The 144,179-nt window shown below is 38.4% G+C and overlaps 1 protein-coding gene, 1 non-coding gene and 1 pseudogene across 2 annotated transcripts; 1 reads left to right on the top strand and 2 right to left on the bottom strand.

Moving 5' to 3' along the window:
• Positions 1 to 1,090: 1,090 nt before the first annotated feature.
• Positions 1,091 to 4,409, bottom strand: LOC122049133 (WD-40 repeat-containing protein MSI4-like). Its single transcript, XM_042610578.1, has 3 exons — positions 4,152 to 4,409; positions 3,995 to 4,067; positions 1,091 to 1,149 (listed from the first exon to the last, which is right to left on the bottom strand). Exons 1-3 carry the CDS (start codon positions 4,281 to 4,283, stop codon positions 1,121 to 1,123), a joined length of 234 nt encoding a protein of 77 aa, XP_042466512.1. The 5' UTR covers positions 4,284 to 4,409; the 3' UTR covers positions 1,091 to 1,120.
• Positions 4,410 to 9,899: 5,490 nt separating this feature from the next.
• On the top strand, positions 9,900 to 10,005 carry LOC122049814. The gene has a single exon (XR_006131070.1). It is a non-coding gene; the product is annotated as a small nucleolar RNA R71 (small nucleolar RNA).
• A 14,590-nt stretch (positions 10,006 to 24,595) lies between these two features.
• LOC122048292 lies at positions 24,596 to 112,967 on the bottom strand (annotated as a pseudogene).
• Between the last annotated feature and the right edge of the window lie 31,212 nt (positions 112,968 to 144,179).

Raw genomic sequence — 144,179 nt, forward strand, 5'->3', positions numbered from 1 at the left:
CTAAAATGAAAGACTAACAAACAAGAATTTGGGGGTTTGAGTTATGATAAAGAAAGGTTCTAGGAGTTTTGGTTTCTTTGTAAGATCTCTTGAATGTATGTGGTTTACCAATTCTTGTTTCTCAATTGTCTAAAAATTGTAGAAGGTTGCCGGTTCTCTCTTGCAATAGATCACCGGCTTAGGACTGAATTTGTACCTAAATGTAATCAATTAGATATGAACCTATGTTGTCCTTACACAGGATTGCACCTATTACTATGCTTCCCTCGGATATCAACATAGAAGTTCATTGCTTCTTAACCCATAAAGATACAAAAGATTGAATCATAAAATCTATCCTACCCTCTTGAATATTCTCATTTCTCCTTCAAGATTATCCCCCAAACGTCCTTACACGGGCTTGCACCTGTCACGTTGATCCCTCGGAAAATCGAGTGAGGGTTTATCCCTACAAAGTCTATAAGGTATCCAAACGATCAATCAAGAATGAGATCTCACTACAACAAAATCGCTCATAGACATCGGTTTTCCACCGGTGTCTATTTGATTTTCGACCGATGTCTATGAAGCCGATGTTAAAAGTCTGCCATTTTAGACATCGAGTTAAAACCGGTGTAGTATCACTTAACGACACCGGTTTTCGAATCGGTTATTAACCGGTGTAGTATCACTTAACGACACCGTTTCATACACGGTGTAAAACAGATGTAATATTGTATGTTAATAACACCAGTTTTGGCAGCGGTAAATGACCGATGTAATATTACTTTATAACACCGGTTTTACATCGGTGGAAAACCGATGTAATATGTATTTTTTCTAACAGCACAGATTTGATTTTAAAACCGACAATAACAAAAAAAAAATACACAAATATTCACAAATTGTACAAATATTCTTCATTCAATAATATCCATAAAATACACAAATATTCACAAATTATATAAATAATCTTCTTACAACAATATCCATAAAATACCCAAACATTCTTTTTACATCAAAAGCTAGCTAATAAATATCAAAATTAAGGTAGAACATTCTTTTAACACATCAAGGTAGAACCGCACTTCAAATGTAATCTAGCATGCATTCAGCCCACTCGAACCGCACTTCATCAATTTCAACTCTGGAGTACTTGAGATTTGTAAACTGTAAAAACACATAAATCCACCATATGTCAAATAACTAAAACAAATGTGTACATGTATCAAATAAAATAGAATACTGAGTTTTTAAAGGCTGCTGTGCAAGATAACGAATATAACATAGAATCTAAAACTTTCATATATGACACTTAGTATATGCTGCTTAGAATATAACATAGATAATTTGCTCCTTCTAATTCAAGTGTACAGATTGATAAGAACCGACAGCATCATACAACTTACTAGGCATGATAATGGTTGAACAAAGAAATATGACTACACAACAAATCTAGTGAAGCATAGAAGAACAAAGCTACCTCTGATGAAGAGATATACTATTTATTGTACTACCTCTGATGCCATCTTGGTATCCTGAATATCCTGCACTAAGCCCCCTATTTTCTGTGATTTCTGCTACCAACCACAGCAGCAAGGAATGCGGCAAGAAGGCAGCTGCCTCCTTAGTTCAACACCCAAAACAGCAAGTTAGAGCTTCCTTTTGGGTCCATTCAATCCTCTAGTAAGTAGAAACTATTTTCCCTTTGGTTTATGATGGATTTGGAGTGTCTTGACCTAAGATATAATCCTCTTGTAGCCCTCTATATTAAAGGCCAACATACATGGAAAATTCAGCATATTCTTCTGAAGTCATAACAGGGTAGGTAAACTTTACTTGTAGTTTTTATTCATTTGCTTCATGTAGGAGTAGATTCTAGTAAATTCCCACACATTTAATGTTTAATGATCGGCTAGGGATAAGATTAGGGATCAACATGATCATTTCCTCCCTATAGCCATGTGGTAGAGGTCGAGCTTGTAGCCTAAATAATGTAGTTAGGGGTCTCTATCTGATTAATGAAAAACATGAATATAGGTAAAAACAAAAGAGGTGAGTAAAATAATGAAGAGGGGTTAAATCATAAAAACAAAGAGATTTCACATTCATAGTATTGGTTCAAGTCATATCTAAGTTCATAGTATTATGGGTAATAAGGGTAATAAGGAACTCTGCGATATCATATGAATCAAGACTGCAGGCTGCAGCCTACAAGGGGAACTTGTTATTGCAACTCCACAAATAAGCGTGCAAGAGGATTACAGGAAAAAATTATTCTTAAGTAAACTCTGGCATGCTCTGGTGCTAGGTCAAGGGAACAGAAGTATAATTATCCAATATAAAACAAAATAATTAAAATTGTATGAGATCCAAACATAATACTAAGCAGTAGACTAAACTTTTAATTATAATAATTTTAAAAGAAAGAAAATGAATCATCAGAAGTAATGCTAACCTTACATCTCACTATGAAAACATTTCTCATGGCTCCTATAGCTTATTCCCTGTATGCATAACCCTTGAAGAAATATTCAGATTCTTCCATGTCTGTTATGCATCTGAACATCTCTTTCAAAACAGCAGAATGGATGAGAATTGCAGCTTCACACAATTTGCCTCGTTTCAGTTCACAATCAAATTAACCAAGAACACTAAATCCACAACATGCGACATTTCGAGACCTTGACACCAATTATAAAATTTGATATCCTTGAGTGTCATTCTTGGCATTGGTATGCATATGATGAACTATCAGTTTCTTTCTTCCTAAACTGCGATACAAAAAAAAAAAAAAACTAAATATAAGGACCATGTAGGCTACAAGCTCCGCCTACATTCATAGTATTGGTTCAAGTCATATCTAAGTTCATGTCGATCTCTTCACATTTATAAATTTTTCAAATAATTAATATTAGCTTCTGCAAATGATGTTGCCCCTACAGATAAAAACATTCATTGGACAATAAAGGTTGAGAAAAATAACCACCTCAAAGTTTCCTTTCAGTTCTGATTCGAGCTTTTTGGTGAGACTCTCGTTGTACAATTCCTCGTAAGCCAACTGAATCTGCTTTCTTTGGGTGGCATTTCTATGCGCTAAAATGTTGATCAGTGTCTTCTCATTAGTTCCCCATCCTGACACATGTAGATGTCGCGGTAAGGCTATTTAGCTTATACAAATTTTGCTTCACTATTTCTTCATAAATTTATATATGCTATTCAAAACTAGTGTATCTGAGCAAGGTATCGAAATACACTGTAGAAGAACTTGCATCTCTCTTATGCACAATGACATTATATGAGGCCTTGATGAACCCATTGCTAGACATTAGGCTTCAAAGGGACAAGGCTTCAGGGATGGACAAACAGAACACTTTTGCAAACTCTTACAAGGAGATTTCCAAAGAACATAACAATACTAGGAAACATAAATAACACATGGAAATGAAGACTATAATCTCTGTGCTCCTCTTTTATGAGTTTCATTATGGAATATCACATTATCAAAGGTTTGAAAAATCAATCTTCTATCAATTATTAAAAGAAGAAAAAATCTATGTAAATCAATTGGACAAGAAGAAAACAATTTCAGATATCAAAACAATTATTTGCCTGATCCATTAAATAAAAAAAAAACTCATTTCTTGAAGATTTCTTCCATGGTCTATGTTATGATCACAAAAACTATCAGAGATAACAAGTTCATATCACTTAGAAAGATGAAACCTCTCTATTTTCTGGGAAATATGTAGATTTATTTCTGATCGGTGTTAAAAAAAAAGTAATCTTGAACTCATAGAGGAATGATCTAAGCATTAGATCTGCATACAACTATGTGATATTGCTACAGATTGCTGATCGGCATAAAAAAAAAGAATCCTTTAGTGTTGGGCATGAATGGCATCATCACATGGACAGAAGACGAGTGTGGTCCTCTATTGTCTTTAAAGACTCGCTTCAAAAAAATATATGGGAAAATGACTTTCCATAACCTTCATTATAGATAAACAAATACCTTCATAATCCCATATATTGAGGAAGCCATCCTCAGCAGCTCTTCTAAAAATTGATGCTTTGTCAAGAAACCACTGGAATAAAGTTAAAAGGACAGTAAGTTATAGCAGCACTTAACAGAAGTATTCCAATGCTAATAATATAGTAATATAGCATGCCTGAACATAGAGAACAGCAACCTTGTGACCATCAAGTTTGTGTACTGGTGCACCAACACCACCAGAAGTTAGGTTACGTTGATCAAACATATGCACAGACTTATCAACAAACCTGAGAAAAAATATGATCATAGATAAAGAAATGCTAAGGCTGCATATAATCACTGACTCACAAACTCAAGACATCATGTTTATAGGAGAAAGTAACAAAATACTGCCTAAGAACCAGCAGAGGTTATAGAATGGGAACAAATAAACATCAAGAATATACGTAGTCACCAGCTCTCCTCATTGCAGCGATAACTCGTTGATAAAGATCAATTTTTAGCACAGAAAGGTCTTCCACCCACCAGTCCTGACAATGCATCATTAATTTTCCTGATCTGCTATCACATTCTAAGTGAGCTAAACCAGAAACCAAATCAAAAGAAATCCGTAAACGATGCTGCAGGGGAAAATTCATTGAGTGGAAATTACCCAAAGATTTCAAATCAACTTCTCACGAAGACACAAATTCGACTCTAAATCATTCCGAAACCCTCCAATTAGGAACCAAAACTTCAAGGAAAGCTCGAATCACTTCTGACCTCTCTGTGACCCATTCTAACAAACAGGTAACGTGCAACTCTCTACAACTTGTTCATCATGGAAAACACAACACAACTCAACCTCAAATCATCGAACACCAGCCAAAATCTCTAGGAAAACCTACTGTGAACACATCAGAAATCACTGTCAAACAATTTTGGGTAACATACGCAAACCAAGCAGTAACCTTCAACCGAAACCTCCAACAAGAACACATCCCACCGAGAAGAATCCAACCCGAATCGTATACAAAGAAAAACCAATCAAACACATCCACAGAAGAGGAAAACATATCGAAAGCGTCTACAAAAGAAGTAAATCAAAACATCTCCAGGAAGAACAATCAAAGCCTTTACCAGAAGAAAACCAGTCGAAATCCATACCAAATCCTCACTTTCTATAGGTTTTCCACCCCACTATACCTCATGGATTTCGAGTTATCACAGGTAGATACACTTGCCTCTTTCTTCTTCGTCTCGCCTCCACTCGTCCTCGCGTTGTGCCCCGTCAGCTGTGGCGCCGCCTGCGAAGCTCAGCTAGGCAGCGAAATGGCGCGACGAGTGGCTCTGTCGACTCGGGAAAAATGGAAAGAAGAGAAGGGTCGGCGGAATCGGGCAGGGAGATGTGACGAGGAAATGAACCCACTGTTCAAAGGGGACGGCGATGGCGAGAAATCGAGGGAGCGGAAGTTGAGGCGGCCCCAGCAGCTAGGGTCGAGGGAGGCGCGGTACCAGGACTTGCAGACGAAGGGGACGGCGACGGCGAGATCTCCGAGGGCGAGACGGCGGAAGGGGAAGAGGGAGATGAGGCTGAGGTTTAGGTTTATGTTGAGAGAAGGGGCACGATATTGGTTTAGGTTTGGAGGGAATTTTGTGAAGTTTTGTAAATTTTGGCCGGTGAAAAAATTAAATTATTTAAGAAGGGGTTTATTAACATCGGATTTTAAAAACCGATGTTAAAATCGGTGTCTATTAACCAAAAAAAAGGCGCTCATAGACATCGCCTAAAAAACCGATGTCTATGAGCTAAAATCTGCGCTCATAGACACCGGTTTTTAGAAAAACCGGTGTAAAATACTCAAAGACTTCGGTTTTAGCCTAAAACCGATGTTGTTCCACTGATGTCTATGAGCGATTTTGTTGTAGTGAGAATTAAGCCCTAATCACAATTAATCATTCAAGATCCAATCGATACAAACTAGGCAACGTCATAGAAAACAAGAAATGGCAAATCTACAAGAGTTTACATCAATTTATCTCACAAATACTCCCTCCATCCTAGAACAACAAGATCTACTCCATAAAACGAAGGAAGAAGACCAAAGAATAGAAGATTACAAGCATTCTTCAATCCCAATTCAAGAAGAGTGAAGAAAGAAAACTTATCTACAATATAGCTCCATCTTCGGATCCAATCCTCGCTTCCGGAGTCGAATTCGCCAAGATCTCCCTTTAGATCGCCAAAAAATCCTCCCAAGAATGGGAGGAATCCACCAAATCTTGCTTTCTCCCAAAGGGGAGAAGATCCCCTTTCAAATCTCCAAGGAGACCTTAAATAGAGGGAAGCTTTTGGGCGCCACACGTCCCCGAGGCATGGCCGTGTGAGGTTCACACGGCCAGAGCCTTTCCCCTCTCTGCCATCTATACACGGCCGTGTGTGGTACATGGCCGTGGACAACTTTCTTCAAATCCTCCAAGCACGACCGTGTAGATCCACGCGGCCTAGACTGCCCCAGCTTCTGGAAACTTGGCACGACCGTGTTGTGCACACGGCCAGAACACTTTTAAGCTCTGGGAACCCTGCACGGCCGTGTGGTGCACACGTCCCAGGCCTTCTTAGTCTCTGGAAACCTTACACGACCATGTAGATCCACACGGCCATGTAAGGATTGAACTCTGATTTGCTTTAAAACTTGACACGGCCGTGTGAGGTTCACACGGCCTGGACTTCTTCCTTTGCTATTGCTGTCACACGGCCTCTGAACTCCACATGGCCAGAGCCTCCTACCAAAGCAGGGCCGTGCCTGGTACACGGCCAGGTGCTTTCTCACTTGCTTAGCTCATAAGTTTTATCCAAGAATGCAAATTCTTCACCGAATTCGACTCCTGTGTATAGAAAATGCACAAAAGCAGATCTCCGAACAAAAAGAGTAAATATGCTAAAAGGAAGACTGGAAGTACAAAAATGTATAAATCAAGCATGCTCAAAGTATGTAAATGTGCGTCAAATCATGCATAAAAGTATATAAAATCTACGCACATCACACCCCCAGACTTAAACCTTTGCTTGTCCTCATGCAAAATATTGCAATCTAAATTCATATGTTCTACAACGCATTCATAAACCCTAATGTACTTTCCTAACTCTATCAAAGAGTTCCAATAACAAGCATAATCATGGAAACAAATCAAGTATGGCTCAAGCTTAAGTATCCTATGCACAGTGTAAAAGTTACTCGAAAACCCTTCAAGTTTCATCTATGTCCTAGTCAAGTCGTCATCAAATTTGAATTCCTAATGTTTCCGGTGAGAGACAAGTAACCAGTGATAGGCATTTACTTGCCACTCACTTGGTTCATATTTCCCAATCAACCCAAGGTCTTAAAGGTGTGCTCAATCTCAAGAGAAACTAAGTAGTCATTTCCCCATTAACCTAACTCGGTCTCAAAGGGGTGACTTGCTAGATTCCACTCACGACAACTGTTTTTATATCCCATATTCACTTTTTTTTTTCAATTTTTTTCATAAACATTTGCATTGTGCAAATCTTTTTTCACAAGTGTACTTTTAGCACAAATGTTGAGATATTTTATTTTTTCCAAATGAGCTTGCATGAGTTGAGCCTTATCCAGTAACCAAAAGGAAGTTTGAAAAAATCACCATGGAAACCAAGTACTAAGCAAACAAGATGAATCATGACTATTTCAATGATATCAACCATTCAAGCATCAAGTCAAAGTGTAGTGAAAATAAGATTCTTAAGGTCAAGCCAAGACTAAAACTCATCTCCATATGATTCTTAGCTTGTTTCATGCTACCCAAGATAGAGAAAAGAAGTACATAAAGCTTACTACTAGCATCATTTACAACATCATGAATCTAGATAATGAACGTGCTAACATTTTATCTTGAAGACAAGAAAGCATATAAGTGAAGTTTTGATGTTCTCAAGATGTATGCCACAAAAAAATCAAAACAAAATGCAAGACATAAGCAAAAACAAAAACAAACAAAGCAAATCAAATGCATCTAATGCATCCCCCAAGACTTAAACTTTTCATTGTCCCAATGAAAACTAAAAACAATGTGGAGGAGATTTTAAGAGAAGTTACCAAGTGATGAGCTCCAAATGGTTGACATTCATATTTTTAAAGATACTCCTCCATCCAATACTCACATTCCTCCACAACTTTGAATTCTACAACAATAAGATAGACAAGAAAAATTAAGTAGAGGATACATGTTTATTATAAAGAGAGAACTAAAGACATAAAAGAAAATAAGGAAAATGAACTTGGGTTACCTCCCAAGAAGCGCTTGTTTAAGGTCATTAGCTCGACCACCTCATTAGATTCATCTAAATCTTGCTCTTGGAGAGGTAAGATATTTTAGAACCCTCCTACCAAGGGCTCTTATTATGGAGAGAGCTTTCATCAAAGGAGCTACAAAGTAAAGTATAACTCTCTCCATCTTCGTCTTCTTGGAAATTTTTTCAGGTGGTCGAAGACGGTTCAGATTGAGCTTCCAATTATTGGCCCATGTGAAATCTGCACATCTAAAAGAAAAACAAATCTCCCACAAGCATGTTATATAGTACAGAGCTAGAACCATATCAAGATAAGATGAATAAGTAATAAAAATTGAATCACATCCAACAAAGTCAATTATAGGTACCTCCATAAAGTTTTCCAAAAGATCACAAGAAATACTAACCTTACTTTGCTAAGAAATACCTGAAATTTCTAAACATGTAGATGTGACTTCCTCTGAATCAAATGATGGTTCTTGCTCTAGCTCAGGTGTTGATGATATCAATGATGGTGATTCTTGAGACTCTGCTAGCTTTGCATAAGTCCCTACACATTGTTCCACAACATGATCAATTCTTAAAACCTCTAAGGGTTGTGTTGACAAAGGTGGTGATCCTTGAGATGCTGCTTCCACAACACAGCTCCCTACACATTCTTCCATATCATCATCATCAACACATACATCAAAAAATAAACCAACATCTATGTCCTCAAAAGGAGAATCAATAACAAGAGGATCAATAACTTCACTTGCAGTTTTAAGTTGATCTACCACATCACATTCATCATCTGAAAATTCAATGTCACTATAACACCTTATAAAATTTTGAGGTAGATCTGAAAACTTATTTACCACTGCATTATCAATAAAATCCTCATCTGAAAAATCTTCATCTTCATATATATTCAAAAATCTGCACTCAACCATATTAGTGTCACAGGATTTGCTGAAGTCTTTATTTTCATTGCCCCCCACTAACCTTTATGGAAAAGGAATCCTTAGTGAAGGTCCTGGGAAAGACTGAACTTCCTTTTTCCCAAATTCCCTTTGAGCTTTTGGAGGAGGTTCAACTTGCTTATCTAATGTTGGTGTGATTAATCGTTGAGGGAAAGGTACTTGTGGCCTTTGGGAACTTCCTAGAGAAATGGAACTGAGTTCTTGTGATCTTCTATTATTCTTCTCCTCAATTCTAAACATGTCATTCTTCAGAAGTTCTTCATGATTTTTGCCACTTCTCAACCCAACATCATCACACTTTTCATTGGATCTTGACTGTGTAAGAGGGGGATCTTCTTTAAACCATTTTGAAACAATACTATGAAGCTTTGCCCCCAAATGTTTGAACTCCTCACTCTGTGACTTGTGAATTTCAACATTTTTAGGTGGTTGAATTTCATTTTGTTTGACAGGCTCTCTTACATTTATGGCTTGCACTTCTTGAATATTTGAGGGAAATTCCATCCAACTTTTGTTCGACCATTCATGGAGGTTCAATGTCACTTGATCAATTAATAAATATGCTTCATCTACACTTTTGTCCATAAAAGAACCTCCAGCTGATGAATCCAATAAACTCTTGTCTGAGAAAGAAATTCCCCCATAGAATATGTGCAAAATCAACCATTTTTCCAAACCATGATGAGGGCACTGTCTTTGAAGACTCTTGAATCTATCCCATACTTCAAATAATGATTCTCCATATGCCTGAGCAAAATTTGTTATGCAATTCCTCATATACACTGTTCTACTTGGAGGGAAAAAATGATTCAGAAATTACTTCTCCAATTGTTCCCAACTTGTGATGCTTTGAGGACAGAGAGAATATAGTCAAGTCCTTGCTTTATCCTTGATACTGAAAGGAAATGGCATCAATCGAACTGCATCTGCTGATACTCCTTCACATTTCACCAAATCACAAATCTCTAAAAATGTTTCAAGATGCAGATAAGGACTTTCTGATACTTCTCCTCCAAATTTGTGACCTTGTATCATGAAAATTATCTCTGGGTCTAGTTGGAAACTTTCTGCTTCAATTTGAGGTTGCACAATGGGAGATAAAAATCTTACAGAAAAGGGTGTAGAAAAATTTCTCAGGGGTCTGCTTGACATGTTAGTGCTCATGGATATTCAAGAAGAAAAAGAAAATTATCAAGAACCAAAGACAAGAAATAAAATGCAATATGAAAAGCAAGAAAGCAAAAGTAGAATTAAAATTGCAAGAAAGAAAGTGCATGATGAAAACAAGAAAGAAAAGATAAAAGGAAAAAGAAAAATGTCTAGAATAATTCATATGCTAAAAATTGCAAGATATGTTTACAAAAGAAAAGAAGGAAGAAACTAGATCAAAAGAGAAAACAGAGAAAATTTAGATTAGAGTGCTAGAAATCAAGAATGCAAAGTTAGAATTAGAATTAGAATTGCAACAAAAAGAATTGTCAAGAATGTTATTCAAGAAAGGAAAAACTTATGAAAACAGAATTCTAACAATTAGTTATAACTATGCAAATCAAAAGAAAGAAAGAAAAGTTATGTTTAGTCTAACTCAATTGATAATCTCCAATGTTATAGCGCAGTCCCCGGCAATGGCACCAAAAACTTTTTACGTTCCGCAAGTGTACGGAAATGTCACAAGTAATATAAAAGATTATCGTATCCACAGGGACTGGAATAAGCACTAGAAATATCTCAAAGCAAATTAGCTAAACAACTAATCAATTGGTTTCAAATGCTAAGGATGAAAAACAAATCTAAAATGAAAGACTAACAAACAAGAATTTGGGGGTTTGAGATATGATAAAGAGAGGTTCTAGGAGTTTTGGTTTCTTTGTAAGATCTCTTGAATGTATGTGGTTTACCAATTCTTGTTTCTCAATTGTCTAAAAATTGTAGAAGGTTGCTGGTTCTCTCTTGCAATAGATCACCGGCTTAGGACTAAATTTGTACCTAAATGTAATCAATTAGATATGAACCTACGTTGTCCTTACACAGGATTGCACCTATTACTATGCTTCCCTCGGATATCAACATAGAAGTTCATAGCTTCTTAACCCATAAAGATACAAAAGATTGAATCATAAAATCTATCCTACCCTCTTGAATATTCTCATTTCCCCTTCAAGATTATCCCCCAAACGTCCTTACACGGGCTTGGACCTGTCACGTGGATCCCTCGGAAAATCGAGTGAGGGTTTATCCCTACAAAGTCTATAAGGTATCCAAACGATCAATCAAGAATGAGAATTAAGCCCTAATCACAATTAATCATTCAAGATCCAATCGATACAAACTAGGCAACGTCATAGAAAATAAGAAATGGCAAATCTACAAGAGTTTACATCAATTTATCTCACAAATACTCCCTCCATCCTAGAACAACAAGATCTACTCCATAAAACGAAGGAAGAAGACCAAAGAATAGAAGATTACAAGCATTCTTCAATCCCAATTCAAGAAGAGGGAAGAAAGAAAACTTATCTACAATATAGCTCCATCTTCGGATCCAATCCTCGCTTCCGGAGTCGAATTCGCCAAGATCTCCCTTTAGGTCGCCAAAAAATCCTCCCAAGAATGGGAGGAATCCACCAAATCTTGCTTTCTCCCAAAGGGGAGAAGATCCCCTTTCAAATCTCAAAGGAGGCCTTAAATAGAGGGAAGCTTTTGGGCGCCACACGGCCCCGAGGCATGGCCGTGTGAGGTTCACACGGCCAGAGCCTTTCCCCTCTCTGCCATCTATACACGGCCGTGTGTGGTACATGGCCGTGGACAACTCTCTTCAAATCCTCCAAGCACAGCCGTGTAGATCCACACGGCCTGGAGTGCCCCAGCTTCTAGAAACTTGGCACGGCCGTGTGGTGCACATGGCCAAAACACTTTTAAGTTCTGGGAACCCTGCACGGCCATGTGGTGCACACGGCCCGTGCCTTCTTAGTCTCTGGAAACCTTACACGACCATGTAGATCCACACGGCCGTGTAAGGATTGAACTCTGATTTACTTTAAAACTTGACACGGCCGTGTGAGGTTCACACGGCCTGGACTTCTTCCTTTGTTTTTACTGTCACACGGCCTCTGAACTCCACATGGTCAGAGCCTCCTACCAAAGCAGGGTCGTGTCTGGTACATGGCCAGGTGCTTTCTCACTTGCTTAGCTCATAAGTTTTATCCAAGAATGCAAAATTTTCACCGAATTCGACTCCTGTGTATAGAAAATGCACAAAAGCAGATCTCCGAACAAAAAGAGTAAATATGCTAAAAGGAAGATTGGAAGTACAAAAATGCATAAATCAAGCATGCTCAAAGTATGTAAATGTGCATCAAATCATGCATAAAAGTATATAAAATCTACGCACATCACTAGCCTACTTAACATGCATACTAACAAGCACACACAGCACAGCATAAAAGCAATAAATAGAAAAACTAATTTTCAACTATTATGGCTTTTATCTATTGTTATCCTCCATGTGTTGCCATCCCTAGCTGCTGCCATTTTTGGCCACCGCCACCGGGTCTAGTTGTCGCATCCATCTTGCTCCTTGTTCCGCTGCGCCTCTGGTCCTCAAAAGGTTCCACGCCTTGCAAGATTTGATTCGCGAGATAAATAGAATTTTACATTTTTTGATCCTATATTCCTCAAAGGAATGTACATGTATCTAGATCAAAAAATAAAATCCTAATAAAACTAAATATAGCTCCTGCTGTATTTTATAATACAATCATGCACACACAATAAAATGCCCTTGACATGTCCAATGGTCCAATCACACACACAATAACTATAAGTCATAATAGTTGGATCCTGCATCCACAAAGTTAGCACATCCAACTATTATCCAGCCTAAATTATGTATGACATGTACATAATTAAACTAATACCAAATACGCAAAGGCAAAATCCTGGCTCTGATACCAATTGTTGGTTGCTACTCGGAAAACCTAACGATTCCACTATACAAAAATTTGTACAAAGGTCTAAACATTTTCCTAGCTACCATGTGTTCTTTGAAATTAAACTTGGATCACCTGCGGAACTTAACACGTTTGATCCTAAGTTTAATTTATTTGTTCTTTTAGGTTTAGACTTGGATCTCCTGCGGAACTTAACACGTTCGATCCAAATCACCTAGGTCACGAAGACAATTAAATATCTATTTCCAAAATCGGCTTCCAGTACTGCATGGTGAGGCACTTGGCCTTCTTGTATATGGGAGCAACCACCACCGACTAGACAAAGCCTTTTAAGGAAATTAAATATTTAACCTTCCCATAGTAACCCTAGGTTAACCGCTAAGAACAATCAAATCACAAGGAAAAGAAAAAACAAAAGAACACAACTTCGAAAACTAATTCGAAAAACTAGAATCGCATGTCTCTTGTATTTGGTATTTTTACAAAGAAACAAAACTAACATGATGCGGAAAACAATTATTAGTCATACCTTTCTTTGTGAATAATGACCTCTTGATCTTCTACCATATTCCTCTTCTAATCTCGGACGTTGTGTGGGCAACGATCTTCCGAGACGAGAATCACCTAGCACCTTCTTCTCCTTCCTTCAAGTTTCGGCCAAGCACAAAACCTCCAAAGGATGAAGAACCTTTTCCACCAACCAAGCTCCAAGGGATGCAAGCTTCCTCTTCTTCTTCTCCAAGCTAGGATCCGGCCACCACTTGATCTCCAAGAGGAAGAGGAGGTTCTACCACAAAGATGGAGAGAAGAGAAAAGGGAGAGGCCGGCCACACCAAGGAAGAAAAGAGGGAGAAATAGAATTAGAGGTTGTGTCTCATGAAGGCACCCAAACCCCCTCTTTTATAATCCTTAACCTTGGCAAATAAGGAAAATTTAATAAAACCATCCTTAATTATTTTGCCATTGAAAAGGAAAATTTTAATTAATTAAAATTAAAATCCTTTTCTTAATGCATATGGCCGGCCACATCAAACAAGCAAACTAGGAAATTTTTCGCTAGAAAAATTAAAGCTTCCTAATTTGCTTCCGGAAAAATTTTAAAATAAAATTTCTCTTTAATAATCCCTTCATGGTTGATGCTATAAAAAGAAATTTCTATAATTTTAAAATTTATCTTTTCAACATGTGGATGATTTATAAATAAGGAAAGTTTTTACCAAAATTAAAATCAACCTTTTAATCTACAAATAAGGAAAGAGATTTAACTCTTCTCTTAATTTTTTGAAGAATCTTATAAAAGGAAATATTTTAATTTTTAAACTCTCTTTTAAATCATGTATTCCACATAAGAATTTTTTTTAAAAAAAATTCCTTTTCTATTTTTAATGGCCGGCAACACACAGGTTGAACCCATGCTTGGGCCGGCCACTATCAATCCAATCTAAACATGGTTTGGCCGACCCCTTGCTTGGGCTCCAAGCAAGGTTTGGCCGGCCCCCTTTAGATGGGTGTGAAAGTGGGTATAGGTGGGTATAGTACTCTATAATTAAGAGGCTACGATAAGGACCGCGAGGAGGAATTGATTTTGGTCTCCCGATAAAATTAAGCATCCCGTGTTCGCCCCGAACACACAACTTAATTTTATCAATAATAATTCATTCCACTAGAGAACTATTATTGAACTACCGCACCAATCCCAAATTATATTTTTTGGGCTCCTTCTTATTATGAGTGTGTTAGTCTCCCTGTGTTTAAGATAATGAATGTCCACTAATTATATGAATTACTGACAACTCACTTAATTAATATCTTAGTCCAAGAGTAGTACCACTCCACCTTATTATCATGTCAGACTAAGTCCACCTGTAGGGTTTTAACATGACAATCCTTATGAGCTCCTCTTGGGGACATTCTCAACCTAGATTTCTAGGACACAATTTCCTTTTATAATCAACAACACACACTATAAGTGATATCATTTCCCAACTTATCGAGCTTATTGATTTATCAAACTAAATCTCACCCATTGATAAATTAAAGAAATAAATATCAAATATATGTGCTTGTTATTATATTAGGATTAAGAGCACACACTTCCATAATAATTGAGGTCTTTGTTCCTTTATAAAGTCAGTATAAAAGAAACGACCTCTAATGGTCCTACTCAATACACTCTAAGTGTACTAGTGTAATTATATAGTTAAGATAAACTAATACCTAATTACACTACGACCTTCCAATGGTTTGTTCCTTTCCATCTTAGTCGTGAGCTACTGTTTATAATTTATAAGGTACTGATAACATTATCTTCTGTATGTGACACCACATACTATGTTATCTACAATATAAATTAATTGAACAACTACAAATAAATGTAGATAATTTGACCAAATGTGATTCTTTATTCAAAATAAATGTCTACAAAAGCTTAGGCTTTCAGTATACACTCTAACAGCATCTATACACCATGTGCTGGTAGATAACATCGCTAAACATATTTCAACTACTAGAGAATAAGATATACCTTTATTGTTCTCTCTCCTACGAGGACAGTCTGCCTTCCAATGTCTCGACTGCTTGCCGATAAAGCACTTGCCCTTCGGCTTCTTCACTCCAGCTTTTGGTCCAGTACCTAGAGATCTATTCACCTTCTTTGCTGAGCCAGCCTGTTTCTTCTTCTTCTTGCCTTTCGATTTAGAAGTAGAAACATTTTCAGCAAAGTGAATCTAAGAACTATGACGAAATATACCTTCTGCTGCCTGAACTTCTGTCAGAAGTTCCACCAACGTATAAGCCCTTTTGTTCATGTTATAGTTTAGGCAGAACTGCTCAAAACTTCTAGGTAGCGTTTGGAGAATGATATCGATCTGGGTTTCCCCATCGATTTCAGCTCCAAGGATTTATATTTCATTCAAATAAGCCATCATCTTTAGGATATGATCCCTTACGGGTGTCCCCTCTGATATGGTGGCTGTCATTAACTTTCTCATTGCCTCTTGCTTAGCAGCCCGATTCTGGTGTCCGAAGATTTCCTTGAGATTGTTCATCATGTCATAAGCAGTTGGTATGTCCTAATGCTGATGTTGCAGCACATTTGACATTGAAGCCAAAATGTAACACCGTGCCATCTCATCTGCCTTTACCCATTTCTTATGAGACTCAATCTCCTCTTCACTAGAATCACTATTAGGCACATTAGGGCAGACCTCTAATAGTACAAACTTATAGCCTTCAGCAGTTAGGACAATGTCTAGGTTTCTTTTCCAATCTATGTAATTGAAACCAGTAAGTTTGTTCTCTTTCAGTATAATGGTCAGTGGGTTGAAAGTTATCCTAAGAATCACAAAATAAACTTTGGTCAAGACTCTAAATTTAGAATAATATTGATTCTCAAACAATACTATTTAAATTTACTAACACCTCAAAACACCGTGAATTTTGCATGCCACGTTAGTGTGGACGTATACAAATTCAAACATTTGTAAGAGGAGGTTTTACCCATTAATTTTATTATCTTACCATCCTAACTTTATTACAAATAAAATTAATAGTTGGTTTTCCGTTGGTCACGCAAAAAATAGCAGTGACTCCGTTGGGGAGGATACTATTGAATGCGTCTAAGTGTATACCATTACTTGATACTTAGTTCATTAAATAGGATTGTGCCCCTTCAGTTGAAGAAAATCACACGCTCCTAAATAATTTTCTATAACCATCCATAAAGGAAGTTTGATCTAGTGATCCGCAAACAAACTCATCCGTTGTGGAGGGAGGCACTCAGAGCCAACACGCAAGTTTGTTGCATCACTTACAAACCAGTAATGGAGACCGTGGAATTTATTTACTAATCCCTCTCCCACTTAGTTATTTAAGGTGAGGAATTTTAACCATGCAAGCACACATCACACACATCACAGTAAATAAAAGCAATAAAAATAGAAATATAATTTTTCCAACTATTATGGATTCTTCCATCACTGTCCTCCGTGTGCTGCCATCCCTAGGGTTCATGTCGTCGGGTCCATCGAGCTTCCTTTTCTGCTGCGCCTCTGGTCCTCCAATAGTACCGCGCCTTGCAAGGATACGATCCACGACAAAAATAGAATTTTACATATATCGGTCCTATATTCCACAAGGGAATGTACATGAAGTCTAGATCGAACAAAAATGTAAAATCCTAGGGCTAATACAACTCCTGCAGTATTTAATAAATACAATCATGCACACACATAAAATACCCTTGACATGTCCAAGGGTCCGATCACACATAATCACATTAAGCCATAAAAGTTGGAGTCTGCAACCATAGAGTTAGCATATCCTACTATTATCCTTCCTAAAATATGTATGACATGTGCATAATTAAACTGAAAACCAAACACACAGAGGCAAACCCTAGCTCTGATACCAATTGTTGGTTGCTACTCAGAATATCGTACCGGTTCCCCTATACAAAATATTGTACAAGTCCTGAACCTTTCCTAACAACATATTGTGTTCTTTAGAAATTAAATTTGGAATCGCAAATGGAACTTAACATTATTGATTCCAAATTCAACTTATCTATTCTTAGAGGTTTAGACTTGGATCGCAAACGATGCTTAATATTATTGATCTAAATCCACCCATGTTACAAATTCGATTAAATATTAATTTCAGAGATTGGCTTCCAGGTTAAACATTGTGAGGCACTAGGCCTTCTTAGGTATGAGATCATCCACCACTTCCTAGATAAAGCCTTTCAATGAAATTCAATATTTAATCTCCTTATAGTAACCCTAGGTTTAACCAATAAAAACAATCGAATCACAAGATCAAAGACAAAAGAAACACAAATCGAATCATAAATCTGAAACCTAGAATCATAAGCCTGTTCTGTTTAGTATTTCAAGATCTAAACAAAAGGATGAACTAGTTATGATGCGGAAACTAATAACTAGTTATACCTTTTGTAGTTTATAGACCTCACGATCTTCTGTCGTATTCCTCTTCTTATCTCGGACGTCGTATGGACGATGATCTACCGAGACGAGAATCCACCCGAGCCTCCTTCTTCTCCAAGCAAGTTTCGGCCACCAACAATCTTCAAGAGATGAAAAACTTTTGGCCACCAACCAAGCTCCAAGGGATGCTAAGAAACAATGCCTCCTATCTCTCCTTCTTCGTCTAGCAAGATTTGGCCACCACCAAGCTCATTGAGATGAGATGCCACCTGCCACCAAGGAAGAAGAATAGGAGAAGGATAAAGGATGAGAGCCGGCCACCACCAAGGTAGAGAAGAGAGGAATAATAGAAGTATTATTGTTGTGAGGTGAGGCACCTCTACCCTCTCTTTTATATTCTTTGGTCTTGGCAAATAAGGAAAGTTTTAATAAAAACTTCCTTATTTTCCTTGCCAATGAAAAGGAAAATTTAATTAATTAAAAAGAAATTTCCTTTTATTCTTTTAATGGTCGGCCCCTACAAGTCCTCCAAATAAGGAAAGTTTTAAACACAAAATTAAAACTTCCTAATTTGTTTCTGGAAATTTTTAAAATAAAAATTTCTCTTTTAAAAAATTCCCTTCATGGTTGGTTATAAAAGGAAACTTTTATAAATTAAAATCTTTCTATTAAAACATGTGGATGATTACAATAAGGAAAGTTTTCTCCAAAATTAAAATCTTCCTTTCAATCTACAAATAAGGAAAGATATCAAACCTTTCTCTTAATCTTTTGTAGAAACTATAAAATGAAAGATTTAATTTAAAACTCTCTTTTAAATCATGGCTTCCACATAAGAAAAGATTTTAAAAAATAAAATCCCTTTTATTCTATTTTGGCCGGCCACCTAAGCTTGTGTACAAGCTAGGGTCGGCCACAACTTGACTCATCATGCCTTGGTTTGGCCGACCCTAGCTTGAGCTCCAAGCTAGGCTTGGCCGACCACCTTAAGGTGGATAAGAAGTTGGGTATAGGTGCGTATAAGACTTTATAAATAAGAGGCTACGACAGAGACCAAGAGGAGGAATTGGTTTTGGTCTATCGATGAACTTGAGCTTCCCGTGTTCGCCCTGAACACCCAACTCGAGTTCATCAATAATAACTCATACCACTAAAGAGTTATTATTGAACTACCGCACTAATCTCGTATTACTATATGGGCTCCTTCTTATCATGAGTGTGTTAATCTCCCTGTGTTTAAGATATCAAATGCCCACTAATTAAATGATTTACTAACAACTCACTTAATTAATATCTAACTCCAAGAGTAGTACCACTCAACCTTATTATCATGTCGGACTAAGTCCACCTACAGGGTTTACATGACAATCCTTATGAGCTCCTCTTGGGGACATTATCAGCCTAGATTACTAGGACACAGTTTCATTCTATAATCAACAACACACCATATAAATAATATCATTTCTCAACTAATCGGGCCTATTGATTTATCAAACTAAATCGCACCCATTGATAAATTAAAGAAATGAATATTGAGTATATGTGCTTGTTATTATATCATGATTAAGAGCACAGACTTCCATAATAACAAAGGTCTTGTTCTTTTATGTAGTCAGTATAAAAAGAACTTACCTTAAATGGTCCTGCTCAATACACTCAGAGTGTACTAGTGTAATTTTATAGTCAAGATAAACTAATACCAAATTACACTACGACTATTTCAATGGTTTGTTACTATCCATCTTAGTCATGAGCTACTGTTTATAATTTATAAGAAATTGATAACATGATCTTCTGTGTGTGACACCACACACCATGTTATCGACAATATAAATTAATTGAACAACTACACTTTGCATATAAATGTAGACATTTGACCAATGTGATTCTTTATTTCAAAATAAATGTTTACGAAAAGCTAGGCTTTTAGTATACACTCTAACAAAAATCTCTCAGCCCCTCTTCCGCAGGACATCGCTGGGCAACGTAGAAGAATCGAGGGCATAAGTGCGAAACATTGCGACTTCTGCAAAACAAAGAGAAGATACCTCAGTTAGTGAAGACTTGGAAGGGGAGACATTGGATCTTATCAAAAGGAGCACCCAAAGGCATCTAGACAGGTCTAAGCTCAAAAGTATATAGGACACTCTCTCGCAGCAGCAAGGAAATCAGGAGTTGCACTCCCTTCAGTTTCTCAGATGCCATGAGGCAGTCTGGTTGATGCTGGTGGTCACACAGCTTGTAGGGAGTTAGAAGAGTGTAACACCATTCAGTAGGCCAAGACACAGACTCAGGCAACTGGACGTAGAAGAATCGAGACTTCCATCCCTTGTTAGAAGAAGACATTCCCTCGAAAAACTTGTACCCGGTCCGGGATTGCACCATGAAGACACCCGGTTCTGAGCATTTGAGGGAGTAGAAATGGTGGAAAACCTGCAGAGTTAGGGGGATTTGATATAGGCAGCAAAGAATCACCATTTCACACATAGCCGGAAGGCATTGGAGGCGAATTGAGATAGTGGAATGCCGAAGTACCGATTCGCAGAAGAAAAGAAAGGATGGACAGGAAAGCAAATCGAGAAGTTAATCCTAGCAAAAGTCACAAAACTGGCAGGAGGAGAAGAAGGATGGTCATCGAGCCCCGGAGGGCAAAGCTTGTAGTCTTCGTAAAGTTACAAACTAGACTGAATCGGCCTGAGATCGCTCCTATCCAAGTCAGAATGGAAGTACGTGTACTAGGGTACTTCCATCTCGTTGGCCATTGTAGGATCGAATAAAGGAGTGGAAGATGAAGAAGGACGAGTACTTACAGAAGAGAGGCACGAAGAGGAAGGCTAGCGAGCAAAAGCAAGTAGAGAAAGAAAGGTCGAGGGAAGACGAAGCGATAAGGAACAACGGTGAATAGCCTTTAGGATTTTTAAATCAAAACCCTTAGGGAACATCGGGATACGAGCCGGATAATTGAAATGTCACAGCACACGTCCGCCATCAAATCCAAAAGCGGAAGTGATTTGGGGTGGTGTGCAAAAAGCGTGCGTCATACATTATGATAAGTAAAGTTTGTGGGGCACATGTCGTCTCCGGATGAAAGAGCATTTATGATAGAAGTGATAGGAAAATCATGGAGGGGATATGCAAACAGGAGTGCCCTACCTAATGAAGACCATGCCTTGAGAACTAAAAATTCCATGTAGCGACCTCGGGAAATGAAGTAGAAGACGGCAGGAAGTGTTGATCAAAATTTGGTGCCTTTTCAAAATTAGAGTAAGATTTAAATTTGACTAAAGCCTTATGTACTGCACTTTGTGGTTATAGGAGCATTAGGCTAAGTCTCCGAGCACAATCCCTTCAAGCCACAAATGCTACTCATCCAAACCACTTCTCAATCAGGCCTCTAGATCACTTTACTGGTCAGACCTCTAGATCACTTCCCGATCAAGTCTCCAGACCATGTGTAGTTCAGGATTCCAGACCAGCTACCAGCCAAGCTTCTAGACCAGTTCACGGTCATGCTTCCAGACCACCCCTCAGTCAGGGTTCCAGACTCTCACCCTAGCGCGAGTTATAAGTGAGTATGCTCTCACGACCAATGACCTCTCAGTCAATATTCCAAACTCTCGCCCCAGCATAAGTTATAAGTGAGCTTGCTCTCACGACCAACGACCTCTCGGTCGGGATTCCAAACTCTTTCCCCAGCACGAGTTATAAGTGAGCTTGCTCTCACGACCAAGGACCTCTCGGCCGGGATTCCAGACTCTCGCCCTAGCTCAAGTTATAAGTGAGCTTGCTCTCATGACCAACGACCTCTCGGTCTGTATTTTAGACTCTCGCCCCAGCGCGAGTTATAAATGAACATACTCTGACACCTCCAGACTCTGACCCCAGCGCGAGTTATAAGTGAGCATACTCTCATGACCAACAACCTCTCGGTCGGTATTCCAGACTCTCACTCCAGCACGAGTTATAAGTGAACTTCCTCTCACGACCAAAGACCTCTCAGTCGGTATTCCAGACTTTCATCCCAGTGCGAGTTATAAGTGAGCATGCTCTCATGCCTCCAGACTCTTGCCCCAGCGTAAGTTATAAGTGAGTATACTCTCATGACCAACGACCTCTTAGTCGATATTCCAAACTCTCATCCCAGCGCGAGTTATAAGTGAGCATGCTCTCACGCCTCCAGACTCTCGCCCCAACGCGAGTTATAAGTGAGCATGCTCTCACACCTCTAGACTCTCGCCTCAGCGTGAGTTATAAGTGACCTTGCTCTCATTACCAATGACCTCTCGATCGAGGTCTCAGACTCTCGCCCTAGTTCCCTAACACGAGTTATAAACAAGCACACTCTTGCACTTAGCAACTCATGGGTCAGCTTTTTGCACTCTTATTCCCGAGCACGTTATCAACAACCAAAGCCTTCACTAACCACCCTCAGGGTCTACATAAAATAAAGAAGTGCCAGGGAAGAAAGGAAAAAAGAAACAAAGACTGAAGTCAAACCAGACTTGCATTTATTTAATAAAATACTGGGGGAACCCCTCGAAATCTCATTTTCACATTAGAGACATCTAAATAATCAACATTCTTTTCCAGTATCAGTAACCGGTCGGCACCTCGAGCAAAGATGTGTCACTTGACCGGCCTACTCAAGGTAAGCTTACGCCTGAATCAGCTCCGCCTTGGTGGACTGAATAATGCGACGCTGCTGAGCAATGGTTTCATCTTTGAGCCAATTTTATTTTTGAAGAAGGGTTATAGAAGAGGCGTGTTTCTCTTTCAAATAGATCAGGAATTGGGCTTGACTCTACAAGTCTACATAAGCTTTATGTTTCAACTCTATCTCAGCCCGAGCCTAAGATTTAGCAGATAACCAAAGTTCCTCAATTTCTCGGTGAAGAGAAGATTGAAGATCTCTATCCTGCATCATCTCGGCTAAGGTCGTACCCCTTTGGGTAAGTAGTTGAGTCATCTGATCAAATTCTTGATGGAGAAGCTGCAGCGCATGCGACTCAAAATTCACATCCATGGGTAAGGGGCGTCAGCAGAAGGAAAGTATGACTCTATAGATGGTGATCAGCCTCCTTTTAAACAAGAGGGGAAGGGGAAAGAACCATATGCAAAAGTTAAAGTGATCCTTCTTTCTAGATTGATTGAGTAGTTAAACAAGTTATACAATTAAGGATTTGGGCTAAAGAGAAGCATTTAAGAACATAATGGCGAAATAAATGAAACCAGTGTCCGAATCTAGTCAGTCGGACCTGAGCCTCCTTCGACTAGACTTGGGGGAGGCTTATGATACGGTGCATAAGGGTAGGTCTCGGTGTTGGGAGTTAAGGAGACGTAGCAGTCAGAAGTCAAGGGGATGTGGCAGTCAACAGTCAAGGAGACGTGGCACTCAGAAGTCAAGGAGACATGGCAGTCAGAAGTCATAGGGGCGTGGTAGTCAACAGTCATGGAAACGTGACAGTCAGAAGTCAAGGGAATGTGGCAGTCAACAGTTAGGAGACGTGGCAGTCAGAAGCTAGGGAAAGAAGAGGTAGGACCACCGGGTGTCGTCAGACGCAGGACGCCCAGCCAAGTGCTTACATATCATAATCCTAGATCTGAATCGGGATGTGGAATCGGGGTGATGCCTGACCTGCTCTCACTAGTCGAGTTTTCACAGTTCGGTCATACCCAGGCCTAGTTCTCTCAGTAGGCCAACTCCCGGTCAGCTTTAGAGTGATCTCACCATAGCTCTCCCTGCCCCTCAAGACTTAGGACGGGTGTTATACCTAACAGATCATCCCGAGCTACCCTAGTCATGCCCGGCCAGGATAGAAGGCGCTACATGAAAAGAAGGTCAGGGAATCATAATTGCCTGTCAAGGAATAACTGTTGTATGTCAAGGAATATTTCAATGGTCAGTAGTCATCTACGAATGGAACCTTCTTTCAGTCCACAAGAGGGTGCCACACTTCCTCCATCACTAGACAGGTCTAGACACCCAACATTCCCTGACATCAGTCAAGCTCCAGAGGTACACATTGTCATATAAAAAGGGAGGCCCTCTTCGTTGCACAGGTACGCTCTCTCGAACATTCGCACTTGTGTTATACTTTTCTTTCTCCTTTGTACACTATTTTTCTAGGAAAAAAGTACCTGACTTGAGTATTAGAGGGCCTACTCCGAGGACTTTTCCCCTTATTTCTAGCCTCTAATGTTTCGTATGCTTGTCTGAGTGCGCGCAAATTTCAAGTACCGCCGGATCAGTCATCATCGTCTGTCAGTGCCATGTGGAGGTCCATTCTTGGGGGTACATACGAAAAGGGTGTCCTAGTCGCCTCTCTATTAACACTAGCAACAGCTCATCCGACCTTCGTCTGACTCAGATTCTGAATAGGATCACAGGCATTCTCGAAAACCCAAGGAGAATTGTTACTTAGAGAGATTAATATACTTCACTAATTACTCTATTCATACTTTATTTCTATTTGACACTACCTTGAGCTCTTGAGGAAAGACCCACTCTTAGTGATCTCGAAAAAGGGGCTTGTTGGTGAAACGGATGAGACTGTACTCCCATGCCCCAGCTATAGTTCTACAAACTGATCCGACGATGTAGACCGAGATCCCTGTTCGCCCATTTTCCATGATCGCTGGCCAAGGGTCCTTGCGGAATTCATCGATGCCCTCGATATAGGCCTGTGAACAAGATAGCCACAATTATTTGTTAAATTTTTCACATCATTTTTAACAACTTGATGCATAAGTTACATACCCGGCAAGGAGAACATTTACTAAGATTGTAGCACCAACTGCAAGACCTGCTAATTCTCCAATCTAAACACCAGAAATGACAAATCAAGAACAAGAATTTGACCGAATCAAAATGACAGGGTGATAAAAGCTACGTTTGCTAGCTGATAGTGATCGCTATTGTTACTTAATCGTATCATTTTGACTCGAGAGTAGAAGCATCGCACTCACTGCTCTATTGTTAGTTGCCACTCTGAAGATGACAAACATCAAGTAGAATGAGATGATGAACTCAAGCACAAGAGATTGCACATCAGAGCCAGTCGGTATCGTCCCCAGGAAGTGTTCATGTTGCCCCCCGAACATCAGACACACCGTTCCACTTGTAAGGGTTGCCCCCACAAGCTGAGTAACTACATAAGTTAGCACCTGAATTGATTAAATGACAAAAGAAATTAAGATACTAGAACATGAAGATGTATAGATACTGCTATGTTTAAGGAGGGTGTGCTCAGAGTAGGAGATCTGTTTCCATGGGAACCTCCTTCATGTCGCAAAGGCAATGGTGATGACAGGATTCAGATGGGCACCAGAGATGTGACCGATAGAGTAGACCATGACCATGACCATGCCCATGATGCCGAGTCCCCAAGCGACACATAGTCCAGGGAAGGTGATCATTCCCTTGCTCAAGTTAACGGTGATCAAAGCACAACCCGCGAATATGAGGAAGTAGGTTCTGAAAATTTCATCAATATATTACCTATAAGAATTTTTCCAAACAAAATATTAACACTGAACATGATAGTGATTATCTTATAGACAAGATAAGAAATGAAATTAGGGGAGAAAATAAGAAGAGAACCGAAGAATACCAAAGAAAACCCCGTCATCTGCTAAAATAGAAATTTGTTAATAATAGAGGGGTGATTCATCGCTACACATATGCTTATATAGACTGTAGATCCCAAGATTAAGAAAAAAACAAATCCTAAAATATGGACCTCAATTTCAATCTTATAGAGAAAGAAAAGAGATCTTTCTAGAAGTTGAAATTAATAGAACAAAATATTGATATAGACAAACGAGGACCCAAAAATACTAGAAATACCAAAATTATCCTAAATACTAGAAAAATAAAAATTACTAAAAATAGTAAAGATGCTCCGAAAATGGCCTAAATGGTGAAATTTGGGCTTGAATTTGGCGGTTACAGATTGCCTTGTAACAAATGTAAATTTTGAAATTCCGTACACGAGCCACCGACAAAGATTGATTTTGAGTCATGAATCAAAAGTTATGACTCTTTAAAGTTTTGATTGATCTTGCATCAGTCATCTCAAATTGAAAAGAACTCACCCTCGAGTTCATAGTAGCTTCATCATAATCCACATAATAAGGAGTTAAATACTTTATATTGAAGACATCAGACGTCTTTAAATGACAAGGATGACACAACCTGCAGGCATTGTCGTTGATCTTTTGTAGTATCTCTCATGGTCCAATCTTCCAATCTTTGAGCTGGTTATACTCGCCCACAAGGAATGATCATGAGTCAATACATCCGAAACAAAGTCACCAACATCAAATAGCATCTGACAATGATGATGGTCAACACCTTGGTTTTTCTTGATATCTACCTCTTAAAGTAACTAATCTAAAACCTAGTCCTAGCGATCTACTACCACTAAATATTCTCCTTCTTGGATATCTTTCAGAGGTAGAGAAGCCTCTTACAACCTTTTATTACAACAATGCAACAAGAATACAATGGATGAAAGCAAATACAATGAGTATATACAACTTTATATGAATCTTTCTTTGGGTGTTTTCTTGTTACTTGGAATTGTCACTTGTTGGTAAGGAAATGCACCAACATTTCACTCTCAAACCTCCAAGAACCTACCTTGAAAAATCTTCTCAAACCTCACTTTTAAAGCGTTTAGGTCGAGGCTGATTTTTGCCTGTCAATCGACTAATTTTACCCATCAGTCGATTGATATAGTATTTGGCATTGTTCCTGTCGTTGAACATCCTCTGAACTTTCCAAAATTTGTCTGATTTTGTAGATCATTCTAACATTAGTTGACTAATCCATTCGAACAATTGATTGATAGCAATCAGTTAAATCTCACAATCGAATTGATTTACTTCTGTTCAACTCCTAATCAACATCAGTTGATTGATATCAACCATCATTCAAGTCAAACAGTTAAATCAACTTGCTTCTATTTGATTTTGATCTATATCAATCGACTAATATCAACCATTGATGTCATTAATCAAGTTGAACAGTTAAATTCTAAAGCTTTTGGATGATTTGTGAAACTATCAATCGACTAATCAAACATATTAGTTTGTAAGGAACAAGGGCGCTAGATACGCGTAAGCGCAGTGGAAAACATCTAGTTCCTTTCTAGAAGATCCATGCGAAAGGAAACCATATACTAAGTTTCTACATGAAGTGAGTTTATACCTTTGCTGTGTGCCCTTCGTAATCTCGACAGTAACGTTTCTTTAGATACAGATCTCAACGCGATCAGCACGTCCATGCCTCTACGGTATCCACACGAACACATTGTCTGTCCATCTAACGAAATCATGACTTGGAGAAGAAGTAACCTTTATTGTGCTAGCAACTACACAAGGTTGTTTTTGGGCAAGAGTGGAAGAAGGAAGAAGAGAAAAAACCAAGAAGATCACATCACCCAAAAGGTCAATTCATCTATATAAGGTGACTTCACAGAAGGGTTACTTTAACAAATAGGTCACTTCATCAAAAGGTTACTTTACCAAAAAAAAAAGGTTACTTGACCCAAAAAAAAAGGTTACTTGACCCAAAAAAAAAGGTTACTTTACCTAAAGATTACTTTTACAAATGGATTTTGTATTCATCCAATGAATACAAAAATATTTTTGTCTCTTGATCTTCCTTTTGATTAATGATAATATATTAATCTCTATTAATATTCATTAATCCTAATGGGTTGGATTTATAAGATTGGATTAACCATTAACCCAACAAGCCATTTACCCAATAAATCAATGAATCTAACTCATTACTCAATAAGTCTAATCTGAATTCATTCGAGTCTAACTCAATGTGTATAATTAGGATTAAACTTAACCTCATAATCCATCTCCAAATCAACATATTCTTTGTATGTGACCCAATAGGCTCTCGTAACGTTGGCAATGTATCTAAAATCATTTTAGATACATAGGCAATGAGTGGCATCTAGCAATACATCATTAGTACCCAAGTGACAAGAATGTCGAGATCCGGCCTAACCTTTTTGTGTCTATTATCTTATATGACTCGATCCTTCTATCATTGATATCTAGATTGATTAATGAGGCATAGAACATGTCATCCTCTTATCAATCTTTGTGTTTCTTGATCTCTAAGTAGACACACTCAATCAAATAAGCTCAATATCGCATATGTCATCATTTGAGCATGGTCATTCATTCTGTGTCTTACTAATCAAGGGGCCCATAGATATCACTTCTGTAATATGGAAGGAATAGATCTCATCTACATCACTCACATCCGTCGACATAACTTATTGTATACCTAGTAATCGACTTTATAGTCCACCTTGTTACAGGTGACGTTTACTGATACCAAAGTGCACAACTCCTTATGTAGGGAACCGTAGTGACTTCAGGTCTAAAGACTATTCATACCAATAGTCACATGAAAATGTTTATGACACTCATATAATGATTCATGAGATATTCTCATGGTGGGTCATTCAGTATATATTCTCTAATATATACTTATGTGTCAACCTGATATCTCTTATCCATAACTTGTTGGATTAAGTCATCTGTTGACCTACATGTTAGTCTTAACGCATTAATATTATCCTTGCATATTAATTCTTGACTAGGAATAGTTAAGAGTAGTGTTCTATGTATATCTACAATATCTCACTATTAATTCAACCAATTGATATGTTATAGATTAGAACCTCCTATTCTAGGGCATTATTATACTTATTCGTTCGACACTGAATTAAAATAAATATAATTACCAACTTTTTTTTTAATTAATAATGAACTATGATACAAAAGGAGCCCTTTACAATCATCTCATAATTGGTACTAGGGCTAATACTAACAATCTCCCACTAGCACTAGTGCCAATCACTGAAATATCTAATACCCAGTGACCTAGTATGACCATCGTGCTTCCTCTGTGCCAAAGCCTTGGTCAAGGGATCTGCAATGTTAGCATCGGTCAATACTCTACATATCCTCATATCTTCTCTATTGATAATCTCTCGAATGAAATGGAATTGTCGTAGTATATGTTTGGATCTCTGATGAGAGCGAGGTTCCTTAACCTGTGCAATAGCCCCATTATTATCACAATAGAGGTCTATTGGGTTCGCTATACTAGGAGCAATGTCAAGATCGACAATAAACTTCCTAATCCAAACTGCCACCTTTGTTACAGCTGAAGCAGCAATATACTCAGCCTCTGTTGTAGAATCAGTGACTGTGTCCTGCTTTGAACTATTCCAGCTCACAACACCACCATTTAAGCAAAATACATACCCTGACTACGATCTGTAATCATCCTTATCTGTTTGGAAGCTAGCATAAGTGTAACCCTTTACAGCAAGCTCTTCATCGCCTCTAAAGATCAAGAAATAATCTTGAGTTATTCTCAAGTACTTAAGAATATTCTTGATTGTTGTCCATGTTAGAATGTATACTAAAAGCCTAGCTTTTTGTATAAACATTTATTTTGAAATGAGAATCACATTAGTCAAATATCTGCATTTAGTTAAATGTAGTTGTCCATTTAATTTATATTATAGATAACATGGTGTGTGGTGTCACATAGAAGATCATGTTATCAGTTCCTTATAAATTATAAGTAGAAGCTCACAACCAAGATGGATTGGAACAAGCCATTGGAATGGTTGTAGTGTAATTTGGTACGAATTTATCTTGTCTGTCAAATTACACTAGTACACTATGTGTGTATAGAGCATGACCATTTGAGGTTGTTCATTTTATACTGACTGCATAAAAGAACAGAACCTCTGTTATTATATATGTGTTTACTCTTAATCCCGATATAATAACAAGCACATGTACTTAGTATTTATTTCTTTAATTTATCAAAGGGTGAGATTTATTTGTTAAATCAATATGCCCAATAAGTTGAGAAACAATATTATTTATATGGTGTGTTGTTGATTATAGAAGGAAATTGTATCGTATTTATTAGGATGATGATGTCCCCTTGAGGAGCTCATAAGGATTGTCATGTAAACCCTGCAGGTGGACTTAGTTTCAACATGACAATGAAGTTTGGTGGTACTACTCTTGGAGCTAGATGTTAATTAAGTGAGTTGTCAGTAACTCATTTAATTAGTGGATATTCGATATCTTAAACACAGGGAGATTAACGCACTCATGATAAGAAGGAGCTCATAATGTAATATGGGTTTGGTGCGGTAGTTCAATAATAACTCTTTAGTGGTATGAGTTATTATTGATGAACTTGAGTTGGGTGTTCGGGTCGAACATAAGAAGCTCAAGCTCATCAGGAGGCCAAAACCAATTCCTCCTCTAGGTCCCTGTTATAGCCTCTATGTATAAAGCCTCGCATCCACTCAAGTCATCCTTATGGTCGGCCACATCCTTACTTGGTGCCTAAGCAAGGGGTCGGCCACCCCTTGCTTGGTGCCCAAGCAAGGGGTCGGCCAAGATGGGTTTAAAAGTGAGTTTTTAATTTTTCAAATCTTTCTTTTTGTAGCCATCTACAATGTTTTAAAAGAGAAATTTTAAATTTTAAAAACTTTCCTTTTTTGAAGCCATCAACATGGTTTTAAAGAGAGTTTTAAAATTAAAAAATCTTTCCTTTTTTAGCCATCTACAATGGTTTAAAAGAGAGATTTTATTTTTGTTAAAACTTTCCTTTTTTGTAACCATGATTTAAAGGAGAGGTTTTAATTTTAAAAAACTATGATTTAAAGGAGAGGTTTTAATTTTAAAAACATTTCCTTTTTGTAGCCATCTACAATGTTTAAATGAGGGATTTTTAATTTTAAAACTTTCCTTTTGTAGTCATCCACAATAGGAAATTTAAAAGAGAGAATTTAATTGTTGTTTAAATCTTTCCTTTTTAGCCATTACCAAGGATTATAAAAGAGGATAGATGGTGCCTTTGAAATAATAATCATCTACACAATTTCTATTCCTCTTCTATTCTCCTTGTGGTCGGCCCCCTCATATTCTTATTCTCCCCTTGCTTTCTCACCTAAGGCCAGCGGCATCAAGAGGCTTCAACCATCTTGTGGCCAGCGGGTTGCAAAGAAGAAAGAAGAACAAGAGGTGGTGTTCCTAGCTTTGATCCCTTGGTGGCCGAAAGTCTTGGAAGAAAGAAGAACTTGGGTGATTTTTGCATCTTGGTAGATCATCGTCCACACGATGTCCAAGAGGAGGAGAGTAATGTAGAAGAAGATCAAGAGGTCTTTAAGTTACAAAGAAAGGTATAACTAGTTAATTGTTTCCACTGTGTACTAGTTTATTTTTCCTTTGTATTGATCCTGAAGTACCAACACAAGAGGCTAGCAATCTTGTGATTTGATTGAGGTCTCTGTAGTTTAACCTATGTTTTACTGTAAGGAGTTTAAATATTCAATTTCTTTAAAAGGCTTTGACTAGGAAATGGTGGATGATCTCAAACCCAAGAAGCCCGAGTGCCTCGCCAACGACCTGGAAGTCAATCCTTGAAATAGATATTTAATCAACTTTTGTAATATGGTTAAACTTCTGATGAGCACATGGGTTGAACTTGGATTAATAATGTTAAGTTTTGTTTGCAATCCAAGTTTAACTTCTGAAAAGCACATGGGTTGCTAGGAAAAGTTCTGTGCTTGTATAAATTTTTGTACAGGGGAAACAGAACGAAATTCCGAGTAGCGCCAACAGTCCAGTGACCTTTACTTGGATTTGACTGGTATAATGCATCATGTATAATGCATACGAGACATCTAGGTGAGTACAAAGCATGGTGTACATGATAGACCCTATAGCAGATGCATAAGGAATCTGATCCATGCGGTCCCTTTCTTCCTTAGAAGAAGGGCATTGAGTCTTCGAAAGACTCACACCATGTGACATCGGCAGAAATTCCTTTTTGGAATTCTGCATGGCAAAACATTTAAGCACTTTGTCAATATATGTACTCTAACTTAGACCAAGTAATTTCTTAGATCTATCTCTATAGATCTTAATGCCTAAAATGTAGCTGCTTCACCTAAGTCCTTCATTGAGAAACAATTCTCAAGTCAAGTCTTCACTTATTGAAGAGTAGGGATATCATTTCCAATGAGAAGTATGTCATCTACATAAAATATGAGAAAGATGATTATGCTCCCACTAATCCTCTTATAGACACAAGGTTCATCTTCATTCTTGATGAAACCAAACGCTTTGATTGCATCATCGAATCAAAGATTCTAACTTCTAGAAGCTTGCTTCAATCGATAAATGGATCATTGCAACTTACACACCTTTCGAACATGCTTAGGATCTACAAAATCCTCAAGTTTTGTCATGTACACATCCTCGAGTAGATTTTCATTAAGAAATGTAGTTTTGACATCCATCTACCAGATCTCGTAATCATAGTAAGCTGCAATAGTAAGCATGATCCGAATAGACTTGAGCATCGCAACTGGTGAAAAGGTTTCATCATAGTCTATACCATGAATCTATTTGAATCCTTTAGCTACCAATCTCCCTTTATAGGTATGCAAATGATCATCCATGTCAGTTTTCCTTTTAAAGACCCACTTACACCCAATGGGTTTGATCCCTTCAGGTGAATCAACCAAAGTCCATACTTGGTTAGTGTACATGAATTTCATTTCAGATCTCATGGCTTCTAACCATTTCTCTAAATCTGGGCCCTGTATAGCTTCTTGATAAGATGTAGGCTCATTAAGACCAACAAGCACTACATCACCGTGGTCAGATAAGAGAAAAGAATATCTCAGGTTGACGACGGGTCCTTTCAGATATGCGTAGAGCTTGTGCTACTTGAATAGGTTATTTCTCCATAATTTCTTGTGGTGCAACAAAATCATGATCCACAATATCTTGTGGTACCTATTCAGTTTCCATTAAGGCTTTGGTGCTAGTTTGTGCATCTTGAATTTCTTCAAGATCAACTTGACTCCCACTAATTTTTCTAGAAATAAATTCCTTTTCTAGAAAGACACCTGTTCTGCCAATAAACACTTTGTCTTGTGTGGGATTATAGAAGTAATATCCTTTTGTTTCCTTGGGATATCCTACAAAGTAGCACTTGTCTGATTTGGGTCCTAGTTTATCTTAGACTTGTCATCTAACGTAAACCTCACATCCCCAAATCTTCATGAAAGACATCTTGAGACTCTTCCTAGTCCCTATTGTATATGGTGTATTTATGACAGCTTTAGATGGAACGTGATTAAGAGTGAAAGTGGCCGTCTCTAGAGCATGTCCCCGGAAGGAAGTAGGAAGTTATGTTTGACTCATCATCGATCGTACCATATCCAATAAAGTATAATTTCTTCTTTCTGATATACCATTCCATTGTAGTGTACCAGGTGGAGTAAGTTGAGATATGATCCCACACTCAACAAGATGGTCATGAAATTCTTGGCTAAGGTATTCCTCACCTTGATCTGATTGAAGCGTCTTAATACGCTTACCAAGTTTTTTTTGTACTTCATTCTTGAATTCTTTGAACTTTTCAAAGGATTCTGACTTGTGTCTCATCAGATACAAGTAGCCATATCTACTAATATCATCAGTGAATGTAATGAAGTAATGATAGTCTCCTCTAGCTGCTATTCTAAAAGGGTCGCATACATCAGTATGTATGAGTTCTAACAAGTCATTAGCTCTTTCGCTATGTTCACCAAATGATGTTTTTGTCATCTTGCCTTGAAGAAAAGATTCGCATACCTCATATGATTCAAAATCAAATGAGTCCAAAAGTCCATCCTTACAGAGTTGGGATATGCGACTCTCATTTATGCGACCTAAGCGACAATGTCAGAGATATGTTTGGTTCAAATCATTAGACTTGAACCGTTTGGTATTTATGTTATAGATTGGGTTGTCAAAGTCTAGAACATAGAGTCCATTCACGAGATATACACTACAATAAAACATTTCATTGAAATAAACGGAACAACATTTATCCTTTATTACAAATGAGAATCCTTTCTTGTCCAAATAAGAAACAGAGATGATGTTCTTAGTTAAGGCAGGCACATAACAGCACTCTTCAAGTTCTAAAACAAGCCTAGTGGGCAAAGATAAGGAATATATTCCTACAGCTATAGCAGCAAATCTTGCACCATTACCTACTCGTAGGTCCACTTCGCCATTTGTCAAAGATCTACTATTTCTCAGCCCCTGTACATTAGTACAAATGTGAGATGCACACCCGGTATCTAATACCCATGAAGAAGAAATAGATAGATTGACTTCTATAGCATTTATACCTGAGGCAGAAGTCTCACTTCTCTTCTATTTCACTTCCTCAAGGTACAACTTGTAGTTCCGCTTCCAGTGTCTATTTTCACCACAATGGAAGCAGATTCCTTCCTTAGTAACCCCACCTTTGGGTTTCAATGCATGAGTCTTACCCTTGCCTTTGGCTTGGATCTTACCTTTACCTTTAGGCTTCCACTTGCTTTTTCCCTTTGGAACCATCAAAATGGTACTAGATTTTGCCTTCTTAAGGTTCAATTCAGTAGTTCTCAACATGCTGAACATCTCAGGCAATGACTTGTCAATTTCATTCATGTTATAATTCATGACAAATTTGTTAGGTTTTTCGGGCCGCGAAAACCACTTTTTCGCGTCGCGGAAACCCCAAAACCCCGCCACCGGATCCGTGCGAAGAATAAAAGTTTGTAAAACTACGAGTACGAGTTTACCAACCTATAGATCTACACTAGAACTATATGTTAAAGAGTTTTACCCTCGTAGCGTGCCCTTCGCGAGTCCCGCTTGTCCAAGGAGATGTCGGATCTCAAGTTGTCAAAGTAGACAACTCTCTATGCGTATCCACACGAACTAATTAGGTGGAGAAGACCATACAATAGGTGTGCTAGCACCTAGGTGGTTCGGCCAAGGAGAAGAGGGAGAGGAGAAGGAGAGCTTGAGGAAGAAGATAGAATGAATGAGAATTACTCACAAAATGAAAACCCCCTCACCTAGCATTAGTGTGGCCGACCACAATTGTAACTCATTCTCATTTAATGTGGCCGGCCACATTAAATGGAAGGAGACTTGTAACCTCCATGAGATGGCACACACATGTCCTAGCTTTGATGATGTGGCACATCATCATTGGTTCTCCTAATGCCAACTCACAAATGATGTGGCATAAAGTCAAGTCAAACTTGACTCTTCCTCTTCCTCTCAAGTCAAGTCAAACTTGACTTAATCTCTCTCATGGTTGATCTAATCCAACCATTTAATTCAAGCCAATTTAATATAATGAATCTAATTCATTTAATTAAATTGATTCAATGAGTCATAATCTAAATTAGACTCATTGAACACATGAATCAACTTGAGTCCAACACAATTAGCCCAATTAGGATTACTCTTAATCCAATTTGATTCATCACATGAATCTAATCCTCTTGGTTCATCATATGAACCTAATCTCCATCTAATTGTCCTTAGTGTGTGACCCTATAGGTTCTTGTAACGTTGGCAATGCCCCTAAATCCATTTAGAAGCATAAGTAATGAGCGGTATCTAGCAACACATCATTACTACCTAAGTTACAAGAATGTTGAGATCCAACATCACCTTGTGACTACTAATTGTGATTCCTCACAATATATGACAAGTGTCCTTCTATCCTAGACATCTAAATTGATCAATGTGAGGCATAGACCGTGTCATCCTCTGACCAATCTAAATCTTGATCTCCAAGTAGACTCACTAAATCAAATGAGCTCAATATCTCATATTGACTCATTTGGGCATGGTCATGCACTTTGTGGTCTCACTCTATCAAGAATATCGATGTCGCTCCTGTCATATAGGAGGGATAGATCCCATCTACATCACTCACATCCCTCCGCATAATTTGTTACATACCCAGTAATCGCCTTTATAGTCAACCCAGTTACGGGTGACGTTTGACAAAACCAAAGTACATAACTCCTTATGTAGGGAACTATGGTGACTTCAGGTCTAAGGACTAGTAGTCATACTAATAGCCACATGAGAAAGTATATGAAACTCATATTATGATCCATGATACTTTCTCATGGCGGGTCATTCAGTATACGTTCTCCAATGCATACCCATGTGTTAACTTGATATCTCTATATCCATGACTTGAGAGATCAAGTCATCGAGTTGACCTACATGCTAGTCTTATTGCACTAACATTGTCCCTGAATGTTAATACTCGACTAGGAATGATTAAGAGTAGTGTTCCCTATATCATCTCACCATCGGTTCAACTAACCGATTGATATAGGTAAGAACCTTCTACTCAAGGATGCTATTATACTTAGTTTATTTGGCACCAATACAAGTAAGTATAATAACAAAAAACAAATGCCTTTATTTATATAAGAATATGATACAACAAGTCCATAATACAATCATCAAATGATTAGCTCTAGGGCTCTAACTAACAAAATTAACTGTAGCTTTCAGGCAATGATTGCAAAATAAAGCCAGTGGATAATCCTTGGTCTAGTGGAAATCCCAATCGTTATACGTTCTCCATATACCCGATCATTTTGAGCACATAAGGCCCTATGGGACTTCCTTCTTGCATTCTACATTGAAATAGAGCCTTGGAGATCTCAAATCTCTTATGCCTTGCTTGTCCTTGATATAATTATCTAAGATGCTCAACCATATCATAAGAATCCATGTTCTCATGTTGCTTCTGAATCTCAAAGTTCATGGTGGTGAGCATAAGGCATGATACATCTAATGCATCATCTTGATGCTTCTTATAAGCATCCTTATCAGCTCTAGTGGTAGTCGTGGGGGTGCATTAGAAATGGGATGCTCTAGGATGTACAGTTTTTTTTCTTGCTTGAGAACTATTCTCAGATTTCTGTACTAGTCCAGGAAGTTAACTCTATTGAGCTTGCCCTTATCAAGGACAAATCGTAGAGAGAGAATATTCGACGTATTTGTTGACATGGTGATCAACAATAATAAAATGTAGAAATAAGTATCATATTTAGGTCATTTAATTAGGTATTTAATTTGTTGGGTTTTTCGGGCCGCAAAAACCGCTTTTTGCGTTGCGGAAACCCCGAAATCCCCCCCCCAACCGGATCCGTGCGAAGAATAAAATTTCATAAAAAACTTCGAGTATGAGTTTTCTAACCTAGATCTACACTAGATCTACAAAGGAGAAGAGTTTACCCTTGAAGCGATGCCCTTCGCGTATCCCACTCGTCCAAGGTTCGCCGGATCTCGAGAGTATCAAAGTAGATACTCCTCTATGTGTATCCACACGAACAAATGATGGAGAAAACAACTAAAAGGTGTGCTAGCACCCTTAGAAGTTTCGGCCAAGGAGGTGGAGGAGAGGGAGAAGAAGATGAGAGCTTGAGAGGAGGAAGAAGAAGAAATCAATTAGCACACAAAATGCACTAAATTTCCTCTTTAAGTGGTCGGCCACTTCAAGGCTTGTAACCCCCATGGAATATCAAGAGTCACAACTCTTGGTAACTCCCATGAGGTGGCATTTGGTCAAGTCAAACTTGACCAAATGAAGAAGCCTTGATGATGTGCCATTGGTCAAGTCAAAGTCAAGTCAAAACTTGACTCTTCATCTTCCTACTTAAGTCAAGTCAAACTTGACCACTTCTCTCCCTTGGTTGATCTAATCTAACCATTGGTTCAAGTTAATTTTAATTTAATGAATCTCTATTCATTGAATTAAATTAATTAAATGAGTCTAAGTCTAAATTAGACTCACTTAACACATGAACCAAATTGAGTCCAACTCAATTAGCACAATTTGGATTACTCTTAATCCAATTTGGTTCATCACATGAACCTAATCCTTTAGGTTCATCAAATGAACCTAATCTCCATCTAATTATCCTTTGTGTGTGACCCTATAGGTTCTTGTAACGTTGGTAATGCTCCTAAACTCATTTAGAAGCATAAGTAATGAGCGGTATCTAGCAACACATCATTACTACCCAAGTTACAAGAATGTTGAGATCCAACATCACCTTGTGACTACTAATTGTGACTCCTCACAATATATGACAAGTGTCCTTCTATCCTTGACATCTAGATTGATCAATGTGAGGCATAGACCATGTCATCCTCTAATCAATCTAAATCTTGAACTCCAAGTAGACTCACTCAATTAAATGAGCTCAATATCTCATATTGACTCATTTGGGCATGGCCATGCACTTAGTGGTCTCACTCTATCAAGAATATCGATGTCACTCTCGTCATATAGGAGGGATAGATCCCATCTACATCACTCACATCCCTCCGCATAATTTGTTACATACCCAGTAATCGCCTTTATAGTCCACCCAGTTACGGGTGACGTTTGACGAAGCCAAAGTACGTAACTCCTTATGTAGGGAACCATGGTGACTTCAGGTCCAAGGACTAGTAGTTATACTAATAGCCACATGAGAAAGTATATGACACTCATATAACGATCCATGATACTTTCTCATGGCGGGTCATTCAATATACATTCTCCAATGCATACCCATGTGTCAACTTGATATCTCCATATCCATGACTTGTGAGATCAAGTCATCGAGTTGACCTACATGCTAGTCTCGTCGCATTAACATTGTCCCTGAATGTTAATATTTGAGTAGGAATGATTAAGAGTAGTGTTCCCTATATCATCTCACTATCGATTCAATCAATCGATTGATATAGGTAAGAACCTTCTACTCAAGGACGCTATTATACTTAGTTATTTGACACCAATACAAGTTAGTATAATAACCAAAAACAAATGCCTTTATTTATATACAAGAATATGATACAACGAGTCCATACAACAATCATCAAATGATTGGCTCTAGGGCTCTAACTAACAATCTCCCACTAGTACTAGTGCCAATCAGTGTAGGCTCTAAGGCCTAATGACCTAGTGTGACCATCATGCTTTCTCTGTGCCAAAGCCTTGGTCAAGAGATCTATGATGTTAGCCTCTGTCGGTAATCTGCAAATCTTCACATTTCCTCTCTTGATAATCTCTCAAATGATATGGAAGCGCCGTAGTATGTGTTTGGTCCACTGGTGTGAGCAAGGTTCCTTAGCCTGTGCTGTTGCTCCATTGTTGTCACAATAGAGCTCTATGGGATCAGCTATGCTAGGAACCACCCCAAGCTCAGTGATGAACTTGCGGATCCAAACTGCCTCCTTTACTGCTTCTGATGCAGCAATATACTCGGCCTCTGTTGTAGAATCAGCGATTATGTCCTGCTTCGAACTCTTCCAGCTCACAGCACCACCATTTATGCAAAACACGAACCCTGACTGCGATTGATAATCATCCTGGTCGATCTGGAAGCTGGCATCACTGTAACCCTTTACAGCTAGCTCGTCATCGCCTCCATATATCAAGAAATATTCTTTAGTCCTTCTTAAGTACTTACGAATATTCTTGACTGCTATCCAGTGACTTTCACCTGGATCTGACTGGTATCTGTTCGTCATGCTCAAAGCATACAAGACATTAGGACGAGTACATAGCATGGCGTACATGATAGATCCTATGGCTGAGGCATAAGGTATCTGATCCATGCGGTTTCTCTCCTCTCTAAAAGAGGGACCTTGAGTCTTCGAAAGACTCACACCATGTGACATCGGCAGAAATCCCTTCTTGGAGTTCTGCATGGCAAACCGTAGGAGTACCTTGTCAATATATGTACTCTGACTTAGGCCAAGCAATCTCTTTGATCTATCTCTATAGATCTGTATGCCTAGAATGCGGGATGCTTCACCTAAGTCCTTCATTGAGAAACAAGTCCCTAGCCAAGTCTTGACAGACTACAGCAAAGGGATGTCTTTCCCAATGAGTAGTATGTCATCTATATACAATATAAGGAAGACAACTGTGTTCTCTACAACCTTCTAGTAGACATAAGGTTTATCTTCATTCTTGATAAAACCAAACTATTTGATTGCATCATCGAATCGAAGATTCCAGCTCCGAGAAGCTTGCTTTAGTCCATAAATGGACCTATACAGCTTGCATACTCTGCTAGTATGCTGTGGATCTACAAAACCATTAGGTTGTGTCATGTACACATCCTCGAGTAGGTTTCCATTCAGAAATACGGTTTTGACAACCATCTGTCATATCTCATAGTCATGGTATGCTGCAATAGCAAGCATGATCTTAATGGACTTAAACATCGCTACTGGAGAAAAGGTTTCATCATAGTCAATACCATGAATTTGCTTGAAACCTTTAGCTACCAAGCGACCCTTATAGATAATTCCATCCATGTCAGTCTTTCTCTTATAGACCCAATTACACCCGATGGGTTTGATCCCTTTAGGTGGATCAACTAAAGTCCATACTTGGTTAGTGTACATGGATTCCATCTCAGATCTCATGACCTCTAGCCATTTCTCGGAATCTGGTCTCATCACAGCTTCCTGATAGGAGGTGGGCTCATCCTCTATGAGCACAATATCATCATGGTCAGACAAGAGAAATGAGTATCTCTCAGGCTGACGATGTACCCTATCAGACCTGCGAAGAGATATGTCTACTTGAACTGGTTATTGTTCCTCAACTCCTTGTGGAACAACATCATCCACAATACTTTGTGGTTCCAGTTCAACTTCCATCGAGGCTTCAGGGCTATTGTTCACATCTTGAACTTCTTCAAGATCGAACGTACTCCCACTAGTCTTTCTAGAAACAAAATCTCTTTCTAGAAAAACTCCAGTCTTAGCCACAACTATCTTGTGTTGACTGGGAATGTAAAAGTAATATCCCTTCGTTTCCTTGGGATATCCAATAAAATAGCACTTGTCAAATTTGGGTCATAATTTGTCTTAGACTTGACGTCGAACGTAAGCCTCACAACCCCAAATCCTCATAAAAGACACCTGGGCATCTATCCCAGTCCATATCCTATATGGTGTCTTTATTACAGCCTTGGATGGAACTCGGTTGAGTATAAAGGTTGCCGTGTCTAGAGCATAGCTCCAAAGGAATGTAGGAAGATTTGTGTGACTCATCATAGACCGTACCATATCTAATAGGGTACGATTCCTCCTTTCAGATACACCATTCCAGTATGGTGTTCCAGGAGGAGTGAGTTGGGATAGAATCCCACACTCAGCTAGATAGTCACGAAACTCATGGCTAAGGTATTCCCCACCTCGATCTGATTGAAGTATCTTAATACTCTTGCCAAGCTGGTTTTGTACTTCATTTTTGAATTCTTTGAACTTTTCAAAGGATTCAGACTTATGTGTCATCAAGTACACATAACCATATCTACTGAAGTCATCAGTAAATATAATAAAGTACCTATAACCACCTCTAGCAGCGACATTGAAAGGGCCACATACATCACTATGTATAAGACCTAACAAGTCAGTCACTCTCTCACTATGTCCACTAAAGGGAGTCTTAGTCATCTTGCCTAGTAGCCATGACTTGCATGTCTCATATGATTCGAAATCAAATGAGTCCAGCAAACCATCTTTATGGAGTTGGGATAAGCGCTTGTCATTTATATGACCTAAGCGACAGTGCTAGAGATAGGTTTGGTTCATGTCATTTGACTTGAACCTCTTGGTACTTATGTTATAGATAGGGCTCTCAAGGTCTAGAATATAGAGTCTGTTCATCAGAGGTGCACTACAATAGAACATATCATTTAAATAAACTGAACAACATTTATTCTTTATTATAAATGAAAACTCTTTCTTGTCTAAACAAGAAACTGATATAATGTTATTAGTCAAAGCAGGCACATAACAATAATCATCCAACTCTAATACAAGCCTAGAGGGCAGAGATAGAAAATAAGTCCCTACAGCAACAGCAGCAACCCGTGCTCCATTGCCTATACGTAGGTCCACCTCGCCCTTCGTCAATGCCCTGCTATTTCTCAGCGCCTGCACATTAGTACAAATGTAAGAAGCACATCCGGTATCTAATACCCATGATGAAGAAATAGATAGATTAACTTCTATAACATAGATACCTGAAGTGGAAGTCTCACTTCTCTTCTTCTTAAGATCCTCCAAGTATACTTTGCAGTTCCTCTTCCAGTGACCGGTCTGACCACAGTGGAAGCAGGTAGCATCCTTGGCAACCCCTCCTTTGGGTTTTAGTGCCTTGCCTTTACCCTTGGCTTGGGACTTTCCCTTACCTTTGGACTTGCCCTTGCCCTTGTGCCTTTGCACCATCAGAATGGAGTTAGGCTTAACCTTCTTAAGGTTAAGCTCAGCAGTTCATAACATACTAAGCAGTTCAGGCAGTGGCTTGTCAATTTCGTTCATGTTGTAGTTCATGATAAATTGACTATAACTCTCTGGCAAGGACTGCAAGATCAAGTCAGTGGCCAGCTCTTGGCCAAGGGGAAATCCCAATCTCTGTAGGTTTCTATGTACCCAATCATCTTGAGTACATATGGGCCTACGGGAGTCCCATCTTGCATCTTGCACTGAAATAGTGCCTTAGAGATCTCGAATCTCTCATGCCTCGCTTATCCTTGATATAGTTGACGAAGATGTTCAACCATATCATAAGCACTCATCAACTCATGTTGCTTCTGAAGCTCAGAGTTCATGGTCGCGAGCATTAGACATGATACATCTAATGTGTCATCTTGATGCTTCTTGTAAGCATCTCGATCAGCTCGCGTGGCAGTGGCAGGAGGTGCCTTCGGAATGGGCTGCTCCAGAACGTACAGTTTATGTTCTTGTGTGAGAACAATTCTCAGATTCCCATATCAGTCCAGGAAATTAGCTTCGTTGAGCTTGTCCTTCTCAAGGACAGAACGCAGAGAGAAGGTGTTCGTGTTTGACGTCATGGTAATCTACAACAGCAAAATGCAGAAAATAAATATCATATCTTATTAATAATTTAATTAGGCCTTTAACTAAATGATGCTCCCACTGAATTCTATAATTCATGTGGGACAAGATCCACATCATACTATGCCCTGAGTTAGCTTTGGCTAAATCGCCCAAGACTTAGTATGATCGGTAGGTAACTAATTACCAATTACATCTCTATGCAACTCTTGTTTATAGGATCATGATCCGCATTTATATTAAAACTCGAGTTAGCTTTGGCTAATACGCCCAAGAGTTAATATAAATGTGATTTTGTCCTATCTTCCAACTATTGGATAAATGGCTACATTTAAACTTGATTTAACTAGTTATACTCAATCTAATTGAGTTTTACTCACCCATGCATTGATAGGCGGGACCAAGATTGCCCCTCCATACCCTACCAAGATAATATATGTTGCTCTGCTTTGGCAGATTCAACAACTACATGTGATCGAGGTAGTGATAGGTATCACGGCATGGTAGGCATTACGAGTTATCGCGATTGAGATCTAATCTAATCGACGAGGTGTATCATTTACTCGATTTAGATCTAATCTAATTATTAGGGTGCATCATGTATGCGATTTAGATCTAATCTAATCGTCGAGGTGTATCATATACGCGATTGATCGAATCGAATCGTTAAGGCGCTAATTAATTACTTATTCTAGCATACATCACATATATATACACAAGCAATTAATTAAATGTTTTGTAATTTGTCATGGCCCTACTATGATCTTCTCAAGCCAATGAGAAGATCGGATGGTCAACCTAAGGTCAACAGCTTCTCAAGCTCCTCCCTTTGACCACCTTGTGTTGCTCGCGCCCTCCTCGTAACTCCATCTCGAGTGGATCTTCCACCGCTCCATTTTGTACATTACAAAAGTGAAACTCGAGTTACATTCGAGTCTAAACTAATTTACAATAAGAAATATAAAATAGAGGAAGGCATGATGTGCAGGTCGCGAATCAAGTACAACACGCACAAACACAAAATGGCACGCAGGCCATATTATGAATTACAACACAATTTTTCAATATAATTGGGTATTTTGGGCCATGACCATCACAAAATAATACATAATTCTAAATTATGCAATTTATATAAATTTCTGTAATTTTTATTACAATTATTACAATTTTTATGAGTAAAAATTCCCGGCGGTTTCGTTTAGCGATTTTCGGGCGCAATCGCGGAACGAAGCCCCTTGCGGGGTCAGGGGCAGCGCCCCTACCCACGATATAACCATTGCGAGTGTTCCTAAGCGATCCTACAGCACCTTAGTCCGCTGTCCCAAAACGATTTGGGGTGAAACCTTGCCGTTTTGGAAAAAACTTCTCGGTAGTCGAAGCCTACAAGTGTCTAAACACTTGTGCTTCGCTTCTACGAGAAAAATACCCATAAAAACTATAAAAATAGTAAATTCATAGAAAGTTACAGATCTGTAATTTTCATAAAAATACAAATTAAAACTCATACTCGCCTCGAACGTGGCTTTGATACCACTGTTGGATTTTTCAGGCCGCAAAAACCGCTTTTTGCGTTGTGGAAACCCCGAATCCCCAGCCACCGGATCCGTGTGAAGAATAAAATTTCGTAAAAAACTTCGAGTATGAGTTTTCTAACCTAGATCTACACTAGATCTATGAAGGAGAAGAGTTTACCCTTGAAGCGATGCCCTTCGTGTATCCCTCTCGTCCAAGGTTCGTCGGATCTCTAGAGTATCAAAGTAGATACTCCTCTATGTGTATCCACACGAACAAATGATGGAGAAAACAACTAAAAGGTGTGCTAGCACCCTTAGAAGTTTCGGCCAAAGAGGTGGAGGAGAGGGAGAAGAAGATGAGAGCTTGAGAGGAGGAAGAAGATGAAATCAATTAGCACACAAAATGCACTAAATTTCCTCTTTAAGTGGCCGGCCACTTCAAGGCTTATAACCCCCATGGAATATCAAGAGTCACAACTCTTGGTAACTCCCATGAGGTGGCATTTGGTCAAGTCAAACTTGACCAAATGAAGAAGCCTTGATGATGTGGCATTGGTCAAGTCAAAGTCAAGTCAAAACTTGACTCTTCATCTTCCTACTTAAGTCAAGTCAAACTTGACCACTTCTCTCCCTTGGTTGATCTAATCTAACCATTGGTTCAAGTCAATTTTAATTTAATAAATCTCTATTCATTGAATTAAATTAATTAAATGAGTCTAAGTCTAAATTAGACTCACTTAACACATGAACCAAATTGAGTCCAACTCAATTAGCACAATTTGGATTACTCTTAATCCAATTTGGTTCATCACATGAACCTAATCCTTTAGGTTCATCAAATGAACCTAATCTCCATCTAATTGTCCTTTGTGTGTGACCCTATAGGTTCTTGTAACATTGGCAATGCTCCTAAACTCATTTAGAAGCATAAGTAATGAGCGGTATCTAGCAACACATCATTACTACCCAAGTTACAAGAATGTTGAGATCCAACATCACCTTGTGACTACTAATTGTGACTCCTCACAATATATGACAAGTGCCCTTCTATCCTTAACATCTAGATTGATTAATGTGAGGCATACACCGTGTCATCCTCTAATCAATCTAAATCTTGAACTCCAAGTAGACTCACTCAATCAAATGAGCTCAATATCTCATATTGACTCATTTGGGCATGGCCATGCACTTAGTGGTCTCACTCTATCAAGAATATCGATGTCACTCTCGTCATATAGGAGGGATAGATCCCATCTACATCACTCACATCCCTCCGCATAATTTGTTACATACCCAGTAATCGCCTTTATAGTCAACCCAGTTACGGGTGACGTTTGACGAAGCCAAAGTACGTAACTCCTTATGTAGGGAACCATGGTGACTTCAGGTCCAAGGACTAGTAGTCATACTAATAGCCACATGAGAAAGTATATGACACTCATATAACGATCCATGATACTTTCTCATGGCGAGTCATTCAGTATACATTCTCCAATGCATACCCATGTGTCAACTTGATATCTCCATATCCATGACTTGTGAGATCAAGTCATCGAGTTGACCTACATGCTAGTCTCGTCGCATTAACATTGTCCCTGAATGTTAATACTTGACTAGGAATGATTAAGAGTAGTGTTCCCTATGTCATCTCACTATCGATTCAATCAATCGATTGATATAGGTAAGAACCTTCTACTCAAGGACGCTATTATACTTAGTTATTTGACACCAATACAAGTAAGTATAATAACCAAAAACAAATGCATTTATTTATATACAAGAATATGATACAACGAGTCCATACAACAATCATCAAATGATTGGCTCTAGGGCTCTAACTAACATAATTAAATTATTCTCCCACTGAATTGTAAAGCTTTGGTAAGAGCAAGTCATGGATGTGGTGTTACCCACACTACTAGCTCTAAGTCCAATCGCGTTGACATTCATGTGGAACAAGATCCATATTATACCTCATCTTGAGTTGGCTTTGGCTAATCGCCCAAGACTTAGTATAACATAGATAGGCAATGTTTACCAATTAAATCATATGTAACTCTTGTATCATTAGGTGAACAAGACTATTTGTTCATTTGCTCATCTTATGAAATCCACATTATAACTCATCTTGAGTTAGCTTTGGCTAATCGCCCAAGACTAGTATAATTTGAAGTTCATCATATGGGATATGCCTCTAAGTTCTTAACTTAGTTAAGTCACACCCAAAGTTTAATAGTCGGATATCATAATTGTCCTGCTGCACTCTAGCAAGATAAATCGAGTCACTTTGCTTTGACAAAACCTGACTACAATTAATTGAGCTAGAAGTGAGTACCAAACTTTGGTAGGCATATATAAAAGAGACGTAATCATGATTAAACTACACATGCATCGCATAACTGTTAGAGTGAATACTAAAAGCCTAGCTTTTTGTAAACATTTTATAATGAAATAAAGAATCACATTGGTCAAATGTCTATATTTATATGCTAAGTGTAGTTGTTCAATTAATTTATATTGTAGATAACATGGTGTGTGGTGTCACACACAAAAGATCATGTTATCAATTCCTTATAAATTATAAACAATAGCTCACGACTAAGATGGAAAGGAATAAACTATTAGAATAGTCGTAGTATAATTTGATATTAGTTTATCTTAACTATAAAATTACACTAGTACACTCTGAGTGTATTGAGCTGGACCATTTAAGGTAAGCTCTTTTTTATACTGGCTGAAAAAAAGAACAAGACCTTTGTTATTATGGAAGTGTATGCCCTTAATTCTGATATAATAACAAACACATATATCTAGTATTTATTTCTTTGACTTATCAATGAGTGAGATTTAGTTCGATAAATCAAGAGGCCCGATAAGTTGGGAAATGATATTATTTATAGTGTGTGTTGTTGATTATAGAAGAAAATTGTGTCCTAGTAATCTAGGTTGATGATGTCCCCAAGAGGAGTTCATAAGGATTGTCATGTAAACCCTGCAAGTAGACTTAGTCTGGCATGATAATGAAGTTGAGTGGTACTACTCTTAGAGTTAGATATTAATTAAGTGAGTTGTCAGTAACTCATTTAATTAGTGGACATTCTATATCTTAAATACAGGGAGACTAACACACTCATAATAAGAAGGAGCCCAAAATGTAATTTGGGATTGGTGCGGTAGTTCAATAATAATTCTTTAGTGGTATGAATTATTATTGATGAAATTAAGTTGGGTGTTCAGGGCGAACACGGGAAGCTTAATTTCATCGGGAGACCAAAACCAATTCCTCCTCTCGGTCCCTATCGTAACCTCTTATATATAGAGAATTATATTCACCAAATACCCACTTCCTACCCACCCTTAGGTGGCCGACCAAGCAAGCTTGGAACCCAAGCTTGGGTCGGCCAAGCCAAAGGCTTGAGCCAAGTAGGGTGGTCGGACATACCTTGGAGCCCAAGCTTGGTGTGGCCAGCCATATTTAAATAAAAGGATTTTATTTTTAAAATCTTTTCTTATGTGGATACCATGGTTTTAAAAGAGAGTTTAAAATTTAAATCTTTTCTTTTATATTTATATCTTTCTACAAAAGATTAAGTGAAAGGTTTGATATCTTTCCTTATTTGTAGTTAAAAGGAAGATTTTAATTTTTTATAAAACTTTCCTTTTTTGTAACCATCTTAATGATTTAAAAGAGAGTTTTAAAATTAAATTTTTCCTATTAGAGTTTCTACAAAAGATTAAGAAAAGATTTAATATCTTTCCTTATTTGTAGATTGAGAGGAAGATTTTAATTTTAAAGATAATTTTCCTTTTGGAGATCATCCACATGATTTAATAGAGAGATTTTAATTTATAAAATTTCCTTTTATAACCAACCATGAAGGGAAAATTAATAGAGAAATTTTTATTTTAAAAATTTCTGGAAACAAATAAGAAAGTTTTAATTTTGTGTTTAAAACTTGCCTTATTTGGAGCATGTGAAGGGGCCAGCCATGTAAAGGGTTAAAAGGAATTTTTAATTAAATTTTCCTTATTAACCAATAGCAAGGAAAATAAGGAAATTTTAATTATAATTAAATTTCCTTATTTGCCAAGACCAAGGAATATAAAAGAGAGGGTAGAGGTGCCTCACCATATAACATATCTTCTATTGTTTGTCCTCTCTTCCTTGGTGTGTGGTCGGCCCTATTCTCTTCTCTTTCTCTTCTTCTTTAGTGGTCGGTGCATCCCTCTCTTGGAGCTCTTGTTGGTGGCCAATTCTTACTAGGAGAAAAAAGAGAGAAAGGAGACTTTGCTCTTACATCCCTTGGAGCTTGAAGGTTGGTGGCCGAAACTTGCAAGAAGGAAGTTGTCTTGGTGGTTTTCATCTCGGTAGATCGTTGCCCACACAACGTCCGAGATAAGAAGAGGAATACGATAGAAGATCAAGAGGTTGTTGCTTACAAAGAAAGGTATAACTAGTAATTCTATTCCGCATCATACTAGTTTTCTTTGTATAGTTTTTGAAATACCAAACACAAGAGGCATATGATTCTAGGTTTTGAATTTGTGATTCGAGTTTGTGTTTTTTTTATTTTTGAAATTTGTGATTCGATTGTTCCTTTTGGTTAAACCTAGGGTTACTATAAGGAAATTAAATATTAAATTTATTTAAAAGGCTTTGTCTAGGCGGTGGTGGATGATCTCATACCCAAGAAGGCCTAGTACCTCACCATGCAGTCCTGGAAGCCAATTTTAGAAATTAATATTTAATTTAATTTGTAACATGAGTGGATTTGGATCAATAATGTTAAGCATCGTTTGCGATCCAAGTCTAAACCACTAAGAACAGATAAGTTAAATTTGGAATCAATAATGTTAAGTTCCATTTGCGATTCCTAATTTAATTTCTAAAGAACACAATAGGTTGTTAGTAAAGGTTCAGGACTTGTACAAAATTTTTGTACTGGGGAACCGATATGATATTCCGCATTGCAACCAACAATAGCATATCATGGCATACATCACATATATGCATCAAATAAAACGTGGCATGGTTATGACCCTAATTTCTATGATCCTCTCAAGCCAATGAGAAGATCATAAGGTCAACCTAGGTCAGAGCATCTTCTCCAAGTGCTTCCACAGTCGTCGTGTGTTGTTGTCCTTATCCCTTTCACCGTCGTCCACTAGACTTGTTCTTCTCTAATTTGTACATTACAAAACCTAAAGAAACCTTGAGTTACATTCGAGGATAGTCTAAATTTACAACAAGAAAGAAAAGGGAGAGGCACAACACGCAGGTTGTATTATGAATTACAACACATATCCAATCACATCGGGGTTAAGGGTCATAACCATGCACCATGTCACATAACATTCCAATATTTTATGACATAAAATATACTATGATTTAAACAAATACTTATGAGTCGCAATGCCACGGCGATCCCGCTAGTCGGTTAGCGGGCGGGGGTCAAGGAGGCAGCAACCCTTGCGAGGTGAGGGGGCAGCGCCCCAGAAGTTGCATACTCATTATATGAGTTGCTGCCATGCCCGAGACCCCGCTACCCACAAAACTTTAACCGAGACCGTTGGCCTAAATCTTACTCATAATCACGTAAATCATAGTAAAATCGTATGCATTTCTATATCACATATCAAAATCTACTACAACTTAGTATATGCCTTTGCAAGTGACTCTAATACCACTGTAAGGAACTAGGGCACTAAACACGTGAAAGTGTAGCGAAAAACATCTAGTTCCTTTCAAGAAGATCCATGAGAAAGGAAATCATATACTAAGTTTCTACATGAAGGGAGTTTATACCTTTGTTGTGTGCTCTTCACAATCCCGACACCAACGTTTCTTTAGATACAGATCTCAGCACGATCAGCACATCCACACCTCTACGGTATCTACACGAACACATTCTCTGTCCATCTCATGAACTCATGACTTGGAGAAGAAACAACCTTTGTTGTGCTAGCAACTACACAAGGTTATTTTTGGGCAAGAGTGGAAGAAGGAAGAAGAGCAAAAACCAAAAAGATCACATCACCCAAAAGGTCACTTCATCTATATAAGATAACTTCACAAAAGGGTTACTTTACTAAATAGGTTACTTCACCAAAAGGTTACATTACCAAAAAAGAAATGTTACTTCACCTAAAGGTTACTTTTACAAATAACTTTTGTATTAATTCAATGAATACAAAAATATTTTTGTCTCTTGATCTTCCTTTTGATTAATGATAATATATTAATCTCTATTAATATTCATTAATCTTAATGGGCTGGATTTATAATATTGGATTAACCATTAACCCAATAAGCCATTAACCCAATAAATCAATGAGTCTAACCCATTACTCAATAAGTCTAATCTGAATTCATTCGAGTATAACTCAATATGTATAATTCGGATTAAACTTAACCTCATAATCCATCTCCAAATCAACATGTTCTTTGTGTGTGACCCAATAGGCTCTCGTAACATTGGCAATGTATCTAAAATCATTTTGGATACATAAGCAATGAGTGGCATCTAGCAATGCATCATTGCTACCCAAGTGACAAGAATGTCGAGATCCGACCTAACCTTTTCGTGTTTATTATCTTGTATGACTCAATCCTTCTATCCTTGATATATAGATTGATTAATGAGGCATAGAACGTGTCATCCTTTTATCAATTTTTGTGTTTCATGATCTCTAAGTTGACACACTCAATCAAATAAGCTCAATATCGCATATTGACTCATTTGAGCATGGTTATTCATTCTTGTGTCCTACTAATCAAGGGTCCAGATATACCACTTCTGTTATATGGAAGGGATAGATCTCATCTACATCACTCACATCCCTCCGCGTAACTTATTGCATACTCAGTAATCGACTTTATAGTCCACCTTGTTACAAGTGATGTTTACCGATACCAAAGTACACAACTCCTTATATAGGGAACCATAGTGACTTCAGGTCTAAGGATTATTCATACCAATAGTCACATGAGAATGTTTATGACACTCATATAACAATCCATGAAACATTCTCATGGCGAGTCATTCAGTATATATTCTCTAATATATACCCATGTGTCAACCTGATATCTCATATCCATGACTTGTGAGATTAAGTCATCCGTTGACCTACATGCTAGTCTCAATGTATTAATATTGTTCTTGCATATTAATACTTGACTAGAAATAGTTAAGAGTAGAGTTCTATGTATATATACAATATCTCACTATCAACCAATTGATATGTTGTAGATTAGAACCTCCTACTCTAGGACATTATTATACTTATTCATTCGGTACTGAATTGAAATAAATATAATAACCAACTTTGCTTTTTATTAATAATGAAATATGATACAAAAGGAGTCCTTTACAATCATCTCATAATTGGTACTATGACTAATACTAACATAGTTGACTAATTGAATGTTACTGTAGCAAAATAGTGTTTATGATTATTATAGTAACACTATAGCAATATTGTAGCAATCATAATTTTTGAAGTATTAGGGGTTTTGCATCCATTAGTTGATCGATATACCCTATCAATTGATTAATACTGCTATTTCAGCCTTATCAAAGCTCAATTCTCAACTTATCTAGTATCTCGTTGACCTCAATCTACTATTACTTCTTTTGCCCAACATCCCGTCTACCTTGACCTATTGAGACTTCTCGTTGCCTAGCATTTGGTCATTCTTGACTTGCCAGGACTTCCTTGGTGCCTAACATTTGGTTAACCTTGATTTTTCAAGACTTTTTCGTTGCCTATCATCCGGTCAACCTTAACCTTCCAGGACTTCCTCATTGCCTAACATCCTGTCAACCTTGACCTACCAGAACTTTGTGCTTCATGCTTTCTTGTTGGACTTCTGACTATCATGTGTCCGGTTAACCATGATTCACTTAGACTTTCTTCTTATGTTAACTCCATGTTGGATTTCTGACCATTAAGTGTCCGATCAATTGTGACCCACTTAGACTTTCCGTCTTATCAAGTATTCAATCAACCTTAACCTACTTAATTCTTCTTCAACTAACTAACATCTTGATTGATTGTTAAGTATCTAGTCAACTTCGACCTACTTGATGTCTCGACCAACTAACATAATGATCAAATATTGAAATCTCAACTTAAATCAACTCAAGCTTGGTCAACATTCTTGATCAGGGGTCGATTGCACCAACAATTGATGACCCTATAGTGTTCATAATTTCAAAATCTTGACATGGTCTAAACCATGGGAGTCTTAAGAACCATTTGGTGGTGTTGATGACTAAGAATGACAACCCTAGATCCTTCAATGAGCTTGTGTCAAATTGTCTTAAAGTTGTAAAAATTTCAATTATCCAAATCTCTCAGTTTACGTTGTGGAATCTAAGTCTGAGGGCATAATTACACTCAGAGACTCTTAAGAATGTAATGGTTCTGATTTGAAGTATTTTTGAGGTGCTTAAGGCCATCAGATTATTTATAGTACCTCACAAAAAATTCAAACCAAGTTCATTGTCCCTCCTTACATCATCCTGAGTGTAATTATTTTTAAAAAAAAAAATTAGCACAACGTGTTGTGGTCCTGCTAGAGTACAAAAAGTTTAGTGGTCGACCCATGAGTTATGGGCAATCGATTGAAGATCACAAATCTAGCACAGTAAATTTAAAAATTGACTGATGCACTAGACTATTTATTGTAGTCGACTATTAGTGAATGAGCAGTTGACTGCCAATAAAAGAGGGGATATAATGGGATTATACTATGCATTTTTGAAATTCTAAAAATACACTAAATGAGTAGGATCATGTGGCAAAAAGTGATGACTCATTGTTCACCCCAAGAGTCCCTCATCGTAAGCCCCATAGTAAAAGGAAGGGAGTAATCACAATGACCAAATGACCTCTATAGATAGAAAGAATTTTATTCTCCAAGAGATTATTCTTCTAAAAAATGTTATTTTTGCTCCGATATAATAATCTATCATCCCATTTAACTATTACTGTGGAGACATGAAATGAATAATATCGAAACCTACTTACCGTTTTAGTAAAATGTTGATATTAATTTGATCTTCGAGAAGATCGAACCAATATAGAGATAGAGCATTAAAAGCCACTTTGAAGTTCCAACAATTACTTCACATTAACAATCCCACTTAAGCTGCCATGGTTAAGGAGAATAATAAAGTTGAAAATACAGGCAGGGACCAACCAAAAGAAAAAACAAAGAAGAGTACAAAAAGTTTAGTCGTCGACCCATGAGTTATGGGAAATCACTTGATGATCACAAATCTAACACAATAAATTTAAAAATTAACTAATGTACTAGACTATTTATAGCAGTCGATTACTAGTGAATGAGTAGTTGACTGTTATAATAAAGTAAGGGATATAATGGAAATATAATATACATTTTTGAAATTCTAAAAACATACTAAATGAGTAGTATCATGTGGCAAAAAGACAAGACTCGTAGTTCAGCCAAGCGTCCCTCATCCTCAATCTCATAGTGAAAAAAAAGGAGTTATAATCATAATGATCAAGTGACATTTATAGGTAGGAGAAATTTTATTCTCCAAAAAATTATTCTCCTAAGAGATTCGATTTTTTCCTCCGATATAAAAAACTATTATCTAAATACCAATTTAACTATGTCCGTAGAGGCATGAAGTGAATAATATTGAACCTACGAACACCGTTTTAGTAAAATGTTGATATTAATTTGATCTTGGAGAAGACCGAACCAATATCGAGAGAGATCATTAAAAGCCACTTGAACATTCCAACAACCAACAATTACTTCTACTTAACAATTGCACTTAAAATGTCAGGATTAAAAGAGGGTGGGTGATAATCAGTCCGGATTTTCTAGATCACTTTTTGCAATCCAAAAGTTGATCCTTTGATGTAGATTGATGGAGATGAATAGTTCCTATCTATTTTATGAATTGAGGTCATTCATTTCATCAATCCATACTAAGAGACCATCTCTTAGATCGTAAAAAATGGTCCAGAGGATCTGTCCTCGGGTGATAACTTTTTGATAATTTAAGTGTCCGGATTTTATTATATTAATTTTGATGATAGATAAGTTTTTAAAATTTATTTATCATAAGCCTTCAAAATATTTTTCAATTTTAAATTTAAATTTTATTTTATTTTTTCGAATATTTTATAGTTGCATGTCACCCGTACAGATGACGGATGAAAAACATGAAAATACATGAGAGGCGAAAAGACAAGAAGAGTACGCCTTACGATGACGTCAACATCTATCATCAATTTTTAATATTTATTATTAAGGGCGTTTTACATTTTTAGTTTGGTGAGCACTAAAACTTAAAACGAAATCAGTATTTTATTGAACCATGTACAAGGATTTCTATATACGTATGTTGCTGGACTGTAATAGGACGGTACAATATTTAGATTGTTATTATGATATTTTTAATTTAATCATTAGTTAGAGTAAATTTATAGAATTTTTTTTTTAAATAAAACACGTAAATAAAGGATATTGAATTTTTTACTACGTACCATGAGTACTTCCCAATTTATTCTAATAATTAATAAAAAAATTTCATAGGACTATATCGATCAACCTAGAACTAGTTGGATTTATATTTGTCACGCTCCAAAGGAGTTCTTGCTCGGCAAACGGATAGCATCTCCTTTGTAATCATGATAATATGAAGCATATATACATTGCCACAAGACTACTCAAAAGCTATAATCAAAAGTCCACACGGCTAAAATATACACAATCATGCAGTTATATACACAACCCACTTGGCTGGACAAAATGATCATAATCATACAGTTGTATAATAAATAGCTCACACGGCTATACTAAAAACACAGTGGAAACAAATGAAAAGCTCAAACAAACCAACATAATACAATACCAAGACCAAATACAGAGTATCGATAGCGTAATACCAAATAGCATGGAAAGGCAATCTCAGATGTGACGCGGGACTGGTAGCCAGGATCCTCCAAGCAACTCCTCAGACCTCTACTTGCTACCTGGCAAAAGAAAACCAGTACAAGGGGTGATGAATGCGGATCACTCGACAGGTAATAAGAACATGGTAGTGCATGGATAAAAGTGTAAGATGATCAAAGATATACAGTCTCAGTAGGGAAATAAGAACATGATCATATATGACATGATAAACATACATACCCATACCGATCTAACGCATATGATATAACGATCAGTAAATCACTATGGATCAGCAATATACCTGCTCATAATAACTGTACAATATATATGACGTTATAACCATGTATGATAAAAATAGTAATAGATCATCCAATATGAGAGCCACGCTCCATCACAAAAATACAACATATTTCGAAGCAACGCTTCACCACTAGCAATCCATCGTATGTGGGAGCAATGCTCCATCACAAGCAATACAATATATGTGGGAGTAAGGCTCTACCACTAACAATCCATCGTATGTGGGAGCAATGCTCCACCACAAGCAATACAACATATGTGGGAGCAACGCTCCACCACTAGCAATCCATCGCGTGTATCTGCAATATGTGAGAGCAACGCTCCACCACAAACCGCAAGTGACCAAGACATCTAGCTATCTAGCTAGGAACTGTTAGACCCCGTGGTTATTTTGATGTGATCAACCAAGTTTATGTTAGGTCCTGTTTGTCTGATCCCTGTGTCTAAGTGTGTAGGAACTTAGGAGCGCAGGAAGTCGAGCGGAAGACGCAGCTAGCTAGAAGGACGGCACGGGAAGGGAGCCGACGGGATCGGTGCGTCCGAAGGACGAGAGAGATGCGGAAGAGTACACCGATGGGCGTGAAGAACGTGCGCGGCATTTGAGGGACGTAAAGCCGGGACGGAAGACTGCTCGAGAAGAAGGCCGGGAACTGGGTTCGGGTGAGCCCTATTCCGGATGGTCAAAATCACCTAAGCAAGCCAAACCAGAGCAAGTCAACCGGGAAGTTGACTTGACAAGCGTTCGATCGACCGAACCCTTTGATCGGTCGACAGAACCCCTTTCAACAGAAGCCAGCCATTGGAGACACGTCAGCAACCAATGGCTGATCGGTTGACCGAACCTTCTGATCGGTCGACCGAACCGAAGATAAACCAGAAGACTTCGTCGAACGTACTGATCGGGCCAGCTCAGAGAGACCGTTGGCTTATCGGTCGACTGAACACAAGGATCGATCGACCGAACCCAAGCGCGATCCAAAGAGACTGCACCTGGACGGAAGGCTAGGTAGGTACAGCAGGTTCGGTCGACCGAACCTGCTGATCGGTCGACCGATCCCTCTCGAGTCAAAACCTGATCCTGAAAATCAGGTTATCTGATAAGTCTTGGAACCCCTATATAAAGGGGTCTCGAATAGCTGTTCAAGTACAACGAAATTGATACAACTCTATAATTCTTTTCTAAGCAACCTCTGTGCTCTTAAAGTGTAAAAGGCTTCTCCGCCTTCACAGAAGGAGACTCTTTTAGTGCGTCTTTCCACCTCCTTGGATTAACAACCGTCTCGGTTGTAACCAAGTCAAATAGCTGAGTCGTCTCTCTTTTCTTTTCTGTTAATTACTTTAATTATTAGTGTTGCTTTATTTTTGAGTTGAAAGCCTTGAGGAGAGTTTACTTTTTATTGCAGGCAATTCACCCCCTCTTACCGGTCCCCGTTGCACAAACAAGTGGTATCAGAGCCCAACAACATCAGAAGGACTAACCGCCGTCTGAAGCACAAAGATCAGAAAAATGGCCGGCGCGAACATTCATCCCCCAAAGTTCGACGGAGATTTCGCTACTTGGAAGCGAAAAATGGAGATATTCTTTAAAACGGATTTTGACATTCTTATTACAATGAAATATGATTTTGCAGCTCCAAAAGACAAAGAAGAAAACCAATGGACGAAGAAGGAGCAGGCTAATTTCGTCGCTAACGGAAAGGCTGAGTTCCACTTGCTCAGCGTTCTTCCACCCAGGAGGTAAACCGGATCGGAAGCTACGACTCCACAAAAGACCTCTGGGATAAATTTCTAGAGCTCCACAAAGGTACCTCGGAAGCAAAGCTAGCAAGGGGCGACATCCTTCGGACACAACTAACGAACCTCCAGATGAACAATGGAGAGAAGGTAGCGCAACTCCAAGCAAGGATTAAGGAGCTAATAACTCAACTAATCAATCTTGGAGAAGAAGTAACGAACCGGGATTCCATTAGATACGCGCTCAATGCCTTCCCTAGAACTCCAGACTGGACGTCCTTAGTAGATGCATATTACATCTCTAAGGACTTTGAGGTAAGTAGCTTAGAAAACTTATTTTCTACCTTCGAACTTCACGAGTCTCGACTTGCAGAGAAACCAGTAGAGAAGTCGAACCTCAACATTGCCTTACAAGCCGAAAAGGACGATCTCGACTCCGAAGCATCGATCGACGAAATCGAAGCGGCGCTACTGGTAAGACGTTTTAATAAATTTCTTAAATCTAACAAATTTAAATCACAGTCGAGGAAGCATCAACGCAATAGAAGGATTGTCCGATGCTACAACTGCAACGAGGAAGGGCACATCAAGGATGACTCCCCCAAACTGAAGAAAAAGAACAAAGAAAAGCCTCAAAAGTCGACGTCCTCTACACGTAAGAGCCTGAAGGCCACATGGGATGATTCTTCATCCTCCGAGTCAGAAGCCGAAGCTTTCTCGGGACTAGCACTGGTGGCCAACCATCTCTTCGAAGGTGACTCAGATTCAGAGATGACCATTGATCAAGGGGGAGAATCAGAAGAAGAAAGCTACGATGAAGGGGGAGCATCACCAAGGGAGGTAAGTAAGGTACGTGATCTCACTCCCTCTCAGTCTTTTAAGTTTATCAAAGTACTTACTAAAGACTTAGTCAAATCAGAAAAAGAAATTGCCAATTTAAAAATAATGTTAGAAAATATGAATTTAGAAAATGAGAAATTAAATTTGGAACTTGAAAAATTGAAAGATGAAAATGCATGCTTAAGACCAAATCGATTTCAAAAATCAAAAATTAAGGTCTACGGAAAATTAAATTGATATATAAGAAAATATCAGGGTCAACTTAGAAAAATACCAAAAGTATATGTACCCCCTAAGTTTTTAACCAACCTTGTAGGAAGGAACCTTTACTGGGTTCCAAAATCTTTGCTAGAGTAAAACTTAATAAGTTAGAACTCACAGCGAGTAAATTAAACAATGAATTTCTTTATGAAGTTTTGTCTAAGGAAGTGGTTGTTGCTCCAATAACCAAGAAGGCCAAGTGCCTCGCCACGACCTGGAAGCCGAAATATCGAAATAAAATGTTTAATTAACTTTCTGGTAAAAGCATTAAAATTAGAATAAAACAAGGCTTTACAAGATTACTTAAATATGTTTGATCATTTTTAAATGTTGCACATGAATTTTAAAAAATTCTGATATAGTGTTTCTATCTAAGTTTAAATTTATTCTGAAATTAGAAATTATTTTATTTACACTTGAAAAATCTTTAAAACTATTTTTGCTAAAAAGTCTTCTAAAGTTAGAAAGTTTTTGGGTTAAGTTGGAAATTTTTTTTTAAACTTAGAAATGTTTTTTTAACTTAGAAATTTTTGGTTAACTTTGCAAATGACTTAGATAATTGTTTTCCCCCGTTTTTACTGTGATCAAAGGGAGAGAGTTAAGTAACAAGTTTAGGGGAGTTAGAAAAAATTAAATTTTTAATATTTCTTTCCCGTCTAACTTATGTTGCAAATTTTATTATTTTTGAGCATAAAATGTTAGTTTAGTAATTTTCTTAAAATTACTATTTGTTTATTTTTACCCTAACTTAAACTTAAGTTGATGCACATCAAAAAGGGAGAGATTATTGGACCCCGTGGTTGTTTTGATGTGATCAAACAAGTTTAGGTTAGGTCTTGTTTGTCTGATCCCAGTGTCTAAGTGTGCAGAAACTTAGAAGCGCAGGAAGTCGAGCGGAAGACACAACTAGCAAGAAGGACGGCCTGGGAAGGGAGCTGACGGGCTCGATGCATCCGAAGGATGAGAGAGCTGCGGAAGAGTACACCGGTGGGCGTGAAGAACGTGCGCGACATTCGAGGGACGTAAAGCCGGGATGGAAGACTGCTCGAGGAGAAGGCCGGGAGCTAGGTTCAGGTGAGCCCTATTCCGGATGGTAGAAATCACCCAAGCAAGTCGAACCAGAGCAAATCAACCAGGAAGTTGACTTGACAAGCGTTCGATCGACCGAACCCTTTGATCGGTCGACCGAACCCCTTTCAATAGAAGCCAGCCATTGGAGACACGTCAGCAGCCACGTCAGCAACCAATGGCTGATCGGTCAACTGAACCTTCTGATCGGTCGACCGAACCGAAGATAAACCAGAAGACTTCATCGAACGTACTGATCGAGCCAGCTCAGAGAGACCTTTGGCTGATTGGTCGATCGAACACAAGGATCGATCGACCGAACCCAAGCGCGATCCAGAGATACTGCACCTAGATGGAAGGCTGGGCAGGTACAGTAGGTTCGGTTGACCGAACCTGGGGATCAGTCGACCGATCCCTCTCGAGTCAAAACTTGATCCTGAAAATCAGGTTATCTGATAAGTCTTGGAACCCCTATATAAAGGGGTCTCGAATAGCTGTTCAAGTACAACGAAATTGATACAACTCTGTAATTCTTTTCTAAGCAACCTCTGTGCTCTTAAAGTGTAAAAGGTTTCTTTGCCTTTAAAGAAAGAGACTCTTTTAGTGCACCTTTCCACCGTCTTGGATTAACAACCGTCTCGATTATAACCAAGTCAAATAGCTGAGTCGTCTCTCTTTTCTTTTATGTTAATTACTTTAATTATTAGTGTTGCTTTATTTTTGAGCTGAAAGCCTTTAGGAGGGTTTACTTTTTATTGCAGGCAATTCACCCCCTCTTGCCGGCCCCCGCTGCACCAACAGGGACTGCGCGAGATCACTCTACCATAGATCACTGTGGGCAGTCCGAAGATGTAAAGGGTCCCTGTCTGTGCGAAATCACTCTACCACAGATCACTGTGGACAGACAGGAGGTAGCTAGCTATCTAGCTACGGGCTGTGCGAGATCACTCTACCACATATCACTATGAGCAGACAAGGATATAACAACCTAACAAACATATCAAAACCACTGTCAACTCTCTCAATATCGTAGTGGGTCGGTCTCTCACTAGTAGGAGACTTAGTTGACAGGTTACTGTCAACTCTCTCAACATCATAGTCAATCACCCACTCATAAGAGACATAATTCATAGGGTATACATATCACAATCACTGTCAACTCTCTCAACATCGTAGTGGGTCTCTCACCAGTAGGAGAATTAGTTGACAGGTCACTGTCAACACTCTCAACTTCATAGTCAGTCACCCACTCGTAGGAGAGTTAATTGACAGGATATACAGCCAACGACACATTATAGACACTCAACATAGGTAGAATCATCATGATACTACTAATAATACACCCGACACACGTGCACACACAACAGACATGTGAGCACACACAACATAGGTATGATCGACATGATCCTCTAATAGTGCACACCAGACGCACACACAACACATGTATAATCAATATGATATCTCCAACAATACACAATCAACGCACACACGACACAGGTATAAACAACATGATACCTCCAACAATACACATCGGACACGTGAGCACATATCAACGTAGGTATAATCGATAATACACCTCCAATAATACTCACCTAACATATATGCACATACACCATGAGTATAATCAATATAATACTTCCAATAAAATATAATAGACATGAGTGCTCATACAAAATAGATATAATCAACAAGATACCTCTAATAATACACCAAACACATGTACACATACCACAACACAGATTTAATTGACAAGATACCTCCAATAATACTCACCACACATGTATGTACATACAACTTGAGTTAATCAACATACTCCTCTAATAAAACATATCAGACATGTGTGCACATTCAACATACATATATTCAAAAATGTGACCAATTAATCGTATATATCTATATGCATGAAAAAATCCAACATGTGTCAACCAACAGCTTATACAGTATATAACAACACCTAAACACATGTGCACACTAACATATGCATAATCAGCATCATAAATCCTACAGTACACACCATATGTGTACACTACAGAATAAGAATAACCAAAGATGAGGCTGTACAGATAATAAACAGATCATCTCAAAGATCAAATAAATAAGTATCAAGCGCAGATAAAATACGAGTGGAGTCAAGATAAAGCAACCTAATCCATAAGATAATCCATGCACTAAGTTCAAAGAACTATAGAGGCCAAAGAAGAAGTACCCGCTTTAAATGTAAGTCGTGCTGAATATCTTCAAGTCCAATAGTCTGCTTCAAATCGAATCAAAACTCTGTAACATAGAATGCAATCAATCCAATTCAATATAATTCGAATAACCAAACGCAATCCCAATTAGGCATAGAAAATTTTAATTGAATTAATGTAATCATCCCACATACTCACCCAATTCCGGTGCACACAATTGTTGCCATGCGACTGAAACACCCTCCTATCGATAACGATGGTCGAGACTAAGTGAAGCCGCTTGTAGTACCCGAAATCACTTAATTAATTAATGGGATTTATTGGGTTAAATTATAATTTAATTAGAATTAGAATTTATCTAATTAATAAGATTTATTGGATTAATTGTAATTTAATTAGATTTTGAAGTTATTTAATTAAGGATATTTATTTGAGTAATTGAAATTTAATTAGAATTCATATTTTATTAAGAATTATAAATTTAAATAGATGAGTTAGTTAGGATTAATCAAGTTAACCTTTAATTATGAAATTTGGATTAATCAAATTAAGAAAATAATAGGATATATTAAATATAATATAGAATATATAATTAAACAAGAATAAAAAAAAAAGAAATATGAGACTAAAATTTTATGTAGCATGAAAGTATAAATAATATATATAATATAAATCCTATAATTTAAATAAGAATATATATATATATATATATATATATATAAGATTAATATATTATGTAGGTAACGTGTAACAAATATAGTATAAATAATGATTAAGAAATTTTAATCATATAATATATGAATTATATATCTATATTATATATATGGATATCCATATAAAATTATATTAAATTGATGACTTATTTTTATTTAAAAATCTATATAACCATGGATATATATAGGAAATATAAAGTATCTAATATAAATAATGGAAATAGGAAAATTATAAGATATATATAGGATATTTTAATTGAAGATATGGATACATCTTCAACATGAAATTATATATATATATATATATATATATATATATATATATATATATATATATATATATATATATATAGGAGATTTAATTCAATAACAAATTAATGACTAATATAAATAATATTATATATATATAAAATATAAATTTAATGAAACATGTATATTTAGAAAATTATAATATTTAATATTATGTGTGCATTATATATATGTGTAGTAATATATAATTTGATTTAATATCAAATTAATGATTATTAAGAAACTATATATGAATTAAATATATTACCATGTATATGTGATATATACATGGATATTTATATATATGAAATTAGTATATGGAAATATATAATTTGATTCAAAAATCAAATTAATGACTTAGTATTAAGAAACTATAATATGAATTAAATATATTATCATTTCTATGTGATATATATATATGGATATATGTAAATATGAAATTAGTATATGGATATAAATATGTATAAAATTAATGTAATTAATGACTTAGCATATAAGAAAGAAGACAAGGTCCTAAGCTCTCACTTCTATTTAAACTTTACCCTCAAAATCATCACCTTGGATGTTGCCACCGGCCCTAAGAAGGTTTCCTACCCCCTTTTTGTTTCTCCACCGGTGCTAGAGCTTCAACAGAAGACAAGGAATTATGAGCTAAATACTTAAGGCATGTTCCCTAACTTGTAATGCTTTAGTTAGTTTCTATGGTTTGTGACTTCGGGTACCATGGGTTGAGGTAGGATGCTCTAGTTTAAATTCTCTTCTTATGTTTTTAAAGGTCTACGTAGATGGAGTATTTCGGATTTCTGGAGGAGGGTAGTTCCCTCACTAAATTGTAATGGTTACCTATCATGATCTCGTTTTAGAAAGGCTGTGCATGTTCTTCCCACCTTATGAATTTATTGGTTCCTATAAACTATAGATGTTAGGTTCCTAGGTAGGTGTATTGAACTGGGGTTTGGTTAGTTACCATTTTATTCCTCCTTGATAATATTAGATTCCATGTACTAGATTGGGTTTAAGATGTTATGACCATAACCATGTTTTGAATTGCTCTATGGTGTATGCTAGGTTCGGTTTAAGATGCTAGGACCATAACCATGTTTAGGATTTCTTTTTTGTATACGTTAATCTAATTTTGGTTTAGGATGCATGAAACAAAATATGCTTAGATAACTTCATGGTCAAAATAGGCTTCGGATTACAAGTTTTAAATTGCTATGAAATTAATTATGTATGACATCAATTATACAGACAGGAATGTTTCATAACTATGCATGTAATGGATTAAAAAAAATATAAATAAATAAAGACAAGCATACACATCTCACAAACTCTAGCACACCAAATATATGGAACCCTAGCACACCAATTATATGGATGGATGTGTTTTATGACCTTACATGTTATGGATTTTTATGGAAAAATTATCTACAGGTATCAGGTTAAATCGGTTCATAAAGTTGGTGTAGACATGGACATTAAGGTTCCAAGTTATTGTTTAGATATTAGGGGTTGACGTGTTAATAGAATGGTTAGGGGTGAGATAGGTTTATAAACTCTAGCACACACTGATTATATATTTTTGGACAACCATGATTATTTATCCCTTGTATGACGGGGATTGTTTTACATTACAAAGTGTTATTGGCATGCATGAGGCTTATGAAATATTTAATGAGAAACACAACTTAATGGTAGACAATTTATGCTCATGTATGGTTAAGTTCAGCCTTGCTTAATTGGGTTCTTATGCTAGGAATTTTGTTGTATAATAATGCCACGTGTATATAACTGTATGAATATAAGTAATTGATGTTCAAGTAAGGGATGATGAATATGGATAACCATGTTTTGGGTTCGTGTTCACGTTTATACTCAAGATCATGTTTAAGTTTATCTTCATGTCTATGCCCATGATAATGTTTAAGTGTATGTTCTTTTCTTGGAATTTGCTCTAGTAGGTTTGTGGATAGGCTTATGTTTTCTTCCCATCATGATAATTTAAGTGCTCATGAAATGAACCTGTTTACGTTTATGTACAAAAATATATTTATGTTCCATGCTTGAGTAGTAATCATGGCTATGCTTATGTACATGTTCAAGTGTATTAAGTTAGGATCCGGGGACCTAAGCCCGGGGAGCTTACCAAGTTATGATCAGGGGATCTAAGCCCGAGGAGCTTACCGAGTTATGATCCGGGGACCTAATCCCGGGGAGGTTACCAAGTTAGGATCCGGGGACCTAAGCCCGGGGAGCTTACCAAGTTATGATCCTGGGACCTAAGCCTGAGGAACTTACCAAGTTATAATCCAGGGACCTAAGCCCGGGGAGCTTGTCAAATCTTATTATGGGTTAAGTTATGAACTGGGGACCTAAGCCTGGGGAGCTCACCCAATCTACGTGGCCAAGTGTGACCGGTGTCCTTAGCCCGGGAGCTCGCCAATCTTACATGGTAGAATGTGACCAGTGTCCTTAGCCCAGGAGCTCACCAAATCTACGTGGCCGAGTGTGACCGGTGTCCTTAGCCCAGGAGCTCGCCAATCTTATGTGGTAGAGTATCACCGGTGTCCTTAGCCCGGGAGCTCACCAAACTATGCAGTTGAGTGTGATCGTTGTCCTTAGCCCGAGAGCTCACTAACTCTATGTGATTGTGATCTTTTCCATGTTTAGCTTATTTACATGCTTATGCTTCTGTTCATCCATAGTATGTACATTTATGCCAGCTAGTATGTTTTGTTGGTTGCTATGCGGAATATCATACCGGTTCTCCTGTACAAAAAGTTTATAAAAGTCCTAAACCTTTACTAACAACTTATTGTGTTCTTTAGAAATTAAATTAGGAATCGAAAATGGAACTTAACATTATTGATTCCAAATTTAACTTATCTATTCTTGGTGGTTTAGACTTAGATCACAAACGATGCTTAACATTATTGATCCAAATCCACCCATATTATAAATTCAATTAAATATTAATTTCTAAAATTGGCTTCTAGAACTGCATGGTGAGGTACTAGGTCTTCCTGGGTATGAGATCATCCACCACCGCCTAGACAAAATCTTTTAAAGAAATTTAATATTTAATTTCCTTATAGTAACCCTAGGTTTAACTAATAAGAACAATCGAATCACAAATTCGAAAAACAAAAGAAACACAAAATCGAAAACATAAATTCGATTACCTAGATTCATTAACCTCTTGTGTTTGGTATTTCAAGATCTAAATAAAAGAAGAACTAGTTATGATGCGGAAACTAATAACTAGTTATACCTTTTATAGCTTACAGACCTCATGATCTTTTGTCGTATTCCTCTTCTTATCTCGGACGTCGTGTGGGAGATGATCTACTGAGATGAGAATCCACCCAAGCTACCTTCTTCTCCAAGCAAGATTCGGCCACCACAATAACTCCAAGAAAGGATGAGGTTCGGCCACCACCACCAAGCTCCAAGAGATGCTAGAAATAAAGCCTCACTCTCTCCTTCTCCAAGCAAAATCCTGCCACCACAAGAGCTCCAAGAGATGATGAGGTTCGGCCATAAGAAGAAGAAAGGAGAAGAGGAATAGGGCCGACCACACCAAGGAATAAAAGAGAGAAGAATAATAGATGATATGTCATGGGTGAGGCACCTCTACCCTCTCTTTTATATTCCTTGGTCTTGACACATAAGGAAAGTTTTATAAATAAAAACTTCCTTATATTCATTGCCATTGTTTAAGAAGGAAAATTTAATTAAAATCTCCTTATTAAACCTCTAATGGTCGGCCACCTTAATCCCTCCAAACAAGGAAAGACCGACCACAAAATTAAAACTTCCTAATTTGTTTACGGAAATTTTTAAATAAAAATTTTCCTTTTGAAAATTCCCTTCATGGTTGGTCATAAAAGGAAACTTTTATAAATTAAAATCTCTATATTAAAATATGTGGATGATTTCCAAAAAGGAAAGTTTTCTTTAAAATTAAAATCTTCCTCTCAATCTAAAAATAAGGAAAGATATCAAATCTTTTCTTAATCTTTTATAGAAACTATAATAGGAAAAATTTAATTTTAAAACTCTCTTTTAAATCATGAAGATGGTTACAAAAAAGGAAAGTTTTATCAAAAATTAAAATCTTCCTTTTAACTACAAATAAGGAAAGATATCAAACCTTTTTCTTAATCTTTTGTAGAAAGCTATAAAAGGAAAGATTTAAATTTTAAACTCTCTTTTAAAACCATGGCCTCCACATAAGAAAAATTAAAAAAAAATAAAATCCCTTTTATTTTATTTTGGCCGGCCACCTAAGCTTGGGTTCAAGCTAGGGCCGGCCACCTAATGGAACCAACTCACCTTCGTTTGGCCGGCCCTAGCTTGGGCTCCAAGCTAGGCTTGGCCGGCCACCTTAAGGTGGGTAAGAAGGTGGGTATGAGTGGGTATAATACTTTATAAATAAGAGGCTATGACAGGGACCGAGAGGAGGAATTGGTTTTGGTCTCCCGATGAACTTGAGCTTCCCATGTTCGCCCCGTACACACAACTCGAGTTCATCAATAATAACTCATACCACTAAAGAGTTATTATTGAACTACCGCACCAATCCCATATTACTATATGGGCTCCTTCTTATCATGAGTGTGTTAGTCTACCTGTGTTTAAGATATACAATGCCCACTAATTAAATGAGTTACTGACAACTCACTTAATTAATATCTAGCTCCAAGAGTAGTACCACTCAACCTTATCGTCATGTCAGACTAGGTCCACCTGCAGGGTTTATATGACCATCCTTATGAGCTCCTCTTGGGGACATCATCAACCTAGATTACTAGGACACAGTTTCCTTCTATAATCAACAACACACACTATGAATAATATCATTTCCCAACTTATCGGGCCTCTTGATTTATCGAACTAAATCTCACCCATTGATAAGTCAAAGAAATAAATACTAGATATATATATTTGTTATTATATCAGGATTAAGAGTACACACTTTCATAATAACAAAGGTCTTATTCTTTTATTCAGTTAATATAAAAAGAACTTACCTTAAATGGTCATGCTCAATACACTCAGAGTGTACTAGTGTAATTTTATTGTTAAGATAAACTAATACCAAATTACACTACGACTATTCCAATGGTTTGTTCCTTTCCATCTTAGTTGTGAGCTACTTTTTATAATTTATAAGGAATTGATAACATGATCTTCTGCGTGTGACACCACACACCATGTTATCTACAATATAAATTAATTGAACAACTACACTTAGCATATAAATGTAGATATTCAACCAATGTGATTCTTTATTTCAAAAATAAATGTTTACAAAAAGTTAGGCTTTTAGTATACACTCTAACATGTTTATGCCTATGTTTATATACATGCTCATGATTATATATATTTCATGCTTAGTTTAATTACATGCTTATGCTTATGCTTATGCTTCTGTTCATCCATAGTATGTACATTTATGCTAGGTAGTATGCTTATGCCTATGTTTATTTACATGCTCCTGGTTGTGTCTATTGTATACTTAGCTTACGTACAAGCTTAGGCTTATGCTTATGCTTGTATGCCTAAGTAGACGTCTACGCTCATGTCCATGATGTGCTAGTAAGTAAGACCTAAGTTACCTTTGATGTGGTTTCCCTTGGTACACTAGATTATAGACGCTAACTAATGCATAACATTATTTTGAACATGCTGAGTCTCTCGACTCACAGTTTATATCTCTTTTTTTTTCAGACAATGAGATGAATGAGATAGGAGGCATTGACTAGTGAGCCAGCTCAAAACAAGGGTAGTACAACCCGAAGGCCTTCTAGATTAATTTTGCATGTAGTTATGTTTTCTTTCGAATCGTCTATGTAATTTTTTTTGAAGAAATGAACCATTATGGAAGTATGAGAAGGGACGTCGCAGGTTATGCATTATATATATGTTTTAAAAAAAGCTTGGGTCATTACACCACTGTCCAACCAATCCAATGCCCCAAAATCATCATCAACCATATCACTGTTTTACCTTAACTAAGCATCCAACTAACCAAATTAAATTATCTATTAGAGGTAGTTGGCTACCTTGAATGTGACCGCTGGCAGCAGGAAAGCCCCCTACAATGACTGAGTGCCAAAGATGATTACCACAGTAGTTGCGGATGAGTGCTGGGATCACACCATGAAGAGAGGGACAACACTCAACAGCAGCGTCTCAATAGGCACGACAAAACTCCATGCCTGTGGTGATTGCTCGTTGGGAGAAGGGATCAACATTAGCAGTGGCTGGCCATGGCTACCAATTGCGCACGTTGGAGGGGATAGCGATGGTAATGAAGACGCATAGTGGCGATTGGAGCAGCACATCTAGAGCACGAGGGGCTAGGGCACGGCCGAATAGGGAGCTCAGGTGCTCGGTGCTTGCTGTGATTGGCATATGAGAAGGCTTAGGTGATGGTGGTCGCATGGCGTCAACGCGATGGAAAATCCGTGGCATCGAGCAAAGATCCGGCGTGATCCACAACTTCACCGAGTGGTCTTCGCACGGAGAAGACAACAACATTGTTTCGAGAGGCGGTACTCGGAGGACTCTCGAGCACCAGCGTCAAGGAGGCGATGATCGGCGTCGGGCGATGGTGATGAAGTTGACAAGGGTGGCTTAGGGGAGGAGATCAGGAGGAGAAAGGGGATCGGCGAAGATAAGGAGAAAATAAAGAGGATACTTAGGTTATAATAATATTTACCTAGGTTAAATAATTCAATCAACTCCCAACTTAATTGGGATATCCCAAATAGATTTTCTCCTAGACCAACTGATTCATCCCCTCAAACACGTCATACAGACTCCGTTTAAATCCCAAATAATTTCTAAAAATTCTCAAAAAAATATATAAGGTAATTTCTCCAATAACACTTATTATAAAATTTATGTATCTTACATTCTCCCCGACTAATAAAAATTTAGTCCCCAAATTTACTACTTAACTCAGGGATTCTCATCCAAGGGTTATAACGAAACGACATACTCATATACTACTCCATCCTAGTATCATGAATAATTCTCCAACCATGAGAGATGACTTGATGGTAAAGATACAACTAACCTGAGTGACCACCGTACAAGTAATCTACTAACCTTACCAAATAATACCCGGAATACAAATGAATAATAACTACCAGTATCAACAAGTAAATCTGCATATATGAAATAAACCAAAAATAATACCTCGAAAGACTGATCCCTTAGCCTGATGTGCCTCCTCTCATGTAACAGCATAATCACGTCCAATTGGGGTTCTGTGGTGCCATTCTCAGAATAGATTGAGGCTGGATCAGAGGGGCAGTAGTCGATTACTGAAACTAGGCTTGATGCATCGAATAGGGCCGAGGTGGAGGAGGTAAGTCCTACTGTGCTAAATATGTCTGATGATAAGAAACTATCGCAAGGTGTCATGTAGTCACAAGTAAAGTGGTGTGATCCTGTCCCTAAATATAATATATTTGTGTCGATGGAGGTACTACTCACTGCTGAAGTGATGAATACTGGGTCCCCTACAATCCTCTCTGTGACCAAGGCTGAGGGGGTCTACCCCTTTGAGGGGTAACATCAGTGTTCTCCACTTGTGCCTTCAAGGCACAATCCTGGCTCATATTGTTGGGATGTATACTATAAGCCTAGCTTTTATATGAACATCTATTTTGAAATATTTTGAAATGAGAATAACTTTGGTCAAATGTTTGCATTTTATATTTATATATATGTCGATGCAGTTTTCCATTTAATTTATATTGTAGTTAACATGGTGTGTGGTGTCACACAAAAGATCATGTTATCGGTTCCTTATAAATTATAAATAGTAGCTCACAACCAAGATGGATAGGGACAAACCATTGGAAGAGTTGTAGTGTAATTTGGTATTAGTCTGTGTTGACTATAAAATTATACTAGTACACTATGCGTGTATTGAGCAGGACCATTTGAGGTTGTTCGATTTGTACTGACTACATAAAAGAACAGAACCTCTGTTATTATGGATGTGCGTCCTCTTAATCCCTATATAATAACAAGCACGTATACTTAGTATTTATTTCTTTAACTTATCAATGGGTGAGATTTATTCGTTAAATCAATAGGCCCAATGAGTTCGGAGATAATACTGTTTATATGGTGTGTTGTTAATTATAGAAGGAATCTGTGTCTTAATTATTTAGGATGATGATGTCCCCTTGAGGAGCTCATAAGGATTACCATGTAAACCCTGCAGGTGGACTTAGCCCGGCATGATAATAAAGTTGAGTGGTACTACTCTTGGAATCATATGTTAATTAATTGAGTTGTCAGTAACTCATTTAATTAACAGACATACGATATCTTAAACATAGGGAGTTTAACGCACTCATGATAAGAAGGAGCCTATATTGTAATATGGGATTGGTGCAGTAGTTCAATAATAATCCTTTAGTGGTGTGGGTTATTATTGATGGACTTGGGTTGGGTGTTCGGGCTGAACACAGGAAGCCCAAGCCCATCAGGAGGCCTAAACCAATTCCTCCTCTAGGTCTCTATTGTAGCCTCTATATAAAGCCTCGCATCCACCCATCCATAACTTGGTTTGGTTTAACTTGGTTTGATTAACTTAGTTTGGTTTAACTTGGTTTGATTTTCTCAATCCTCCTAAGGCCAACGACAAGGTTATAGAAAGGGAGACTTTTTTTAAACAGAATTATGTTATTTTTCTTTCTTTCTAACCAACGACAGATGTTATAAAAGGAGTAGGTGGTGCCCCCTAAAATCTAATTTTCCCACAAGCCTCCTCTTCTCCTTACCTACGGTCGGCGGCATCCCACCTCCTCGGTGTCGGCCCACCCTCCACCCTCCTCCTCCTCTTTAGTGGCTAGTGCCCCCTCCTCCTTGGTGGCCGGCGGATTGGAGAAGATGAAGAAGAGAAGGAAGAAGATTAGAAGGTGCTCCATCCTAGAGCCTCCTTTTGTAACCGACGGTTTGGAGAAATGAGAGGAAGGGTGGTTGTTGTCTTGGTAGATTGTGCCCACACGACGTCCAAGAAGAGGAGAGGAATATGGCAGAAGATCAAGAGGTCTTTAGCTACAAAGGAAAGGTACAACTAGTTCCTTAATTCCGCTGTGTAATTAGTCGAGCTTTCTTTGTATCAATTTTGAATACCAACACAAGAGGCCAACGATCTTGTACTTCGATCAAGATGTGCTTTGATCCACCAAGAACTTGCTTGATTGATCAAACACATGTCTGATCAAACATGCAGGTTGCTATGAATAGTTTTGCACTTGTACAATTTTTGTACAGGGAAATTTAAACAGAACGGAATTCCAGCACCTTCAAGTGATATCAGAGCAAGTTTTCTGGTTCTGTGTGATCGATTTTCGGTTAAATTATGCAGTGCTCGTATATAAGTTTAGGTCGGATAATAGTAGGATGTGCAAGATAGATTAAATCTGTGGTTGTAGGCATCCTAGATCCAACTATTATGACTTTTTGTATGTTTGTGTATGATTTAAACCCTCAGGCATATCGAGGTTGTTGTGTGTGCATGATTGTAATAATTAAATATGGTCGGTTGCCGTATTATTATTTTTTTACATTCTGTTCGATCTAGATTACATGTAAATTCCTTTGTAGAATATAGGATCGATAAATATAAATTTTATTTCTTTTCGCAACGGCTTGTATCCTTGCTATGCATGGTGCTATTTTGAGGACCGGAGGCGTGGTGAAGAAGGAAGCAAGATAGACGCGACAACTTGATCCATTGGCAGCATATTGGAGGACAACGTTGGATGAGGTCATAATAGTTGGAAATTTTATTTTCATATTTATTGCCTTTATATGTTGTTTGTGTGTGCTGTGATGATGGTTTTATGTGTTGTGATGTGTGTGCATGTTAAAATTCCTTAATTTAAATAACTAAGTAGGAGAGGGATTATTTAAATAAATTTCACGGTCTTCATTACTGGTTTGTAAGTGATGCATTCAAACTTCCGCGTTGGCTTTAAGTGCCTTCCTCCATATCGGATGAGTTTGTTTGTGGGTCACTAGATCAAACTTCCTCTATGGATGATTATATGAAATTAATTAGGTATGTGTGATCTTCTCCATCTGAAGGGGCACAATCCTAATTATTGGACTAAGTATCAAGTAATGGTATATACTTAAGCGCATTTAATAGTATCCTCCCCATCGGAGTCACTGCTATTATTTGTGTGACCGAAGATGAACCAACAATTAATTTTATTTGTCATAAAGTTAGGTTAACAAGATAATAAAATTAATGGGTAAAACCTTCTCTTACAAATGTTTGAATTAGTATACGTCCACACTATCGTGGCATATAAAATTCACGGTGTTTTGAGATGTTGGTGAATTTAAATTATATTGTTTGAGGAATCAATATTATTTTAAATTCTAAAGTTTTGACCAAATATTTTATTTTGTGATTCTCAGGATTTCAAAATGGTTTTCAATCCTCTTGCTGTTATTTTAAAAGAAAATGAACTTACTGGTCCAAATTATATTGATTGGAAATGGAACTTAGACATTATCTTAACTGCTGAAGAATGTAAGTTCATCCTTCTTGAGGTCTATCCTAGCATGCCTGATAAGGATTCTAGTGAAGAGGAGATAGAGAGACATAGGAAATGGGTCAAGGCAGATGAGATGGTGCGGTATTACATTTTGGCTTCTATGTCAAATGTGCTGCAACATCAGCATTAGGCCCTACCCACTGCTTATGACATGATGCTTAATCTCAAGGAACTCTTCGGACACCAGAATCAGGCTGCCATGCAGGAGACCATGAGAAATTTAATGATGACCACCATGACTGAGGGGACACCCGTGAGGGATCATATCCTCAAGATGATGGCTCATTTGAATGAGATGAAAGTCCTTGGAGTTGAAATTGATGGAGAAACTCAGGTCGATATCATTCTCCAAATGCTGCCCAAGAGTTTTATGCAATTCCGCCTGAACTACAACATGAATAAAAGGGTTTATTCATTGGCAGAACTTCTGACAAAACTCCAAGCGGGAGAAGGGCTATTTCGTCAAAGTTCTCAAGTTCACATTGCTGAAACATTTCTGCCTCTAAGCCAAAAGGTGGAAAGAAGAAGAAGAAATAAGTTGGTTCGACAAAGAAAGTGATTCGACCTCAAGGGACTGGGCTGCAGGCAGGTGTGAAGAAGCCGAAAGGCAAGTTCTTCACATGCAAGCAGTTTTGACATTGAAAGGTGGATTGTTCTCGTAGAAAGGAGAACGATAAAGGTATATCTTATTCATTAGTTGTTGAAACTTGTTTAGCGGTGTTATCTACTGGTACCTGGTGTGTAGATACGGGAGCCACTGATCATGTCTGCAATTCATTGTAGGGGTTCCAGGAACCCAGACGAATACATGAAGGAGAGATCATCGTCTACATGGGCAATGCTATGAGAGTGGCGGTTGTTGCAGTGGGAGATGTTTATTTATCTTTTGATAGGAATAAAACTTTGATTTTGTAAAATTATCTTTAAGTACCATGTTTTAGAAAGAACTTGATTTCAGTTTCTAAATTATTTATAGATGGATATTCTGTTTCTTTTGATGACAAAGTGGTTGTCAAGAAAAATAGGATGGTTATATGTTCTGGTGCGTTGGTTGGCAATTTATATACTCTTAATCAAATAACTCCCACGATGCAACAAATGAAAATTAATAACACATCTTCTAATTCTAATAAGAGAAAGCAACCTTCGGAAATGAACCAAATATATCTTTGGCATCTAAGGTTGAGTCATATTAACTTGAGTAGGATTCAAAGGTTAATAGTCGATGGACCTTTCGGTTCATTGGTAGTGGAAAACTTTCTGACCTGCGAGTCTTGCTTGGAAAGAAAAATGACCAAGAGGCCTTTTAAGGCAAAGGGTATAAAGCCAAAGAAGTGTTGGAATTGGTTCTTTTCTGATTTGTGTGGGCCTATGACTATCCAGATAAGAGGTGGTTTCAAATATTTTATCTCTTTTATAGACGACTATTCGAGATATGGGTACATTTACTTAATGCACCGTAATCTGAGTGCTTTGATAAGTTCAAAGAGTACAAGGCTGATGTGGAGAAACATCATGGTAAAAGTGCCAAGACACTACGGTCTGATCGTGGTGGAGAGTACCTCTTAGGAGAGTTTAGGAGTTACTTATTCGAGATCAGGATTCAATCCCAATTATCTGCACCTGGTACACCCCAATAGAATGGTGTGGCAGAATGAAGGAATAGGACTCTTATGGAAATGGTTAGATCAATGGTGAGTTATTCAGAATTACTAAATTCATTTTGGGGATATGCTTTGAAACGACGGCGTACATTTTGAACTTGGTACCTTCTAAGTCAGTACCCTCTACTCCCATAGAATTGTGGAATGGGCGTAAGCCTAGTTTGAAACACATTCAGATTTGGGGTAGTCTAGCACATGTGCTGAAGGAAGACGCTGATAAGTTGGAATTACGTACAGAAGTTCGCTTGTTCCTGAGATATCCTAGAGGAACGAAGGGTGGTTTGTTTTATAGTCCTAAAGATCAGACGGTCATTGTTAACACCAATGCTCAATTTTTAGAAGAGGACTATGTAATGAACCACAAGCCCATGAGTAAAATTGTTCTTGAGGAAATAAGAGAGGACACTTCTGCTTTAGTACCAACGGTACAAGATGAGATACCATAAGTAACTGCAACACGTGTCACAAATGATGCACAATTACAGGTAGTATCTCATCGTAGTGGGAAGGTTGTTAGGCAACCTGATAGATTCATGTTTTTGGGAGAGTTTTCGGACTTGATCCCTGGTGGACATGAAGATGATCCCTGAACATATGATGAAGCACTCCAAGATAAAGATATAGCATCTTGGCAAAGTGCAACTAACTCTGAAATAAAATCTATGCATTCTAATCAGGTCTGGGAGCTTGTAGAACCACCAAATGGTGTAAAATCCATTGGATGTAAATGGGTCTACAAAAGAAAAGGAGGAATAGATGGAAAGGTGGAAACCTTTAAAGCGAGGCTTGTTGCGAAGGGGTATACTCAGAAAGAGAGAATCGATTATGAGGAAACATTTTCGCCGGTAGTCATGCTTAAGGCTATCCGGATTCTTTTATCTATTGCTGCTCATATGGATTATGAGGTTTGGCAATGGATGTCAAGACACCTTTCTTTAACGGAAGTCTTGAAGAAAACATCCATATGAAGAAACCAAAGGGATTCATTGCGAAGGGCAAAGAGCATCTTGTATGTAAGCTCAATCGATCCATTTATGGACTGAAGCAAACTTTGAGATCTTGGAACATCCGGTTTGATGAAGTGATCCAGTCTTATGGATTCATTCAGTATCCGGATGAGTCTTGTATATACAAGAAAAGTAACAGAAACGTGGTGGTATTTCTTGTACTATACGTAGATGACATTTTGCTCATTGGCAATAATGTCAAAGTGTTGTTAGATGTAAGGGTATGATTTTCCAAGCAATTTGATATGAAAGACTTGGAGGAATGTGGACATATTATTGAGATCAAAGTAATAAGGGATCACAAGAAAAGGATGTTGCGTTTATCTCAAGCTTCATACATCGATACTATCCTAGCTCGTTTTAGCATGGAAAACTCCCAGAAAGATTTTCTATCTTTTCTGCATGGAGTGCCTTTATCTAAAGAGATGTGTCCAAAGATATCAAAGGAGATAAAGGAGATGAAGGTAGTTCCTTATGCTTCGGCTGTAGGAAGCCTAATGTATGCGATGTTATGTATGAGACCGGATATTTGTTTTGTCGTGGGCATGGTTAGAAAATATCAAAGTAACCCAGGACCGGGACATTGGACTGCTGTAAAGCATATATTAAAGTATTTTAAAAGGACTAGAGATTATATGCTGGTTTACCAGGCAGATGATTTGCTCCTTATTGGTTACATGGATTCGGGCTTCCAATCAGATAAGGACAATAGTAAATAAACCTTGGGGTATGTGTTACTTTGGGAGGTGGAACCATAGCATGGAGGAATGTTAAGCAGAAATACGTTTTAGACTCCACCATGAAAGTTGAGTATGTGGTAGCCTCTAAGGCAGCCAAAGAAGTTGTATGGCTTAGAAACTTCTTGATGGACTTAGATGTGATTCCTGGTTTGCCCAAAGTTATCACAATTTATTGTGACAACAGTGGTGCAGTAGCAAACTTGAAGGAACCACGAGCCCATAAGGCAAGTAAACACATTGAGCATAAGATCCACCTGTTACAAGACATCGCAAAATGAGGAGAGGTTGTTGTCGCCAAGATTACATCAACAGATAACTTGGCAGATCCTTTCACTAAGGCCCTTCTGGCAAGAGCTTTTGATAGGCATGTTGAGGGGATGAGAATCAGATGTATGGCAGCATAGTCTTTCAGTATAAGTGCCAGATTATTGAGATGTATACTATAAGCCTAGCTTTTGTATGAACATTTGTTTTGAAATATTTTGAAATGAGAATCACTTTGGTCAAATGTTTACATTTTATATTTATATATATGTCAATGTAGTTTTCCATTTAGTTTATATTGTAGATAACATGGTGTGTGGTATCACACAGAAGATCATGTTATCGGTTCTTTATAAATTATAAATAGTAGCTCACAACCAAGATGGATAGGGACAAACCATTGGAAGAGTTGTAGTTTAATTTGGTATTAGTCTGTCTTGACTATAAAATTACACTAGTACATTATGCGTGTATTGAGCAGGACCATTTGAGGTTGTTCAATTTGTACTGACTATATAAAAGAACAGAACCTCTGTTATTATGGATGTGCGTCCTCTTAATCCCTATATAATAACAAGCACGTATACTTAGTATTTATTTCTTTAACTTATCAATGAGTGAGATTTATTTGTTAAATCAATAGGCCCAATGAGTTGGGAGATAGTATTGTTTATATGGTGGGTTGTTGATTAAAGAAGGAATCTGTGTCCTAATTATTTAGCTGATGATTCCCCCTTGAGGAGCTCATAAGGATTACCATGTAAACCCTGCAGGTGGAGTTAGCCCGGCATGATAATAAAGTTGAGTGGTACTACTCTTGGAATCATATGTTAATTAATTGAGTTGTCAGTAACTCATTTAATTAACGGGCATACGATATCTTAAACACAGGGAGTTTAATGCACTCATGATAAGAAGGAGCCCATATTGTAATATGGCATTGGTGTAGTAGTTCAATAATAACCCTTTAGTGGTATGGGTTATTATTGATGGACTTGGGTTGGGTGTTCGAGCTGAACATAGGAAGCCCAAGCCCATCAGGAGGCCTAAACCAATTCCTCTTCTAGGTCCCTGTTATAGCCTCTATATAAAGCCTCACATCTACCCATCCATAACTTGGTTTGGTTTTCTCCATCCTCCTAAGGCTGGCGGCAAGGTTATAGAAAGGGCGATTTTTTCTAAACAGAATTGTATTATTTTTCTTTCTTTGTAATCGACGGTAAAGGTTATAAAAGGAGTAGGTGGTGTCCCCTAAAACCTAATTTTCCCACAAGCCTCCTCTTCTCCTTACCTAGGGCCGGCGACATCCCACCTCTTCCTTGGTGGTCGGCGCCCCCCTCCTCCTTAGTGGCCAGCGGATTGGAGAAGAAGAAGAAGAAGAGAAGGAAGAAGATTAGAAGGTGCCCCATCCTAGAGCCTCGTTTTGTAACCGGCGGTTTGGAGAAACGAGAGGAAGGGTGGTTGCTGTCTTGGTAGATCGTTGCCCACATGACATCCAAGAAGAGAAGAGGAATACAGGAGAAGATCAAGAGGTCTTTAGCTACAAAGGAAAGGTACAACTAGTTCTTTAATTCCGCTACATAATTATTCGAGTTTTCTTTGTATTGATTTTGAATACCAACACAAGAGGCCAGCGATCTTATACTTCGATCAAGGTGTGCTTTGATCCATCAAGAACTTGCTTGATTGATCAAACACATGTCTGATTGAACATGCGGGTTGCTAGGAATAGTTCTGTACTTGTACAATTTTTGTATAGGGAAATTTAAACAGATCGAAATTCCAACGCCCTTCACATATGCCATTGGAAGTTTGCAATAGAAACAAATCACCTATACGAGTAGGCACTCTGTCTTGTTGTGTCCTTTAGTTCCACATTGCAAACATTTCACTTTACCAGAGTTATTCTTCTGTTTCAGCTGAACGGAACGAGAAGATCTTACTCTTGAATGCCTTGACTTATGGGATCGAGAAGATACTCCAGAAGTAACTCGTGATCCATGAATCCTATCCCCTCTCTGTTGTTCAAAAGTCTATTGTTTTTGACTAGCAAACTTATCTTGAGGCATCTGTCTACTGTTTCCCTTTTCCTGAGATACCTGGTATTGCATCATCTCTATAAACAAAGCTCGATCTAGAGCCTCTCGATAAGTACCAATGGATGATCCTGACATCCTAATCCGAATATAAGCCGCAAGGCCTTGAGTGAACTGGAACATCTGGTCACCCTCCTGAGCTACCAGATGTGGACAAAACTCTACAAGTCGACTAAATTTTGCATTATACTCCATGACTGAACACTCACCTTGCTTCAAATTTAGAAACTCCTAGCGGCGTCCCATGCAAAATGTAGCAGGAAAGTATTGCCTCTCAAAAGCATCTCAAAATAATGACCAAGTGATGTGCTGCTCCCCGAAGATCGTCTTCTGCGTGTTCCACCAAGTGACAGCCTGATCCCAGAGATGGTACGCAGCCAATTCTTGTTTTTCCTCATCAGTGCACTTCATGTATCCAAATGTGTCTTCCAGATTCCTTAACCAATTATGAACAACCCAAGGGTTTGCTTCGCCATGGAATAGAGTGAATCGGTCCTTTGCAGACATTGCCAACATTGATATATGTGCTCTGTCCATCACCCAACCGGTCGTATCAAAAGACTGTAATCCCTGATCTCTGGTAGTGGTTTGATAGGTTTGACCTCTACTTTCTGACTCAGTATCAATTGAAACTCCAGATGGGCTCACCTCTCTAGCAACAAATTCAGGTCCCATTGACTCAATAGATCGCTTCTGTGGTCGCCCCGGATGACGAGCACGAATAGTGGTTGACCCACCACGTCTCAGATATGTTATAAACATATAAATAAGTACTACAAAAGTAAAGACAAAAAAAGGTATATAACTTACATCCTATAGTACTTAAATTGTCACCATGCTAACATCAAGTCAATGGATACCTAACAAACAAGTATAGAAACAACTATACAATCCAACATAACCAAACAAGCTAATGAGATCAAATAAGGATGATAACCACTTCACCATACCTTATTTTGCTATAGCTTGGAGATGTCCTGTAGCTGCTTGGTCCCAAAACTCAAAATGTTATATCGAAAAAACAAATCACGAACTCCGAAAAATAGAAAACAGGCTTCATAAACCTGTGGCTCTGATACTAATAAATTGGCATGTCCCGAGAGTAATGTTGTCAAACAAAAATCGGACAACACCTCCCCTATAGCAATGACAAATGAATCATGTATATAGTCACAAGCTCACATAAGAAATAATCAACAGCCCACATGGCTGGAACATACACAATCATGCAGTTATATACTCAGCCCACACAGTTGGAACAAAAAGAACATAATCACGCAGGTAAATAGGCAGCCCACACGGCTAAAACAAAAAGAATACAACAGAAGCAAATAAAACCACACATTCTACACAACTGGTACAAACACAAACTACGTAGGATAAAACACTAATTGCATCCCAGCATGATTTACACCACAATACAAACCCAAAATGATAAATGTTACCACAAAAGTCAAAACCATAAACAAACCAACATGATATAATACCAAGACCAAATACAGAATATCGATAGCGTAATACCAAATAGCATGGAAAGCCAATCTCAGATGTGACGTGAGACTGGCAGCCAGGATCCTCCAAGCATCTCCTTAGACCTCTACCTTCTACCTGGCAAAAGAAAACCAGTACAAGGGGTGGTGAGTGCGGATCACTTAGTAGGTAATAAGAACATGGTAGTGCATGGACAAAAGTGTAAGGCGATCAAAGATATACAATCTCAGTAGGGAAATAAGAACATGATCATATATGACATGATAAACATACATACCCATACCGATCTAACGCATATGATATAACGATCAGTAAATCACTATGGATCAACAATATACCTGCTCATAACAATTGGACAATATATATGACATTATAACCATGTATGATAAAAATAGTAATAGATCATCCAATGTGAGAGCCACGCTCCATCACAAGAATACAACATATGTGGGAGCAACGCTCCACCACTAGTAATCCATCATATGTGGGAGCAACGCTCTACCATAAGCAATACAACATATGTGGGAGCAACACTCCACCACTGGAAATCCATCGTATGTGGGAGAAATGCTCCACCACAAGCAATACAACAAATGTGGGAGCAATTCTCCACCACTAGCAATCCATCGCATGTCTCTGCAATATGTGGGAGTAACGCTCCACTATAAACCACAAGTGACTAAGACATCTAGCTATCTATCTAGGGACTACGCGAGATCAGTCTACCATAGATCACTGTGGGTAGTTCAAAGATGTCAGGGTCTCTGTCTGTGCGAGATCACTCTACCATAGATTACTGTGGGCAGACAGGAGGTAGCTATCTAGCTACGGGCTGTGCGAGATCACTCTACCACAGATCACTATAGGCAGCCAAGGATATAATAACCCAGCAAACTTATCAAAACCACTATCAACTATCTCAACATTGTAGTGGGTCTCTCACTAGTAGGAGACGTAGTTGACAGGTCACTGTCAACTCTCTCAATATCATAGTCAGTCACCAACTCATAGGAGACTTAATTGACAATGTATACATATCACAATCATTGTCAACTCTCTCAAAATCATAGTGGGTCTCTCACCAGTAGGAGAATTAGTTGACAGGTCACTGCCAAATCTTTCAACATCATAGTCAGTCACCCACTTGTAGAAGACTTAATTGACAGGATATACAGCCAACGACACAATATAGACACTGAACATAGGTAGAATCATCATGATACTACTAATAATACACCCGACACGCGTGCACACACAACAAGCACGTGAGCATACACAACATAGGTATGATTGACATGATCCTCTAATAGTGCACACTAGATGCACACACTGTTAGTGCGGGAAGCATCAGACGATCAACCCTAGGTTTTGATGATAGAAAAGGGTTCAAAGTTAAGGTTATTTGTTGTCTGACAAGTTTGAATGAGATTGCAGGAAAGTCCTAAGTGTTCATAGGTAAATGTTCTAGCTGCGGTTAGGTAGGTGGAAAACCCTAAGGGGTGGTAATCCTAGGTCCTAGGGGTGGTAACTCTAGGCAGAAAGTCTTGACGGGGCAAGAATCTTTGGGCAAAATCCTAGAGTCAGAGACTCTAGGTGAAAATTGTTAGGATGTATACTATAAGTCTAGCTTTTGTATGAACATCTGTTTTGAAATATTTTGAAATGAGAATCACTTTAGTCAAATGTCTACATTTTATATTTATATATATTTCAATGTAGTTGTTCATTTAATTTATATTGTAGATAATATGGTGTGTGATGCCACATAGAAGATCATGTTATCGGTTCCTAATAAATTATAAATAGTAGCTCACAACCAAGATGGATCAGGACAAACCATTGGAACGGTTGTAGTGTAATTTGGTATTAGTTTATCTTGACTATAAAATTACACTAGTATACTTTGTGTGTATTGAGTAGGATCGTCTGAGGTTGTTCGATTTATATTGACTACATAAAAGAACAGAACTTCTATTATTATGAATGTGCATCCTCTTGATCCCTATATAATAACAAGCACATATACTTAGTATTTATTTCTTTAACTTATCAATGGGCGAGATTTATTCGTTAAATCAATAGGCTCGATGAGTTGAGGAATAGTACTATTTATATGGTGTGTTGTTGATTATAGAAGGAAACTGTGTTCTAATTATTTAGGTTGATGATGTCCCCTTGAGGAGCTTATAAGGATTATCATGTAAACCCTGCAGGTCGACTTAGTCTGACATGATAATAAAATTGAGTGGTACTATTCTTGGACTCAGATGTTAATTAACTGAGTTGTCAGTAACTCATTTAATTAACGGATATACGATATCTTAAACACGGGGAGATTAACGCACTCATAATAAGAAAGAGCTCATATTATAATATGGGATTGTTGTGGTAGTTCAATAATAACCCTTTAGTAGTATGAGTTATTATTGATGAACTTGAGTTGGGTGTTCGGGGCGAACACGGGAAACCCAAGCCCATCGGGAGACCCAAACCAATTCCTCCTCTAGGTCCCTGTTGTAGCCTCTATATATAAAGCCTCACATCCACCCATCCATAATCGGGTTTGGTTTAACTTGGTTTGGTTTAACTTAACTTGGTTTGGTTTAACTTAACTTAGTTTGGTTTAACTTAACTTAGTTTGGTCTAACTTAACTTGGTTTGGTCTAACTTAACTTGGTTTGGTTTAACTTAATTTGGTTTGGTTTAACATAGTTTGTTTAGATTTTTTCTAAACAAAATTTGGTTAATTTTTCTTTCCTTGTAACCGATGGGAAGTCTATAAAAAGGGTTAGGATGTGGCCCCTAAAACCTAACTTTCTAATTATTCCACAACTCCCTTCTCTCCTTGTGGTTGTCGCCCCCTCTTCTCTTGCTAGGGTCGGCGGCACAACCCCTTCTCCTCGACATAGGGTCGGCGCCAATTCCCTTTCAAGGGCTGGCGGCACTTCTTTGTTCTCCAAGGGCCGACGACACTTCTTCTTCTTGGTGGCTGGTGGCTTGAAGAAAAGGAAGAAGAGGAATGCAAGGAAGAAGAGGAAGGAGAAGAAGAAGAAGAAGAAGAAGATTAGAAAGGTACCCCATCCTAGAGACTCCTTTTTGTGGCCGGTGGTTTTGGAAGAAAAGAGAAGGAGGGAGATTTTGTTCTTGGTGGATCATCACCCACACAACATCCAAGAAGAGGAGAGGAATATGGCAGAAGATCAAGAGGTCTTTACCTACAAAGAAAAGGTGCAACTAGTTCTTTAATTCCACTGCGTGTCTAGTTTCGTTTTTCTTTGTATCGATTTTGCGTATCGATTTTGAATACCAACACAAGAGGCCAACGATCTTGTAATTCGATCAAGGTGTGATTTGATCATTCAATAACTTACTTGATTGATCAAACACATGTTTTATCGAATATGCGGGTTGCTAGGAAGAGTTCTGTTCTTGTACAATTTTTTTTGTATAGGGAAATTGAAACAGAACAGAATTCCAACGCCCTTCAAAAATCCTGGTGGTCGCAAACCAGGTGGAAGACTGGATGGGTCAGGAATTGGACATCCAACGGAAAAGTCCTGAAGACTCAGACGCGAAGCAAAAACCCAGTCGGTCTGGAAGAGTAAGTGAGGACGCATTCCCCGATGAAGGAACAGTAGGCGTTGGTTCGACCTAGGGTTTTCTGAGGCAAAATCTGAAGTCAAAATCGAAAGTCCAGAAACTGTCAAAATAACTTATTATTTCATATTTTATTGTGTTAACTCTATTTTGTAGGATATGTTTTGTATTTTGGACTAACGCATCTTGCAGGTTGAGAAAAGGACTTAAAAGCCTCGGATGAATACTTTCCGAGGCGCCCTCTATGGAGCTTGGAGGTGCCTTGGGTGCCTTGGTCGAAAGCCTCACACAGCAAGGCGTGAAGGCGCCTTCCAAGGTGATGGAAGGCCCCTTGAATGCTGGATGGAGGGTGCCCTTCATGGAGCTTGGAGGCGCTTTCGAGTGGATAAGCATCGGACACTGCAGAGCTTATCGATGCTACGAAACCGGAATAAGTATCCCCACTGAAGGCGCCTTTTATGGAGGTTGGAGGCGTCCTCAATGGCTTACTTAAGCCTGGTTCGAGCAGAGGCAACAAGAGATCAGAAATTTGCAAGTCTTCTTCTGTGTGCTGCTCAAAAGACATTCCGGCAAAGTCATAACACAGTTCCGACAACTTAAAGCTCCAATTCTAGATTTTTTAGTTGTTGGTATATTTTTACTACACTTAATTAACTGTACTTTAATTTGTAATATTTTGGATTGATAGTAAATTTCCCAAAGTAAACACTCAACGAGTGTGGGCCTAGGAGTAGGAGTCATCATAGGTTTCGAACCAAGTAAAATCAACTTGTGTCATTGTTTGCTTTAATTGTTCTTATCCCGCTGTAATTTACTTAATTCTTTTAAAATTAACGAATTATCCATGAGCGCCCCTCTAACGCTTTTCGATCCTACAATTGGTATTCAAGTGGGGTCGCTTTGAATTAGTGAAACCACCATTCAAGCAATTTTTATTTCGTGGTATTAATTCTTTTGTTTTATTTAATCAGAGTTGGTATAATTGCCTTATTTTGATCATTTTATCACAATTGAAAATTTATTTTTCTCGAAGCTGGTGCAACACCACTCGAGCTCGCTTATTTAAAATTATTATCCCGCACTACTAATCCAAGACTAAGACATGGAACAACTTTTCCCATTTTTTTGTCGTGCTAGATTTTTAAATGGCCTACCAAGAGGGATATAGCACTGCACACCCTCCCCTCTTCACTGGTGAAGACTTTGGTTACTGGAAGAGCCGAATGGAATACCACCTTAAGACGCAAGTTGATATGTGGATAATCATCCAAACGAGATTTGCTTATCCCACCCAAGATGGAGTTCTTGTCCTATACGACAAATGGGATGCACCAGCGAGAAAAAGGATCAAGGCCGATGCAAAGGCTACCTAGACTCTACAATGCGGGCTGACAAAAGAAGAGCTGAACCGAGTCAGCCCATTCTCAAGCGTGAAAGAATTATGGGAAAGTTGATCGAGCTGCACGAGGGAACTTACGACACGAAGGTAAGCAAACGTGATTTAATTTTAAATAAACTGTATAACATAAAAATGCAAAAAGGTGAGTAGGTAATCCAACTTCACACACGAATTCAGGACCTACTGAACGACCTTTATACAATAGGTCAAAAGGTGGAAAATCATGATATAATCAGGTATGCACTCAATGCATTTCCGAGGAACACTTTGTAAGCATCCATAGTAGATGCTTACAAAGTATCCAAGGACCTATCCTTAATAAAATTAGATGAATTATTTTCTGAATTTGAGCTTCTTGAACAAACTAATTCTACTCAGGTTGAGAAATGTATTGCTTTGATTGCAGGAACGAGTAGAACTGAACTCGAAGTAACTTGCTACAACTGCAACAAAAAGGGGCACTTTAAAGCCAAATGTGTTGGATCGAAAAGTGCTAGAGGGGGATGAATAGCGCTTGTGGATTTCACTTTCATTTTTAAAGCGATCGAGTAAATGCAGTGGAATAAAGAAAACAACACAAGAAAAATACACCAAGTACGCATGTTGATTTTACTTGGTTCAGAGCCTGTGGCGACTCCTACTCCAAGGCCCGTACTCGTTGAGTGTTTACTTTGGGCAATTCACTATCAATTAAGAAATCTTACAAAAGAGTCTTACAATTTAGAATGCTGTAAAGAAATTATACCGACTACAAAGGAATCGGAAATTCGAAGCTTCTGGTCGTTGGGGTCTTGTTGTAGCTCAGTCGATTGTCTCGTTAGCAATGCACAGCTGAAGGATTGCTTGGAATGTGTTGTCTCAAGTGTTGGAGTGTATACTTAAAAGTTTAGCTTTTGTACACATTTATTTTGAAATAAAGAATCACATTGGTCAAATATTTACATTTAATTGTTAAATGTAATTGTTCAATTAATTTATATAGTAGATAACATGGAGTGTGGATTCACACTTAGAAGATCATGTTGTCGGTTCTCTATAAATTATAAACAGTTCCTCACGACTAAGATGGAAAGAAACAAACCATCAGAATAGACGTAGTGTAATTAAGTATTAGTTTATCTTGACTAATAAATTACACTAATGTACTTTAAGTGTATTGAGTAGGATCATTTAGGTAATTTCTTTTTGTACTGACTTAGTGAAAGAACTAAACCTTAGTTATTATGGAAGTGTGTGCTCTTAATCCTAATATAATAACAAGCATGTATATTTAATATTTATTTCTTTGACTTATCAAAGGGTGAGGTTTAGCTCGATAAATCAATATGTCCGATAAGTTAGGAAATGATATTACTTATAGTGTGTATTGTTGATTATAGAAGGAATCTGTGTCCTAGTTATCTAGGTTGAGAATGTCCCCAAGAGGAGCTCATAAGGATTGCCATTTTAAACCCTGCAGGTGGACCTAGTCCAACATGACAATAAAGTTGAGTGGTACTACTCTTGGAGCTAGATATTAATTAAATGAGTTGTCAGTAAATCACTTAATTAGTGGACATTCATAATCTTAAACACAGGGAGACTAACACACTCATGATAAGAAGGAGCCCATAATGTAATTTGGGATTGGTGCGGTAGTGCGGTAATAACTCTCTAGTGGAATGAGTTATTATCGATGAACTTGAGTTGTGTGTTCGGGGCGAGCACGGGATACTCAAGCTCATCGGAAGACCAAAGCCAATTTCTCCTCTAGGTCCCTGTTGTAGCCTCAATAAAGCCTCAAGTTCATCCAAAGAAAAGCCTATCTTGGTGTCCAAGAAGGGGCCGGTTCATTGCTTGGTGACCAAGCAATGGCCGGCCACATATTCTCTAGAAGTGGTCGGCCCTTGCCTTGGGCAAGGGGGTCGGCAGCAATATTTAAATTAGGAAGGTTGTTTTTGAATTTTTAAATTTTCTCAGATATTTACAATTTGTAAAAAGAGAGATTTTAAAAATTTACAAAATTTTCCTAATTTAAATTAGGCCACAAGGTTTTAAAAGAGAGTTGTAAAATTTATAAAACTTTCTTTTAAAAAGAAATATTATTAGAGATGTTTTAAATTTTAAAACTCGGTTTTAAATTTTAAAACTTTCCTTTTAATATCCACATTAGGAAAAAAAAAGAGTTTGTAAAATTTTATTTGAAGTTTTCTTCTTTTAAAATTTTATAAAAAAAATTTTCTTTCTTTCCCTTTTAATAAGTGGCCGGCCACCTTGCTTGGTGCCCAAACAAGGGGCTGGTCAAATAATTAAACATCAACAAATAGTTGTTTAATTAATAAATCAATTTAGGATTGATTAATTAAAAGGAAAGGAAAAGAAAAAATTAAAAGGAAATAGGAATGAGTCTAATTTTTTAAAACTCTTTCCATAATTTTCCATTGGGAAACTAATATAAAAAGGGAGGAAGGGGAGGCCTTGAAAAACATAACAATTGATATTGTGTTGTTGGAGATCATCAAGTGGTCGGCCCCTCTCCCTCTCTTCCCTTTGCTCTCTTTTTCTCCTTTGTGGTGGTGGTGGCCAAATTCTAGAGAAGGAGGAGAAGCTTTCTGGGTGGTGTTCATCTTGGAGGATCGTCGCCCACACGACGTCTAAGAGGAGGTGAGGGATACGGCAGAAGATCTCGAGGTTTTTAGCATACAAGGAAGAGGTATAACTAGTATTTAATTTCCGCATCATACTAATTAATTTCTCTTTGTATAAATACCAAATACAAGAGGCATTCGATTCTTGTTTTTCGAATTTAATTTCGATGTTGTGTTCTTTTTTCCTTGTGATTTGATTGTTCCTTTTGGTTAACCTAGAGTTATATAAGGAAATTAAATATTAACTTTCCTTAAAAGGCTTTGTCTAGTCGATGGTGGTTGCTCCCATGTCCAAGAAGGCCAAGTGCCTCGCCATGCAGTACTGGAAGCCAATTTTGGAAACTAATATTTAATTGAATTTATAACCTAGGTGATTTGGATCAAACGTGTTAAGTTCCGCAGGAGATCCAAATCTAAACCTAAAAGAACATATATGTTAAACTTGGAATCAAACATGTTAAGTTCCGCAGGAGATAGAAGTTTAACTTAAAAGAACACATGGTAGCTAGGAAAGGTTCAGATCACGTACAAAATTTTTGTACAGTGGAGCCATTGGGTTTTCCGAGTAGCAACCAACAATTGGTATCAGAGCTAGGGTTTTGCCTCTGTGTATTTGGTATTAGTTTAATTATGCACATGTCATACATAATTTAGGCAGGTTAATAGTAGGATGTGCAAACTTTGTGGATGTAGGATCTAACTATTATGGCTTATAGTTTTTATGTGTGTGATTGGACCCTTGGACATGTCAAGGGCATTTATTGTGTGTGCATGATTATATTATAAAATACAGCAGGAGCTGTATTTAGTTTTATTAGGATTTTATTTTTTATCTAGTTACTTGTACATTCCGTTTATGGAATATAGGATCGATGGATGTAAATTTTTATTTTATGTTCGATCTAGTTCACATGTACATTCCTTCGAGGAATATAGGATCGAAAAATGTAAAATTCTATTTATGTCGCGGATCGAATCTTGCAAGGCGTGGAACCTTTTGAGGACCAGAGACGCAGCGGAACAAGGAGCAAGATGGATGCAACAACTAGACCCGGTGACAGTGGCCAAAGATGGCAACAGCTAGGGTTGGCGACACATGGAGGACAGAAATAGATAAAAGCCATAATAGTTGAAAATTAGTTTTTCTATTTATTGCTTTTTATGCTGTGACTGTGTGTGCTTGTTAGTATGCATGTTTAGTAGGCTAGCATAGTCAAAATTCCTCACTTTAAATAACTAAGTGGGAGAGGGATTTATTTTTAAATAAATTCCACGGTCTCCATTACTGGTTTATAAGTGATGCAACAAGCTTGCGCGTTGGCTCTGAGTGCCTTCCTCCATATCGGATGAACTTGTTTGCGGATCACTAGATTAAACTTTCATTCTTAGGATGACTATAGGAAGTTAATTAAGAACGTGTGATCTTCCCCATCGGAAGGGGCACAATCTTATTAATGGACTTAGTGTCAAGTAATGGTACACACTTAGGCATGTCTAATAGTATCCTCCCCATCAGAGTCACTGCTATTATTTGTGTGACCAAAGTAAACCAACTATTAATTTTATTTGTCAACAAGTTAGGTTGACAAGATAATAAAATTAATGGATAAAACCCTCCTTTTATAAATGTTGAATTTGTATACGTCCACACTATCGTGGCATACAAAATTCACGGTGTTTTAAGGTGTTGGTTAATTTAAAATAGTATTGTTTGAGGAATCCATATTATTCTAAATTTAGAGTTCTGACCAAAGTTTATTTGTGATTCTTAGGATGACTTTCAACCCACTAGCCATAATACTAAAAGAGAATAGACTTACTGGTCCTAACTACATAGATTGGAAAAGGAACCTGGACATTATTCTTACTACTGAAAGCTATAAGTTTGTACTAACTGAACCTTGCCCTGATACACCCAATGGTGAATCTACCCAAGAGGAGATTGAGTATCATAGGAAATGGGTAAAAGCAGATAAGATGGCGCGGTGTTACATTTTGGCTTCAATGTCAAATGTATTGCAACATCAGCATCAAGATTTACCAACAGCCTATGATATTATGAACAATCTCAAGGAACTCTTTGGTCACCAGGATCGGGCCTCTAGGCAAGAAGCCATGAGAAAGATAATGACAGCCACCATGCAAGAGGGTACTCCCGTGAGGGATCATATCCTAAAGATGATGGCTTATCTAAATGAAATACAAATCCTTGGAGGAGAAATTGATAGGGAAACCCAGATCGATATGATCCTCCAAACACTACCTAGAAGTTTTGAGCAATTCCGCCTGAATTACAATATGAACAAAAGAGTATATTCATTGGCGAAACTACTGACAGAACTTTAGGCAGCAGAAGGTTTGTTTCGTCATAATTCTCATATTCACTATGCTGAAAATGGTTCTACTTCTAAACCGAAAGGAAAGAAGAAGAAGAAACAAGTTAGCTCAGCAAAGAAAGTGAATAAATCTCAGAGTACAGGACTTAAAGATGGAATGAAGAAGCCAAAGGGCAAGTGCTTCATCTGCAAGCAGTCAGGGCATTGGAAGGCGGACTATCCTCGTAGGAATCAAAACAACAAAGGTATATCTCATGCTCTGGTTGTTGAAACATGTTTAGCGGTGTTATCTACCAGCACCTGGTGTGTAGATACGGGAGCCACTGATCATGTCTGCAATTCTTTGCAGGGGTTCCAGGAAACCCGATGACTATTTGATAGAGAGATAACTGTCTACATGGGCAATGCTACTAAGGTGGCGGCTGTTGTAGTGGGAGATGTCTACTTATCATTTGATAGGAATAGGAAATTGGTTTTAAGGAATTATCTTTATGTACCCAGTTTTAGAAAGAATTTAATTTCAGTTTCTAAACTGTATTTGGATGGATATTCAGTTTCCTTTAGTAACAATGTGGTTATAAAGAGAAATAAAGTGATTATCTGTTCTGGTGCATTGGTTGGCAATTTATATACTTTAAATCCAATTTCTCCCACAAAGCAAAATATGGAAATTAATAACACATCTTCTAACTCTAATAAGAGAAAAGAACCTTCGGAAATGAACCAAACATATCTTTGGCATCTAAGGCTTGGTCATATTAACTTAAGTAGGATTCAAAGGCTTGTAGCCGATGGACTCTTGGGTCCATTAGAGTTGGAAAACTTTCCAACGTGTGAATCCTGCTTGGAAGGTAAGATGACCAAGAGACCTTTTAAGGCCAAGGGGTATAGAGCCAAAGAAGCGTTAGAATTGGTTCATTCTGATTTGTGTGGTCCTATGTCTATCCAGACTAGAGGTGGCTTTGAATATTTTGTCTCTTTTATAGACGATTATTCAAGATATGGATACATTTACCTAATGCGCCGCAAGTCTGAGTGCTTTGATAAGTTCAAAGAGTACAAGGCTGATGTGGAGAAACGTCTAGGTAAAAGTATCAAGACACTACGGTCTGATCGTGGTGGCGAATACCTCTTAGGAGAGTTTAGGAATTACTTATCAGAGGTCGGGATTCAATCCCAATTGTCCGCACCTGGTACACCCCCACAGAATGGTGTGGCAAAACGAAGGAATAAGACTCTTATGGACATGGTTAGATCGATGATGAGTTATTCAGAATTACCAAATTCGTTTTGGGGATACGCTCTGGAAACAGCAGCACACATTCTGAACTTAGTACCTTCTAAATCAGTATCTTCTACTCCCACAGAATTATGGAATGGCCGGAAGCCCAGTCTAAGACATATTCTGATTTGGGGTAGTCCAGCACATGTGCTGAAACAAGATGCTGATAAGTTAGAATCTCGTACAGAAGTTCGTATGTTTGTGGGGTATCCCAGAGGAACAAAAGGCGGTTTATTTTATAGTCCTAAAGACCAGAAGGTCATTGTTAGCACCAATGCCTAGTTTTTAGAAGAAGACTATATAATGGATCACAAGCCCAGTAGTAAAATTGTTCTAGAAGAACTTAGAGAGGACACGTCTACTTCAGTACCAACAGTACAAGATGAAGTACCACAAGAGACTGCAACACGTGTCACACATGTTACACAACCACAGACGGTGCCTCGTCATAGTGGGAGGGTTGTAAGGCAGCCCGAGAGATTCATGTTTTTGGGTGAGTCTTCGGACTTGATCCCAGGCAAACATGAACCAGATCCCCGAACATATGATGAAGCACTCCAAGATATAGATGCAGTATCTTGGCAAAAGGCAATGAATTCCGAAATAGAATCTATGTATTCTAATAAGGTCTGGGAGCTTGTAGAACCACCTGATGGTGTAAAAGTCATTAGATGCAAGTGGATCTATAAAAGGAAAAGAGGGACAGATGGGAAGGTAGAAACCTTCAAAGCAAGGCTTGTTGCGAAGGGGTACACTTAGAAAGAGGGAATCGATTATGAGGAGACCTTTTCACCGGTAGCTATGCTTAAGTCTATCTGGATACTCTTATCCATTGCCTCTCATATGGATTATGAGATTTGGCAAATGGATGTCAAGACAACTTTCCTTAATGGAAGTCTTGAAGAAAACATCCATATGAAGCAACCAGAAGGTTTCATTGAAAAGGGCAAAGAGCATCTAGTGTGCAAGCTTAATCGGTCCATTTATGAACTGAAGCAAGCTTCAAGATCTTGGAACATCCGGTTTAATGAAGTAATCCAGTCATATGGATTTATTCAGTGTCCGGATGAGTCTTGTGTATACAAGAAGTGTAACGGAAACATGATGGTATTTCTTGTACTATACGTAGATGATATTTTGTTAATTGGCAACAATGTCAAGGTATTATCAGACGTAAGGGTATGGTTGTCCAAACAATTTGATATGAAGGACTTAGGAGAATGTGCACACATCCTTGGGATCAAAGTTATAAGGGATCGCAAGAAAAGAATGTTGTGCCTATCCCAAGCTTTATATATAGATACAATACTTGCTCGTTTTAGCATGCAAAACTCCAAGAAAGATTGCTTACCTTTTAGGCATGGAGTAGCCTTATCTAAAGAGATGTCTCCAAAAACATCAAAGGAGATTAAGGGCATGAAGGCAGTTCCTTATGCTTCGGCTGTAGGAAGCCTTATGTATGCAATGTTGTGTACGAGACCTGATATCTGTTTTGCCGTAGGCATGGTTAGCAGATATCAAAGTAACCCTGTACAAGGACATTGGACTGCAGTAAAGCATATATTAAAGTACCTGAGAAGGACTAGAGATTATATGCTAGTTTACCAAGCAGACGATTTACTCCCTGTGAGTTACACGGATTCGGACTTCCAATCAGATAGGGACAACAGTAAGTCTACATCAGGCTATGTGTTTACTTTAGGAGGTGGAGCCATTGCATGAAGGAGTGTTAAGCAGAAATGTGTCTCAGACTCAACCATGGAAGCTGAGTATGTGGCAGCCTCTGAGGTAGCCAAAGAAGCTGTATGGCTCAGGAACTTTCTAATGGACTTCGATGTGATTCCTGGTTTGCCCAAGATCGTCACAATTTATTGTGATAATAGTGGAGCAGTTGCAAACTCGAAGGAACCACGAGCCCATAAGGCAAGTAAACATATAGAGCGCAAGTACCACCTGATACGAGACATCGTCAAGTGAGGAGAAGTTGTCGTCACCAAGATAGCATCAGCAGATAACCTGGCAGATCCTTTCACTAAGGCCCTTCCGGCGAAAGCTTTTGATCGGCATGTGGAGGGGATGGGAATTAGATGTATGGCAACAGATATGACAGCTTAGACTTTTAGTATAATTGGGAGATTGTTGGAGTGTATACTTAAAAGTTTAGCTTTTGTACACATTTATTTTTAAATAAAGAATCACATTGGTCAAATGTTTACATTTATTTGTTAAATGTAATTGTTCAATTAATTTATATAGTAGATAACATGGAGTGTGGAGTCACACTTAGAAGATCATGTTGTCGGTTCTCTATAAATTATAAACAGTTGCTCACGACTAAGATGGAAAGAAACAAACCATCAGAATAGACCTAGTGTAATTAAGTATTAGTTTATCTTGACTAATAAATTACACTGATGTACTTTAAGTGTATTGAGTAGGATCATTTAGGTAAGTTCTTTTTTTACTGACTTAGTGAAAGAACTAGACCTTAGTTATTATGGAAGTGTGTGCTCTTAATCCTAATATAATAACAAGCATGTATATTTAATATTTATTTCTTTGACTTATCAAAGGGTGAGGTTTAGCTCGATAAATCAATATGCCCGATAAGTTAGGAAATGATATTACTTATAGTGTGTGTTGTTGATTATAGAAGGAATCTGTGTCCTAGTTATCTAGGTTGAGAATGTCCCCAAGAGGAGCTCATAAGCATTGCCATGTTAAACCCTGCAGGTGGACCTAGTCTAACATGACAATAAAGTTGAGTGGTACTACTCTTGGAGCTAGATATTAATTAAATGAGTTATCAGTAACTCACTTAATTAGTGGACATTCGTAATCTTAAACACAGGGAGACTAACACACTCATGATAAGAAGGAGCCCATAATGTAATTTGGGATTGGAGCGATAGTGCGGTAATAACTCTCTAGTGGAATGAGATATTATCGATGAACTTGAGTTGTGTGTTCGGGGCGAGCATGGGATACTCAAGCTCATTGGAAGGCCAAAACCAATTTCTCCTCTAGGTCCCTGTTGTAGCCTCAATAAAGCCTCAAGTCCATCGAAAGAAAAGCCTATCTTGGTGTCCAAGAAGGGGCCGGTTCATTGCTTGGTGACCAAGCAATGGTCGGCCACATATTCTCTAGAAGTGGTCGGCCCTTGTCTTGGGCAAGGGGGTCGGCCACAATATTTAAATTAGGAAGGTTGTTTTTGAATTTTTAAATTTCCTCAGATATTTACAATTTATAAAAAGAGAGATTTTAAAAATTTATAAAATTTTCCTAATTTAAATTAGGCCACAAGGTTTTAAAAGAGAGTTGCAAAATTTATAAAACTTTCTTTTAAAAAGAAATATTATTAGAGATGTTTTAAATTTTAAAACTTGATTTTAAATTTTAAAACTTTCCTTTTAATATCCACATTAGAAAAAAAGGAGTTTGTAAAATTTTATTAGAAGTTTTCTTCTTTTAAAATTTTATAAAAAAAATTTCTTTCTTTCCCTTTTAATAAGTGGTCGGCCACCTTGTTTGGTGCCCAAGCAAGGGGCCAGTCAAATAATTAAACATCAACAAATAGTTGTTTAATTAATAAATCAATCTAGGATTGATAAATTAAAAGGAAAGGAAAAGAAAAAATTAAAAGGAAATAGGAATGAGTCTAATTTTTTAAAACTCTTTCCATAATTTTCCGTTGGAAAACTAATATAAAAAGGGGGGGGGGAAGGGGAGGCCTTGAAAAACATAACAATTGATATTGTGTTGTTGGAGATCATCAAGTGGTCGGCCCCTCTCCCTCTCTTCCCTTTGCTCTCTTTTGCTCCTTTGTGGTGGTGGTGGACGAATTCTAGAGAAGGAGGAGAAGCTTTCCGGGTGGTGTTCATCTTGGAGGATCGTCGCCCACACGACGTCTAAGAGGAGGCGAGGGATACGGTAGAAGATCTCGAGGTTTTTAGCATACAAGGAAGACGTATAACTAGTATTTAATTTCCGCATCATACTAGTTAATTTTTCTTTGTATAAATACAAAATACAAGAGGCATTCGATTCTTGTTTTTCGAATTTAATTTCGATGTTGTGTTCTTTTTCTTTTTTCCTTGTGATTTGATTGTTCCTTTTGGTTAACCTAGAGTTATATAAGGAAATTAAATATTAACTTTCCTTAAAAGGCTTTGTCTAGTCGGTGGTGGTTGCTCCCATATCCAAGAAGGTCAAGTGCCTCGCCATGCAGTACTGGAAGCCAATTTTGGAAACTAATATTTAATTGAATTTATAACCTAGGTGATTTGGATCAAATGTGTTAGGTTCCGCAGGAGATCCAAATCTAAATCTAAAAGAACATATATGTTAAACTTGGAATCAAACGTGTTAAGTTCCGCAGGAGATAGAAGTTTAACTTAAAAGAACACATGGTAGCTAGGAAAGGTTTAGATCACGTACAAAATTTTTGTACAGTGGAGCCATTGGGTTTTTCGAGTAGCAACCAACATCAAGCTGCTGGTCGAGACTGACTGATATAAGCCATTGAGGGCGCCTTCAAGTCCCTTGAGGGCTCCTCCATCATCGGTGAATTCGCAGCACGGATAAGCTCCTCTTTGGCCGCTGTTTATCCTCTTGAAGGTGCCTCTGATGCCCTTGAGGGCACCTCCAAGGTCGTCCGAGGTACCTCCAGCTTCCTTGAGGGCGCCTCCAGCTTTGCTGCGCAGACTCCTCAGCCCTTGCACCCGTGGCGCCTCTTGTTAGAATGTATACTAAAAGTCTAGCTTTTTGTATAAACATTTATTTTGAAATAAGAATCACATTGGTCAAATGTATACATTTATATGCTAAATATAGCTGTTCATTTAATTTATATTGAAGATAACATGGTGTGTGGTGTCACGCAGAAGATCATGTTATCAGTTCCTTATAAATTATAAATAGTTGCTCACAACCAAGATGGAATGGGACAAACCATTGGAATGGTTGTAGTATAATTTGGTATTAGTTTATCTTAACTATAAAATTATACTAGTACACTCTGTGTCTATTGAGCAGGACCATTTGAGGTTATTTTTTTTATACTGACTGTAAAAAAGAATATGACCTCTGTTATTATGGATGTGCGTACTCTTAATCATGATATAATAACAAGCACGTATACTTAATATTTATTTCTTTAATTTATCAAAGGGTGAGATTTAGTTTGTTAAATCAATAGGCCTGATAAGTTGGGAAATGATATTATTTATATTGTGTGTTATTGATTATAGAATGAAACTGCATCCTAGTGATCTAGGTTGATAATGTCCCCTTGAGGAGCTCATAAGGATTGTCATGTAAACCCTGTAGGTGGACTTAGTCCGACATGATAATAAGGTTGAGTGGTACTACTCTTGGAGCTAAATATTAATTAAGTGAGTTGTCAGTAACTCATTTAATTAGTGGGCATTCGATATCTTAAACATAGGGAGACTAACGCACTCATGATAAGAAGGAGCCCATATTATAATGTGGGATTGGTGCGGTAGTTCAATAATAACTCTTTAGTGGTATGAGTTATTATTGATTAACTTGAGTTAGGTGTTTGGATCGAACACGGGAAGCTCAAGCTCATCAGGAGACCAAAACTAATTCCTCCTCTCGGTCCCTGTTGTAGCCTCTTATTTATAAAGCCTTATATCTACCCAAATCCCTGCTTCTTAACCAAGCTTAAGGGTCAGCCACATCCTTGCTTGGAGCCCAAGCAAGGGGCCGTCCAAGCCAAGCTTGGAGCTCAAGCTAGGATCGACCAAGCCTTGCTTGGTGCCCAAGCAAGGTGCCGGCCATATCATAAGAGAAAAGGAAGTTTTATTAAAAATAAAATTTTGATAAAGTCTTTCCTTTTATGATGCCATCCACATGGTTTTAAAAGAGAGTTTTAAAATTTAAAATCTTTTCTTTTATAGCTTTTCTACAAAGGATTAAAAAAGAGAGATTTGAAATCTTTCCTTATTTGTAGTTATCTATAATGTGAAAGAAAGATTTTAATTTTTTGATAAAACTTTTCTTTTTTGTAACCATGTTTTAAAAGAGAAGTTTTATTTTAAAATCTTTTATAGATATCCATATAAGGATTTAAAAGAGAGAGATTTTAATTTATAAACCATTCCTTTTATAGCTATCCGTAAAAGGGATCTTAGAAGAGAGATTTTAATTTTGTTTAAAATCTTTCCTTGCTTGGAGCACAAGCTTGTGGCCGGCCATGCCATGATAGAAAAGAAAGTTTTATTTTTTGTTATAAAAATTTCCTTTTTTGCAATCACCAAGGATTATAAAAGAAGAGGAGGTGGTGCCTTATGGTTAAAAAAACACACATCTCTTATTCCTCTTCTCTATTCCTTGTGGTCGACTGTCCCTCTTCTCCCTTTCCTCTTCTTTGTGGTCGGTGGCATCAAGCCTTGGAGAGACATTGGTGGTCAGTTGCTTGGAGAAGAAGAAGAAAGAAGTGAAGGAGGTATTGCATCCTAGTATCCTTTGGTGGAAGGTGACCGAAACTTGGAAGCAAAGGAAGAAGCTTGGGTGGATTTTGTCTTGGTAGATCGTCACCCACACGATGTCCAAGAGAAGGAGAGGAATACAATAGAAGATCAAGAGGTCTATAAGCTACAAAAATGTATAACTAGTTATTTGTTTCTGCATCATAACTGGCTCATCCTTTTGTATAGATCTTGAAAAATCAAACACAAGAGGTTATTGGTTTTAGGTTATCATTTTGTTATCGATTTTATTTTTCGATTTCATGTTTTTGATATTGTGCTTCTATTGAGGTCTCTATAGTTAAACCTAGTTTACTGTAAGAAGTTAAATATCCGATTTCTTTGAAAGACTTTGTTTAGGAAGTGGTGGATGATCTCATACCCAAGAAGGTCTAGTGTCTCGCCATGTTTAACCTGGAAGTCGATCTTTGAAATAGATATTTAATTAACTTCTATAATATAGTTTAACTTATGAAGAACACATCGATTAAACTTGGAGTAAAAATGTTAAGTATCATTTCCAATCCAAGTTTAACTTCTGAAGGACAATTTGGATTAATAATGTTAAGCATCATTTGCAATCCAAATTTAACTTCAGTAGAGCATATGGGTAGCTAAGATAGTTCTATGCTTGTACAAATTTTTGTATAGGGGAACTAGAACGGTATTCCGAGTAGCAACCAACACCTCCAAGCTCCATGGAGGGTGCCTCAGGTACTGTTCATCTGAGGCAAAACTTGCTCTTTTGTCCCTGCAAGATATGTTAGTCCCAAAATACCAAGCATACCCTGCAACACAAAGTTAGCACATAATAATAACATAAACATAAATGTCTGACAGTCACCGAACTGTCCGGTTCTGACTTTGGATTTCTGACCGGAAACCTTAGGTCGAACCGACGCCTACTGTTCCCTCACCTGGGAACGCGCCCTCACCTACTCCACTCAAGAGAGTTTACCTATTGTAGTTGATCCTCCAGACCAACTCGACTTTTGCTCAGTGCTCGAAGCTTCCGCTCTTCATACTGGACGTCCGCTCCACGACCCACCCAAACTTCCACCCGATTCGCGACACCAGGATTTCAACCTAGGGTTACCAACCCCTAGGATTTTACCGGAAACTCTCGACCCGCCAAGACTTTCCGCCTAGGGTTACCACACCCTAGGACCTAGGGTTACCGCCCCCTAGTGTTTTCCCGTTGCCTAACCGCAACTAGGACTTTTCCTTACCTAGGGTTACCACCCCCTAGGACCTAGAGTTACCACCCCCTAGGACCTAGGGTTACCACCCCTAGGGCTTTCTACCTGCCTAACCATAGTTAAGGCTTTTGCCTAAGTACACTTAGGACTTTCCTGTAATCTCATTCAAACACATTAGATAATAAGACAACTTAACTTTGAACCATTTGACATAATCAAAACATAGGTTCGATCGTCGGATGCTTCCTGCACCAACAATCTCTCCCTTTTTTATTATGGCAACATGGTAAGATAATAAAGGAATTTAAGCATGAATGAGTATTATTTCATAAAAAAATTTCTTTATGCTCTCCCTTAGTTAAAAGATTATGTCTAAATTCTTAACTTTTTCTTAACTTAGATTTTTGCTTAACTTTGATTTTTCTCTCCCCCTTTGATATAAATAAAAAAAACAAGTAGAGAGAAGGTTATTTAAAAGATAGAAAACAATAGTCCATTTTATTTTAAACTCCCCCTGAAAGGTAGTACAACAAACTTGGCTAATATTTAAGTTTTGAAAATTGTTTGGATAAATACTTAGCTAAATTCTTTTAAAATACATTAGCTTTTTCAAAACAAAACTTTGTCAAGTACTTAACTTTCAAAAGAAGTTGATAGGAACTTAGCTTTAAAAAATAAAGTTAAGTTGATAGGAACTTAGCTTTTAAAAATAATTTCTTTGAAAAATACTTATCTAATTTTGAAATGTTTTGAAAATACTTTAGCTTTTTCAAAAAAAAAACTTTGTCAAGTACTTAGATTTTTTGAAAAACTTTTGAAAAAAAAGGATTTTTAAAAAAAAATTATAAAAGTTCAGTTTAAAATTTTATAAAAAAGAATTAGATTTAAAATACTTTACTTTTAAGAATATTTTTAAACTTTACTTAGCTTAAAAACTTCAGTTTTTTTTTAAAATTTTGATAAGCACTTAGCTTGAAGAATATTTTGTTAAAAAGACTTGGTTTTAAGAGTATTTTCTTGTAAAAATACTTAGCTAAAGAAACTTAAAATACTTTATCAAATTTTTTTAAAAAAAAAATATTTTGAACCTTTTTGAAAAGTTTAACTTTGAAAAAAAAAATTTAACAAAAATTAATGTGTTAAATTTCTTTACACTCCCCCTTAATTAATGTCAAAATAAATCCTTAGGGTCCTAGAATCCAAGCATGTAAAATAAAAAATATAATAGTTATTTTATACTTTCCTAATTTTCCATCTCACCTATTCTAGGTTATCAAGTTTGTTCAACTTATGAGTGAGTGTGAGATGGAGTTAACTTTATTTTAACTTCAGTATGTTCGACAAAATGATTAGTGTAGCTAAATACCACCTCAGATATTTTTAACAGCTCAGTTAAATGCATTAGTAGCATTTAAATCAGTATATTAGTCTAGTTTCAGCTTACATGGGACTACGGTCCAATGGGTGGGCTCCCACAGTCGCCTCTAGGTTTAGATAACCTAGCTCTAGGTTCAGATAACCTAGAAACAGCAAAATAAGCAATTAGTAGCTATATTCAGTATTTTATTTTCAGTGGCACTGTACTGGACCAGATGTTCATTGAGTTGGGCTCCCACAGTCGTCCCTAGGTTCAGATAACCTAGTAAACCCAACTAAATGCGGGACTTGCAAACCCGGGTCTAGTTAGGGATGCACGCACAACAAGTACAGTTGTCGGGCCCAAACAGCAGCATGATTACTATTTTCACTTATTATGATAATAACTTTCAAACTCGTAATCTAGTTATGTGAATATAGTTTTAGCTCAGTTTTAGTTTCAGTTTCAGTTTAGTTCTCCTAGTTGATACCATGAAATAGCTCCATGCTTAGATTTTATTATACATGCCATGTTTCAGTATTTATGCCATGTAACTTCAGTATGCCATGCTTTAACAAATTCAGTGCATGTTTTTAAATAGCATTCTTTAAAAACATGTTTGCATCGTTGCATGTTTTAGTAAGGTAGTTGGTTTCTTACTAAGCTTAAAGCTTACGGATACTATTTTTCCATATACTGCAGATAAAGGTAAAGGGAAGATGGACTAGCAGAGGAAGCTGGAGGTCAATGCAGAGATGGTGTGTGTGGCAGGAACCTGGAACGAAGATCCTTAAGGAGTTTAGCAAATTAAGAACTTAGTTTCTTTTCTTAAGATACCTTTATGCATTTCTAGTGGCTTAAATGCTATAAATTAATAAACCTCACACTATATCATGTTAGAATGCTAGTTGATAGATATTAGAACGTTTTCCATGCATTATATAATTGTTGTGTGAGATTTTGGCACGAACAAGTGCTGAAATCTGGGGTTCTGATTCGAAATTAGAAACCTGATCGATCTACAGATCGATCAGAAGTGGGTTGTGCCACTGGATCGGTCAGCTGACCGATCCAGTCGCGAACAGAGAGTTAGCGTCTGTTATGGATCGGTCAGCCGACCGATCCAGATGCGAATAGAGAAGTACAAAGCTCACTGATCGGTCAGCCGACCGATCAGTGAGCCACTGGATTAGTCTACCGACCGATCAGTGTACTCCTGGATCGGTCGGTAGACCTATCCATCTGCATACAGAAGCGAGGTAGTTTATGGATCGGTCAGCCGACCGATCCAGGGTTTTTCTCCGTGTCGGTATCAAGCTGGATCGATCACTGGATCGATCCGACAGCCCAATCGATTCATGGATCGATTGAAATGCCTGATTACAGCTAGCAGGACATCCGAGAGGCATAGATTATCTTCCCTAGCATGTGTACAACTCCTAGGTACACCTAGAATATTAAGTTCAGATTTTACAGTAATCAGTTTAGTAAAATTTTAATCAATCCAGATTTCTGCAATAGTAATTTAGCACAGCATAATGTAGCGATCGGCCTCACAGCCTAGTCAGTAGAAGGCGGGTCGTTACAGAGTGGTATCAGAGCAGTGTTCCATACTTCCTACACACACATCAGCATTGAACCTGCAGCTTCCAAGTAAGAATACCTCTACTTTATTTATGTCCCTGCTTTCTTGTTATAGCTCATGTTTATAGATAACTGATGCATGTTAGTATATGATAGTAGTTAACATGATAATCATAGTTACTCCCTTATGATTATGTTAGTCGTGTATGTCCTCCATGTCTTAAGAAATGGCACGAGGACGCCCAGCTAAGAGGGCACCAGCTACTGAGCCCCAGCATGAGGCAGGCAGTTCTGTAAAATATCGGAAATAGGCGGATATGAATAAGGGAATTTTCCGGAATTTTTGGACATTTTTCGGGAATTTTTCGGAGCTTGTACGGACGAGTTCACGGGGATAAAAACGGGGCCCGAGAAAGTCTGTTTGGGCTACCCATTTAAGAGAGGAAAAGATTTATTTATTTATCTCTTTTCCTTTTCTTATTTATTATCTAATTTTCCTTTATTTCCTCTCATCCTCGCCGATTACTCTCACCCTCACCGAAAGCCTTTCTTCTTCTCTCGCGCCCGACGCCGGCCCTAACCGCCGGCTGGCGGTTGCTTCTTCCCGAACGCCGGCAGCCTTAATCCCTCTGCTGCCGAAGCCCTAGCCGCCGGCGACTCTGCCACCGCCGATCTCCGGCCTGTGCCCTAGACTCAGCCCCGACGCCACTGCCGGTACCGATTTCTCAGCGTCGGCCGCCGTCGCCGTGCCCTAGCACCGCCGCCCGACCACCTTCTTCTCTTCTCCTCTCCTCTGCCGCCACCACAGAGCCGACGCCGCACGGAGCAGCATCGACGACGAGTTTCTTCTCTGCTGTGCTCGTGCCCTAGCTAGCCGCCGGCACCTCCTTCCTTCCGAGCATTGATCTTTAAGATCAGAGCTTGGATATTCTTCTTTGTTATAGATCAATCCTTCTTTGTGGTGGATCAACAAGCACAGCTACGAGATAGGTAAGGAAATTTAGGTATTTTTGGTTTGAGGCTCAGATTTACAGTGTTATGGGTGCTGCCCTAATTGATAGTATAGGGTATTTAATTGTTGTTGTGGATTTTATTTTGATCCTGGTAGTGTGGAGGATTTTTCAGCAGCAAGCAACCTTTCACTGCAGTCATTTGAATTGTGAACTGAGGTAAGGTTTAGGGTTTTACTTTGATCATGTTGTTGATGATTGATTGATAGGATTAGGTAGTTTGGAATTGATCTAATGGTGGATTGGGGATTAGGTAACTAACCCTAATTTATCGTTAGACTTTATTTAGATAAGTTGATGATTATTATTTAGGGTTTTGCCCTAAATGGTTTTAAGGATTTATTTAGCAATTTATTCGAATTTTAGCTAAATAAAAATGTATTTATTGGATTAGAATTTAGTTTGGCTAATTGTGTATGATAGAATTAGCTAAACTAGACATTATGTTGGATACAGGACTTTAACACGAGACGAGTATCTCGACGTCGTGTTCGGACCGGATTGGACCATTTTGTCGGAGGCGGGTACTTTTGACTTATGTCATTTGATATGCTTAGTAATTAAATTAACATGTTGCATTAATTGTGTTTCTTATCTGTTTCGGTTAATCACTACCCAAATCTTACATGCTTGATTGATTGATGGGTTTTGCATCTCGGGTATATTTTACCTGTCTATACATGCTTATAGGGGTAGTGATGGCACATGCTTGACCATGTTCAGGACCTAGGTTTTTATACCTTCTGTGGACCTTGGTTTGATATGATTCTTTGACCTAGGGTGCACTTTTCTATATATATGGATTAGGTCAGGATGTTTATATGGTTATTGCCATGCATCATTTGCATGATTACATGCTGTGCGATAGTCCACTCCATTATTGTTGAGCACATCGCCAGTTACATGGATCTGCACACACCACCACTCATGGGTTAGTGGTCGATTCAGGCTGTGTGTGTTGCAGCAGGGACTCTGTTAGGCACCGTTGGTCCGCTCATGGGTAGTGTGACACAACGTGTTATCCGGCAGGGATTCCTCCCCGTCTTTGAGTACCGGGAGTTGAGAGCATTGCGCTCCCCCATCTATGATTTGGGGTAGGAGGATAGGTGTACTCCGACAGCATCCCGTCCACTCGGTCACTCATCAGGAGTAGTGACGACAGAGTGCACGGTTGTCACAGCCCTACCCACTCGGCCTCACGTTTGTATGAGATGATCGACTGGCGTCAGGGGTGACCAGGACGCATCATTGGCATCATATGCATGATGCATTTATTGTTTGTGTTTGTGGTTGCTGCATTTATATGCTGCATATTGTTTGGATACCTATGTTTGACATGCATACAGGATTCCTATACCACTCGGACTGTTTGACCTTATACTCAGGACCTGGTTAGTACAGCATTCTCCTGTTTACTTCAGATGCATATTTATATCTTTCTTATATCAGGAGACTGTACGCATGATTAGTGTTAGGTGTTATTTCTTTACTTTGCATATCAATTGTACCTGCAGAGTGTTGGACTCACCCCGCCTCCATTGTTGATATTTTCAGGTTGATGCTGTCAGGAGGGAGTTCCAGTCGCTAGTCCTCACTGCACGTAGTGCTGGTCCTGCAGACCTCCAGGATATGTTTGGTTTTCTTTGGTTTCTTTCTGTTCTAGACTGTTTGAACTCGTTATGTTCTGGATTTATTTGCTTATGGACATGATATAGATTTTATTATATTGATGGATTTGGATTTGGTTTTTATTCTACTACATGCATGCCTGGATGGCAGAAGAGGTGAGTTCGTCGGTTTTGAGCTTTACGAGTGTAGTTGAGTAGGGTGGTTTTTGAGTCAGAGTATTATTACTGCGTGGTTGTGTCAGCCAGAGGCTGAATATATATATAAACTGCGTGGTGATTGATTTTTATTATTGTTATGATTCCAGCCGCATGTGGCTGAGTATTTAGTGCTTGTAGAAAATTTTTGATTGTCCACCGTACAGGGGAGATGCTGCCGAAATTTTCTCGGACAGGGTCTCCTCTGGGGGCGTGACAAGTTCAGTGCCTCCCCCAGACCTTACAGCATTAGTGGCTCAGTTACAGCAGCAGCTAGCTGAACAGCAACAGGAGATAGCCACCTTAAAGGCTAATCAGCATAATACTCCCACAGTCACCCCGGAACCAAACTTAGCAAAGCCAGTCTTAGAGGTTCCACTAGTCCAGCCTACAGCACCAGTAGCCCCAGCAACAGAGGCAAGAAGAGAAGCCTATCTGATCCAGTGGCAGAGAGTCAAGCCAGAGAATTTCTCAGGCACCAGTGAACCAAGGGATGCTCAAGCCTGGTTCAAAACACTGGAGAGTATGATGGAGCTTCTGGACTGGCCAGAACATGAGAAGGTGAAGTGCGCCTCCTTCTGTCTGACAGGAGATGCACGCATGTGGTGGGAGAGAATTAGAGCGAAGCGCCCAGTAAACCAGATGACATGGGCTGACTTCGAGAAAGAATTCTTTGAGGAGTTCTTTCACACGCGGGTCACGAACCGTCACTACAATGAGTTCACTGAGTTTCGCCAGGGCAACCTTTCAGTGGAGGAAGCCGTGAAGAAATTCAACAGGTTGGCTCGTCTATGCCCTGAACTAGTCAGCACAAAGAAAGAACGAGTCCGGTTGATGCTCAAGATGCTGAGGCCGGAAATAGCAATGAACGTGGCCGGCGGCGTTCACAGGCCGCAAACCACCGAAGAACTAGTCAGTAGCGCCCTGACCACTGAGCACTACCAGAACAGTATCAAGCAGCAGAAGTAAGTTTTCCCAGAATCTAAAGGTCAAGGAGGCTCAGGTACTCAAAAGCAGCAGGGCCATAGCTCCCATGGCTCTAACTGGAAAGGGAACTCCAGCAACAAGTGCAAACCAGGGAGTTACCCAAAAGGAGGACCAGCCAACAAGCAGCCCAGTTATCCAAAGTGTGCTACTTGTGGGAAATTCCATCCTGGAGTTTGTCGTAAGGGCACACGAGGATGCTTTGAATGCGGACAGGAAGGGCATATGGCCAAGCAGTGTACGAACAAGGCCATCTTTCCTCCACCACAGCCGATTCAGTACGGAGGCCAGCTAGCTCAGTTACATCAGATGCAGGCCATTTTAGATGGTCCGCACATCAGCCAGGGCAGATTAGAAGCCCCTCCAGCTACGACAAATGCACGGATCTAGTCACTCCCCATGGGGAGCACCCGTATTGTTCGTGAAGAAGAAGGACGGGAGCATGCGCCTGTGTATAGATTACCGGGCACTGAACCAGGTCACAATCAAGGACAGGTATCCTCTTCCCAGAATAGATGACCTGTTTGATCAGCTAAAGGGAGCAGCAGTGTTCTCTAAAATAGACCTCAGATCAGGTTATCATCAGGTGAAAGTTAAAGAAGGGGATATACCCAAGACAGCATTCAGGACTAGATATGGACATTACGAGTCCATTACGAGTTCGTAGTCATGCCATTTGGTGTGACAAATGCTCTAGCTACTTTCATGGATCTCATGAACAGAGTATTCAAAGAATACTTAGATAAGTTTGTTATCGTATTCATCGATGACATCCTTATCTACTCCGGAACTCGGGAAGAACATGCAGAGCACATGAAAATAGTGTTGCAAACCCTTCAGCAGAATCAGCTGTACGCCAAGTTCACCAAATGTGAATTTTGGCTAGATCAGGTGTCCTTCCTGGGTCACATCATCTCAAAGGATGGTATCATGGTAGACCCCAGTAAGATAGAAGCTGTGAGCAACTGGAAAAGACCCAAGAACGCCAGTGAGATCAGAAGCTTTCTAGGATTAGCAGGTTACTACAGGAAATTCGTAGAGGACTTCTCCAGGATAGCCTCCCCACTGACAGCTCTTACCAGAAAGAACAGAAAATTTCAGTGGATAGAGGACTGTGAGAACAGTTTCGGCGAGCTGAAAAGGCGATTGACCAGTGCACCTATTCTGACTCTACCAGAGAACGCAAATAGCTTTGACATATATAGTGATGCCTCGAAGTTGGGACTAGGAGCAGTGCTGATGCAAGATGGCAAGGTGATCGCCTATGCCTCCAGACAACTTAAGGATTATGAGAAGAACTATTCTACTCATGACCTTGAGTTTGCAGCAGTGGTGTTCGCTCTCAAGATTTGGAGACATTACTTGTATGGAGCTCAGTGCAGAGTGTATACAGATCATCAGAGTCTGAAGTACTTCTTCACTCAGAAGGATCTGAATATGCGGCAACGCAGATGGCTAGAGCTGGTCAAGGACTATGATATAGACATCCTCTACCACCCAGGAAAAGCAAATAGGGTAGCAGACGCCCTCAGCATTATCTCTAGCAACCATGTCACCGCCCTACGAAGGAGATCTCAGATTTCGGTCTCGAGCTCATAGTCGGACAGCTCTCTACTATGACATTAGAGTCTACCTTGCTCGATGACATCCAGACAGCTCAGGAGCAGGATCCTGAAATTCAGAGAATCAAGCAAGGTTTAGCAGAATCAGAAGGTGGAGAGTTCAGAATATCAGATAGCGGGGTGTTGTATTTTGGTGACAGACTATGTGTTCCGGATCAGGAGGAACTACAGAGGAAAATCCTAGACGAGGCTCACAAGACTCCCTATGCGATGCATCCTGGCTCCACCAAAATGTACCAGGACATGAAGAAACGTTTTTGGTGGCCTGGGATGAAGAGAGACATCGCTCGATATGTCAGCACCTGCCTAACCTGTCAGAGGGTTAAGGCAGAACATCAGAGACCAGGGGGAGTTTTGCAGCCCATACAGATACCAGAATGGAAGTGGGAAGACATTTCTATGGATTTTATAGTGGGATTACCCAGAACCACGAATGGTTTTGATACCATCTGGGTAATAGTCGACAGATTGACTAAATCAGCCCACTTCTTAGCTATCAGGATATCATACTCCATGGAATAGCTAGCTCAGTTGTATCTCAAGGAGATCGTTAGATTACATGGAGTCCCACGAACCATTATTTCAGACAGAGACAGCAGGTTCACGTCACACTTCTGGGAGTGTGTACAGACAGCTTTGGGCACGAAGTTAAAGTTAGCACAACCTTCCATCCGCAGACACAGACGAAGCGATTAAATCAGGTACTCGAGGATATGCTCCGAGCATGTGCCCTAGATTTCAAGGGAAGTTGGTGCAAATATCTGAGTTTAGTAGAATTTGCATACAACAACAGCTATCAGGCCACTATCGGTATGACACCTTATGAGGCTCTCTATGGGCGGAGGTGTTGATCTCCAATCTGCTGGTATGAGAGTGGTGAACAGAAAGAGCTAGAACTTCAGACAGATCTAGTGGCAGATACCACAACAGCTATACAGCAGATCCACCAGAGGATAGAGACAGCTTAGAGCCGCCAGAAGAGCTATGCTGATACACGACGCAGACCCTTAGAGTTTTCAGTTGGGAATTCAGTGTTCCTTAGAGTAGCTCCCATGAAGGGAGTAATGCATTTTGGGAAGAAGGGCAAGCTAAGTCCCAGATATGTGGGACCATACCTTATCAGCAGAAGAGTGGGCAAGGTAGCATAAGAGCTAGAGCTACCCCAGGAAATGTCAGCTGTCCATAATGTATTTCATGTCTCTATGTTGAAGAAGCATATCCCAGATGCCACCCAGGTGATTGAGCCCCAGTCGGTACAGATCCGCGAAAACCTCAGCTATGACAGTCGGCCTATTCAGATAATAGACCGAGCAGTTAAGAAATTACGGAACAAGGAAGTACCATTAGTCAAAGTTATTTGGCACAGTCACACAGCAGAAGAGGCAACATGGGAGACAGAAGTACCCAGAATTATTCTAAGTTCGAGGATGAACTTTTTATAAGGTATGGGGGATTGTAACGCCCGAAAATTCTCAAAACTATTTTAGAAATATTCTATGATTTTTCTGGAATTTTAGGATATTTTTACAGAATTTTTAGAGTAACGGAAGTAGCAAAAACAAATAGAAAATGAAAACGGCCTAAGCGGGAATTGAACCCGAGACCTACGGGTTACGGATAATGTTAGTAACCAGTTGAACCCAGTAGGGCCGTGCTGAAAGGAAAGGGAATCAATTATATTTATAATTGATTTGGCTTAATTACCCACTTAATATAAATAGGGAATTAATAGATGAAGAGTTATTGGGTTAACGTGACTTTTCTCTTCCCTCACCCTAATTCCGCCGATCCCTTCTCCTCTTCCTCCTCTCGGCGCCAACCACAAGGAAGCTAGGGTTCCGTTCCAAGGGGCCATAGGAGCACCTTCCGGCGACGACTCCAGCACGAGAACGTTCCCCTCCGCAAGAGGAACGCATAGACGCGAGAAGATCGTCGAAAGGATCGTCTCCTCCGGAAATCTAGCGACTAGAACCGTAAGGAAACTAGCGTACGAGGTAAGAAACCCCTCACCTATAGTATAAGTAGCTTCCGTTTGATTGCATGCCTTTAGTTTAGCTATATGCAGATTTTTTTCGGCACCCAGGGTGTGTTTAAACCCTCCTCACAGATTAGGAATCTAGTTGAGCACCTCTAGATGGGCCAGACACGTTGTTCTCCTTCAGTTGGAGGCTCTAGACGTTGTCGGGTGCCTAGAGGTGGTCTCCCTATTAGAGGGGAGAGTTGGAGCACACCAGGTGTTCGACAAAATGATTAGTGTAGCTAAATACCACCTCAGATATTTTTAACAGCTCAGTTAAATGCATTAGTAGCATTTAAATTAGTATATTAGTCTAGTTTCAGCTTACATGGGACTACGGTCCAATGGGTGGGCTCCCACAGTCGCCTCTAGGTTTAGATAACCTAGCTCTAGGTTCAGATAACCTAGAAACAACAAAATAAGCAATTAGTAACTATATTCAGTATTTTATTTTCAGTGGCACTGTACTGGACCAGATGTCCATTGGGTTGGGCTCCCACAGTCGTCCCTAGGTTCAGATAACCTAGTAAACCCTACTAAATGTGGGACTTGCAAACCCGGGTCTAGTTAGGGATGCGCGCACAGCAAGTATAGTTGTCGGGCCCAAACAGCAGCATGATTACTATTTTCACTTATTATGATAATAGCTTTCAAACTCGTAATCTAGTTATGTGAATATAGTTTTAGCTCAGTTTTAGTTTCAGTTTCAGTTTAGTTCTCCTAGTTGATACCATGAAATAGCTCCATGCTTAGATTTTATTATGCATGCCATGTTTCAGTATTTATGCCATGTAACTTCAGTATGCCATGCTTTAACAAATTCAGTGCATGTTTTTAAATAGCATTCTTTAAAAACATGTTTGCATCGTTGCATGTTTTAGTGAGGTAGTTGGTTTCTTACTAAGCTTAAAGCTTACGGATACTATTTTTCCTTATACTGCAGATAAAGGTAAAGGGAAGATGGACTAGCAGAGGAAGCTGGAGGTCAATGCAGAGATGGTGTGTGTGGCAGGAACCTGGAACGAAGATCCTTAGGGAGTTTAGCAAATTAAGAACTTAGTTTCTTTTCTTAAGATACCTTTATGCATTTCTAGTGGCTTAAATGCTATAAATTAATAAACCTCACACTATATCATGTTAGAATGCTAGTTGATAGATATTAGAACGTTTTCCATGCATTATATAATTGTTGTGTGAGATTTTGGCACGAACAAGTGCTGAAATCCGGGGTTCTGATTCGAAATCAGAAACCCAGATCGATCTACAGACCGATCAGAATTGGGTTGTGCCACTGCATCAGTCAGCTGACCAATCCAGTCGCGAACAGAGAGTTCGCGTCTGTTATGGATCGGTCAGCCGGCCGAAGAAGTACAAAGCTCACTGATCGGTCAGCCGACCGATCAGTGAGCCACTGGATCGGTCTACTGACCTATCAATGTACTCCTGGATCGGTCGGTAGACCGATCCATCTGCATACAGAAGCGAGGTAGTTTATGGATCGGTCAGCCGACCGATCCAGGGTTTTTCTCCGTGTCGGTATCAAGCTGGATCGATCCGACAGCCCAATCGATTCATGGATCGATTGAAATGCCTGATTACAGCTAGCAGGACATCCGAGAGGCATAGATTATCTTCCCTAGCATGTGTACAACTCCTAGGTACACCTAGAATATTAAGTTCAGATTTTATAGTAATCAGTTTAGTAAAATTTTAATCAATCCAAATTTTCGCAATAGTAATTTAGCACAGCATAATGTAGCGATCGGCCTCACAGCTTAGTCAGTAGAAGGCGGGTCGTTACAAGCTCAGTCAAAGGACTCGAGTCAGTCACTTCCTTAAGGGTTGTTACCTCCTTTTGGAGTGACTTGACCCGGACGTTGGATTTAGCCAATTTCTTTAACAAATAAGGAACTAAGTTTTGTAAATCGTCTAATTGAGTCCCGACGAATAGAGAACTTATAGTGTGGTTAGGCCCTTCGGAAATGAATACGGATCCGTGGCTTCACTCGGACTCGATTTCTGATTCGCTCTCGGTTTCTTAATCGGACTCGGTTTCAGCAACATGTGCTTGTACTGGTAGAGCGAGGAAGCTCGCTTGTTCTTCTTCATCGGACTCGGATTCATTTGATGACTCGGGCCAAGTTGCCTTCAACACCTTCCTTCTTCATTGCTTCTGGTTTGGACAATCCGGCTTGTAGTGTCCCTTCTGGTTGTAACCGTAACATGTAACTCCAGTCTTGCCCTTCGTGTTTGTTTGAGCCACCTTTTTCTTTTTGTACATCTTTCTTACCAAGTTGATGAGTTCAGCTATGATCTCGTCATCATCATCATCTGAGTCCGGTTCTTCTTGTGACTCCAATTCAGTTCTGCATCTTGCTTTTGGTTCGTGCGCTCTACTTGTACCTATAATCAAAGCTATACCCTTCTCGACCGATTGAGCATTAACTTGTTCATGTAATTCAAATTCAGCAAATAATTCATAAAGTTTAATTAAAGATAAATCTTTAGATACCTTGTAAGCATATACCATGGATGCCCACAAGGTATTCCTCGGAAAGGCATTTAGGGTGTACCTTAGGACGTCGCGGTTCTCTACTTTCTGTCCGATTGCGTGGAATCTGTTGAGCAGATCTTGTATACGGACATGAAGCTGGCTAGCCATCTCACCTTCTTGCATTTTAATGTTATATAATTTATTAAACAGTAAGTCACGCTTACTCACCTTTGTGTCGGGCGTGCCCTGGTGCAACTCGATCAGCTTTTCCCATAATTCTTTGGCGCTCGAGAACGGGTCGACGCGGTTCAGTTCCTCCTTCATTAGTCCACATTGGACGGTGCAGGTCACTTTGGTGTTGGTCTCGACCTTCTTGATTATGCTTGCATCCCAATTCTTGGATGATACCGGTTTTCCTGAGCCATCGAGTGGAAGAACGATACCAGTCTTGATGATCATCCACATCTGGAACTCGGTTTGAAGATATAACTCCATTCAGCCCTTCCAGTAACCGAAATCTTCGCCGGTTAAGAGAGGAGGGCGGGCAGTGCTGTAACCTCCTTGATGGGCCATTATAAAAAATAAAATCTTGCACACACGAGAAAACAAAAACTTGTTCCAAGACTTAGTCTTGGATTAGTAGTGTGGGATAAAGAGAGAATAAACTGGCGAACTCGAATGGTGTCACACCAACTTTGAGGAAAAATTCGATTACGAGAAAAAAACTAAATCAGAAGGTGACATTAATACTGATTCCGATTGACTCAGAAAAATTGAAAATCACCACGAAAAATATGCTTGATTGGTGGTTGCACCAAATCGAAGCGGCTCCACTCTTATACCAATTATTGGATCGAAAAGCGCTAGAGGAGGGGGGTGAATAGCACTAGTGGCTTTCACTTTCATTTTTAAAGTGATCGAGTAAATGCAGTGGAATAAAAGAAAACAACACAAGAAATACACACCAAGTACGCGGGTTGGTTTTACTTGGTTCGAAGAATGTGGCGACTCCTACTCCAAGCCCCACACTCGTTGAGTGTTTACTTTGGGCAATTCACTATCAGTTCGGAAATCTTACAAAAGAGTCTTACAATTTAGAATGCTGTAAAGAAATTATACCGACTACAAAGGAATCATAAATTCGAAGCTTCTGGTCATCGGGGTCTTGTTGTAGCATAGTCGGATTGTCTCGTTAGCAGTGCACAGCTGAAGAATTGCTTAGAATGTGTTGTCTCAAGCTGCTGGTCGAGACTGGCTAGTATAAGTCGTTGAGGGCGCCTTCAAGGCCCTCGAGGGTGCCTCCATCACCGGCAGATTCACAACACAGATAAGCTTCGCTTTGCCCGCTGCTTATCCTCTTGAGGGTGCCTCCGATGCCCTTAAGGGTGCCTCTAAGGCCGTCCGAGGTGCCTCCAGCTCCCTTGAGGGTGCCTCCAACTCCACTGCGCAGACTCCTCAGCCCTTGCACCTGAGGCGCCTCCAAGCTCCATGAAGTGCGCCTCGGGTACTGTTCATCCGAGGCAAAACTTGCTCTTTTGTCCCTGCAAGATATGTTATTCCCAAAATATCAAGCATACCCTGCAACACAAAGTTAGCACATAATAATAACATAAACATAAATGTCTGACAGTCAACGGACTGTCTGGTTCTGACTTTGAATTTTCGACCGAAAACCCTAGGTCGAACCAACGCCTACTGTTTCCTCACCAAGGAACGCATCCTCTCCTACTCCACTCAGGAGAGTTTACCTATTACAAGTTGATCCTCTATACCAACTGGACTTTTGCTCAGCGCTCAAAGCTTCCGGCCTTCATGTTAGGCGTCCTCTCCATGACCCACCCAAACTTCCACCTGATTCGCGACACTAGGATTTCAACCTAGAGTTACCACCCCCTAGGATTTTGCCCGAAGCTCTCGACTCGCCAAGACTTTTCGTCTAGGGTTACTACCCCCTAGGACCTAGGGTTACTATCCCCTAGGATTTTTCCTTTTCCTAACAGTAGTTAGGACTTTTTCTTACCTAGGGTTACCACCCCCTTGGATTTTTCTCTTGCCTAACCGTAGATAGGGCTTTTACCTAAGTATCCTTAGGACTTTCCTACAATCTCATTCAAACATATTAGATAACAAGATAACTTAATTTTGAACCCTTTGACATAATAAAAATATAGGTTCAATCATTGGATGCTTCCTGTACCAACAAATTGTCCGAACCAAAAAGGAAACAAAGAAGAAATGGAAGAAGAAAACATTGCAGGCGACATGGGATAAGTCTTCTTCAAAAGATTCTGACGAAGAGCTCGAACAAACAAGATTCCTTGCGCTAACGACCGGAGAACAAGTCGACGAATCTGAAACTAAGAGCGAGTTGGAAACAGAATCCGAGAGAAGCCATGGATCCGTATCCATTTTCGAAGTGACTAACCCCACTGTAAGAAATTCTTAGATAGATAAATTACATAACCTAGTTAACTATCTCATGCGTAAGTTAGCCAAATCTAACCTCTAAGTTAAGTCACTCTAAAAGGAGGTAACAATCCTTAAGGAGGAGACTAACCTAAGTCCTTTGACTGAGCCAGCTCATAATGGAAGTTCAACCCAAGTCCAACAACTTGAGGAAGAAAATTTCAATTTGAAAACCCAAGTTAAAGGACTTAAAGACACGTTGGAACGGTTCACCTTTGGTTCCAAGAATCTTGATCTGATAACAAAGAGTCGTTTACAACCGATCCAAACTTGGATTTGAGGCTAAACAAAAATATAGATCATACTTATCACTTGTAAATAGAACAAATAGAAAATTAGTCCAAGCATGGGTCCCCAAGTCAAACTTGATTAATCAAGTTGGACTTGGTCAATATTGGATCCCTAAGGATCAAATCCACTACCTTGATAGACCTTATCGAGGCTATGATCCAAGAGGAGCCGATAGAAAGACCATTTTTATCGATAGATAGATTTGTTTGATGTTTGCTTTACTGCTTTCACTATACATGCTTTAAATAGGGTAGATAAGGACCTATGCTTGATTCACACTTGACTAGTTAGACCGAGGAGTTTTAGAAAAGAAATTAAATATCTAATTTCTTTGAAAGACTTTATCTAAAAGTGGTGGATGATCTCATACCCAAGAAGCTCTAGTGCCTCGCCACAGCCTGGAAGCCAATCAATGAAATAAATATTTAATTGACTAACTGTAAAACCTTAGTCTAACTCAATTATAAATCAATCCTTAGATTGTAATTTAAACTGAAGATAACATTAACCATCTCACAAAATCCTATAAGGTTCCTTGATTGATAATTTAGAAAAAAGGTGAGATGGATCTAGGTTTCAATTACTAAAACACAATTAAAATTAAACTAAACTAAATTAAAATTAAAATTAAACTAAACTAAAACTAAATTAAAATTAAACTAAAACTAACTTAAAATTAAACTAAAACTAACTTAAAATTAAAATTAAACCTAACCTAAATTAAAATTAAACTAAACTTAAACTATATTAAAATTAAACTAAACTTAAACTAAATTAAAATTAAACTAAACTTAAACAACATTAAAACTAAATTAAAAATAAATTAAACTAAAACTATATTAAAATTAAACTAAACTTAAACCACATTAAAACTAAATTAAAATTAAACTGAACTTAAACTAAACCAAAATTAAACTAAACTTAAACTAAATTAAAATTTAACCAAACTTTAACTTAATTAAATTTAATCTAATATAATTAACCATCTCACAATCACCCATAGGTATAACATGATTAACAATATAGATTGGGTGAGATGAAAAATAAGGGGTTGAACCCAATCAATCTATCTTACAATCCCTTAAAGTTGGATCTAAATCAAATACTTTATGTGTAGGAACATAACGATTTCGACCAATGGATGTTGGATAGTGGATGCTCTAGGCAAATGATTGGAGATCGATTGAAGTTCACCAACTTAAAATTCAAAAATCTAGGATCTGTTGCATTTGGCAACGACGAACACTTAAGGTAATCGGAACATGTAATATCAAATTGAGTTCCGATTTTTTTATTCGAAAAGTTCTATTGGTCGATAAATTGAATTTTAACTTGCTTAGCATTAGTCAACTGTGTGACTCTGGGTACTTAGTAACATTTTCAAACTTTGAGTGTTTAATCAAAAATGTCAAAAATTCAGAAATTACACTTAAAGGAATTAGGAAAAAGAACATCTACACAATTAATCTACCAACTTTCTCACTCAAGTGTCTATTGACACAATAAGAGGAAACTAAGTTGTGGCACAGAAGACTGAGTCACACTCATATCAGACTTATTTCAAAAATGAGTCAAAATGGCCTAATTAGAGGTTTACCCAAATTTAAAAAATTTAGAAAATACAATCGATAATGCTTGCCAACAGGGTAAAAAAACTAAGTCAACCCACAAGTTAACCAACCTAAATAGAACTAACTCAATACTTGAGCTCCTACACTTAGACCTATTTGATTCACATGGAGCTAAGTCATTAAGTAAAAACCAATATTACTTAGTTATAATTCATGATTACTCAAGATTTACTTGGGTAAAATTTCTAAAAACCAAAGATGAGACTTACAAAATCTTTAAATCTTTTTTAAAATTAATAAAAAATAAAAAAGACACTAAAATTAAAATAATTAGAAGTGACCATGGAGGGGAATTTGACAATCATAGGTTTAATGAATTGTGCCAAACAAATGGATACAATCATGAATTTTCATGTCCTAGAACCCCCCCCCCCCCCACACACACAAAATAGTTTAGTAGAAAAAAAATAGAATACTACAAGAAGACGCTAGAACCATATTAAATGAACACAACCTAAATAATCAATTTTGGGCCGAAGCAATAAATACAGCATCTTACATTCAAAATAGAATATTAATCAATAAATTTCAAAATAAAACTCCATATGAAATATATTTTAATAAAATCCCTAACTTAAATTATTTAAAGGTGTTTGGATGTAAAGTTCACATTCTAAACACTAAGGACTACTTTGGAAAATTTACATCAAAATCAACAACAAGGATCTTTTTAGGATACTCCACAATCAGTAGGGCTTACAGAGTCTATAACAAAGATACACTAAAAATTGAAGAAACAACTAATATGATTTTTGATGAAGAAAATAACTTACCTAATCCAATAAATGAAAATATCAATCAAAATACAGAAAATATTAATACAAGAAACATAGAAGATAATGAAAATATTTGAATTAAACCTAAAGAACTAGTTGTTGATCCTGACATAAGACCTTCAAGAATTAGCTCTAACCACCCATTTGACCATATTTTGGGTGACCCAACCCTAGGAGTTCAAACTAGATCATCCTATAGAAACCTGAGTCAGATAGCCCTTATTTATAAAATTGAACCTAAACTATAGAAGAAGTCTTACCTGACCCAGACTGGATATTAGCAATGCAAGAAAAATTAGCCCAATTTGAAAGAAACCAAGTCTGGGAACAGGTACCTAAACCTATAAATAAATCCATAGTTGACACTAAATGGATATTTAGAAATAAATTGGTTGACAAGGGAGAAATAGTAAGAAATAAAGCTAGACTAGTAGCAAAAGGGTTCAGCCAAGTAGAAGGATTAGATTATGATGAAACCTATCCACCCGTAGCCAGACTTGAATCTATAAGGATGTTGTTAGCCTATTCAGCACATAAAGAATTCAAGTTATACCAAATGGATGTAAAATCTGCATTCTTAAATAAGTTCATCAAGGAAGAGGTGTATGTAAATCAACCCCCCGAATTTGAGTATTTGGACCACCGAAACTATGTCTTTAGGTTAAAGAAAGTCTTATATGGACTAAAATAAGCACCTAGGGCTTGGTATGAATTCCTATCAACTTATCTAATATCCAAAGGGTTTGACCAAGGATATATAGATCAAACTTTATTTGTTAAAACTTTAGAAAAAGATATCTTTATAGCTCAAATTTATATAGATGACATAATTTTTGGCTCAACCAATACTAAGTTTTTAAAAGATTTTACTAAATTAATGGAAAGTGAATTTGAAATGAGCTTAGTAGGAGAACTTACTTTTTCTTAGGCTTGCAAATTAAACAAACAAAAGAAGGAATATATATTTTTTAAACAAAATATGCTAAGGAATTAATTAAAAAGTTTGGCATGAAAAATTCTAAAAATATAAATACCCCAATGGAAATTAATGTCAAAATTGACTCTGATTTAGAAGGAAAACTAGTAGACTTAAAATATTATCAAAGTGTAATAGGAAGTCTATTATACCTAACTGCAAGTTGACCTGATATTCTGTTTGCAGTAGATATGTGTATAAGGTACCAATCTTGTGCAAAAGAATCACACCTAACAAATGTTAAAAGAATACTTAGATATATTAAGGGAACCTTAAATGTAGGACTTTGGTACCCTAGGGTTAGCACTTTTGACCTAGTTGGTTATTCTGACTCAGACTATGCTGGGTGTAAACTAGATAGAAAAAGCACAAGAGGAAGCTGTCAATTTCTAGGTCAGTGCCTAGAAAGTTGGTCAAGCATAACAACACTGGGTTGACTTATCCACTACTGAAGTAGAGTACATAGCCATGGGGGAATGTGCATCTCAACTATTATGGATGATACATATCTTAAAGGACTATCAATTAGAATATAAAAATATAAAAATTTCAATTGATAATATAAGTTCAATTAACTTAACCAAACATCCAATCCATCACTCAAGGACTAAATACATATAAGTAAAATATCACTTTGTTAGGGATCATGTAGCCAAAGGTAACATTGTACTTAACTATGTTGAGTCCAAGTCAAACCTGGCTGACATTTTCACAAAACCCTTACCTGAACTTGAGTTCAATGCACTTAGAAGACAAATAGGGATGTTCTTAGTAGAATAGAATTTACTTTCAAAAATATTCCTCTTTACTATTGATATTTCAAAAGTTATAATTTTTTTTCTTGGTTTTAAAATTCTAGGAAAAATATTTTCAAAATTCTAATTATATTAGATTTTTAAAAGATTGGACTTAGCCTAGGTATCTACCCCCTAGAAAGCATGTTCCCCTAGGTCTCAGCCAGAGCATCTCACAAACACACTAGGATTACCTTGCTTGTGTATGAAAAATACTTAGAATGGTGTGAGATGCATAGGTTACTGCCTGGACTTCAGAATGCTTATGTCTAAACATCAACATAAGTCTGGATAATAAATACCAAGTTAAATCAATCAAGTTATCCATGTTTAGTCAAACTAACTAAACCATCTACTTAATTTGACTAACCTAGTGAAAGCTACTACCTCATGATAAACAGCTAGTAACTAAAGGTTAGACATTTTGTTAAGAAAGATGCTTATATTAAATTTCTTTTTATCACTCATGCTTGGACTCTAGGACTCTAAAGCTTAAAGAAATTTTTGGCATTAATTAAGGAGGAGTGAAAGGAGCCAAGTTAAGGGTTAAATATCTTTGACAATTATTCTTTTTCAAAATTTCAAAGTTAAAATTTTCCATTAAAAGTTAAAAGTATTTTTGAAAAAGAAAGTTTAGTTTTGTTAAATATTTATTTATTTTTGAAAAGATAGTTTTTTAGTTTAATCAAAATCCTTTTAAAGCTAAGTGTTTAACAAAATCATTTTAAAGATAAAGTGTTTAACAAAATTTTTTTAAAAAGCTAAGTGTTTTAAAATCATTTTCAAGCTAAGTATTTTATCAAAATCTTTTTGAAAGCTAAGTATTTGTTCATCAAAATCTTTTAAAAGCTAAGTGCTTATCAAAATCTTTATCTTAACTACCAATCTTTATGAAATTTTCTCCACATTCTATATTTATAAAGGTTAAAGTATACATTTTTTTATATATATGTCAAAGAGGGAGAAGAGCTAGAAAATTCTAAAGTTAAGGAAAAAATTTAAGTGATTATGAGGGAGCTATAACAAGTTGTTGCATCTTTTTGTACTTATGCATATTTATACTACAAATTACATTTCATACTACAAATTACATTTTTGTTCTTTATAATTGTGTTATGTTACAAATTGCATTTCTGTTCTTTATAATTGCATTATGTTTTACTTAACTTTGAATTTTGTTGACATAATCAGAAAGGGGGAGATTGTTGGTGCGGGAAGCATCAGACTATCAAACCTGGGTTTTGATAATGGCAAAGGGTTCAAAGTTAAGGTTATTTATTGTCTGACAAGTTTGAATGAGATTGCAGGAAAGTCCTAAGTGTTCTTAGGTAAAAGTCCTAGCTGTAGTTAGGCAGGTGGAAAATCCTAGGGGGTGATAACCCTAGGTTCTAGGGGGTGGTAACCCTAGGTGAAAAGTCTTAGCTAGTCGAGAATCTTTGGGTGAAATCCTAGAGTCGGAGACTCTAGGTGAAAATTCCGTTGGTCGCGAACCAGGTGGAAGACTGGACGGTCGGGAATCGGATATCCAGCAGAAAAGTCTTGAAGACTTGGATGCAGAGCAAAAGCCAGTCGGTCTGGAGAAACAGTTTAGCAATAGGTAAACTCTCCTGAGAGGAGTAGGAGAGGATGCGTTCCCCAATGAGGGAACAGTAAGCATCGGTTCGACCTAGGGTTTCTGGAGGTGAAACCCAAAGTCAAAACCGGACAGTCTGAAGACTATCAAAATAACTTATTATTTCATATTTTATTGTGCTAACTCTATTTTGTAGGATATGTTTTGTATTTTGGACTAACGCATCTTGCAGGGAGAGAAAAGGACTTAAAAGCCTCAGATGAACAGTTCTCGAGGCGCCCTCCATGAAGCTTGGAGGCACCTCGGGTGCCTTGGTCGAAAGCCTCACGCAACAAGGTGTGAAGGCGCCTTCTAAGGAGATGGAAGGCACCTTGAATGCTGGATGGAGGGCACCCTTCATGGAGATTGGAGGCGCCTTCGGGTGGATAAGCAGCAGACGCCGCAGAGCTTATCGATGCTACGAAATCGGGATAAGTATCCCCACTGAAGGTGCCTCCTATAGAGGTTGGAGGCTCCCTCAATGACTTACTTAAGCCTAGTTCGAGCATAGGCAAAAAGAGAACAGAAATTTGCAAGTCTTCTTCTATGTGAAGCTCAAAAGACATTTCGACAAAGTCATAACACTGTTCCGACAAACTAAAGCTCCAATTCCAAATTTCTTAGTTGTTGGTATATTTTTACTACACTTAATTAACTGTACTTTAATTTGTAATATTTTGGATTGATAGTGAATTACCTAAAGTAAACACTCAACGAGTATGGGCCTTGGAGTAGGAGTCGTCACAGGCTCCGAACCAAGTAAAACCAACTTATGTCATTGTTTTCTTTAATTGTTCTTATTCTGCTGCAATTTACTCGATTCTTTTAAAATGAACAAATTAGCCACGAGCGCTATTCACTCCCCCCCTAGCGCTTTTCAATCCTACACACACAACACAGGTATAATCAATATGATACCTCCAATAGTACACACTCGACACACACACGACTTAGGTATAATCAACATGATACCTCTAATAATACACACCGGACACGTGTGCATATATCAACATAGGTTCCAATAATACTCACCTAACATATATACACATACACCATGAGTATAATCAACATAATACTTCCAATAAAATATAATAGATATGAGTGCTCATACAAAATAGATATAATCAATAAGATACCTCCAATAATACACAAAACACATGTACATATACCACACCACATATTTAATCGACAAGATACCTCCAATAATACTCACTACACATGTATGTACATACAACCTGAGTATAATCAACATACTCCTCTAATAAAACATATCAAACATGTGTGCACATTCAACATACATATATCGAAAAACATGACCAATCAATCGTATATGTCTATATGCATGAAAAGATCCAACATGTGTCTACCAACAGCATATACAGTATATAGCAATACCTAAACACATGTGCATAACAGTATATGCATAATCAGTATCATAACTCCTACAGTATACACCATATATGTACACTACAGAGTAAAAATAACAAAAGATGAGACTATACAGATAATAAACAGATCATCTCAAAGATCAAGCAAATAAGTATCAAGTGCAGATAAAATACGAATGGAGTCAAGATAAAGCAACCTAATCCATAAGATAATTCATGCACTAAGTTCAAAGAACTATAGAGGCCAAGGAAGAAGTACCCACTTTAAATGTAAGTCATGCTGAATATCTTCAAGTCCAATAATCTGCTTCATATCGAATCAAAACTCTGCAACATAGAATGCAATCAATCCAATACAATATAATTCGAATAACCAAACTCAATCCCAATTAGGGTTAGAAAATCCTAATTGAATTAACGTAATCGTCCCACATACTCACCCAATTCCAGTGCATACAACTGTTGCCTCGCGATCGAAACACTCTCCTATCGGTAATGATGGTCGGGACCAAGTGAAGTCGCTGTCCAACCAATTCAATGCCCCAAAATCAGCATCAACTATATCACTATTTTACCTTCAACTAAGAATCCAACTAACCAAATCAAATTAACTACTAGAGGTAGTTGGCTACCTTGAATATGATTGCTGGCAGTAGGAAAGCCTCTTACAGTGACTGAGTGTCGGAGATGATGACCACAATAGTTGCGGATGAGTGTTGGGATCACACCATGAAGAGAGGAACAATACTTAACAGCGATATCTCAATAGGCACGACAAAACTCCATGCCTGTGGTGACTGCTCGTTGGGAGAAGGGATCAACGTTGGCAGAGGCTAGCCATGGCTACCGATTGCACATATTGGAGGAGATAGCGATGGAAATGAAGACGCACAGTGGCGATTGTAGCAGCGTAGCTAGAGCACGAGGGGCTAGGGCACGGCCAAATAGGGAGCTTGGGTACTCGATGCTTGCTATGATTGGCAGATGAGAACGCTCATCTAATGGTGGGCGCACGACGCCAACGCGATGGAAAATATGTGGCATTGAGCAAAGATCCGGCGCGATCGAAGAACAAATGAGGTGTCGACGATAGATCCACAACTTCGCCGAGTGGTCTTCGCACGGAGAAGATAGTGACGTTGCTCTGAGAGGCTGTACTCGAAGGGCTCTCGAGCACCAGCATCAAGGAGGTGACGATCGACGTCGGGCGATGGTGATGAAGTCGACAAAGGTGGCTTAGAGGAAGAGATCGGGAGGAGAAAGGGGGTCGGCGAAGATAAGGGGAAAATAAAAAGAATACTTAGGTTATAATAATATATATATACCTAGGTTAAATAATTCAATCAACTCCCAACTTAATTGGGGTATCCCAAATAGGCTTTCTCCTGGCCCAACTGAGTCATCCCCTTAAACGCATCATACGGACTCCGTTTAAAATCCAAAGAATTTTAAAAATTCTTAGATAATTCTATAAGATTATTTCTCTAATAACACTTATTATAAAATTTCTATATCTTACAATATTACCCATACGTAAGTTTCATAATTTTAAAAATTCATAGCATATTCTTATTATTTTCCCTCCTTCATCAGTGATACGGTGATAAAGGGGGGCCCACCAAGTGCGAGCCAAGGATGGAGATAGCAGCCAACATGGGGGTCAAAGTCAGAGCGGTCAATGATAGAGAACCAACGGGCTCGCTAAAGGTGGGTCGAGCAGAGGTCTACAACAGTTGTCGATCGGGCATGAAGTATTTGATCGGTAAGTGGCTTTTCTGAGCGGAACGCCCGAACAACCAAGAACACTACGGCGAGAACATCAAATTCTCATCATAAAGTGGATGAACACTAAGACGACAAAAGCGCTAGTCCAGTCGGGTGGAAAAAATCAACCAAGCCAAGGGATTATGGAGAAGATCGACTGATGTCGACAGGGCGGGGATCCCCAGCCAAGCGTCTCCCTGGCTTGGCCAAATAGTTAGACCCCTTTTATACCTCTTTATATCTCTTTGGAAGATAATGTCGCTAACAACAAGGCATAGTCAACAGTGGATCGTACGACGGAAGCTTCTACTGTCTCATCAGGAATTTGCATGCCTTGCTAAGGTATGGTATCAGAGACACTTTTCAAACAGATTCTTTCATAGGATAGTTAGGGAAGTGTGCTCGTGCCTTGAGACACACGCACGTCGCCCACTAGGGTGCTATATAAAGGGGGTCCATGCACCGACGGAGGTACGCACTATTCACTATTCACGCCTGTGTTTACTGTTGCTCCACTTTCTTCCATTTTTCTGGTGACTGACTTGAGCGTCGGAGAGCCAACGTCGGGGACCCCTTCCCTGGCTTGGCACTAATGTTTCTTGTGTTGTAGAGTAGAATGAGGTCTACACATAGTCAACCCAAAAGCCACATCCCCAGCTAGCCTTCTGTTGAACCCTAAGATTGTTTTGGTGTGATCAACAAGTTAAGTTAGGTCCTGTGTGTTTTTAACCTTGTGTCTAAGTGTGTAGAAACTTAGGAGCACAGGTAGTCGAGCGGAAGACACAACTAGTGAGAAGGACGGCACGCGGTGCGTCCGAGGGATGAGGCGCTACGGAAGAGTACACTGGCGGACGAGAAGGAAGCGTGCGGTGGTTCCGAGGGACAAGAAGTCGAAGTGAAAGACTGCTCGAGGAGCAAGAGACACAGCTAGCGAGAAGGTCGGCACGGGGTGCGACCGAGGGACAAAGACTACGGATGAGTACGCTGGTGGACGAGAAGGAACCACGTGGTGATTCCAAGGGATAAGAAGCAGGAGCGGAAGCCTGCTCGAGAAGACCGGAAGTTGGGTTCAAGTGAGCCCTATACCGGATGGCAGAGATCACCCAAGCGAGCGGAAGACTCGGTCTGAGGGGAACGGAGCAGCAGCAGAAGACCTGGGCTGGAAAAAGTCAACGGGGTTGACTTTTCTAACCGGGGTGCCCGGAGCCCTCCGGGGCACCCAGAACCCTTCTGGGCGCCTGGAGTTGACTTTTTGACTGGATTGAGTTTGACTCGATCTAAAGTTTAGGGATAAAATTTACCCCCACCCCAGGGCGCCCGGAACCCTCAGGGCACCCCGACCAAGGCTATAAATATAACCTTGGTCCATAAGCTTTTCAACAATTCCAAGCAACTCATTCTCCAACACATGTACGCTTTATTAGTAGTTGAGCTTCTGCTTTCTGTACTTCATCGTTGTAAGAGGCTTCTCCGCCTAAAGGAGTTTTTTAGTGCAACATCTTCCTTGGATTAACAACCTCCCCGGTTGTAACCAAGTCAAATCTTGTGAGCCTCAACTTTCTGTTTGTTTAGTTAATTTTTTATGCAAGTGTTATGTTAAAAGTTTGAGAAAGGTTTTGCGTTTAATTTTGCAGGCTATTCAACCCCCCCTTCTAGCCGGCCGCCGCGGTCCAACAAGTGGTATCAGAGCCGAGGTGTTTCAGGATGACTAACCGCCAATCGAAGCAAAGATAATGGCCGAACCAAGTATCTACCCGTCGAAGTTCGAAGGAGAATTCGCTAGCTGGAAAAAGCGAATGCAAGTATTCTTTAAAACTAATTTTGATTTAATGTTAATTATAGAGTTCGGTTTTACAGCACCGGAAGGTAAGGAGAAATACCATTGGACGAAGAAGGAGCAGGTCGACTACGTGGCAAACGACAAAGCTGAGTACCATCTACTAACCGTTCTTCCGGCACAAGAAGTCAATGGGATCAGCAACTATGACTCAGCGAAGGAACTTTGCGAGAAGTTCCTTGAATTGCATGAAGGAACGTCCAAAGCAAAACTCGCAAAACATGATTTACTCCGCAACCAGCTCACCAGCCTACGACTTGGGGAAGACGAGAAAGTTGCACATCTGCACTTGAGAATCAAAGAGATCATCACCGGACTGTCGAATCTCGGAGAAAAGGTAAGTAACCGAGATTCGCTAAGGTACACTTTAAATTCTTTTCCAAGAAATTCAAAATGGGCATCACTAGTAGATGTCTTTTACATTTCGAAAGATTTAGAAAAAATTACACTAGAAGAATTTTTCTCGACATTTGAAGTGCACGAATCAAGATGTGCAGGTACAAAGGAGCCCAAGAACAATGTCACCCTCAAAGCATCGAGAGACGAACCTAAGTCGGAATCTTCTCTCGACGACGAGGAAATGCTAATGATGGTAAGATGGTTTAAAAAGCTTTGTAAATCTAGAACTACTAACCATCCGTAGGGGAAAAACAAAAGAGCCATCCACTGCTACCACTACGACGAAGAAGGGCACGTCAAGGACAACTGCCCCAAGCTAAAGAACAAGGACAAGGATAAAAGTAAGAAGCCTGTCCAAAAGCGCAAAGCCCTAAAGGCGACATGGGATGATACGTCATCCGAATCAGAAGACGAGGCGTTCTCCGGACTCGCATTAATAGCGAGTCATCAAGACGACGATTGCGATTCCAGCTCTTCCGAGATGAGCATCGAGAGCATCGATGAAGGGGGAGTTACGTCGAAAGAAAGCAGTAGTTCAGGGGGAGACACGGAGAATGAGATCGACAAGGTAAGTGAGGTACGATCTCTTCCTTCTGATAAACTTTTTAAGTTTGTTAAGTTGCTAACTAAAGAGTGCTGCAAGTTTGATAAAGAAATTAAAAATTTAAAATAATATTAGCTAAATCTTGCCCTTTAGAAGAATTAGATAAAGTTAAATTAGAAAATGAAAATCTGAAAATTCAAGTAGATAACTTGAAAAACCGTGCATGCTTATCTAATACAAATTTTAGAAAGTTTAATAATTTAAATTGGTATTATAGATATCACCAGGGATAAATTAGGAATATTTCAAGAAAATATGTCCCTAAGAAATTTTTGGTTAATCCAGTAGGCTGGAACCTATATTGGGTTCCTAAATCTTGCTTAGTCTAAATTTTAATCGAAATTAGAGCTTTAGTGAGAAAATTAAACAATGAATTTCTTTATGAGTCTTTGTCTAAGGAAGTGGTTGTTGCTCCAATAACCAAGAAAGCCTAGTGCCTCGCCATAACCTGGAAGCCAAAATATTGAAATTAAATGTTTAATTAACTTTCTGGTAAAGCATTAAAATTAAAACTAAATAATGCTTTAAAAAGTTATTCAAACATTTTTTAAAATAATTTTTACTTAGAAAAATTTTCTCTTTGCGTAAATTTTTTTCAAAAATCAGTTTTGCCTAAGTTAAAAGTTTTTGTTTATGAAAATTAAAAATTTTTGCTTAAATTACTTAGAAAAATTTTTAAATTTTTTTTGCCTAAGTCAGAATATTTTTTTTCTTAAAACCTTACTTAGAAAATTTTCTTAAAATTTCACTTAGAATTTTTTTTCACTTAGAAATAGTCTCTTTGAAAATGATTATAACCCTTAGATTTTTTCTTGGAATCCTAATTTTTAATGTGATCAAAAGGGGAGAAGAGAAAAAGTATAAGTCTAGGGGGAGGTAGACAAAATTAAATTAATTTTTCTATCTTTTTGCACTTAATTGCAAATTTAGTTAGTCATATTTGATGTCTATTTTTACACTAGATTAACTTGGGTTGATCACATCAAAAAGGGAGAGATTGTTGGAACCCGAAGATTATTTTGGTGTGAGCAACAAGTTAAGTTAGGTGTTGTGTGTTTTTAACCTTGTGTCTAAGTGTGCAAGAACTTAGGAGCACAGGTAGTCAAGCGGAAGACGCAACTAGCGAGAAGGACGGCATGCGGTGCATCTAAGGGATGAGGCGCTGCGGAAGAGTACACCAGTGGACGAGAAGGAAGCGTGCGGTGGTTCCGAGGGACGAGAAGCCGGAGTGGAAGACTGCTCGAGGAGCAAGAGACGCAGCTAGCGAGAAGGTTGGCACAGGGTGCGACCGAGGGACGAGGACTGCGGATGAGTACGCTGGCGGACGAGATGGAACCATGCGGCGATTCCGAGGGATAAGAGAGGAAGACTGCTCGAGAAGACCGAAAGTTAGGTTTGGGTGAGTCCTGTTCCGGATAGCAGAGATCACCCATGCGAGCGGAAGACTCAGTCTAAGGCGAACAGAGCCGGAGCAGAAGACCCAGGCTGGAAAAAGTAGTTGACTTTTCCAGCTGGGGCGCCCGGAGTTGTCTGGGGCGCCCAGAACAGTCTGGGGCGCCCGAAACCCTTCCAAGCGCCCGGAGTTGATTTTTTGACCAGATCGAGTTTTGACTCGATCTAAACGTTGGGGGATAAAATTTATCCGCCCTAGGGCGCCCGGAACCCTCAGGGCGCCCCAACTAAGGCTATAAATATAGCCTTGGTCCAGAAACTTTTCAACAATTCCAAGCAACTCATTCTCCAACACTTGTATGCTTTATTAGTAGTTGAGCTTCTGTTTTCTGCGCTTCATCGTTGTAAGAGGCTTCTTCGCCTGAAGGAATTTTTTAGTTTGACATCTTCCTTGGATTAACAACCTCCCTGGTTGTAACCAAGTCAAATCTTGTGAGCCTCATCTTTCTATTTGTTTAGTTAATTATTTATGCAAGTGTTCTGTTAAAAGTTCGAAAAAAGTTTTGCCTTTAATTTTGCAGGCTATTCAACCCCCCTTCTATCCGGCCGCCGCGGTCCAACACCTTCTTCACGATTTCCGGACAGGATCATATTGGCATCGTCTATGGGAATGTAGCTTGTATCTGAAACGCGGAGATGGAGGATGTTGGATGACTCACGATGGTGACATTAACAAAGGAGGAATTAGATATGCTGATACAAGCCTGAGCAGTAAAAATGGTGGAGCAACAACAGCAGCAGGCGATGGCCAAGAGCCAGGTACATGAACCCGCGGTATTAGTAGCAAGGCAGCAGGATGGATATAGAGATCGAGCGGAACATGTATTCGTTCAAGGGAGGAATAAGAAGTCGACTGGCACATATGGGTTTGTGCCCAATGCACTGATCCCCTTTCATAGCGCATTATTCTAGACTCCATCAAAAGAACAATGCCGAGCGGATAGGGAACCAGGATCCTCCTCGGATGACGTGCTTGATCAGGATACACAAAAAGAGAAAGCACCAAGAAATGATGATTCGCTCAAATGGATCAACCGACAGTTCTCTTAAGGGATCCTAGATGGCCCCCTACCCTGACATTACACCCCATTGACGATTGGGGAATATAATGGAACAACAAATCTGGATGACCATCTAGCCAAGTTCGATAATGTGGCCACACTCCATCAGTACACCAACGGAGTGAAGTGTCGGGTTTTCCTCACCACTCTTTCAGGATCAGCGCAACACTAGTTTAGATGCCTACCAATCGGATCAATTTACAGCTTCAAAGATTTTCGAGCGGTATTCTTCCACCACTTCACTATCAGTCGCCGCTACCAGAAGACAAGTGTTAGTCTATTTGAAATGAAGTAGGGGCCCAAGGAAGCACTGAGGGCCTATATCAAGCGGTTCAACCAGGTGGCCATGAATATTTCATCGGTCTCCTAAGAGATATTAGTAAATGCCTTCTCCCAGGGGCTCACTAAAGGGGAATTCTTCCACTCCCTCATCTGGAGGCCACCAAAACACTTTGACTACCTACTTAGTGGGCCATCGAATACATAAACATGAAGGAAGCCCAAGCTGTTAGTTAGAGCCCTAAAACTAATCATTTAATGATTGTTGTATAGACTCATTGTATCATATTCTTATATATATAAAGGCATTTGTTTATGGTTATTATGCTTACTTGTATTGGTGCCAAATAACTAAGTATAATAGCGTCCTTGATTAGAAGGTTCTTACCTATATCAATCGGTTAGTTAAATCGATAGTGAGATGATATAGGGAACACTACTCTTAATCATTCCTAGTCAAGTATTAGTATTCAAGGACAATGTTAATGCGATGAGACTAGCATGTAAGTTAACTCAATGACTTGATCTCACAAGTCATGGATATGGAGATATCAAGTTGACACATGGATATTCATTGGAGAATGTATACTGAATGACCCGCCATGAGAAAGTATCATGGATCGTTATATGAGTGTCATATACTTTCTCATGTGGCTATTATTATGACTATTAGTCCTTGGACCTGAAGTCACCATGGTTCCCTACATAAGGAGTTGCATACTTTGGCTTCGTCAAACGTCACCCGTAACTGGGAGGACTATAAAGGCGATTACTGGGTATGTAACAAATTATGTGGAGGGATGTGAGTGATGTAGATGGGATCTATCCCTCCTATATGACGGGAGTGACATCGATATTCTTGATAGAGTGAGACCACTAAGTGCATGGCCATGCCCAAATGAGTCAATATGAGATGTTGAGCTCATTTGATTGAGTGGGTCTACTTGGGATTCAAGATTTAGATTGATTAGAGGTTGACACGGTCTATGCCTCACATTGATCAATGTAGATGTCAAGGATAGAAGGACACTTGTCATATATTGTAAAGAGTCACAATTAGTAGTCACAAGGTGATGTTGGATCTCAACATTCTTATAACTTGGGCAGTAATGATGTGTTGCTAGATACCGCTCATTACTTATACTTCTAAATGGGCTTAGGAGCATTGTCAATGTTATAAGAACCTATAGGGTTACACACAAAGGGCAATTAGATGGAGATTAAGTTCATTTGATAAACCTAAAGGATTAGGTCCATGTGATGAACCAAATTGGATTAAGAGTAATCCAAATTAGGCTAATTGAGTTGGACTCAATGTGGTTCATGTGTTAGATGAGTCTAATTTGGACTTAGACTCATTGAGTCAATTTAATTCAATGAATAGAGATTTATTAAATTAAAATTAACTTGAACCAATGATTAGATTTGATCAATCATGGGAGAGAAGTGGTCAAGTTTGACTTGGCTTGAGAGGAAGATGAAGGGTCAAGTTTGACTTGACCATTTGCCACCTCATTGGTGACTTGGCAAATAGTGGGCCAATGATGATGCTCCACATTATCATGATTGCTTAAGTGGGATGCCACCTCATGGGAGTTACCAAGATTTGTGACTCTTGGTATTCCATGGAGGTTATTAACCTCATTCATGTGGTCGGCCACTAATTCATTGGGTGAGTTTCATTTCTTTTGTGTAACTCTCATCTTCTTCCTCAAGTTCTCTCTTCTCTCCCTCTCCTCCACCTTGGCCGAACCTTTCAAAGGTGCTAGCACACCTTTTGTTTGGTTTCTCCATCTCTTGCTTGTGTGAATACACATAGAGGAGTATCTACTTTGATACTCTCGAGATCCGGCGAACCTTGGACGAGCGCGATTAGCGAAGGGCATCACATCAAGGATAAAGCTCTTCTCCTTTGTAGATCTAGTTTAGATCTAGGTTAGAAACTCATACTCGAAGTTTTACGTAAATTTTATTTCTTCGCACGGATCCAGTGGCGGGGTTTCCGCAACGCAAAAAGCGGTTTTTACGGCCCGAAAAACCCAACAGTGGTATCAGAGCCACGTGCGAAGCGCGTACGAGTTTTTGTTTGTATTTTTATGAAAAATATCAGTTATATAATATTATGTAAATTTACTATTTTATAGATTTCATGGGTATTTTTCTCGTAGAAGCGAAGCACAAGAGTTTAGACACTTGTAGGCTTCGACTACCGAGGAAATTTTTCCGAAACGGCAAGGTTTCGCCCCAAATCATTTTGGGACAGCGGGCTAAGGCGCTGTAGGATCACTTAGGAACACTCGCGATGGTTATATCGCGGGTAGGGTTGCTGCCCCTAACCCCGCAAGGGGCTTCGTTCCGCGATTACGCCCGAAAATCGCTAAACGGGACCGCCGGGATTTTTTACTCATAAAATCATAAAAATATTAGACAAAAATTATATAAATTTATGAAAATTACATAATTTAGAATTGTGTATCATTTTTTTGATGGTCATGGCCCAAAAGACCCCAATTTGATTGGAAATTATATTGTAATTCATAATACGGCCTGGGTGTCATCATGTGATTGTGCGTGTTGTATATTTGATACGCGACCTGCGTGTCGTGTCTTTCTATTTATTTATTCCTTTTGTAAATAGTTTAGACTCGAATGTACTCGAGTTTCACCTTTTGTAATGTACAAAATGAGGCGGTGGAAGGTTCACTGGAGACGGAGTTACGAGGAGGGTGCGAGCAACACAAGGTGGTCAAAGGAATGAGCTTGAGAAGATGTTGGCCTTAGGTTGACCATCCGATCTTCTCATTGGCTTGAGAAGATCGTAGTAGGGCCATGACTAATTACAAAATTAATTAATTGCTTGTGTGTGTATATGTGATGCATGCTAGATTAGTAATTAATTAGTGTCTTAACGATTAGATTAGATCTAAGTCGCACAAATGATGCACCTCCATGATTAGATTAGATCTAAATCGAGTATATGATACACATCGTCGATTAGATTAGATCTCAATCGCGTCAACTCAAAAATATCTACCATGTCGTGATACCTATCACTACCTCGATCACATGTTGTTGTTGAATCTGCCAAAGCAGAGCAACACATATTATCTTGGTAGGGTACGGAGGGACAATCTTGGTCCCGCCTATCAATGCATGGGTGAGTAAAAACTCAATTAGATTGAGTACAACTAGTTAAATCAAGTTTAACTGTAGGCATTTATCCAATAGTTGGAAGATGGGACAAAATCACGTTTATATTCACTCTTGGGCATATTAGCCAAAGCTAACTCGAGTTTTAATATAAATGCGGATCTTGATCTTATATACAAGAGTTACATAGAGATGTAATTGGTAATTAGTTACCTACCGATCATACTAAGTCTTGGGCGATTTAGCCAAAGCTAACTCAGGGCATAGTATGATGTGGATCTTGTCCCACATGAATTATAGAATTCAGTGAGAGCATCATTTAATTAAAGTCCTAATTAGATGATTAATAGAATATGATATTTATTTTCTGTATTTTTCTGTTGTAGATTGCCATGTCGTCAAACACGAATTCTTTCTCCCTGCGTTCCGTCCTCGATAAGGACAAGCTCAACGGAGCTAACTTCCTGGACTGGTACAGGAACCTGAGAATCGTTCTCACACAAGAACGAAAACTGTACATTTTGGAGTAGCCCATTCCCGAGGCACCTCCTACCACTGCCACGCGAGCTGATCGAGATGCTTACAAGAAGCATCAAGATGACGCATTAGATGTGTCCTGTCTAATGCTCGCGACCATGAACTCTAAGCTTCAGAAGCAACATGAGTTGATGGGTGCTTATGATATGGTTGAACATCTGCGTCAACTATATCATGGACAAGCAAGGCACGAGAGATTCGAGATCTCTAAGGCACTGTTTCAGTGCAAGATGAAAGATGGGACTCCCGTAGGCCCATATGTACTCAAGATGATTGGGTACATAGAAAACCTACAGAGGTTGAGATTTTCCCTTGGCCAAGAGATGGCCACTGACTTGATCTTGCAGTCCTTGCTAGAGAGCTACAATCAGTTTGTCATGAACTACAACATGAATGAAATTGACAAGTCACTGCCCGAGCTGCTTAGCATGTTAAGAACTGCTGAGCTCAACCTTAAGAAGGTTAAGCCCAACTCTATTCTGATGGTTCAGAAACACAAGAGCAAGGGCAAGCCCAAAGGTAAGGGAAAGTCCCAAGCCAAGGGCAAAGGCAAGACACTGAAACCCAAAGAAGGGGTTGCCAAGGATGCTACCTGCTTCCACTGCGGTCAGACTGGGCACTGGAAGAGGAACTGCAAAGTTTACTTGGAAGATCTTAAGAAGAAGAGAAGTGAGACTTCCACTTCAGGTATCTATGTTATAGAAGTCAATCTATCTATTTCTTCATCATGGGTATTAGATACCGGATGTGCTTCTCACATTTGTACTAATGTGCAAGCGTTGAGAAATAGCAGGGCATTGACGAAGAGCGAGGTGAACCGACGAGTAGGCAATGGAGCACAGGTTGCTGCTGTTGCTGTAGGAACTTATCATCTCTCTCTGCCTTCTGGGCTTGTATTAGAATTAGATGAATGTTGTTATGTGCCTACTTTAACTAAGAACATAATTTTGTTGGAGTGTATACTGAAAGCCTAAGCTTTGTAAACATTCATTATGAATAAAGAATCACATTTGGTCTAATTGTCTACATTTGTTTGTAGTTGTTCATTTAATTTATATTGTAGATAACATAGTATGTGGTGTCACATACAGAAGATGATGTTATCAGTACCTTATAAATTATAAACAGTAGCTCACGACTAAAATGGAAAGGAACAAACCATTAGAAGGTCGTAGTGTAATTAGGTATTAGTTTATCTTGACTATACAATTACACTAGTACACTCAGAGTGTATTGAGTAGGACCATTAGAGGTCGTTTCTTTTATACTGACTTTATAAAGGAACAAAGACCTCAGTTATTATGGAAGTGTGTGCTCTTAATTCTAATATAATAACAAGCACATATGTTTGATATTTATTTCTTTAATTTATCAATGGGTGAGATTTAGTTCGATGAATCAATAAACTCGATAAGTTGGGAAATGGTATCACTTATAGTGTGTGTTGTTGATTATAGAAGGAAACTGTGTCCTAGAGATACTAGGTTGATAATGTCCTCAAGAGGAGCTCATAAAGATTGTCATGTTAAACCCTGCAGGTGGACTTAGTCCGACATGATAATAAGGTTGAGTGGTACTACTCTTGGACTTAGATATTAATTAAATGAGTTGTCAGTAACTCACTTAATTAGTGGACATTCGATATCTTAAACACAGGGAGACTAACACACTCATAATAAGAAGGAGCCCAAAAATGTAATTTGGGATTGGTGCGGTAGTTCAATGATAGTTCTCTAGTGGAATGAATTATCATTGATAAAATTAAGTTGTGTGTTCGGGGCGAACACGGGATGCTTAATTTTATCGGGAGACCAAAACCAATTCCTCCTCTCGATCCCTATCGTAGCCTCTTATTTATAGAGTTCTATACCCACCTATACCCACCTTCTATACCCACCCAATAGGGGCCGGCCAAGCTAGCTTGGGATCAAGCTAGGGCCGGCCTAGGTATGAGATTGGGTGGCCGGCCCTAGCTTGAACCCAAGCTAGTAGGGCCGGCCAAAATAAATTAAAAAGGAAATTTAATTTTAATTTTTATTATTATGTGGAAGATATAATTTAAAGAGAATTAAAATTAAAATATCTCTCTTGTAGAAGATCTACAAAAGATTAAAGAAAGAGTTTAGATCTCTTTCCTTATTTGTAGATTGGAGAGATGTTTTATTTTCTCTTTAAAAATTATTCACATGTTGATAAAATTAAAATTATAGAAATTTCCTTTTATCAACCATGAAGAGATTTTAAAAAGAAATTTTATTTTTTAAAATTTCCGGAAACAAATTAGGAAGTTTTAATTGTTGATTAAAACTTGTCCAATTTGTTCTCCAATGATGTGGCCGGCCATTGAAGTTTGATTTGGAAAATTTATTTTATTTTTCTAAATTAAATCATGTCAAGGAAATTGAGGAAATTTTATTGTAATTAAATTTCCTAATTTGCCTAGGCCAAGGAATATAAAAGAAGGGGTGAGGGTGCCTTCAAGATACACAACATCTATTATTTCTCTCCCTCTTTTGCTCCTTGGTGTGGCCGGCCAACCTCTCCCTCTCTTCCTCTTGTGGTGGCCGAATATCCCTCTTCCATTGGAGCTCTTGTGGTGGCCGGATACTACTTGGAGAAGAAGAAGAAGAAGAAGGAGAGAAAGCTAGCATCTCTTGGAGCTTGGTTAGTATTTTGGTTTTCCTCCTTGGTGAAGATTTTCCCTTTGTGGCCGAACCTTGCTTGGAGGAGAAGAAGGTGGTTGGTGTTTTCTCATCTTGGTAGATCGTTGTCCACACAACGTCCGAGGTTAGAAGAGGAATACGGTAGAAGATCAAGAGGTCTTTCTAGAAGGTATAACTAGTAGTTTTTCCTTTTCCGCATCATGCTAGTTATTTATGGAAATAATACCAAATACAAGAGGCTTACATTCTAGTATTTCGAATATGTTTTTCGATATTGTGTTCTTTTGTTTCTTTATTTTCCTTGTGATTTGATTGTTCTCTTTGGTTAACCTAAAGTTATTTTAGGAAATTAAATATTATCTTTCTATTAAAGGTTTTGTCTAGTCGGTGGTGGTTGCTCCCATATCCAAGAAGGCCATGTGCCTCGCCACGTCAGTACTGGGAACCTTTTATGGAAATTAATATTTAATGGAATTAATAACTTAAGGAGACTTGGGTCGAACGTGTTAAGTTCCGCAGGAGATCCAAGTCAAAACCTAAAAGAACAAATAGATTAAGTTTTGGATCAAACGTGTTAAGTTCCGCAGGCGATCCAAAATTTAATTTAAAAGAACACATGGTAGCTAGGAAAAGGTTCAGATCTTTGTGCAAAATTTTTGTACAGTGGAACCTATAGGTTTTCCAAGTAGCAACCAACAATTGGTATCAGAGCTAGGGTTTTGCCTCTGTGTATTTGGTATTTAGTTTAATTATGTACATGTCATACATAATTTAGGCAGGTTAATAGTAGGATGTGCTATCTTTGTGGATGCAGGATCCAACTATTATGGCTTTTAGTTATTATGTGTGTGATTGGACCCTTGGACATGTCAAGGGCATTTATATGTGTGTGCATGATTGTATTAAAATACAGCAGGAGCTGTATTTAGTTTTATTAGGATTTTATTTTTGATCTAGATACATGTACATTCCTTTTATGGAATATAGGATCAAAAATGTAAAATTCTATTTATGTCGCGGATCGAATCTTGCAAAGCGTGGAACCTTCTAAGGACCAGAGGCGCAGCGGAACTAGGAGCAAGATGGATGCGACAGTTAGACCCGGTGCCGGTGGCCAAATATGGCAGCAGCTTCGGATGACAATACACGGAGGACAATTAAAGATAAAAGTCATAATAGTTGAAAATTAGATTTTCTATTTATTGCTTTTATATTGTGCTGTGTGTGCATGTTAGTTTACAAGTTTAGTAGGCTAGCATAGTTAAAATTCCTCATTTATAAATAACTAAGTGGGAGAGGGATTTTTAAGTAAATTCCATGGTCTCCATTACTGGTTTGTAAGTGATGCAAACAAGCTTGCGCGTTGGCTCTGAGTGCCTTCCTCCATAACGGATGAGCTTGTTTGCGGATCACTAGAACAGACTTCCATTTTTGGATGACTATAGGAAGTTAATTAAGAGCGTGTGATCTTCCCCAATGGAAGGGGCATAATCTTATTAATGGACTTAGTGTCAAGTAATGGTGTACACTTAGACACATCTAATAGTATCCTCCCCAACGGAGTCACTGCTATTATTTGTGTGACCAAATAATACCAACTATTAATTTTATTTGTCAAAAAGTTAGGTTGACAAGATAATAAAATTAATGGGTTAAAACCCTCCTTTTACAAATGATGAAATTGTATACGTCTACACTAACATGGCATACAAAATTCACGGTGTTATGAGGTGTTGGTTAATTTAAAATAGTATTGTTTGAGGAATCAATATTATTCTAAATTTAGAGTTCTGACCAAAAGTTATTTGTGATTCTTAGGATGACTTTCAACCCACTGTCCATCATACTTCAACAGAATAGACTTACTGGACCTAATTACATAGATTGGAAAAGAAACCTGGACATTGTTCTGACTGCTGAAAGCTATAAATTTGTACTGACTGAACCTTGTCCTGATGCACCCACTGGTGAATCTACCCAAGAGGAGATTGAATATCATAAGAGATGGGTAAAGGCAGATGAGATGGCGCGGTGTTACATTTTGGCTTCAATGTCAAATGTATTGCAACATCAGCATAAAGATTTACCAACAGCTTATGATATTATGAACAATCTCAAGGAACTCTTTGGTCATCAGGATAGGGCTTCTAGGCAAGAAGCCATGAGAAAGATAATGACTGCCACCATGCAAGAGGGTACTCCTGTAAGGGATCATATCCTAAAGATGATGGCTTATCTGAACGAGATACAAATCCTTGGAGGAGAAATTGATGGGGAAACCCAGATCGATATGATTCTCCAAACGCTACCTAGAAGTTTTGAGCAGTTCCGCCTGAACTATAATATGAATAAAAGGATTTATTCATTAGGGGAACTACTGACAGAACTTCAAGCAGCAGAAGGATTATTTCGTCACAATTCTCAAATTCACTTTGCTGAAAATGGTTCTACTTCTAAACCGAGAGGAAAGAAGAAGAAGAAACAAGCTGGCTCAGCAAAGAAAGTGAATAAATCTCAGAGTACAGGATTTAAAGCTGGAGTGAAGAAGCCGAAGGGCAAGTGCTTCATCTGCAAGCAGTCAGGACATTGGAAGGCGGACTGTCCTCGTAGGAACCAAAACAAAGGTATATCTCATGCTCTAATTGTTGAAACATGTTTAGCGGTGTTATCTACCAGCACCTGATCATGGCTGCAATTCCTTGCAGGGGTTCCAGGAAACCCGACGACTATCTGAAGGAGAGATTACCGTCTACATGGGCAATGCTACTAAGGTGGCAGCTGTTGCAGTGGGAGACGTCTACTTATCTTTTAGTAGAAATAGAAATTTGGTTTTAAGAAATTGTCTTTATGTACCCAGTTTTAGAAAGAATTTAATTTCAGTTTCTAAACTGTTTTTAGATGGATATTCAGTTTCTTTCAGTAACGATGTAGTTATTAAAAGAAATAAAGTGATTATCTGTTCTGGTGCATTAGTTGGCAATTTGTATATTTTAAATCCAAATTCTTCCACAAAGCAAAACATGGAAATTTATAATTCATCTTCTAATTCTAATAAGAGAAAAGAACCTTGAAATGAACCAAGCATATCTTTGGCATCTAAGGCTTGGTCATATTAACTTAAGTAGGATTCAGAGGCTTATAGCCGATGGACTTTTAAGTTCATTAGAGTTGGAAAATTTTCCAACTTGTGAATCTTGCTTAGAAGGAAAAATGACCAAGAGGCCGTTCAAGGCCAAGGGGTATAGAGCCAAAGAAGTGTTAGAATTGGTTCACTCTGATTTGTGTGGTCCTATGTCTGTCCAGGCAAGAGGAGGTTTTGAATATTTTGTCTCTTTTATAGATGATTATTCGAGATATGGATATATTTACCTAATGCGCCGCAAGTCCGAGTGCTTTGATAAGTTCAAAGAATACAAGGCTGATGTGGAAAAACGATTAGGTAAAAGTATCAAGACACTACGATCTGATCGTGGTGGCGAATACCTCTTAGGAGAGTTTAGGAATTACTTATCAGAGGCCGGGATTCAATCCCAATTGTCTGCACCTGGAACACCCCAACAGAATGGTGTAGCAGAACGAAGGAATAGGACTCTTATGGAGATGGTTAGATCAATGATGAGTTATTAAGAATTACCAAATTCATTTTGGGGATATGCTCTGGAAACAGCAGTATACGTTCTGAACTTAGTACCTTCTAAATCAGTTTCTTCTACTCCCATAGAATTGTGGAATGGGCGAAAATCCAGTCTAAGACATATTCGGATTTGGGGTAGTCCAGCACATGTGCTGAAACCAGATGCTGATAAGTTAGAATCTCGTACAGAAGTTCGCGTGTTTGTGGGATATCCCAAAGGAACGAAAGGAGGTTTATTTTATAGTCCTAAAGACCAGAAGGTCATTGTTAGCACCAATGCCCAGTTTTTAGAAGAAGACTATATAATGGATCACAAGCCCAGTAGTAAAATTGTTTTAGAAGAACTTAGAGAGGACACGTCTACTTCAGTACCAGGACAAGATGAAGTACCACAAGAGACCGCAACACGTGTCACACATGATACACAACCACGCATAAGTGCCTCGTCGTAGTGGGAGGTTGTGAGGCACTGAGAAATTCATGTTTTGGGAGAGTCTTGGACTTGATCCCTAATGAACCGATCATATGATGAAGCACTCCAAGATACAGATCAGCATCTTGGCAAAAGGCGATGAATTCAAATAGAGTCTATGTACTCTAATAAGGTCAGGGAGCTTGTAGAACCACCTGATGGTGTAAAACCGTTGGATGCAAGTGGATCTACAAAAGAAAAGAGGGACAGGGAAGGTAGAAACCTTCAAAGCTAGGCTTGTTGCGAAAGGGTACACTCAGAAAGAGGGAATCGATTATGAGGAAACCTTTTCACCGATAGCCATGCTTAAGTCTATCCGGATACTCTTATCCATTGCTGCTCATATGGATTATGAGATTTGGCAAATGGATGTCAAGACAGCTTTCCTTAATGGAAGTCTTGAAGAGAACATCCATATGAAGCAACCAGAAGGGTTTATTGAAAAAGGCAAAGAGCATCTAGTGTGCAAGCTCAATCGGTCCATTTATGGACTGAAGCAAGCTTCAAGATCTTGGAACATCCGGTTTAATGAAGTAATCCAGTCATATGGATTTATTCAAAGTCCGGATGAGTCTTGTGTATATAAGAAGTGTAACGGAAACGTGGTGGTATTTCTTGTACTATACGTAGATGATATTTTGTTAATTGGCAACAATGTCAAGGTATTATCAGACGTAAGGGTATGGTTGTCCAAACAATTTGATATGAAGGACTTAGGAGATTGTGCACACATTCTTGGGATCAAAGTTATAAGGGATCGTAAGAAAAGAATGTTGTGTCATCCCAAGCTTCATATATAGATACAATCCTTGCTCGTTTTAGTATGCAGGATTCCAAGAAAGGTTTCTTACCTTTTAGACATGGAGTAGCTATATCTAAAGAGATGTCTCCAAAGACGTCGAAAGAGATAGAGGACATGAAAGCAGTTCCTTATGCTTCGGCTGTAGGAAGCCTAATGTATGCAATGCTATGTACGAGACCTGATATCTGTTTTGTCGTGGGCATGGTCAGCAGATATCAGAGTAACCCTGGACAAGGACATTGGACTGCGGTAAAGCATATATTAAAGTACCTGAGAAGGACTAGAGATTATATGCTAGTTTACCAAGCAGACGATCTGCTCCCTGTGGGTTATACGGATTCAGATTTCCAATCAGATAGGGATAACAGTAAGTCTACATCAGGCTATGTGTTTACTTTAGGAGGTGGAGCCATTTCATGGAGGAGTGTTAAGCAGAAATGCGTTTCGGACTCAACCATGGAAGCTGAGTATGTAGCAGCCTCTGAGGCAGCTAAAGAAGCAGTATGGCTCAGGAACTTTCTAATGGATTTAGATGTGATTCCTGGTTTGCCCAAAATCATCACAATTTATTGTGATAATAGTGGTGCAGTTGCAAACTCGAAGGAACCACGAGCTCATAAGGCAAGTAAACATATAGAGCGCAAGTACCACCTGATAAGAGATATCGTGAAGCGAGGAGAAGTTGTCATCGCCAAGATTGCATCAGCAGATAACCTGGCAGATCCTTTCACTAAGGCCCTTCCGGCGAAAGCTTTCGATCGGCATGTGGAGGGAATGGGAATCAGATGTATGGTAGAAGATATGGCAGCTTAGTCATTAGTATAAGTGGGAGATTGTTGGAGTGTATACTGAAAGCCTAAGCTTTGTAAACATTCATTATGAATAAAGAATCACATTTGGTCTAATTGTCTACATTTGTTTGTAGTTGTTCATTTAATTTATATTGTAGATAACATAGTATGTGGTGTCACATACAGAAGATGATGTTATCAGTACCTTATAAATTATAAACAGTAGCTCACGACTAAAATGGAAAGGAACAAACCATTAGAAGGTCGTAGTGTAATTAGGTATTAGTTTATCTTGACTATACAATTACACTAGTACACTCAGAGTGTATTGAGTAGGACCATTTGAGGTCGTTTCTTTTATACTGACTTTATAAAGGAACAAAGACCTCAGTTATTATGGAAGTGTGTGCTCTTAATCCTAATATAATAACAAGCACATATGTTTGATATTTATTTCTTTAATTTATCAATGGGTGAGATTTAGTTCGATGAATCAATAAACTCGATAAGTTGGGAAATGGTATCACTTATAGTGTGTGTTGTTGATTATAGAAGGAAACTGTGTCCTAGAGATACTAGGTTGATAATGTCCTCAAGAGGAGCTCATAAAGATTGTCATGTTAAACCCTGCAGGTGGACTTAGTCCGACATGATAATAAGGTTGAGTGGTACTACTCTTGGACTTAGATATTAATTAAATGAGTTGTCGAACTCACTTAATTAGTGGACATTCGATATCTTAAACACAGGGAGACTAACACACTCATAATAAGAAGGAGCCCAAAAATGTAATTTGGGATTGGTGCGGTAGTTCAATGATAGTTCTCTAGTGGAATGAATTATCATTGATAAAATTAAGTTGTGTGTTCGGGGCGAACACGGGATGCTTAATTTTATCGGGAGACCAAAACCAATTCCTCCTCTCGGTCCCTATCGTAGCCTCTTATTTATAGAGTTCTATACCCACCTATACCCACCTTCTATACCCACCCAATAGGGGCCGGCCAAGCTAGCTTGGGATCAAGCTAGGGCCTAGGTATGAGATTGGGTGGCCGGCCCTAGCTTGAACCCAAGCTAGTAGGGCCGGCCAAAATAAATTAAAAAGGAAATTTAATTTTAATTTTTATTATTATGTGGAAGATATAATTTAAAGAGAATTAAAATTAAAATATCTCTCTTGTAGAAGATCTACAAAAGATTAAAGAAAGAGTTTAGATCTCTTTCCTTATTTGTAGATTGGAGAGATGTTTTATTTTCTCTTTAAAAATTATTCACATGTTGATAAAATTAAAATTATAGAAATTTCCTTTTATCAACCATGAAGAGATTTTAAAAAGAAATTTTATTTTTTAAAATTTCCGGAAACAAATTAGGAAGTTTTAATTGTTGATTAAAACTTGTCCAATTTGTTCTCCAATGATGTGGCCGGCCATTGAAGTTTGATTTGGAAAATTTATTTTATTTTTCTAAATTAAATCATGTCAAGGAAATTGAGGAAATTTTATTGTAATTAAATTTCCTAATTTGCCTAGGCCAAGGAATATAAAAGAAGGGGTGAGGGTGCCTTCAAGATACACAACATCTATTATTTCTCTCCCTCTTTTGCTCCTTGGTGTGGCCGGCCAACCTCTCCCTCTCTTCCTCTTGTGGTGGCCGAATATCCCTCTTCCATTGGAGCTCTTGTGGTGGCCGGATACTACTTGGAGAAGAAGAAGAAGAAGAAGGAGAGAAAGCTAGCATCTCTTGGAGCTTGGTTAGTATTTTGGTTTTCCTCCTTGGTGAAGATTTTCCCTTTGTGGCCGAACCTTGCTTGGAGGAGAAGAAGGTGGTTGGTGTTTTCTCATCTTGGTAGATCGTTGTCCACACAACGTCCGAGGTTAGAAGAGGAATACGGTAGAAGATCAAGAGGTCTTTCTAGAAGGTATAACTAGTAGTTTTTCCTTTTCCGCATCATGCTAGTTATTTATGGAAATAATACCAAATACAAGAGGCTTACATTCTAGTATTTCGAATATGTTTTTCGATATTGTGTTCTTTTGTTTCTTTATTTTCCTTGTGATTTGATTGTTCTCTTTGGTTAACCTAAAGTTATTTTAGGAAATTAAATATTATCTTTCTATTAAAGGTTTTGTCTAGTCGGTGGTGGTTGCTCCCATATCCAAGAAGGCCATGTGCCTCGCCACGTCAGTACTGGGAACCTTTTATGGAAATTAATATTTAATGGAATTAATAACTTAAGAAGACTTGGGTCGAACGTGTTAAGTTCCGCAGGAGATCCAAGTCAAAACCTAAAAGAACAAATAGATTAAGTTTTGGATCAAACGTGTT

This window comes from Zingiber officinale, chromosome 2B (genome assembly GCF_018446385.1).
Source record: "Zingiber officinale cultivar Zhangliang chromosome 2B, Zo_v1.1, whole genome shotgun sequence".
NCBI classification, from domain to species: domain Eukaryota; kingdom Viridiplantae; phylum Streptophyta; class Magnoliopsida; order Zingiberales; family Zingiberaceae; genus Zingiber; species Zingiber officinale.

Bases quoted from the DNA above. Each gene is read 5' to 3' on its own strand.
- LOC122049133 (XM_042610578.1), bottom strand. From the start codon at position 4,283: ATGATCATATTTTTTCTCAGGTTTGTTGATAAGTCTGTGCATATGTTT. The intron at 4,068-4,151 runs GCATGCTATATT...ACTTTATTCCAG, and splicing joins TTGCTGTTCTCTATGTTCAG to TGGTTTCTTGACAAAGCATC. The intron at 1,150-3,994 runs GTATTTGTTTAT...GTGTTTTTACAG, and splicing joins CAATATATGGGATTATGAAG to TTTACAAATCTCAAGTACTC.